Consider the following 142,976-nt stretch of genomic DNA (forward strand, 5'->3'; position numbering starts at 1 on the left):
TGAGTAGCAAATGGAAGACTGAGTAACACCAACTCTTGGCTTGTTTTTTATTAACCTCACCATACATCTAGATAATCTCCAACCTGTGTTTTACGTCACCAGCAGGTGAACATAAAAATTGTAATGTCAGTCAGTCTCAGACTTGGTGTTGTTCATTGGCTTGAGTAATCTTTGGTGTCACTTCAATGTCTCAAGGTGTGGCCACAATACCTCAGCCTAAGTCTATCCAACTTGGATCATGCAGGTTTTGTAATTATAATAAAGTAACAGGATGAAAAGAATTGCATAAGATTTACTTTTACTGTTGATAGGACACTAGTTGATCATGGTGGAATTCACACCCAGTGTTGCCTTTGGGTTTATTTATAGTGTTAGATTAATTAATTCATGATAATTGTTTGTCACCAGAAACCTAGCTAAAAAGGTGCAGAAGTTGGTATAATAACTTAACACAAATAGCCAATTTGGTGATACCTTAGTAACACCCTGCATCGATTTCTGATTTACAGAATAAAATCACAATTCTTTTCTCTATGTCTTACTATTCTGCAGAGTGAAGTGTATGATGTGCTGCCTGGCCCAGCAGGCAGCAGAGAAGATTGACCACTACAGAGCCCACGCTGGCAACGTCTTCCTGCGCCTCCTGCACAGCACAGAGCCTGCAGTACCTCACATCCCCCACCAAGAGGAGTTGTTGAGCATTTTCCCTGTGTGAGTCACTCCTGTCCCTCAATTTGCAGCTCATCCAGCAGCATTACAAGCTCTAAAGGTGGTGACACACTAACCCGATAATCGGCCATCGGACAGTCTGACGAGGTCAGTGACTCGAGTCTGTTCGGTGTGCCGTCGGCCTTCATTTTGGCCGATTTGACATGTTGAATCGGATGGCGGGCACTGCCGGCAGTCAGACTCAAATGACCAATTTGATTGGTAGAGTGCTAACCCGGAAACAAGGAGCGGGATGAGCATGACTAGAGTCTCTCAAAATCGGACAAAAATCTTTTAAACTGACTTTTGTCGATCTGAAATGAAGACAGATTCAGCAACTGCATGGCCTATTTCTAGCTTAAAATGTTTTCAGAAACACGTTTCGGTGAACTATTTTAGTAAAATATGAGATCGTATTCTGAACAATCAGCCATGACAGTCTGGCTTTGAATTTCCGGAGAAACCAGACCCACGTGATGCGTTCGTCCAATCAGCTGCCGGTTTTCATTTTTGGGTGACAATACAGATTAGCGGCACCTGCTGTTATGGAGGTGTATTACATCTCGTCGCATTGGTGTGTTCCGAGGCACTTTTTTGACCAACTCGGGGAGACTGATCAGTCCAACTGCCTTTTCTGCCGAGGGTCGGCCGTCTGGTCGGTGTGTCAGGGGCTTAACAGTTGCAGTGAACACTACACTGTTTTGTTTGTTTTGGCAAATACAATATGAAAAGTATGATGTGCAACAATTGTATGTGCAACAACTTCTGATATTTGTTGATCTTTGACTCCACTTGCTCTTTCTTTCAGTGAGACCACAACCAGTCTTAACTGGAATGCTCCATCCCAAGCTTTCCAGTATATCACCCAGCTGCTTGGACTGCCCCAGTATCAGTACCACACCCTGCTGGGCCTCACTGTGTCTGTGGGAGGGATAACCGAGTCCACAGTAGGTCACCCATGATGGGAGGAGTAGAACATTGTCTAATCAGAGCAGTTCGATGTACAGACGGGTGACACATTTTAAAGAAAACGAAAACAAATGCAGACACGCAAGACACTAAATGCTTTGATGAGTATGAATCATATGCTATGGCTTGTGCCAGATCTCAACCCAATTGAACACTTATGGGTGATTTGGGACCCTACCTGTTAGACAGCACTCTCCACCACCGTCATCAAAACACCAAATGGGGGAACAGGTTTCCCATCCCACCAGCAGCTTGTATGATCTAGGAGAAGGAGCAGTGGAGCTCTCTTGGCAGCTCATGGTTTCCCCACACCTTATTAAGACACTTAATGTTGGTTTTTCCTTTAATTTGTCACCCATCTGTATTTTATAAAACTTCACTTTCACTTACAATATTCATCTAGTAGAAGTGTCTATAATTATATTAACATTTTAAGGCCATAAACAAGAAGTTCACATAATTATGAAATTGAAGAACACACTTAATGGTGAATCATTGCACTTTGCTCATTAGCAGGCTGGGATGTTAGTATATATACAGCATTGGCCCATTTCATTGTAGAAGTTTACTTTTTTTTCATCACACAGTAAGGCCTGACTCTTTGTTCTTTTTTTGGATGGTAGTAATCCTGCTGCCTGTAATGAGTTGGCAAAGTGGGCTCTTGGTTGTTATTATTTAGGAGCAATTTAGGCCAACAGGGGGAGCCATGTGTCTAATCTAGTCTACTCAATCCTCTGCACTGTTATCGCTTACTCTCTCTAGAATGCCTGGCCTTCAATGAATTCTTAAAATTACAGATATCAGGCTGTGTTATTTTGACTTATCTCCTCCCTGTCCCTGCTGGCAATACTGTGCAACCACTTGAGCTTGAAGCGTTGATCCAAACTTATCCAGAACAAATTGATCTAACGGGTCCCTCGTGGTACTGGCAAGCAGGAATTTTCCATCAGTTGAATCTTTGCAATCCAGTGCTAAATAACCGCTTCAAAGCATGTCTGATACTTTCTACTCCTGACCCCTTGCACACTATCACTCAGGAGGCTCAGCAGGGGCCTCAAGTTCTCCCTCCTCCTCCAGTATGACCTAACCTTTTAAAATCTATCATTCGGAAGAGGTCCTGCTCACAAAGATTTGTGAAGGTTGGGTTATTTTTAACTTTAAGTGTTTGTGGATGTATAAAAGACAATAGGTTTAAAGCCTATTATAGCAGCAGTGAAGTTGAACTCATCTGCCAATGGAGTCTGTAACATATTCCCTTAGAGACGATGTGGCTCTCATCTTGCTTTTACCTCCTGCTCTTCCAGCCTTTCTTTGCCACAGATACATCCTCCGAGATGGGAAGGACTGATATGTTTGTACAGGATTGCATGCAGGAAACTGAGCCAATACTGCATCAATACATGAGCCAAGATTACCATTCTCACACCACAGGCATATATTCACACAGGCCAGAGAGAGATTGAGCATCCAATAACTTTCCAGGAACTGCCTTGAAGGCCAGCCTCAATGTAGAGAGATCATAAGGCCATGCAAAAGTCAAACAGCAGAAACTGAGTCCCAAGACTGAGAAACCTAATTCTGTATGAAGTATTTATGCATGATTTCTTGTAATATGAATTCTAAATGTTTAAATAGCATTTAACCATTGAAACACAAACATTAAAAAAACAAATTAATTTTGTATTTAAGTGTAGATGAGTAAATCAGTTTCTATGTAATTTTGTTTACCTATAGCACATTGTGTTGCTATGTTTTGTTGCTATGTTGCAAGTGTCAAGGTTCGACACTTCCTTTCCTGCAGCCTGATGATATCATAATTGTTATTGTTTTTCTTTCCAAGGCCCCTTAGGTTCACACTTACTCACTAATAAGTACACAGTCATTTTGTTATTACAGTCAGGTTTTATGTTTTATTGTTATTTATTATTTGTATTCAAACCATCTATCTTTACTTCTGTTTTCCTTTAGTATTATTTGTGGAGTACAATATTTTTGAACATGTCAGTGTTATTGTTCAGGAAATTGTAACATGTAAAGAGAATCTCTGTACCTTACTTTACAACTAATATCCTCACATTTTATTCCTTAAAGGAGATCTATTATATACCGTTTTCAGGTTCATACTTGTATTTTGTGTTTCTACTAGAACATGTTTACGTGCTTTAATGTTCAAAAAACACTCGCTCACACCCTCTATTTACCCTTTCTCTGAGATGCCCCTCTCCTGATAAAGCCCAGTCTGCTCTGATTGGTCAGCGTTTCCGCATCTCCGGAGTCTCTGAATCCATGCTCTGCTGATGCTGCCTCTGTACAGTCTGTGAAGACTGACTGCAACGGAGTATATAGCAGGACTTTGTACCATAAAAAAAATCATCAATAATGGCTTCTAAACCAAATATTACACAACGGACACGTGATCCAAATTGGGGAGAAATTAACAACATCGGCAGCCAAGATTACAGCTAACTATAGCGTTAGCTTGTAGCTACATGTAGTTAGCAGTGGATTGCAATGGGATATAGCAGCACTTTCTACCGTCAACGTCAAAATTAACAAAATCTGCAGCCAAGATTACAGGTTTCCCTGACGTTAGCAAATAGATACATGTGGCAGGGTATGTAACGTAACCACCGCAGTAGTGCCTGCCTGGAGCATATGACCATATACAGAAAACCGGCTCGGTATGACATCATACGGAGCCAAGAGTAGAAAAAAACTGTTGAAACCGTAGCGTTCAGAACAGTGGGAAATCTGAGGTTTTGGCTCACAGGGATTTCTTTTTAATACATTTAACTCATTATTTTAGGCTTTGGCCATGTTTAAATGAACATTGTACATTGTAACATTATAGATATGAGTTATGAGAAAATACTACATAATAGGTCTCCTTTACAGACAGCGATGGTGATTGATAAACAGGCGTAGCTATCACCCAACCTCAAAACGAGTGGGAGTCTCTGTTGTTTTAGTCCACCGTTTTAACCATCAGGCTGCTCCACATTTATTGCTGCTGTCCGCTGCTTCCCTTTAGGTGCATTTTTCTTCTCAGTCATTGTTTGACTATCTGAGAGGAATCCAGGACAACCATGCTGCTCTGACACAATTTGGAGATGCATTGCTGAGCATCTTCAGAGACAATCTCCGCAATGACAGGTACACACACACACACCTTTATTTTCTTGTCCTTGCTAGATGTATTACTTCAGGCCCTTTCCATTTTAAACTGGAGTGATGTGTCCACCTCACCTTTTCCTTCATCTGTTGCAATATTTTTGCTCTGCTTTTATGTTGTGCTTTCCTTACATATGGTTGTTTATTATTACTGTTGATGGAACATTTTGGTTTATTTACTTTTCTGTGTTTAAAAAGTGCTATATACATATATGTAGAGTGATCTTCCAATTAATTTTCTCATATCCATTGCTAGTGTTATCAGTACATTAAAGGATTAATTCTTAAACACACTTGCAAGCCACCAGAAAAATAGTTTAATATGCTCATAACATAATATCCTCTCTGTGACTTGAGTGAAATTCTTTTTTCTTTTCCTATTTATAGGGTGTCTATTCCTTTCCTTAAGATGCTCGATCAGATTCTTGCTAACAGCTGCTTTGAAATCTTCACCACACAAGATAAGTGAGTGTTGTGACAGCTTTGTTAAAAAAATAAAAAAGGAAAGTGGATGATATGTGTGAGAGCTAAAGTGTTTCTGTTTTTATTTTTCTTAGCCATCAGTTCTGTGTGGACCTTTTGGCCCTTTGCAAAGAGTGCAAGAAGACTAAAGATATCTCCAAGCTACGCGCCTGTGTAACTGTGTAAGTCTCCATCTCATTAACACATTATATACTGGACTGAGGTAGAAAACATCATCCATGTTGACTGTGCTGTTTGGTGTTTCCCAGCTTCTGTGGGTTGATCCAGTTCCAGGGTGAGGTGAGGAAGAAAGTTTTGTCCCAGCTGCTGATGCTACTTTGCCATTCCTACCCTGTGGTAAGTTCACAAGACAGGAATACTCACCCAGTCTTAATATATGTATAAAACCACTGACAAACTCTTTCAGCATTTAAAAAAATACATCCACTCTGCTTTATGGTACAAAATTCACACTCTCCAAATGCAAGTCAAATTTGTCTTTATCCTGCTAAAATTGCCAGTAACAGTATTGTATTGCATTGTTGTTTTTAGCCATGCTTGCAGTATAGCTCTAGGTGTGGCAATGTCAGATATTTGGTTGGTTTGTCCACCACTTTGGTCCAGACTGAGAGATCGCAACAACTATTGGATGAATTGCACTGAAATTCATGGTCCTAATGACTTTGGTGATTCCCTGACGTTTTCATCTAGTGCCACCATGAGATTGACATTTGTGGTTTTGAGTGAAATGGCTCGACATTGAATTGACATGAAATTTGGTTTGGACAATGATGTCCCCCATCAGAATGAATTGTAATAACTTAAGTTAGTCATTTAATTTTAGTGATGCCCTGGCTTTTTATCTAGCACCATCACCAGGTCAATACTTTAATTTGTCAAGTACTTTGATTTATGACCAAATACTTGCAAAATAATGACATTTGCGTCAGCTTTAGCTGTACTTTGTGTTTAGTGCTAATTAGCGAATGTTGCTGAAGTTAACATTTTGGTCAGTACACTCCCATCAGCATGGCTGTAGACTCTTAGTCTTGATTGTTTACTTTGCTTTGTGTAACAACAGCTACAGCAGGACAATCATTTACTGTTCCGCTCTTACAACTGTAGATCAGAAAGACAACAGCCAGCCAGATGTACGAGATGCTGCTGACCTACGATGATGTCATAAATCCAGAAATGCTGGATGATGTCATGACCCTGCTAAGTGATACTAATTGGTTAGTGGTCACAATGGATGCAGTTATTAAATATTATTTTGTGTTAAATGCTTTTGGTATGTATGTGACACGTTGTCGTGCTGGGGTGTTTGTTTCAGGGAGAGTGACCTTGCCACAGTACGGACCCACAGGAATCAGCTTTGTGATTGGTTGGGAGTCCCCAGGCCACAGGTGGTTACCAAGGTAACCAGGATTTCTGAGGGCAGATACAAACGGCAAACATTTTATGTTTTATCACCATGTTGAACTTAACTCTGTCTTTCATCAGCAGAGCCCTGTCCAGGTTTCCTGATCACCTGTGGCTGTGAGCACCAGCTGTAGGTGGACAACATGCTGTAAGAATTTACGAAGGATGAAACCATCACATCAGTCTTTTCCCCGTTTTGCTATTATTACTACAAAGTTCTTGCGCACCAGAAAATTTGCATACAGATGAAAAACTCTGATAAACAAAAAAAATCCAGCACACTGTCATCACTTGTACTCACTTTGTTAATGATGTTTCCAGCACACTGTTTCTGCACAGGGCTGGTGATGGTGCAGTGGATATGACACATACCTTTGGTGTGGGAGATCCGGGTTTGATTCCCACTGCGATACATCAACCAATGTGTCCCTGAAGACGCAAGACGCTTAACCCCTAATTGCTCCAGAGGTGTGTGACCTCTGACGTATAGCAATTGTAAGTCGCTTTGGATAAAAGTGTCAGCTAAATGACATGTAATGTAATGTTTCGGCCCTTTGATCCTTGCCTGATGAAGGTTTAAATGAATTATTAGTAAGTAAGTGAAAATAATAAACAGTACGTGTGCTGGATTTGGTTTTGTTATTACAACTTCCAAACCCAAAGCACACCTGTATAAAGCTTTCATTGTAGTTGTCTGTGCATAACACCTTTCTCACATGTCCCATTCAGGTCACAGTCTAGTGTGACTTTGGAAATGGTTTCAATAGAGTTGTTTACTTGTAACCTGTACCTGGAACAACACTGAGGGGTGAAACCGAAACTGTAGTTTGCATAGACTCCAGGGAAATGGTTGCCATTTAGCCGTTTTGGCACAAACCGTGGAATGTCACTGGGGCCGTACTTCCCCTTGGGTCCCATACAGACCTACTTTTTCTGCATCGGTGGAGGTGCCAGAGACTGCAGGAGTTCCAGGCCTGATAGTGGAGCCTCCCTTGTTGCCTGTGGAACAGAGCCTGTTGTGTCATATTGGTCCAGGTTTTCTCATTAGAGTCTGATAGTGGCCACATTGTCTCAGCCAGCTTCCCTTTCTCACACTAACAAAGATACAAATGTTACATTATTTTAGAATTAGGTGGTTACTGATTGTTTATCCTACATTGCAGAAACTCCCCAGGCTAGTAATCACTATATTGCATTACATTTTTCTGTAATATGATTAATTTAACTAGGTTTATCCCATGGAAACTGATGTGTATTTGGACTCTCATAAAACTGGGTTGAACATTGTTGCTATGTTAATCCCATTTGTTTGGCTTACTGCAGCTCTTGTAATTGTGTGTGTGCTGCCAACTAACTTGTGCTTTTACTTACTGTTTTAAAATGTATCACATAATTGGATTACTATCAGTATGAAAAATCTGCATCATAACACAAAACATGCCAGTATAAAAATACTGCTCATTTATGTCTGTGATTATCAATAAAATGAAATCTTAACATGATGTAATTGTATGAACCAATCAGGAAAAGTGATGCTAACTTTGAGGTCATTTCAATTTAAAGCCACACTTGTTTTAGCTGTTACCAATACTCTCACAATGTGTTCACACCAGGGCAGCGAAGCAAATATTTGTGACGCTTTAATCGTTCGATTGCGTGATTTGTGTCTTTGCAATGACTTTGAATGTAATCGCGCCACCGAATTGGGGTGAAAATGCCTGTGTTGTACCACGCCATATAAATAAACATTGAACACGACGAGCTCTTCTGAGAAACGTATATTTCGAATAAAGAAGATACTAAGACGATACTAAATAACTCACAAAAAAATGGATATACTGTATCAATGGTCACATTGTTATTTGTCTTCTATCTTGCCTAATAACTGTGCCTCTGACAAGTGGCTTTGCTAGCCTCTTACCATGCTCATTAACAAGGCCACATTCACTCTTACCCTCCATGGGTGTTGTTAAATTTGTCTGGCTAGTCCCAATGTTGCTGCAGCCCATAATTCGACTTTAATTAATTCCCAGCCAGATGGAAATTCCTGTAGTTTCTAATGAAAGAAATGGTGTGTTTCTCTCAGGACGGATTGATGGTAAAGTGAGCAGCTTTGCTACAGTGCTTGGGGTAGAGAGGAATGCTAATAATTTTAAAAGGCTTACAGTTTGCCGGCAGTAGCCATGGCAATTCCTCAAATACAATGGTGGCCTTTTAGAGGAGTGGGGAAGGGAGGGGTCTGCTCCCTCATTGACTAAGTTTGATGTGATATAAGGAAAGACCTCTTTGCACTTTGCACTGTTCTGGTTATTATTAGATTAAGTGGTACCCATAGCAGTTTGCCCAAGTTAACGATTATGTAGTGGAAAGGGCAATCATGTTTTAAGGATCTGTCCATATAGAACATGGTCCAGTTGTCTACAGCATTGCTAATATTTATTATGCATTTACATTTTGTTTTATAGCCTACATAGTTTAACATATCCAGTCCTACCTCTGAAATTAAAGATTTTTAACTACTGTAAAAACACTAACACACATTGACAGCGTTGTTACTAGGGATGCCCAAGACGATTGTGATTGGTTTAAAGTAAGTACTTGGTATGAAAAAAATAAAGTGGTATCGGTGCATCTAGTTGTTACTCATATTGTTAGCTGGGTACATGGGTACATCATCACTCTCAGACCATTGCAGCATTTCCCAAATAAACAGCAGATTATAGACCTTTCAGAGCTCATGATTTTGATAATGGTTCATAATTGTTTTGTTCACCAGAGGTCAATGTGAGTGCAGTTGTAACGTAAATAAAGTTAGGCTCTGTCAGAAGACTTGTTACTGTTATTGCCCAGAGAAAAACTGTGCGTTTCTAATTTCCCTCATGATCTACTGATTGGTATCAACGTCACAGAAGCAAATATAATTATAATCACTTCCCCGTTCACAATCGATGTATCAACTGTTGTGGACACAGAGACAAATATTACACTAGTTGCCCTCCAGATAACCTTTTGTTTATTCACTCGTTTAATACTTTTCTGGGTTAAAGGAAGCGAGTGTAGGCTACACACTGGGCAAAGACAGGAAGAAAATCTGAAATTTTCACTGCTTTTAAAACAAACCGCAGACCGCAGCACTGCTATATTTAGATAATATGGATACAGTACAATCTACTATCATGGCACATGCAGTTTTATAACTCGATTATAATAAAATATGTGATGAATCACAGTACTTCAACACATTGGTTCCAAATCTGATAATGTTACGAATATTGCACACTTTCTTGCACAAGAGCTGGTGCAGCAAATGTTTAATCTGGGGGTCGTTGGCAGAAATTTGGGATTTATGCAGTTGGAAACTGACTTTAAACAATCATATTTAAGTTGTTCCTGATAACAGTTAAGAGGTACTTCTGAATTACACCTATTTATGGTTAAACTTAACTAGTCTTGTATTAAGCTTCAGTTCTATACACTGACGCTTTGTATTTTCGGAGTGGTGTAGCCCTGAGATGGAGCTGTTGTCTGCTGACAGAGTTTATTATTCCCAGGTGTTACTGCTGCTGCGACTTCCTGTGTATGGCCTCAACACCTGGTGTGGGAGCAACAACCCTCCTCCAGCTTGTTAGCCCGGTTCATTAGTGGAGCTCAGGCCTTAATTGCCCTTAATGTACGAAGTGGGGGTACTGTGGAGCAGCTGTTACAACGAGATTGGCTTTGAGTTCAGGACTTCTTACAGCCCTCTAAATAAAGTTTAAACAAATCATTATAAAGTGCTTTTAAGGTTGACTTATACTTTTAAGTGACAGTTTTAATTTTCCTATATCAAGTATGCGATTTGAAAAGGGAGCTGTAGACAGAAAAGTCGCTGTGTGTGTGTCCAGTGGACACTGCGTCGGACCTGTATGAAATGTTATTGTAAAGACAGCAGCACACACCTCATGTGCTCAGACTTGTCTTTCTCTACAAACAAATGATCGTAAGTCTGTTGTGGCTTAGCCATTCAAATATCAACTCAAGCACTCAAAGCAAAGCTTGTGCTGAAAATAAGGTGGAAAAGCAAATCAGCATACACATATGGTTGTCATGGAATTTGGACTTAAAAGAAAACTTCAGGATATTGCAGAAACAATGTTTCTAGTAGAAATGACTGAATATGATAATTATATGACTGATAGAAATAGCAGAGATACGATAATTACATGATTGATAGAAATAGCAGAAATGCTATAATTATGAATATGACAGCTGATGCGGTCTCCCTCCAGGAAACCACAGTCTTTATAAGTTTCCAAAAAGCCATAATCAGCAGCACACCAGGCATGCGTTCTCTGCCTAGCAAATTGCCATGTTGTCTGGAATTATAGTCATTTGGAAATGGAGGCAGCTGGGTAAGTTTGAGAATGTGGGTTAATTGCTAAGCCTCAGTCCTTTTACAGACCACAGGTAATGGGCAGTGTGTTTTTATATCAGCAGCACACACAGATTTTTATAAATAATTTGGCTAATTGAATAGAAATATAATATTGAGCTGTTGACCTTTGCTATTTCTCCTCATTCCCTATTGGTTTAGAAGGCCACTTGTCTGTAAGAAGTGTACCAAACTAGACTGGGCAAGCCTGAAAATGTAGACAATGTTTAGACCTGATAACAGTTTTTTTTCACTTGTGTTTTCTGAGGACTGGCCTTGTTGGAGCGCATTGCCTCCTATTAGCCTTCCCTCCTTATTGCTGTTGTCCTGGAGGAGTCTGACAGCCATCATCAACTCCAGCACCTCTCAGGTTCCACATGCATCATTCATTTCACATTTACAATATTTGTAATATGTGTGTATACAACGTCTGTCTGACCAGTTAACAGTGAGGGACAGATGCTCTTGCGTCATGATTATATAAGGGAAATTGTGGCTTTCTGGGAAGTGTCTTTCTTTGTGCTGCATCTGGTTACTTAGCATCACTTGGAGTTGTCATGGTCTTTCTGTTAGATAAGATTTGTTGCTATCTGCTCACAGTATCCTGGTTAAGGGTATGATAAGACAAAATTTAGCCTTGCAGACATGCTGTTTTTTCTTGCATGCCTCCTTGCCCTCTTTGCAGTTTCTAATAAAATGTGTTTCCGTCCTTTTTTGTGTTACCAATCCATCCTTCCTTAAGAAATAACTCGTCTTCCTGTCATCACTCTGGCCTTGGATGAACCTCAGAGAGTCTCAAGACTTTGTTTGTGGCCCTATGTGCAGAGACTGTGTGCTGCTCTGTGTTGATCTATACTCAGAGAGTGACTTCATAGAGACAGCCCAAATGTCAGGGGCCTGGCTCATGGGCCTAGCTCGCCTCTTGTTTGGACGGTGGCCAAAGTGAGCTCATCCATGACAGCGAATCCAGCTGCTTGGTTGTAGGAGTGCTGTTCTTTCTCGACCTCTGCACACGGCCCTGAACCCAGGAGCTGGCTGGTGTGAGGATGAGGGTTCCTGTGAGTGTGACACCATTCCCAGAAGCTCCGGCAGCGACTGACCACTGGCATCCTGCCGCCCCCTCGGCGCCTGCTAAGCAGCACGGCCTCAGGCCTCCACTATTCCCTACGGAGAGGCCCAGTTTGTTCTGGACACACGCCAGCACTGAGCAGCAGGGGGCATGGCCAGGTCAGCTCTCAGGGGTGGTCTTGCAGTCCGTGTGTGTGAATGTACTGTATATGTAATGTGTTTGGAGCCATAATGATTAGCTTGTGTTTTGTTTTTGTGTGATTGTATTATTTTTGCTTTGCTGTTAAGCCTTCGTGCTGTAAGATCTCCCTGTCTTTGCAGAGCCCCCAGTGTGTCATGGGAATAGAGAGGAGGACAGCACATAAAAGATTATGGTTCTAACTCATTCAACTTTTCTGTGAAGATAAATGCTGATGGGCTTCTGGTCCTGAGGGAAAGTTGTGTTAGTTAAAGAATGGAGAGAGTCGCTAGCTCCAGCAACCCATTTTTAAGTAACCCTACATTAAGTTTCTGAGTGGAGAGGTGCCGCTCTATCAGTAATATCAGCATAAGTAAAAGATCTCTGGAGTATATAAGGTATCCACAGCCCAGATAGATGTCCCTGGGGGAAGATAGCTCCACTGGGCTCTGTGTGATTTTGTTAATGAGATTATTCTGTCACTTAGTCATCTCCTGGGCAAACGCAGTCAATCTGGTCTCAATCTGTGGCAAAGCACACAAGTGTGGGGGCAGCCAAAGGTCAGGACATGAGAAGGAATCATATCTCTTTACTCCTCCTCTTGATCTCGTGCTCTCTCCTTGGCCACCTCCTCCAACCCTGCAACCCGCTCCTGCCTGAGCTCACCATTTGGAATCCATTATCCAACCCGGCTCTGAATTTGCTGATAATTAAAAGGAGATGTTCTCTCAAACGTTCCCCCTCAGATTAACGGCTGTTCCTTGGGATCAGCCTTTGGGAGGGCTGACACAGCAGGGAGGTGGTTGCTCTGGAGATTCCAGTGCTGGGAGAAAAGGGCCTTGGGGTGGGGGATAGGTATATGGTGGTGAGCCAAGTCCACAAGTTAGACAAGTTGTCTTAAATAGCTGGGATTTAGGATTCAGAGAGGGTCTTTTAGAGGCTGCAGGAGAGGTGTTCTTCTGGGGTACAACTTTGAGTAGGCCAAAACTGTGGTTTGCAACAACAAAAAAAGCTATCAAAAACATCTGTCACCAAGTGTAGGTCCTATTGTGGGCCTGTGGGTCAACTCTGGACCTAGTTGGATCTGCTTGCAGTGTTTGGCAAGTGACTTGGCTGCTTGACATGGAGGTCAGAAACACTGTGATTGCAGCTTATTGCTACAATATCACACCATCCCATCAGAAGTGCACTTGGTCAGATTGAGTTCATCCCACGTCTCTGAAATTGTGTTTGACAGCGTTGACTTTTTTATTTTAAGGTCTTGGATTAAACAGGTATTTGCGTTCCATTTCTCTTTTTCCAGTTGTTGAAAATCTTACCCATTATTCCAATGTCCACGTTATACGAGAAAAAAAAAACATCAGCTCTGATGGCAGCCAGAAGTAACATGAAACCTCTGTCCAAATACAATTCAGTTAAATGAATTCATAAATAATGTCGAATGAAGTCTAAGTGGAAAAATGGTGCTGGAGAGAAATTTGTCTGACACAAGAGACATGTATTAAGCAATACTAAAATAGTGATAATGATTTTTCATTGGTTAGAAAAACAGATGAGTCACATCAGATAGTATAAGTTCAAGTTTAAAGTGATATGATTAATTTTCCACTCACACATCCTCCGTATCTGTGTGCACATCTACAGGCCATGCAGTCAGATGACGGCTTTCAATGACTGCTTGCGTGGAGCAACACAAAGTTATTTTTTCCTCCCAAATTGAAAGACTACCAATTAGCAGTTTGAACTGGGTCACAGGCAGTCACTAGTTTGTGGTTGGAGCATGTGATAAGGCTGCAGCAGCACTAAGTGTATCTGATGAGCCAAAGTTGGTCTCTCCAGGGCAGTGTATTAACCGTGGCTGGTCTTGAACTTGTGACGCGCAAACAGACATGACACTTTTCAACTGCAGGGCCTAGAGATTATCACAGGACTCTCAAATCAGATGATACAGTGGCTGTTTAAGTCTCTTCGTCTTATGTTGACAGTTTCTTTACAGTTATATTCTCCTGTCCTGTAATGTATGAGGCTGCCACCATGTTTCTGTGGGGTTGTTCTCTTTCAATATGTGCTTTATTTCTAACACAGCTGCATCCTGTGTGTTCTAGTCTGCAACTAACAATTATTTTCATTGTCGATTAATCTGTTGAGTATTTTCTTGATTAATCGATTACTGTAGTTGTTTGGTCTGTAAAATGTTAGAAAATGGTGAAAAATGTTGATCAGCATTTTCCAAAGCCCAAGATGACATCCTCAAATGTCTTCTTTTGTCCACAACTCCAAGAAATTCAGTTTTACTGTCATAGAGGAGTAAATAAACCACAAAATATCCACATTTAAGAAGCTGGAATCAGAGAATTCTTACTTTTTTTTCATAAAAAATGACAAACCGATAAATAGATTATCAAAATAGTTGGTGATTAATTTAATAGTTGACAACTAATGGATAAATCGATTAATCTTTGCAGCTCTAGTGTGTTCTTAATGGAAATTGTGGGATTTATTTGTTTTCAGGGCTTTGGAATTGTTGCGTTCAGAAGAGTCGAGTCCTTCAGAATTAGTGAAAGGTTGCAAGGATTGATTTTACTGTTCTTTGTGGACCCCACAGACAGATCCAAACCACTTTTGTGATGTTTCAGGTAGCAACCAAACTCAATTTTGGCTCAACAGGTTACTTCTGTAAAGTCTACATCTGTTGGTCTGATGAGCTTTTTGGTATGTTTTCAACACCTTTTCTCAGTTTAATAATCCTATTTGTTTGTCTGTGTAACAAGAGTTTTAACATCTCAAATGTGGTTGAGGCCAATGTTTAGTCTTGTCTGCTTAACTTCAGCGGGACAAATCAATGCCTTGTGTTCAAAAGCTTCCTGTCTCTCTGTTAGCCCGATAGCTTTTGCTTTAAAAAAAAACACTGGAGTGGTGGCCGGGTTAGCTCAGTTGGTAGAGCAGGCGCACATATGGTTTACTCCTTGACGCAGCAGCCGTAGGTTCGACTCCGACCTGCAGCCCTTTGCTGCATGTCATTCCCCCACTCTCTCCCCTTTCATGTCTTCATCTGTCCTGTCAAAATAAAGGCCCAAAAATGCCCCCAAAAAAATAATCTTAAAAAAAACACTGGAGTGGCAGTTCTTTACTCAATTTGTATGACATTTTCTGCTGTTATTGTAGCAATCTCCTTGTATTTTAGCAGCAGCCTAAATTACAGGGCTGGAAGCTGTGACTTTCAGGTGGTTGGAGTAGCGTAACCTCTGCTTCCTTTGAACATTTTCAGCTGTCCATGCCTCATTTCCCACCAGCCTCTAGTGAACACAATGACCAGAGCAGTTACACTTTGCCAGGCCCATTTGGATTAGTAACATGATAAATATCACACTAGTTACAGAGCTGCCATTCACTCACAGTTAGAGCACTCAAAACACATGTTTCATATAAACCAGCACTATGAAATAGATGTTTAGAGATACTGAACCAATCAAAACATGACTCTCAAAGCCCCTCTTCTGTTGTTGGGATCTACTCATGATCTGGGTACACTGCAAGCACATGCTTGTGTTTACATTAAAATGTAAGGAATGTCATTGAAATCAAGAATACACACAAAAACCACAGGTTGGCAATGCAAGAGGAAAAAGAGAGTTTTAGCAGGGAGAGGGGCTTCTGAATGAGTGATGCCATGCCCCTCTCCCCCACATGGCAGGCCTGCTGGTGCGGTCATGGGTCGACAGCAGCCTAATAACAAGTTTCTGCTCTGGTCCAATCAGAGGAATTTAGACATCCGCCCGGGCCAGCCGCCCTCCTCTCTCTATTTCTCTATTTTAAGAGCCAGACCGAGGGGGGTGGAATTACACTCCAATAGACTTAATCATTTCCATCAGTAATGTGGTGTATAGAGCAGGGACTGAACTCTTCTGCCTCCACAGGGCTGTTTCCATGAGGCACGTTCACTATCCACATTAGTGTCCTCAAACGGTTTATCGGAGATCACCACACAACTACCATCCTTTAAACCTGTCAATGATTTGCGTCACTCATGCAGTGTGTACAGACTAATTCTAGTGCTAAGGAAGGAGAGAGAGAGAGAGAGAGAGAGAGAGAGAGAGAGAGAGAGAGAGAGGGAGAGAGGAGATTTGGGATGAGTAGATGGAGTAGAAAGGACATTGGATGCGGTTGCAGTGGTCTACCAGAGCTGTCATCCTAAATAAGTGACTCAACTCTAGGAAGTGGCTTTTGACATACAGTCTAGAGTAAAGGAAGTGTGCATATTGCTCTAGACTGAACTGTTTATCAGTCCTTTTATTCTCCACATGACAAAGGAATGTGCCCAGTGTCAAAGTAGCAGTATCATCACTGATGTTCCCCCTTAAGTTACATTATCATATTTTTCTGAGGTTCCTCAGACAAGCAAGAAGATAAAATTGCAGGATGTGGGATTCCCCCTATGAAATGGTCATCCCTCTTCCCTTTTCTCCTATCCTCTCCTCTCATCTATGTGGTTAAAGGGGGTGGGGGAATAAGCGCGTGCAGGAGCACATGCAAGCTTGGGAAGATCACAAAGACTTTGGCGGGAGGGTGGCTGTGATGTGGTGGCCCGCTGACACACATGGCCACCAATTCTGTCCCTGGGTGGCAACAGTGGAGTGCTGCTCATCGGAAATCCCCGGCCTTCTGCTGCATGACACAAAAAGCACTTTGAAGGCAGCGGTGGATGTGTCTCCTCTCCACCTCAGCTACCGCTGCCCTGCATGGCCCCTGAGTCTGGAACGAGACAACTGGTGACGCAATACTGTCCAGTTTACACTGATTGGTCCAAATGCATGACATAAATCACAAGTTGTCCCATGACCACAAATTAAACTACATTGTTAATAGGAGTCAAATTAGTTATTACTGTTATACAGGTGCAGTCTGCCCATTGAATATTGTTGTGGCATTCATCCAAGTGAATTAGTCTGTCATGTATTATTACTGGCTGTCAGTCTAGCCCCTTCTATTAACACACATACTGACACACTCTGTGTTGGTTGTGGTGAAAAGGCAAGTCTCTGCATGTGGATGAAACAATAGCAACTGTTTGTCATGATGGCAAGAAACCCATGAAGATAAACATAATGCAACAGCACTATAAACACGTTTCTTTTATGGCTTGTTGAAGTCTTTTGTTCTACTGTGTGGTCCTTTCAGATTTTTTTTCCCTTTGTTGTGCTTTTTTCTATTATTTATGACAGTATCTTGAAGAAACTCTGACATCCAGGTACGCCAACTCATTCAGTTTGAGTTTACCATGGGTTCACTTGGCTCATGAATGTGGGTGCACAAAATGACATTTAGATCACAAAGTGTGAATTTGCAACTGATGTATCAATAGATAGGACACAACGCCAACTGATTCTTAAAGTGAGTAAGTGTGGGAAAAAAAACTGTTGAATGAAATAATGGAGGGGATTTTTATTGCTATTCTGGGCTCTAGCTGTTATATGAAACTAATATTTAAGAAGAAAAGCCTTGTCAAGACTCAATAGTGATCCCACTCGACAAGGATTTTTTCATAACCTTCATGGGCTTATCTGTGGCTTTAAGCAACATTTGTTTGTATTATAAGCCCCCTAATATAATCCAATAACCATAAAGTCATATCCACGTCTCTCTGATGCAATACCAGCAAAAACTAAACTTCATAAGATAGGATTTATTTTTTGCTGGGCTGTTGAATTGTATTTGATTATATTGTACAGGTTTATCTAATAAACCTAATAACAGCACAGTTACTGTTGAAAACTTAAAGGAACACCAAAGATTCTTTTGTACCTTAATGTAATGTTTCCAAAATCGTTTCAGTGGTTCGTCAACTCGTAACAGAATGAGAACAGTAATGGACAATTCCGCTGCCAACCTGTAGGGGGACCAAAGAGGAAAAGTGCTTTGGTTTTGCTTTAACATCATAAAAATGTTTGCAGCAGCCTATATTTTATATTTTTAGTGACAGATTTGGGGAGAGTAGAATATATTTTCAATTATATTACTGCTCGGTGTGACTTAGATTTGGCCTAACCCATTAACGATAAGCTGACTGCACCATACGCTCCCACATATCTGAGTCAGTAACACCTGAACACCACATGTTGCCATCGAAGAGTGTGTTGAACCTAGTTAGCAAATAAGCAGAAAAGTTGTAATAAAAGTAATATCAAAAATATTTAGCATTAGCTAAAAGTAATGGATAAACATTGTTAGCGTTAAGTAAACGGTTAAAATGTTTCTTTCTCAGCTTAAAGTACAGTAAGAAACTGCTGAAATTGTAAGGATAAACTATTTAGTAAAATAATTAGCTAAAGTATAAACAGTTAACAGCTACAGTAAAAGTAATAAATAGACAGTTCAAATTGTTAGCTATAAGTAATGGATAAACATAGTAAGTGAAATTGTTAACTAAAAGTAGGCTGTTGGCTAAGTGGCTTAAATGTCCAGCTTATTCCACTGTCTGGAAGTAGCCTATAATGCAAACAAACCAACATAATAAATTGTATGAAAAACGTCTTGTAACACTATCCACATTTATAATAGTGTGGGGCTATGTCAAACATAAAAGCTTGGGATGGAAACACTGGTCTAGCTTGTGTTGTCTAAGTTTAGAGGAAATCAAATAAAATGTTCAGCTTTTGAGCCACTCCACCAGAATCATTGAACTTCACTATTTGATCTGCTTACTCTTGAGCACAAAATAGTGAGCCATCTGTGGTCAGTCATTCCACAGCAACAATAGTGTTTAGATAGTCCACAGCATTTCAGTTGAATGGGTTAGTCATTAACAAGGAGTTATGAGTAGAGCCCGGGATTTTGCATCCCCTGAAGAGCAGTAGCCATATTATGGCTGCTCAACTCTGCTGTTTACAGTCTATGATAGCCTTTGACTCCCCCCCCCCCTCCTTTACTGGCTCCCTCCATCAAATCCTGTATTTATTAAACAGCCCCACCACCTGTCTGTGCAGAGGAATTTGTTTGCTGTCAGGGCCCAAGAACTGCTACGGCTGCTGCCAGTTTCTGCCTTCATTTTGGAGGAGACAGAAGAGGGAGAGGCAGCGAAAGGTTAACCGCTGGACTGCTGCGGTTTTAGGCCTGCCTTACAGGACCATGCAGCCTGCTGGTTCTCTCATTAGCCTGCCTCTTTTTCCTTCCAAAATCTCTCTTTCCCCCTCATTCCACTGTGATGTGCCAGTGGGTTTTTGCCTGGAATACTGAAATAGCCTCTGTCTTGTTTTATTTGTCAGGCATTCAGTGAGAATTCCCCCTCCAACCCACAGCTGGCTCAGGAATGTCCTGCGACTCCCCTCTCAAGTCTCCACTCACTTCATCACCTCCCTATGCCCCAATCGCTCTTTATTTTTCCTCTTCTCCCTCACTTTCTCTTTACCTCTCCCTACATCACTTCACAGTTTTATCTCTTTCCCTCATCATGTCCCTTTTTCTATCTGCCTCCTCGTCTTTTCGGGGATGGCAGATAGGAAGGGGCTAGCATGGTGAGAAGAGTCTGTCGCTGCCAATGCTCACAAACTGCTTGCTGCAAACACAAAGAGTTGCTTTGGAGATAGGATCACATATGGCTAAAATAGATTTGCTCACTTTGTCTCCCCCATCCCTTTTTTAAATGATTTCTCTCTCTGTCTCTGTCTCTTGCTATTTCCACTCTGCCCTACGAGTACATGTTAACCTCACAGGTCTCTACCTGTAAAAATGATGAAGATGGGTTTCAAACACCTGCCAATAAAGTATTGTATCTATAAGACGCTTTAATATTGAATTTGAAAGGAACAATAAATGAAGCTGTCCCAAGCACTATTTCTCATCAGTCACTCATCTACTGGAATGTATCAAGAGATGTATAGAAACATGGTTTGCTGTGAATCCTCCAGATCTATTATGTGTGATACTTCATGAAACAATGGATAAAAATGACGATTGAAATGATGATATGAATATTTACTTAGAATATGTAGAATATCTTCTTCAAAAGTAATTACAAAAACCTGGAGGCCTAGGAAAAGACAAATTCAAAACCAGAGACGATATTGTCTGTTTTGAAACAAGATGGTCTGAGTGGCTGTGCAGTGTAAAGTGATATGCAGGTACATGCAGGTGGTTAATGTGCATATGTATACATGCAGGTTTTTACATGTATTTGTAAGAACACATAGGCTATCTTTCCTAATGTAAATGTAAATGCTCTTTGGGTGTCACTGCAGTAAGGACACACTTTTTTCTATTTTCTTTTCATGATTATTACTTGCACTATTCTACCAACAACTGTTAAAACACAATACATTCAGCATTGTGAACCCAGTATTAAAATGTCAACTGGTTGGGCTTTTTGATGACGACAAGCTGTGAACACAACACTGACATAGTATAACCCTTTAAGTTGATATTGAACTTGTTGGCATAGAGTACCTCTTACTGTAACTGCAGAGTTGGGTGATAACTCTCTGTTAGTTCATCACTGCTACGAGTGAACCCTTTCACATACAAGCAGTCCTGTGATCTATTGTTAATATACATTATTGATTATAGCTTCTAAGATTGGTAAAATATGCATTTGAACACAACAAAGAAACTATTTTTGAAGATGTAAACATCTGCCCCAAGCACAATTTGTCATCAACCATTAATCCACTGGAATGTATCAGGAGATGTATGGCAGCTCTGAATCCTCCATAGAGAACTATTTTGTTTGTTCAAATAAATACCTTTGACATGTCACAGGAGCGAGCGCCTGCTTCCTACCGAGCTACCTGCAGTCAGCTCCGCAGAAAGCAGCAGTTGGCCGAGAAGAGAGCGCTCATGGGGCTGATACTGAGTAAGCTTAGCTGTTATAAACTACAACCAAAACCTGTGACCCCGTCTGTTTCGAATGATTTACAGCATAGGACCACGGCCTCCTTCATTTTCCACTCCTTACACGCAGAACAAAGGGAGCGTTGTTCAGGACACGGAGACTGTAGTAGAAGCAGTTTTATAGATGGGGTAAGGTCCATGTTAAGGTGGTTCAGTGAATGTGTTCTTTTCTTCTGAACATACACAACGCCTTGGTAGTTTGTCGGTAGTGAGTTCCAGACCTGCTTTTGATGTTGAAAGATGATTATCCAAAACACCATGGCCTCTGGAGGAAGTTTGAGTATCATGGTTCCCCCCATGAAACGTTTTATCGTGCTACAGTATCTTACAGAGTCCACAGCTAAACCTTCTGTTTCCAGTTGCTTCTCTCATCCCGCCTCCAAAACATGACTCATTTTTTTTATGTATAGAAATTCTTCAAAATAATTAACAAGAATTCTTCCACAGAAAATCACTTAATACAATCATGAATGGGCCCCTCAAGTGAATAAATAGTGCTTGTGGGCTTTTGTGGACTCTAGGTATTCTAATCCTCCATCACTATGACATGAATCTATTGTTCAGCTCTCTGTCTCCCAAACAAAACAGACCAGCATGAATAATACGGTGTCTAATGCCTCATGAAATATACATTGGGTGCTATGTTCTCAAGCTTTGTAGCAGATCATCCTCCATGATTCATATGTGCTCTGTGTGTATGTAAGAGAAAGAAAAAATCATGCACTGTTGAGATGGAAGCACTTGTTGATGTTGAAGCTAAAGCGAACCAGATGTAGTGGATGGGACATGCTGCGTTGCTCTGCGCTGAGGTAACTCTTGGTCTCAGTTTTGGCGATGGAATATTATTTGCAAGCTTGCGTTGGTGTAAACTTTAAAAGAAAAACAAGGAAGTGCTTTTGGGCAGGTGTGAAAGAAGTCCTGTCAGGGTGTTGAGTGATCCCAAAACAGAAAAGTGAGGGAAGATGATGTGAAATTGAGCATAGTTACAACACAGCTACTGTTCCTCTATACAGTCTTGTTGGCAGAGCCACTGACACATTTGAGGCCGGTTTGTGCTCCATATCCTGAGGAATTATTTAAAATGAATACAGTCCTCCCAACCAGAGTTTCCATGTCTTCAGCATCATGTTTTAAACCTGCTAATCACAGGCAATACTGGTTTACTAAATGTGAAGGGAATATATATATATATATATAACATTTTTATTATAAATTACATGTCTGAGATGTCTAAGACTGCAGTGTCACTTGTGTGTAAAAAGATGGTTGTTGTGCAACCACGATAGATAGCAGAGTGAGACTGTGATATCCTCTAGCGTATGGTTGAGAAATTCTTTCTCAACAATTTCCTTCTTCTATTTTGTTTGCCTTTTCAACTGGTCTTTTACAATTTTGCAATATGGATTCATATCAAATACCAACTGATTGACGTGGAGCTTTTCTTGATGAAACCCTTGTACTTGTAGCTTTGAAGGCCAGAAGTTTCTCCACTTGTTGGATAGACAAGGTCTTGTATGTCCTTGTGATCAATAGTCCCAGACACAGATACACAGACCTTGAGTCCAGAACAAGACATCCAGCTGAGCTTGAGCTGTTCTAACTTGTCTAATGCATACATATCAGCAAATGTAAACAAACTGCACACACTCTCACAACACTGGCTGGATTGTCAAGATAATAAAAAGCACGTCTGGCTTGCGACTCAAGCTCCCTCCTTCTCTGTATAAAAACACTGTTGAGGTAAGCTTTGCATAGTCAATGTTTCCAAATGTATGTGTAGAGATTTTGGGATGCAGGTCAGACGTGGGTCGATGTGGTGGTTATCATACCAAAATCTTCTAATCAAAAACACATTGTTCTAAAAAAAATAAATAAGAGTAAATTGATTTGTTTTGGGCTTTGTAAGGTACAGAATGACTCGAGTGGGGAGGGGGGGGTTGAATCTTATATGTAACTTGTATTCATTTTCCCAATAGCTGCCAATGTGCACATTATAAAGAATAAAGCATTTTCAAATTCATGGAAACATAACAAAATGATATAAATAAAAGGCTGAACTTGAATTATAATACAAAGCATACACTTTATGTGACACACTTCTTTGACTTTGTGTTATGATACAAGCTAAAGTGAAGGAGAGAACAACTATTGGTGGAGATAACATTTTATTACTAATATCTATAAAGATCCACCTGCTACAGCACAGTTTCTCATCAGATGTCCAGTTCCCCATGATAAACATGCAGGTCCACTCCAAGGTACACACAGAAGTTGCAAAGGGGGCCCCTGCTGTCCTAGTCCATTGTCGGGGGGGGCCGCAGGCATGCTTGGACACATCAGCCGAGGATCAGATTGCTTTTGTTGGGCTGGTTCCAGGTCCACGCTGCTCCCCATGACTTCAAAGGGCCATGTCAGTGCATGTTAGTGAAGATGAGAAGCGGTACGAGCACAAGTCAGCAGAGTGTGATCCATGGTGCACCCTCAGGACGACACCATGTTGTCTTAGCAGGCGAGAAAGTCATGCAGGACTGACAAAACACTCATGCAGAGGAGCTGAGATGAGGCAGAGAGCCGGCCAGCAAAGGTGTATGGGACAAGAGAGCAGATGGACAGACAGGTGATGATTTGGATGGAGAAAGGGATAGACAGGAGGAAGAGGAGGCTGTCTACATATAGACTTATGGGATAAATACTGTATATGGGGGGTTAACAAAGACAGGCTGCTCTGATGTGAGACGGAGCCAGAGTTATCTCCTGTACGGGCCAGTGGACTGAATGTATGCACAACATTCAGCTTTTTGATAAGAGCTACAATAGGACTGAGGTGAAGCAGGTTTGAAGAGGATGGTGTGGGTCAGGAGTCACCACACAGGAGGCCAAAACATCCTCCGCAATACTCCCAAAAATCACATCCCCTGGTGTCGCTGCAGCCAGACCTGAGCATCCTCTCCCCGTTCCAAACACAGCAACTCTTTTTCCTACACACCTAGTCTGCAACGTAAAATTCAGCTGTAAAAACGTTTGTATTGTAATGTCTGAGAGGGCCTTCTGTTATCTTTAAGGGTGTTTACACACTGTATACATAAAAAAGTGGGGGGAAAGGAGGAAGAGATGTTTGCATGATATTTTTACACATTTTTGTGGTGGTGTGAAAGCCACTTAACTCTTAAACTCAACCACTTGGTGATTTTCATGTTCTTCAAAAGAAAGATTACATGTTCTTGTGTTAATTTAAGAGAATATGAACTTTTAAAAACAAATTGAATGTGCTCAAAAATACATGGCGGCCAAAACTGAAAACAGGGCCATTATTCTTATTTTGTTAAAAGTTGACATTTTGTTATGAGGTTTATAACCACACAGTGACAAAGCACGCACTGATGATATGTTTCACTTGTTATTCTTCAGTCTTGACAAGACTTAACATTTTTGTTTGCAGACTGCAGGTATGGAGGCTGCTAAGAGTGTCTTTTTAGTGTTTTCGGTGACAACGCCTCGTGCGCGGAGAAAGAGGAGTTTTATCGACAGGCGTGACTCCTGACCCTGGCTCTGTCTGCCTCTGTCAACACTTCCCGGCCTGAAGTCTCGACTCGGGCATGGAGAGACACGCCATGCCACCACAGGCTTTGTCTGCTCACCTGGATACAATAACTACTCTGCTGAACAGCAACATTACACGCTTTTAACCGTATTTTCTTCTTTTGTAAGCATTCTGAAGTCTTTGACAAGTTAAACGCCATAGAAAATAGGGTGATTGTACATAAAGCGTGTAGATATTTCAGTTTTCTTCTCAGTGCAGCAGATATGGCACAGTTATGTGGTGGGCCGCCCTTCCATGAGTAATGAGGAGGGGACTGATCGTAACCTTGTTGATGTTCAGCAGGAATTTGTTCACTGGAGATGATGTCAAAGCCCAAACATCTATTGGCAATTTACCAGTGAGTTTCCTTAATTTATTTGCTGGACAGTGAGGTTAATCTTTTACACAATGATAACATTCCTGGCAAACCTCCTGGAAGACACACACACACACACACACACACACACACACACACACACACACACACACACACACACACGCACATGCACACACATGCACACACATGCACACACACATGCATGCTTTCATTTAACCGGCAGATGATTCCAGATGTTTCCTAAACGGATGAAAGGCAGGGAAGCTCCTCACAAGCCTGCATTAGACTCAACTTAGAGTTTGGAAGCTGACCAGCTGGAACCACCCAGGCCTTTATACCGTTTCCTCCTCCCTGGCTCCTCCCAGACGCAGGCCCATAGTTGTGATTTATCTCTCCAGGATGTGTAAGGCGCGTGGGGAGGACGCTGGGGCTGACATCCCTATCGTTAAATGCAAAGCCCCATGATAACAGACAGTCCAGGGAAATAATAGAATAAATAAATAAAACCAAAAAGAGAAACCCAATCTCAAATAATATAGATGTAGGTCTACTCTTTTTAGCACATTTGTTTATGTAACGTTAGACTAGCCTGCTTGTGCAAAACTTATTTCTCACTAGGGGTTTTAGATTGGCAGCAAGGAATTATTAAACTTCTCTAGTGGACTTTCGTCACAGATCACTGATCCGCCTCATGGAAATATCAGTATGTTATTAAATCTGTCACTCCAGCTCCACAGAGCTTGTGGTCTGGACCTTGGCTTACACACACACACACACACACACACACACACACACACACACACACACACACACACACACACACACACACACACACACACACACACACACACACACACACACACAAAATACAAACAGATCTTACTGTATGTAGGCTCCAGCCACATCCTCAGGTGCGCAAGCCACCCACGTTTTCTCCATTATATCTGATTAATGCAACATCACTGAAAGCCACACACCTCTCAACCTCTCAAAATGTCACTGGGAGTCGAAAGTGGGTGTGTTTTTCACCTGAATGGAAAGATTGTAACAATTATGGTGTTACCTCAGCATGTACAATGGGCCCATTGTGCGATGTACAACTCCCCAGGCTGCTGGTGGATCTGTATATCTGAGGCTTGGCGAGAAGAGAGCAGGACAGGGTGGAGGTGCAGAGTGAGCCCACTGCTGTATCACCGGCTTTGTTTGCAGACATATCCAGCGATTGTGATCATACGGTTGAAATGGCTGGGGCTCAAAGCTGCTTAGTTTTGCTTGTAGTCTGGGCTGTACATTGTCAGACACATGTTAAGGCACGATTAATCATGCTATAAATATTGTGGATATCTTATCAGGTTCCAAATTTAGTTTTAGGCACACAACATGTATTTAAAAATGTTACACAGTGTTAAGAGTGTAAGTTGTGTAAATGTGTGGTATGTTTGATTTCATGTAGCTGTCAATGACGAATTCAGCCATAATTTTTTGTTTTGTAGCTTTGTATTGGACATGGTCCAATCGGACGTACTCTCTGTACTCAGCCCTATGCTTGTGTCTCTTTTTGTGAGGGTGTGAGTGTGTGTGCGCCTGTGGCTGCGTCACCTGCTGCAGCTCTTTCAGCTGGTTGTGATTCACCTGCATGGACGCATGTCTCATCATGACGGAGTCTCCTGTGTTTCAACAGGTGTCAGGCAGCACAATAACATGAACTCCTTCACATAAGGGCATATTCAGCAAAGGGATACACAAACAGCAGTGTGTAAAAGGATTAAAGGATCATCTAAACTAGAGTATTCTCTATAGCAGGGGTTTTCAAACTTTTTGTGTGTGTGGACCACTATTTGTAATCAAGAATTTTCGCGGACCACCTCATAATACACATATTAAAATATGTCTACACACAGTCCTACCTGAATTAATCTGCACCTCTTAATAGGCCTACGCATCAGTACAACAGGCTTGTTAAAAGAAAGTTAACTGCACACAACGGCTGCCACATATTTAATTTATTTATTTACTCAAGCGCCCAAGGGCATAATCAGGTTCATTTGAACAACAGGCTTATTTCCATAGCAATGGAGTATTAAATCTATACAGTAATAAGAACACTTGGATATAGTCCAAATTCAAAACCGTTGACGATTTTAGGGTTAGGGTTAGGGCCGAGCGCCACTAGCCTATTGTATTCTTAAATTTTATGGGAATTTCCTGGTAAAATGAAGGTTAAAAAAACTATTATTTTATTTTGCTATTCCACGGACCACCTGCAGTACCATCACGGACCACAGTTTGGGAATGACTGCTCTATAGCGTACATGTTAACTTAAATACATAGTATAATTAAGTTATTTTCCCAAATCTATAACTACATATTTAACCATAATAAGCACTGTTGAGGTTGTATCTGACAGCAGAATTTGATTGCCAGTGACATACATCAACTTTTATCATACATTTGTCCTCACATTGTGTACGTTCTGTGAGCAAATATCTGATATGTTTCCACATGTGGCTCTGCGCGACTTTTGGCCTACTGAAGCGTGTCTGCGTACTGGGGCATATGACCCTGGGAGTGCGTGTGGAGTGTGCCAGCCTTGAGTATATGGGAGGATCATTGTTCCAGATTCTAGTGTGTGTGTGTGTGTGTGTGTGTGTGTGTGTCTGTGTGTGTGTGTGTCATATACACAAACCGGCCAGACAACTTTTCAATTCAACCCCGCAGTGCTAAAGGTGTGGTTGTGTGTGTGTCAGACAGACGCTGAGCTACTTAGTCGGGCTAAGTCGGGCGGGCAGAGTGGAGTAGAGTGCCGAGCAACACAAAGCACAATAATAAGATCACAGAGCACAGCCTCCATGCTCAGCTCCCATGATCCGTCAGCTGATCCCGCAGCTGATCTCCCCTCCATGTTCCACTCAGTCAGCACATCAGCCACTTTCAACCTCATCCAGGTTATTTACTGTAATATTAAAACTTGCTCTGCATTCAGCGCCACCTGCTTAAACTCTAACATAATCTCCTGATGTGCTATGGCCTTTCAGCATAGTCACTCAGGGCGAGTGTAATAATGCAGGTGGTTTCATCCAAGGTGTATCTATCCTGCCTCATTCCTCCAGAGGCTCATATAAAGGCTTTGCTCACTACAAGTATTAGTCTTAATAGTGACTAGATGTCTTTTTTGTAAACTTCAGAGGTCAGTTATCCACTGGGAGGCCATTTCCATCAGCGCTCTCTGGATACCTGCTCAACTCAAAATGGCTCCTTTGGCAGACTGCCTGGCATGACCTCTGATGAATGAAGGAAGATACAGACCTAACAGGTTATTTGTGCGTATGATCTAATGCCGCGCTTCGTGTCTAAGCATGTCCGCATTGTTTTTCTCATACAAGAAAACAAAACAGAGTATTTAGCAATGACTTGGCACTGAGCTCTGCAGTACTTTTTCCCCTAAATGTTCCTCATCAGAAAAATCTATCTATTTGCTAGAAAAGTTGTAGTAGACTAAAAAAATGTCTGAAAACATGCCTGAAAGTTTCAGCATTGCAGCACTGATGTATTGATAAAACATCTGCACCACTATTCAGGAAAAAGAAAGGCACTGAAACCTAATTTAATATTCTGCACATTAAGTCTGCTCAAAGCTGATAAATGATGATTTTAGGTAACAGAGAACATACTTCATATGACTCTATGGGAAGAGGAAACATAAATGTCATGCTGTTATATTTTTAGTTTGTCTAACTGCAATTCCATCATGCACATTTGAGAGGAAGTAGATAAAGAATCATTATGAAACCATATATGTGCAACAGGTACACAACATTGCAACACAAACAGCAAAATAAGCCATGATATCTTTAATTCATATATATTTACATGTATATATATATATATATATATTAAGCCTGGCTTCCTTTTCATCCTGGCTTTACTTTGAGTTATTAAACATTTGGATTGCCACCTTCATCTTGATAGGCCCATAAAAAACCTAGCCTAACCACACTGCAGGGGAGCAGAACATGTTAAAAAAAACAAGATGCAAGGTTCCAGGATGATCTGTGCAGTGACATCAAGCTCAAGAAAGCATAAGAACTCCTCATTTCAGAGTCTGAAAAACCTTAGGAGTGAATGTTTGTGTCCGTGAGTAACCCCAAACATGAACTCGTTGTCTTCCTCATTGACCCTTATATGGTTTTCCCCTGACCCCTACCTTTCCCACAAAACTGCCACCTCCCATCACCTGTGACCACGGCTGTCACCAGCTTGGCAAGTATCACCTTCAGAGCAGACCACACCACCGACTGAACTCTGGGTTTCCGAAATCCAGCTCTCGTTACAGGCAGAATGAGATTCTTTCAGAGGAGTGCCAGAGACTCTTAAAGACCCCTCTGTATCAGCGATGCAAGAACCAAACCACTGGGTCAGAATTTCCATTAAGAGCCACCGTGCTTAGTTTAACAATTGACTGATTGTTATGTTCCATAGTTGTTTGTTGGTTTGTTCTTCAGGCGAACCATGTTCTAATATACAACTTTGCATGTGGACGGAACAATAGGCCAACTGTTCTCTCCTGCATTTCCTTTTCTCGTTCTCTCCCTGTGTAAACACATGAGCTTATAATGAGAAATTATGTACTTATTGGCTGGCTGTGTCAGCTGTGCAGCAGTGGAAGAAATATTCAGGTCCTTTAGGGCAGTACTTCAATATGTTAGTGATTGAGTCCTAAAATTGCCAATTTGCCAGATTATTTCAACTTGTTTCTAATAGAAAACTTGTTTCCATAACTTTTTAGAAATAAGAGTCCAAATCCTGAAAGCAGATTAAAGAAAAACATCACCACATTCTAGAAAATTCCCCAAACCAGTTGACTTCTATCAAAGCAGGTTGAAATCACCTTACCACACTGGCAGATCTTTGTTTTACTAAGAAAACAATACTTTTAGAACGCATTGTAGACAGTATGTAAAATGCTACTCTACAAAGTAACTAAAGCTGTCAGATAGATGTAGTGTGGTAAAATGTGCTAAATTTCTCTTTGAAATGTTGTGAAGTAGAAATAAATGAAAAGCAGAAAATGAAAAGTACAGTACTTGAGTCAACATTACCACCACTGCAGCTGTGTGTCCAGAGAGAAAGTAGCTGTCTTTCTTCTGTTAATATAATGTAAGGCAGACCAACAAGTGTGTTTATAGGTTAGTGTTCTTTGTTCACTTTTTAACCCTCAAAACCACATGGGGGCTGGGAGATATCTCCTCGAAAGATCTCCTTTTCAAAGTATAACGACCAAAAACATAACTTCGATCATCAGTTGAAAATGCCAAGGGAGTCTGACTAAGCCTCATCTGCACTGGCAAATTTTTACATCTCAGATTGAAGACAGATGGCATCTACTGCACTGTTGAAACTCCATGAAAATCTGTTTTGCTTCGTTTCACAGTGATCGGCTTTATGAAATACATATGATTCGGACAGTCAAATGTTTAAATGTTCTCCTGCAGTGTTCAAGAGAGTCATAGAGCCAAAGTGTTGCACAGGAATGATGCCAGAGTCTTTGCTCCCTGTGTGAGCCAGAGAACTTGGGCATTAACAAAAGAAGGCACTTCTGTTTCTTCCCTCCCACCCCCTCTCCTAGTCTATCATGGCTGTCACCCAGCATCAGGGAGCCTAATGGCTGAAGCTTTTTGTGTACAGCATCCTGGACTGATCAAGTAAATCAAAGAATGAGTGTACCCATCAAGGAAGCTCTCATGTCACAGGGCCATGGAGAAAAGAGAGGGACGTGGGCCAGAGCTCCTTCTCTGCAGAAAGCCATGAGAATCAGATCAACGAGGCTAATCTGGAGAGCGGAAGTCGTCCTGGAGAAAGGATGCTATAAAGATACACAACTGCTTTTAACTTAAGTACAGGTCCCTGTCTTCCTTGCAATAGTATGTTGTTCATGTTTGGTCGCGGATTGGCTAATCCTCAAGCCTCAGAACCACCTGGACCTGCAGGCTTCATCCATATCTGATCTCTGGAGGCAGAGAGGAGCTGTGTTCAGTTTTATTATGTTGCTTTTATAAGAGTTGCCCACCTGCCCTGTCAAAATGAGGTCTGACCCAAATTCCTCTTATGAGCTCTCAGCGCTGTATTGCTCAGGTTTCTGTGTGCTGCTGAGAGAGGGATATGAAGGAGCTGATAGCATGGTGTTGGAAACAGCTTGAAGGCATCAAGGGCTAATTCAGCATGGTCTTGAGCATGTCGCTGTGCTGTGGCCTTGGCGACATCTAATCTCCTCTGCCACCCCTCACATGGCCTCCAGTAGATACACTACAAGGAACACAAAAGCATGACATTTTCTGGCTTTCTCCACTTTGGCGTCTCTTTTCTCCGTATTTCAATCTGTTTTTCTTCTTCCAACAAGCACATACACATAAGCTATACATCAACATGAGGCCTGAAACAAAAGACACGCTTTGTCTTCCCTGGCTTGCAAAAACTTCATGGAATTTTGAGTGAGATGCGCCAGTTGCTGGATTCTTCAAATATGCCACTTTTATGTCACATATTTTCACACTCACTTGATGTATTGACTTCACTACCAGCATACTCCAGCGCTGACACAGTGCTGTGGAGATAGGTCTGGCAATGCAAGACTACTACCAGCAATACAACCACTGACCAGGGCTGATGATTGAGACACTGGGGGCTGCAGAGCTGGAATGTACACTATGTTCATTACCATGTTGTTTAAGCAAGACTGACAAAGTCATGCAAGGTGTTAGAAGAGCCACAAACACCATGCCTGTCTTTAGACGGCCAGCACTTCAAAATGACAGGGTTCTTCTTGACTAAGAAATGCTCATAAGTTTGAGCTCAGCTGCTTTTCTGACAGTCTGGAAAGCAGCCAGAGAGGGATGATGACAGGCAGACGGCCTCTCGATGATATCAGCTCCTGCCTTTGCATACCACAAGATATCAGGCATGCTTGTGTGACTGCAGTTTACAGTTTATCTGCCCAAGATAGTAGAAAACAGGTTGAGACTAGCTCTGGAAAAGAGTAGCGGTTTAGGTGTTTATCAAACTGGTTCTCAGAGAAGGAAGTCTAACATTGGAGGGGAAGGTTGTGGAAAATTAACTTCAGACAAGCTTTCTGTCACCAACACTAAAGATCTCAGCCAAATGGATCAATAAAATGTATCTTTGAAAACCTAAAGGAGAAAGTGCAAACAATGGGTTTGTTAACTGTCCGCTGTTTAAGGAAAAAATAAAAACTGTTGACAAGCCTGGTTTCTTGTTTACCCACAGTGAAACAATTAAAGAAAAAAACAGCAGCTGAGTTAAAGAAAGAAAGAGGGGGACAGTGAGGACACACACACACACACACACACACGCACACGCACACGCGCACGCACACACACACACACACACACGCACGCACGCACGCACACACGCACACACACACACGCACGCACGCACGCACGCACGCACGCACGCACGCACGCACACACACACACACACACACACACACACACACACACACACACATAGTGCGTTTCACTATCTTTGTGGGGACCCGTCATTGACATAATGCATTCCCTAGCCCCTTACTCTAACCTTAACCATCACAACTAAATGCCTAAACGTAACCCTTACCCTTACCCTAACCCTAACCCTAACCCTAACCTAATTCTAACCCTAATCCTAAAACCAAGTCTTAACCCTCAAACAGCCCTTTGAAATTGTGGGGTCCAGCATTTTGGCCCCACAAAGCTGTCCGGACCCCACAAGTATACTGTATTCCCGGTTTTTGGACCCCATGAATATAGTTAAACAAGAACACACACACACACACACACACACACACACACACACACACAAACGCATAAAATCACATCCTGTCAGCAGCCTAATCTACTTTATGACTGCTTTTTCACCTGGAGGCTAGCTCCGGGCATAAAAGTGAGTCACACCCAGCAAGAGTTTGGGACAACAGGCCTGACAAAAAAAACAATCCTACCCTTCCCCCTCAAGCTTCAGCAGCCTCCCTCTCCCTAACTACCTAAACTCCACTATCCCAGGCTACATAACACATATTTACCACCTAATCCTCTAATTCAAACTGCACATCCCTGCTTCTCTGTTGAACGCCATGGTTCCTCTGCCAAGTTTCAATCCAAACCGGGGGCACACTATATGATTAACTGTTTGTTTCTCAGTCTCCTATCTGTCATGGATTCTTTTTCCCACTCTCAGCTCTCACCACCAGTGAAACAGGTGGAGGGTGAGAGCTACACCTGCTTCCTTTAAGTTGCAATGTGAGAGAAAATAACAAACACTGACAGCAAGTGATCAAGCAACTGGAATAACAAGAAGCGGGCAAACACCCGCTTCTTGTAAGAGATTAATTACTAATCCTAGTAGAGATCCTAGTTGTATACTATATAGTCATTCTAACCATGCTTTGAGTAGGGCTGCAACTACATATTGTTTTAATGATAGACTAATCTGTTTATTATATTTGTGGGTTAATCGTTTAGTCTATAAAATGTCAGAAAATACACAACAAATACTTTGTTTTTTCTTTTTTTCTTTTTTTTATACATATGCAGTGCACACCTGTAAACAGACTTTGATGTGTGAAATCTGTGGAGTTTCCCTTTAGTCTTATAATATAAGTAAATAAATAATTAATAAATATACTAAATTGTGTTATTCACAGACATCTTTGAGACACTCTTACAGGTGTAGCTTTGGTGTAACAGTGTCGGTGTCATTGTGCTCCTCAGACATCATGTTCGGACTCGTCTTGCGGTTCTATTACCTCATCGTATAACCGCCAGACAGCCTGCAAATCAACAGGGACTAAAGAAACCAGACAAACTTCTAAACCACTGACTAAATTAGACAAACGGTACTAAAAAGTTACTCAATGTGAAGTCTGGATGATGACTACGATTCTGAGCAATTTTATTAAAGATAGAGAATTTATATTATGAACCTTTCTGCACATGCATGTGTGGGGCGCTTTGGTGGCATGCGGCCCAGGCTGGAACATGAACCCTGCATGTCGGGTCAGTAAGACAGACATGTCCAATCAACAACCAGACTCAACTGATTTCAAGTCCTAAGAAATCAAAGAGGAAAAGTAGCAGTTACATCCTGCTCTAGTTTTCCTTGTCAGACAGGTTTCTTTCCCATGCCAAACACCATACACACACAACACATCTTGTTTCAGAAAACCTAGCCCAGGATCCACTCGAGTGATGAGTAGTTCATGTTTACAGATGCACCCACTGGTTAACGGAACTCAGCGCTCTACAAGTCCCTGCAGCTCTTGTTGTGTTTGAACTATAAAACTCAGGAGTGGTATCTTCTTGACTTTGGTTGGGACATGAAGTTATAGATCAATCAAATTGTCAAAGTAACTTTAAATTATATAGTCATATTTGTATTGGATGTTCTGAAATCTGGAATGCAGGATGTGGTCCATATTTCCACTGATCCTAGATGAACTAAATTTGAATCTTGGAGCCACAGTGACTTAGATTAGACATAGAACCGCCATTATTTCACATAAAACAACATGTGAAGTTGTGTTTACTTGACCAATATGACTTTCATATATTTTATTCTTTCATGTTGCCACTATTTGCAGCTGTTTGTGGGGCTTGAGCACCAAACCACACTTTTCAATTTCAGTTGGTTCTTCTCTCCAGCCAAGAAATCATCGGAACAAAAATGAATCAGGTGGCCGGGTTAGCTCAGTTGGTAGAGCAGGCACACATACTGTATATAGAGGTTTACTCCTTGACGCAGCGGCCGTGGGTTCGACTCCGACCTGCGGCCCTTTGCTGCATGTCATTCCCCCTCTCTCCCCTTTCATGTCTTCATCTGTCCTGTGAAAATAAAATGCCCCAAAAATAATCTTAAAAAAAAAAATGCTCAAAGATAGTGAGTAAACTTTCCACAGTATGCATTGTCTGTGGCCCATCTTGATCCATCATTTTGAATGAATCAACAACTTATTAGGGTGAGCAATACAGTTAAACTTAATATGACTTTATTCTGGTGGCAGTTTATGACAGTTTTAATTTAACAGGAAGCCAGATGTCATAATGATAGTAGCTATATCCAATCAATGTACCAATAATAAACTGGTTTTAGCAAGTTATTCATTTACCTTTCTTCTGAAGGAATTTGTTAACAGAGGAGTTTGTCCTTTTCATTTCCCCCAATTTAGCCTGACTTCACTAACTTCAGGATAGGTAAAAAGGCTCTTGGAGCACTATTCTGCCAAATCCCAGAATTTTCTAAAATACAACGTCAACCTAATGTTGCCAGTATTAATTTAGGAATAATGCTGATTACTTAAAATTAAAAACTGCCAGTGTATGCTTGACTTTTATGCTCACTTAACATGCTGTCGGAATTTTTCCCGCTTGTTGTCAGGTGATTTATCTTAATACATCTCAATAAAGAAATAATGGGGAAAAAACAAATAAACAATCAAACATGCAACGACAACAACAACAACAAACCTTTACCCATTTACTCTCTTGATAATAATAATTTGTTAGGCATCTTTTGTGTTTAATCTCATTCAACTGTAACGTCGTCATATATTTAAGGTTTATGAATAAATTCATTAAAAATAATAAAATAACAAAATAATATTCTTTCTACCAGTGCATAACAGAGTAGCGCAGTGGTGTTGGTTAAAAAAAACCCAATGACCTTTAACCAATAATCTATACGCTAAAAGCACTCCTTATACTACACAAGCATCGTTTTATACTGTGAAGCTCGGAGATCGGAGCCTCGACCGAGCACCTGAAGGCAGCATACGTGATACACTGCTGTGAATGGGGTATGACGTGGGAGCAATCAGTGCTGCAGTCTGAGCTGAACGCAGAACTCCGAACTCGCTCCACATTTTTACGGAGGGCTGTCAGCAGCACTGGGCGCTACGGACGAAGTTTGAATAAGCGCTGTTACTCATCTGCACTTCCCGAGAGTCAAAGAAGAAACCCCCGGGGAACAGCATCGAGCGGACAGGGGACACATGGAAACGACATGTAGCTGGAAATACGGCGGTGAACTTCATCATAGTTTCGCTCGAGAAGAGGCGAAGTGAGCTGCAAGATAAACATGCTCACCCCGATGCTGGCCTCCCTGCTGCTGCCTCTTCTTCTTCTCTGTCGGATTTCTTTCTGCCAATATTCAAGCGACCAGTGCAGCTGGAAGGGAAGGTGAGGTTTACGGTCCTGTTTACTAAATGTAAAATGTAGATTAAAATGATAATAATAGGCTACAGTCTGAAAGTAAACTTGTGAGCGACCTGAAATGACCGAAACTCAGAGACCGAGGTGATATGAAATAAAAAGATGCCACAAATTAGGACAAAATACAAAAATAGAAGCAATGTTCATAAGTAATTTTGGGAGGTGAATGAAAAGTAGGCTACTATAGTTTCACAAACACATTTGAGTTTTGGTCTGGATGGTGGGGAATTTATGAATGACTAATTGACAAATACATTTGACAAAAGGGCTAGCTATGAACTTGGGAGTATACACTAGTGCACAATTGTACATTAAATTATTATTCTGATTTAAGTGTAGGCTACTAGTTAGTAGACACTTTTCAGAATCAGAAAGGGCTTTATTGCCAAGTACGTTGCACATACGAGGAATTTGATTAAATATCCCACCATAAAAAAATACTCAAATATTCACAGGATTACATGCACATATCCCCTAAGAGTTTTTAAGTATTTGGGGTTAGATTCTAAATCCTCAGGCAGCATATACTGGAACATTTCACCTCTCATCAAACATCTGCTGAAATCTGTTTTAAACTTGAGAGGCTGTGCCTCAAATAGTGTGGTTTTGTTTTTCATCCTCCAGTCAGGAGGGGTAGGCGATATTCAGCACTTTGAGCCCTTAACCAATAATCTGTTGTTCATTAGTGAGACTCTTGACTAATCTCCTTTAATTGCATGCAGAAGTGATGAAGTTAGAAATGACTTAATTAGAGGCATGCTTAGGAGAGCCTGGTTATGGGGCTTCAGCTGCATATGCTCAGCATGTGCCATGAGTTACTTCAGATCTATGGCACATTTGAATTTCAGCATCTCATTTTCAGGGAAGTGGGTGTTTCTCCTCCAGAGTCAAACCACTAGCTTGGCATGCATATGCTGGTGGACTGCCGATGGCTTCCTGCCTCTGGCTTTGCCACAGAATGACTGACAGACTGGAGTTTTCAAACCCTGACCAGGCATTAAGTTCTGGAGGGAGTCGTTTGGTCATGCTGGCGCCAGAGTCCAAAGTGCTGCCCGGACAAGTCTCTTCCAGTCTTTTTGGTGGCTTGAAAGCAAGGGGAGGTTCGGTGCGTGACCTGCATTTGCACTTGCATGCAGCAGGCCTAGCTACTGTTGCTGCCGTTGTCTGCCCAGAAGCCCGTGTCCCTCCATTCATCCATTTCTGCTTCCAAACTCTTCCCAAAGGCAGCCTGCCAGTGGTGCATTTTGCCAAAGCTCTGGGAGGAACAATGTGGTATGGGGGGGAGTGTGTGTTGGAGCTGAGGTCATTTTGGTTGCTCGGGCTCGTGACTGGTCATGCAGCCAGTCTTGCGCACAGACGGCCCTGAATGCTTCAGGAGGAATGTGGTCTAATGTTCTTACAGTCTGCCAGAGGTCTTCACCTTGGTCAGATAACTCTGGCTATAAATGACCAGAAAATCATTTTCAGATTATTGAATAATTCCTTTGTGCTGAGTTAAAGAACACAAAGAAAGCTTTCACATTCTTGGGTTTCTGTAATTGTACACTTTTTTCAGAAATTCTTAACAATGCCTTCCACTCGGAGTCTTGAGTGGTTGATGTCCGCTGATGTCTTTCCCCTTTCTTTTCTTCCAGTGGTCTGACTCATGAAGGCCACGCCAGGGATGTGGAGCAGGTGTACTTGCGTTGCTCCCAAGGCTCTCTGGAGTGGCTCTATCCCACGGGGGCCATCATTGTTAACCTCCGACCCAACACGGTCTCCCTTGCCGCCGCCCGCCTCTCTGTCTGCATCAAACCCTCTGCACACTCCAGCGGCACCAACATCTACCTGGACCGTAATGGCAAGCTGCGGTTGCTGCTGCGTGATGAGGACCAAGCTCAGGGCAAGGTGCAGTGCTTCAGTATCCAGGAGGGGGCTGTCTTCATCGAGGCCGTCCCGCACATGGACATCAGCCGCCGCATCACGGCGTTCCAGTATGAGCTGGTCAACGACAGGCTGGGGCCATTGGCTCACTCACAGGGTGGTAAGATACAACTCCATTAATGATGATTTTACAGCCCAATATTAGTGCTAAACCTGTAGATAATTGCTTTTCATCTAAGCAGCCTTTACAAAGGTCTTTAGACTTGCTTTTGATTGATTCCCTCTAGGTCTGGCTTCCTTTGTGCTTATTCCTGTGGTGTGTGCTGTGCACTAAATGCAGCCATCTACTGGTGGAAACTTTTATTAAGTTGAACTCTAATAGTAGGAAACTTAACATTTGCTCCAGCACGCTGTTAATACTGAAGCCAAAGTATTTTTCTCTGGTAGCGTTGTCTGTACATTTTGTTTTTTGTTTTTTTTTTGGGGGGGGGGGGGGGGGGGGATATATTTCTTGTCAAAGTCAAAGTCACTGTGAGAATCAAGACATCAAAATCTGAAGCCTTAGAGTCTTTATGAAATGTTTTTTGGAAAAAAAAAATGTTCGTATTTCAGCTTGTTTCACAACCATCTATACTTGATTTGACTTGGCTCTAAGCTATAATTGTTTTTTGTGTGTATGTGGAGAGGCACAGCCAAATAGGGGGGCCTCCATTGAAAAACAGCCATCTATTTTCCCGCTGCGTACCTGCCAAACCTACAGTTTCAAGCTGCGCAACTGTGCGAGCAATTGTGTGTTTTTTTTTCCCCACCTAAAGCAAAATATGAGCAGTATCAGGCCCACATCTGTTTTTACGGCTCTCTGGGTTCACATATCCACATCCTGCGTCATTATCTGGCACAGCAGAGAGAGAGAGGGAGAGGGTTAAATGTAGAGAGCAGTGAGCGTGGAGTTGTTTTGGCCACATTAGTGAGCTCTGCAGTATAATCTGGTTGTGTGATGTGGTCTGAGATAGCACTGGGATGATTCACAAAGACCGTGGTCTCGTGTCATCTGAATCCTGGACTGGTGGATTGATTGCTGCGTTGCTTCTTCTCATCTTTTTTTTCCCCTGTCTCTTCCTTCTTTCCTCTTCTCTATGACCCTGTGCTGGGATTGAGTTGCTCACCGTCAAGCTGGAATGTATCTCCAACCAGATGTTGGGAGGACCTTCTAGGAGCATATAGGTTTATTCCCCCCCCCACTTGTTCTTTTCTTGCTGTCACTCCCTCGGCCTCCCTTTCAGCTCACTTAAATTATTCCTTTTCTTCCTCTCTGTCTCACTATTTCCTACCTCCTTATTTTCTTTCTTGTCTATTTATCATTCTAGTATTTTCCTTTTTCATTCCTCTCCACTTCATATATCTTCGGTCTCTCTTCCCGGCTGTTTGAAGTGGTTCTCGTCTGTGCCGAGTGGTATTAGTGAGTTGTGCTCCATTACAGTGGAATGCATCAGGGCCCAGATGTTTCAGGGACAGTATATCGTGCCCCTCCGCTCCTCCTATACCACTTGTCCCATTCCTCATCCCTCTCTGCTCCTGTGAAGTGGTTCTGATCAGAGTAGCGCAGCACGTGCATGGGCCAAAGAGAGATGCTGACTCGGCTCTCAGCCCATTCCTGTGGTTCTGTTTCATGTCTGACATGTGAGCCTTGCTCGGCTCCACTTTGGAGGAAAGAAAAAACACGCCTGGGTTTAGGCCTCGGCTCTTGGCTGCTCTGTCTAATGCTATGGCAGCAAACAGGCTCACTTCAAAGGGCCTTTGCACTCTGCTCTGGGCGAGGTCGGCCGCTCTGAAGTCTCCCGGCTCTCCAGCTGTTCCCAAGCCGTCCGAGCTTGTGGCTGTTTGACCTCTGATCTCTCTGGTGATGCGGCAGCGCCTCGTGTTGCTACACAAGATGACCTAAGACATGCTCCCCCCTCACCCCTATACTCTCAACTTCAGACAAGCCAGCTAAAAATAAGCTCCAGCTCCAAAAGATGACAGGGGGCACACATCTCTGGTTTTGGACTTAATTCAGGGTAATGGTCTGCATATTTTTCTCCAGAATGCATGATTTCTAAACCAGATACATTTGTCAGATTACAGACCAGACTATATAAACTAGGTTGATTTCCAGTGCACTCAATTTACCTGAGCTAACCATATTAATCATTCTTTTTCATTTAATGGATGTACTCCCACTGCTGCCCCACCCTCAGCCCATTGCTGACTCGACACCCCTCCCCACTCCTCCTCTCTCCACCTGCCCCTGTGTGCCACTCTGCCGCAAAGGAAAACCACAGCAGATCCAGGGCTAATAAAGGCGTTGTGGTCAGGCCAGCCGCAGGACCACCTGAGTCAACTAATCATTGACTTGACTGCTCTCATTTAGGGCCCTTTCTCCTGCTATAAAACACTCTAGAGGCGGGCTGGCCGAGTTGCTGCCCTACAGCCACCAGTCAAAGGTAAAATGTAGCCTGGGGCAGGCTTTAAAGTATTTAAGTATTATTATTTGCCCTGAAGTTATGAGAGCATGCCCTCTCATGGCTTGCCTTTATTCTTCAAGACAATTATGGTAGGTGGGAGGTTTTGCCCTTCTTATTTGACTCCTCTCTGAAGTGGTTTTCACTTTTAAGGCTGTTAAAAACTCTACTTGATGTTATAGTTGACAGTGCTCACTGTTTGAATCCCAGCAGGCCTGCTGAAGTGCTTACAGAGCTCAGGTCAGAGATGTAGCCTTTGTAGCCGTGTCTGTTCTTACCCTTTTCATCTGGTCCTTGTTTGTCACAGAGCGTCAAGCGGTTCCTCTTGTGGCGGGGAAGCTCACTGAACAGCCCCCATGAGCATTAAAAACTCAACAGCATTTTTGTTAAACTTTTTTACCGCCATCAGCATGCCCAGCTTTTTTTGGTGTTAAAACAAGGAGCTCATGACAGCTGAATCCTGCTCTGCCGTCTTTGTAAATAAATAATCATCAGTGGGGATGGAAATGACATCGTCTGTGTATGTGTGAAACACATACTCCTACATGGCTGGCCCAGCCACAGTGGTATGTTTGTGTAAGTGGTACTTAACTGGAATGTTGTTGACCTGTAGAAGATTTTTATCATGCTGCAAGACCAGGAGTGCCAAAGAAATCATGGACTTTTCCTGTTTCTGTTTGTAGTGCTCCCATCAAACTCATCCGCCCTCTCTCTTTATTTCCATCCAGCACCCTGTCAGCCCTGCAGCGACACTGAGATGCTTCTAGCCGTCTGCACCAATGACTTTGGTAAGTTAAAGCGCTGTTTGGGAGAATTATAGGCTTCCTGCTGCTGTATGGTGTACAGAATTGTCCAATGAAAACACCATTCTGTGTAGCATGAAATATAGCCAGTTCCAGTTTTCTAAATCTTGTCTTCCTGCTTTGTGTTTTCAGTGGCACGGGGCAGCATTAAGAAGGTGGAGCAGGAGGAGGAGCACTCGTCTGTCACTGTGGAGATCAGCCGCCTGTACAGACAGAAGACCCAGGTTTTTGTATCTGGGGGTGTGAGGGTACGGAGGTGGACTGGCCACATCAAAATGCCCCTTCAGTGTGGGGCGAGGTTTGGGGAGGGCGAGTTCCTCTTCACCGGGACAGTGAGGTTTGGGGAAGCCTGGATGAGATGCGCCCCACGCTACAAAGACTTCCTGCAGTTGTATCACGAGGCGCAGGATCGGGGGACCAACCCCTGTCACGTGGACACATACTAAGTGTGTTACCTGCCCACACTCGGAAATATGACATGTCCTTACTGGGTGGGGAGAAGAGCTGAACCAAGAGTTCATGCTTAGGAGAGAACGAGGCTTACAGACTGGCAGAGCCTCTCTCCTCTCCTGCTGTCTCGTGACTCTTTGGAGACAAAGACTGGAGCTCCTGAATGTTGCTAAGCAGCAAGCTGGATGGACTCTGCTCTCAAAGTCGAACGTGATGCAACGTGGAATGTGTTCAGACTGCCTTTCTCGCAGACAAGGAACTCCCAGGTTTTAAATGTAGCAAACCCCCATTTGTTTTTATTTGTATAAAATGTGAATGAACATTGTATATTTTGAAGCTCTGTGCTTTGTAAAAAAGTTTGATGTACAGTTTTGAAGTTATTTCTTATGACAGAAATGTATAAAGTGAAAGCCTCTTATTTTTATTTTGTTTAAAAAATGATTTGCAATTTTAATGCCTGAATTCATGTTTTTTTCAGGCTGTACAATTGTTTAAAAAAACAACCAAAAAAAGCAAAAATGTTTTTTTTGCCATTGAGAATAAAAGCTTTTATTCCCTGGATGAGTGTTCTGTGGTGCTTTTGTAAAATAATTGACAAAATCAAAAAAATGTTTATGTTTTGGTCGGACATAACGACATTTGATTGATCTCTTTAGGCTGTGGGAAACTGATGGTTGCTTCTTACTATTTTTTGACATTTACGTCCAAACAATCGATAAATAAAAAAAAAACCCGGCAGCTTAACCACTACCGCTGTAAATCCAAACTTGGTATTTTACATTTGGTTGCAGATGGACATGGTGGCTCATTTCAGATCAGATGTAAAATTATTACTGGTGCTAACAGTTTTTTTTTTTTTCACACATATTCTCCGTTGGAATAAAAACACTCATATGATGTGCATTAGCCTCTCCAAGGTTCACCTTAGCCTTGAGCTGGAACCGTCTGCCAGGGGTAGAGAGAGATTGATATCAGAGAGTTGGGAGTGGATTCCTCTGCGTTGGTTCCTGTGGTGATGGGGGTGGCTGTGTGTCAAGGTCAGTGTGAAAGGCCTCTTTGTTCCAGCGCAGCAGCCTGGTATGAGAGAGAGGACTGAAGACAAACCTGAATACAACCCTGTGACTGGGCATGCATCAGAGAGCAGCACTCTCCAACCACACTCCAAATTTTGATTGGCATGTACAGTCCTGCTCAGGTTCCCTGCTTTAATGGAAGACTTTTTATTTTGATCACCTCAAATCAAACCCCGGAACAAATCCGGTTATTGGAGCTCTTAGCCATGTTGCTTCACCAGTAGATGCAACCTGTGAGACAGGCCTGTTAAGATGACATCTAGTTCATGGCCAAGGCTCTTTTTGTCTGCCTTTTCACTTAAATGGAAACACACCTAGAATGTCTTTCAATAAGTTGCCCCGCATAGACAATTGCTTTTCCAGACAGCACTGTGCATTGAAATGAATGTCTGAATTCCAGCTGAAAGCCAGCGGTCCCTGAATTGCTTGCTGGGAAATGCAAACAGAGTTTCTATGGTAACAATGCCTTACTGTGAACCTTCTCGCTCTGGCTTTTGAGTCTTGGATGAGGAGGAGGAGGAGGAAGAGGAGGGTCAGTGGGCATTACTTGGCTGGTGGGTTCTGTGCAGGTCCAGCTGGTTGTCAGAGCTTCCTCTCTATCCAGGCAGCCTTGTTCTGCTTGTACCATGTGGCCACCAGCAGCTGGTAACAGATGCACAAAGTCTTCAGGTGATTCTACTGCAACATAATCAATATCTGCATCACTGTCCAGAGTGTTGATGGTGTGCGCTGTGCTCCATCTGATCCAGTGCATATAAGATCTTTGTACACAACAAGGGCAGCATTTATCTTCTGGCTCTCTATTTATCTTTACTGGAGTAATCAATTAGTTGATTAAACGATCAGTCAATTGACAGACGACTATTTTGATAATCGATTAATAGTCAAAAAAGTAATTTTTCAAGCAAAAACGGTAAAGAATTGTTCCAGCTTCGCTAATGGGAACAATTTGATAACATGTCCTTGAGCTGTAGAAAACTGTGATGTTTCACTGTTTTCTGATGTGTTCTAGCTATTGTCACTAATACTGCACTTTCTTTCTGGGTTTAACTTGCATGATAAGCAGGCCATAATTTAGGAGAATGTTTATAAATAACATTTTATCACATTTGCTTCTAAAGGATTTGGAACTAGTGTCACTGGGTGTAGCTCAACCAATTAATCTGACTAATCTGTTATAAATGCACATGCTATCGGTTGCAACTGGGTGAGGTCCGATTTCATTGTAATACCAGTTGAAAAGGACCAGTTTAAACCAGACATAAATATGTGGTGTCTTTGTCCTGTCAGTGTGATTCAGCCAGAAGTCATTGCATGGTCATCTCGTGGGTGGAATTAAAAAAGAAAGAGAAAAAAAAAAAAACTACTGTTGAAAACTACAGACACAGCAAAGTGCAAAGTGACTTCGCAGAGAGAAGGGCAGTTGAGTTAAAGAGCAGGAGGTCCCCAGCAGTGAGAAGAAGGCCTGCAAGCTCAGTGTCTTGGCTTATAGTTTATGCCTCTTTGGGAAGTGCTGGAATGTGGGGAATGTGTTGACTTCACACACACACACACACACACACACACACACACACACACACACACACACGTGCTTCTTCCCCCTGCGCCACTGCCTTGATTAGCTGGAATCAATAGAGTCTCTGTGGTTTTTCTGTGTGTGTGTGTGTGTGTGTGTGTGTGTATGTATGTATGTGTGTTTGTTAGCCTGCACTGTGCGCGTGGCCCTAACCCCAGCACACATAAACACACCGCCCCAGCAGCGAGATAGCCACCACCCACACTGAGCCACAACTCACTCTGCAGCTGCAGTCCTAACACCTCCGATCTGACACAATGCTTCCCTGACACTTCTGTGATGCAGCCCTCACATGCTCACATTTCAGCTCACATTGAATCTTTCATCCCAATAATCATGTTGAATATTACTCTTTTTCTTATGATATAATTTGTTTTATTTATCAACAACCCACTTCAATTTAGGATTGCCGGTTCCCTCTACTGTATATTTCAGCCATGTTTGTCAAATCACACTAGCCTACTAGGGAAAATGAGCCCTAAAATTGTATGATAATCTATGATTAATCTATTTTTCACCCGTTAAATAAGTCCAGTTACACACATGAGTCATAGAGCTGGGTTTGAAAGGAACATCTGATAATGATTCAATGGTTGACCTGACGACGGGGCACCAAAGTCATTAACAATTATCTCCTAGTGCCCTTAAATATCTGTACCAAATTAAACGATCAACCTATCATATAGTTTTTGAGATATTTTAGTCTGGACCAAAGTGGTAGACTAACTGACAGATGACACTGCCATCCTTAAAGCCAAGTCGCTAGCGTGGCTAAAAATCTATAGCTGTGCCTAAAATAGGCATTTTTGTATTTGAGTAGCTCAAACCTATTTTATTAACATTTTTATATTTTGATCGAACATTAAATGCATTCAGTCTATGCATGTCATTCCAAATTCGAGCCAGATAGAGATTAACATATCAGAAAGTAAGGGTCAACAAGCCAATAAAGGCCCCTCACAGAATGCTCATTAATCCCCAGTGGGTCATGAGATGCCTCGCAGCCGCCTCCTTCGCCCCGCCTCTCCCACCGAAGCGCTGCGGCAGGATTAAGGACTCTGGTGTTGGGTGTCTCTAGCAAAAAGTGATTGCGAGGTCACAGCATGGGCCTGCATGTCTAAATATCAGGTATCAAAGGGGATCTGGGAATTGTGTGCTCCGACTGAGTAAATGGGTAGTGTGCATGAAGTAGACCAGGCACTGTCTTCATCAGATGGTTTGAAGATCAAGTTTTGGCAGAGAGTCATAGGATTGCATCCAGTCAAAATCATACAGTAGCAATAGCCAAAGTCTGTTGATAAAACTACTAAACATGTATGTGATAGAAAGCTCCACACTGCTAAGCTTTATCATGTAAATTCCTTTTTCCTGGCTGATGTCTGTGTTATGACTAATTATTTATGTTTGTGAATGGTGATTTGCTGCTACAGTCTGCTCCGACAAGACTGTCTCCTTTTTCCTTTTGTCCCTCATCGTCCTCTTTTCTTAATGAGTGAAAGTGCACGGCGGCTGTCAGCTCACATGGCTCCTAGAGGCCGCGTCGGGGTGCCCTGTTCGTTCAGCAAACACACCAATGTCCTCCAGAGTGGGGGGTCCTGCTGCACAGAGCTACTGGGAGCCGCCCAATGCCCAGCAGCCCAATAACTGAGCATAATTTGGCTCTGAGGACATCAAGCAAACACACTGCAAATGGCACTTCTATTTACTTGCCTTCACGTCCCCGCCCCCAACAGCCTTCATTTACTGTGATCCGCAGTGCCATTTCCAGGAGCCCCATGGCAACAGGCAGCCTTGTCAACGGGGGGGACAACTTTCTCATGATGTCATCTCATGGTGTTTGGCGGTCTGTTGCAAAGAGATGAAGCTTGCTGTAAGATGTCAGGATCCCAATGTAACTTGTTTCTACAAAAATACAAAATTTGGATTTTGGTATTGAACCTTGACCTTGAACTGTGATAGTAAAGTCATGTTTATTTGGAAGGATCAGGTTCTGTATATTTTAATCTCCCAATTCTGTGTTCCCTTGTTGTTTCTAGTTTCTCTTACTATCACCATAGTGTTAGAAAAATTACACTAAGAACGGTTTTGCTTCAGTTACCATTTGCATCCAAACTGCTGTTTTAGTATTTCTGTCTTTCATGTGTTAATCATGAAAGCTGAGTGACATTGCAAAGAGCACAGGATGTATCCCTGAGGGCAGAACGCATAATGTGGAGGAGATGCCGGGCCTGACCAGAGATAAGAAGAAAGCTATTGATTGCATGAACCGAATCACTAACTTGACTCCCAACTCCTTTAAAAAGACACTGTTGTGGGCGCCCAGATAGCTCAGTTGGTAGAGCGGGCACCCATGTGGAGAGGTATACTCATCGACGCACCAGGCCTGGGGGTAATTTCTGTAATTTTCGGAAACTGACAATCTGTAATCTGACAGCCAGCTCTTCACCCCACCTTGGAGTGTATAAACACTTTTGCGATGTGGTTGGACAACACATTGTACAAACTTATTTTCTAGCATGACCCAGCCCTAAGTGATACAATGCATTGTGGATGGACCATCACAGAAAGCTCCACTGATCACAATAACAAAAGCTTGTCCTGTCACTAGAGCTCTCTTGAATTAATCTTGGCTTTGAATGAGCATGTTGTTGCATGCTCTATACAACCTTTCACTCATCAACCCTTGCTTGTTGTCTGATTATGATAATGCAATCTGCCAGGGCTCCTCTGCTCTCAGGCCTGTCAGACTCAGCAGAACTGCTGTTTGCACAGTCCAATGAGCACCAGTGGCTTTGCCCTTTCGGTGGACTCCTCCTTGGCAACCAGGCTGACCCCTTCTGACCTCTGGCACGGGTCGTGGCCTTTGGATGAGAAGAGAAAAAAAATGGTTCCTGTCTAAATTCAGCCATTAGAATTTGGAGGAGACAGGGGCATGCCCTCTATCCTCTAAAGGAAACACACATCTTTGGGCATTGTAGGGTGACAAAGATCATCAGCCAATGGCGGGACAAGTGCAGAGCATGATGGATTGTGTAATGGAACATGTGATGTTTGATGGATGTCTAAATGAGGAGCATAATAGCTTGTGTGATGGATAGGTAGGAAGTGAACACTTAGATTTTCACACAGGAGCGGATGTGAGCTGTTTGGTTTTGGGACAGAATGATGGAGCAATTCTTGAGGGAGGAGGACTCGGCAAATGAGGCAATAATGGCATCGTACTGCTGTTTAGTTTTTAGGTAATTACTGTTTTTATTGTCAACTGGATGGTTTCACGCGTAAAAACAATTTCAAGCCATGAGCCAGCAACCCTCATGATCCAAATTAAATATTTATAAATTACATCATGTTGCAGTGTTACTTTCAATGAGGCCAGTTAGACATGGCATGCATACAACATGGGTTATAATCCCCCTAGATGTGCAAAATGGACCCATATTCAGCATTATGCAGACTACAGCATAATCCATGCTTTTGCACCAGTGAAGGAATGTGGTAGTGGTAGATAGTTGAAATATCTCATATTAAATGCATTAAGGTTAAAATAAATTACAAGGACATACAGTATGATGAGAGATTGGTGTGAATTCCTGTCTTGAAACCTTATTTTTGGGTGATCTTTGCCAACAAAAAAAGATCAATAAAAACTGATAAATAGTTTGAGTGTGCTTTTTCAACATTACGAGCACATGTTAAATGGAAACCCAACCCAACAACAGCGCTGCCTAATTCAGGATAGCATCAGAGGAATTTAGGGCCTGTCACACACCAACTCACACATAGCACAGCTCAGCACCACACACCCCAATGTCAAACATGGATTAAACAGATTTGTTACTTTTGCAAATGCTTGATTGGATTGAAGACACTTTAATTTCTCTCCGTACAATCCTTCAAATAAGTTATTCTGTTCAATTATAGATTATGGGCTACATGGCACACAGGGGTTTTATTAAAATCATTAATGGTAGTAAACCAGTGTGCTGAGTTCTGAGTTACGGCAACAGTTATCAAGTGGACAAGTGTTGGCAACAGCTGAATGGTCAGCTGGGAAAAGAATGGCTGAGCCCAGGGAAAGTAGAGCCGTAGGGGGTCACGCACACAAACACACACAGTTGTGTGCACATGCATGTATAGCTGTTTCACATAGTAGCTGGGCACAGGTGACAGTCAGTGACCCTTACTCAGAGTTCAGGACCCTGTTACATTGCTAGGGAGCTGCCTGCACTCCAAAAGTTCAAAGGTCAACCAGATTGGTAAGCATTGAGGATGTGATCCACAACTGCAAAGTACTTAAAAAAACTGAAGTAAAATTACAATTTGGCTGTTTAGCTTGAATGAACACTTGGCAACGACAGGACAGAAAGACTGACATGATTTTGATAAATGAGACCGGGAATGTGAGAAATCCCTTAATCTTAAAGAATATTTATTTATTCCCCTTTGATGCAAAGCCTGTTTTGATTCTTTGCTCCACTTGCAGAGGTTTGAATCTTAACTCTCCAGGAGCGTCTTGAGAAAGCTGTTGTGGAGCTGTGTGGTCATGTTGCACCACAGTCATGTCAAGTTTACCCAGTTGCAGACTGAAGAGACAAGAGCTTGCTAGTATGACATAATGTGTAGATTTTAGGAGGATTATCACTGCTCCACTGTGGAATGCATAACATGTCTGAGTGGGGAAATCAGAGATGAAGAGAGTAGCATTGAGGGCACCGGAGCCTCACGGTGTGCTGACAGAGACATTTTGTTACGGTCTGCAATCTAGAAAATGTGAGGCTGCTGAAAGAAAGTCTTAAATATGTTTATATGTCTCCACTTCTGCTGCTATGACTATGGAGACAGCTATATCATGTCTCATGTGCCTCTGGAGGACATTTGTCATGCCTGAAGAAATAACCCTGATGATGTCACCAGAGTCATCTACGTTTGGGCTTGGAGACATTTTTACTCAATGGGCATTTAGCAGGCGAGGAGGTTCTAATAAAAGTAAGTTGCATTACGGGAACTGTAAGATCAAGTGTTTTTTGGAGTTGACCCAAGATATCTCAATGTCAATGCTGCTTTGATTTTGATCACTATTTTCTTTTTTAAAGCTGTTTGTAGCAAGTTGCCAAATGTGGAATTGCAATAATACTGGTGTGCCAGTTTAATCCAAAATTTAAATAAGTAAAACATAAGAAACCACAGCTTTTTTCTTTTTTCAAATAGTGTCAGTGAATTTCATGCATATACAGTATCAATTGTTGAGTACCATTATGTTGCTTTTCCTTCAGTATTTGGTGATAGTAGGTGATTTTCACTTTTGTAATTCTGGTATTTGTCCTAACAAACTTATCTGTCCTAACGTTTTCATAGCAAGTATGAAAAAAGAGAACATTTTAAGGGGAAATATTACTTTAGTTCATCCATCTGAGTAATAACTAATATGTGCTGCTATTTTGAAAAAGGGTGAACATCTACTAACACACCGTTTAGTTTTAATACTGTCTAGTGTCTGAATGTGTCACTTTTTTCCACTTTGAAAAAAAAAAAAGCAAAATGCTAACTGCTTAGAAAAACCCTGGCCTAAATAAATTGATTATAAAAAATAGGTTGATGGCAGTTAGTATAATAAATGAATACAAGGCAAGGCCATAGGTTAACACATCTCTCTTAATGAGACAGATGCTGCCCCCTGGAGGAAGACAGTCTCTTGCCACTGCTCTATATAATGAATCCTGGGGCAATCACAATGTTGAGGCCAGAGTACATCCCTCCACTTATCACCATCAAGTCTGCATCGAAAGACAGAGTTATGTACAATATAAGACCACAAACCAAACCAATAATAACAGTGTAATAAGAGCACAGAAAGTAGGCTTTAGGTTTTAAGACTCTCTCCAATCCCTGAGAGAACGCTCATATTTCCAGCCGAAATGAAGATTTATGCTGTAGTCATAACAAAGCCTGAACAAGTCTGACACTGCATAATAAAAGGGCTGGAGCTATGATCATTTGTACAAGCCAGCCACACACTGACGGATGCCTTGATTCTGTCTAATGTAATAGTGGATCCAACACAGTAAGGTCGTGCCTACCTGCAGACATGAGTAAATATATAAAGAGATGAGTGCTGCTGCCCTGCTGATGCAAAAAACTGACAATCATAGGTCGCTTTCGCAAAGACAACAGTGACCCCACGAGGGAAGGAAACCCTACTCTGCTTTCTGCTGAGAGTGATTTGGCCAAGTGTGTACTTTAAATCTCATCAGTGTATCCACAAGGGTTAGATTTCTAGTGAGTGTTGGAGGATATTTCATACCAAATTTAGAAAGAAAACACAGTCCAACAGATCAAATTGAGTTCGTAACGCCTGGGAAGAAATTTAGTAATAAAACAACAATTTTTTGCCTGTGAGGGGTCTATGAGGTTGTTTATAATGGGCCTGTGAACACTGACAACCTTTAACTCATTTTACTGATCTCATAAAGCAAGAAAGTTTAACTATATTTTCAGGAATCACTTAAGTCTAATATGCTTTATTTTAATTTTTTCCTCCAGTAATACAGTTCTTGCAGTGGAAAAAACAACATTTCAGTTATTTACTAAACTCCTGAATGGATGAAACATGAATTTAATACACATACTGTACAGGTCTTCCTCAGTGGAAGATACATTATATATAGAATATGGTCAGAGTAGATATGTTTACAGTTCAGCAATGGGTTTGTGTGGCCAGTAAGGATGTTTCTCTTTGTCCAGCTTTGTTTCTGGGAAAGTGTCGTTCAGGTCTTCGATGGTCATCTGGTCGAAGGGAATCATGTTCCGGAATTTGTCCAGCTGGGAAAGGAAGAGCACAGGATGAGGACAAAAGTGAAGTGAAGAGGAAGAGTTTGTGGTAGAATCAGAAAATGTAAGACAAGGGAGGTAAATAAGAACCAGATTTTCTTTTGAAACTATTTCAGTTCTAGTACAGTATTACTGCATTTTGATTTTTCTAGCTGCAGGAGTCTCTCACAGCTCAATGAAGGTACAGAGGGGACTCATTTGGTGCACACATTTTGACGTAAAACTGCAGAAAAACCCCTATGGCAGTCTATAGGTGTGGACACATTGCATTTCTGTTTACCGAAATTGCCCTGCACACTTCAAAAAGGATGTGATGTCTTAAGCGGGTAATAAATGAATATTGGGCATCACAGCTAAACAGGAAACACACACTCAAATTTGTCTTACATACTTCAATAGAAGTGAAAGGGAGATGGAGTGGATATTTGTAGGATGGAGGTATAATGTGATAGCCTGGTTGACACCAGACCCTTCTCAATTGTAACTGAGAGTGGGTCTGGGGAAGGTTCATCGACAGTTCATTTCCAAAGGGGCGTCACCAACGGACGCCGCTCAAATGCCTCTGGGCACATTGGATAGTCCAACCAACCAGACCAACGATACGGGTGACGCTGCGCTTTCGGTAGCTGTCATGTTGAATGTAAACAAAAAGCCGCTCACCGTGGTGCCTCGATTTTGGGGACATTGGAAATGGGTTTGAATGGGCTCTTCACCAGACTGACTTGCAGAGCAAATCTCAAATTTGCCGGAAGTTCGTCAGGGTTTACCCAGGCTAATAATGTGACCATACCTTTGGTCTGTATATCTGTGTCATCTGGATTGTAGATTACTGTCTAAGACAATTTCCGGCTTTTGTATTTTAAGACAGTATTGATACACACAGGGGTTATGATATAAGTTTTTACATTTATAATTCCCCACCTCTTTCTCATACTGGGCAATACGACCTTTGGATGCTTCGATGTAGGCAGCAGCTGTTGTGTTCTGGAAGACAAAAACAGTTTGTGTACACTACAAAATCCATTGCCACTGTGTTGCACAAGCACATTGGAAAAACAACTAAATCATTTTAAGACCATGTAAAACAAATGCACTTGTGGATGATATTGTTTTAAATGGCACAGCTCAAATCTGACATCAAGAAAAATGTATTAATTAAATTCTATCAAAAGTTTGTATGTAAACCAAAATAAGTTATAGGCATCTGGTTCCTTCTCTATGATTGCTGGTGTTTGTACACAAACATGTTACAGAAAATTTTAAAATTGCTCTTACTACACTTAATCTCTTTTCTATAGTTTGAGGAAAACCTGAATAAAATTACAATACACTGCCAAATGCATATGCCATCTAATGCCATCACATTGGCACTCACCGCTTCCGCCTCCTGTGCATTGATAAGAGCTGTCTGAGTGTCTACAGGCTCAGGAACCTTCAGGCTGATGAACTGAGGGAAACAAAGTTAATACGATATCTGATAATAATAAAATACTCGACATGCTGTTATTATGGTCTTACCACCATCACTTTGCCTAATAATAATAGAAGGGTTTTATTTTCACTTCTGTTTAAAGACTTAAATCACTTTTCAGGATTACATAGTCAGATTTGCTGGTAACTTCACTTACCTTCTTTTCAAACTCATCCACCATGCCTGCTTTATCCACAGCAGATCTGTAGTAGCTCCAGTCAATTACAGCGGGTTTCTCTGGCAGAGAGGTGAGCCTGTGAACACAGTCATCTGTTTATAAACACCATAGTTTACCTTTAGCAGTGGTGTGTCAAGATAATAGCGTATTACCAACATATTGTGTATGTAATGCCTGCTAAATGTGCAGAAGAATATGCACGTAATACTATACTTAGAAGTACAATGGTGCTGCAGAATTACTGTTACCCTTCTAAAAAGGTAAGAATTTTTTTTTTAGGTAAGAAAGTTCACTACAATGATAAGAGCTGGACATATGTTGGAAATTGTATATATTGTATAACTTATACAAACTTTGCAGCAACAGCATCACTCCGTGTCTTCAGGTTATTAAACATGGTCCTCTGGTTGGGCGGCACCCTCTCTGCAAAAGCCACCCAGTCAATGGTCTTCAGTGCAACTCGTCTCCCAGCCATGTTTCAGTGCGTGTTAACTAGAGGGGCAGGGAAACTCAAGATTGATCCTTACTCATAATGAACAATGTTAATGGCGTAGCCACTTAAAATAGCTTCTCTTTATTGGCATTGTTCTAAATAACCATATGTGTCCCCCATTTCTTTTAACAGATATTTGGATATGGCCCTGAGTCTCTTTGGAAAGACACAAACAAATTGATAATTTGCCAGCTAAGGAACGGTATTAGTTTGTACTGTGTGCTACATAACAACAACAAACCCAGTCAGCAAACGTAGGTAACATTAGCAAGGTCAGAACAACACCGCCGACAGGCGGAATATTAAACAGCAGATTTACTTTAGTGTCCTTTTGCAAAAACACTTTGTAAACGAATCTGCTACATTCCTCCTGGATTATATTGCGACAATCTGTTTAAAGCATCGTTATGACAAAGTTGATCATTTAAAAATAGCTAGCTAGCTACATGTCATACCGTCGATAGAACGAACTCCTCCAAACTGACTGCCGACAGGAAACGGAAATGTACGATGAGCTAAGGTTCATTTAACAGTTAATGTCATAAAACAAACTGTTAGTGACGGTCTCAAATTCGTGATATAGCTAATTACACTCAAATACTTTTTTATTGAAAATAAAACCTCAACCACGGATTTGTCAACTGTAAACGACCTTAAATATTAAGGTAACGACCATGCAGTCAACAATACCACTCATCTTACCACTCATCTTCATTGTTTTATTTTGAAAGTTTGACAGAAAATGTAAATGTCGTGTATTATGTCTGCCTTGACGCTAAGTGGAACATTTGTTGCCTTCTTGTAAAAGAGATTTTAATCTCAATGTGATTTTTTTCCCTGGTAAAATAAAGGTAAAATAAAAAATAAAAATAACATTATTTACAGAGCGTGGGCTCTAATGATATTTAAAAAGTGTAGTATAATGCCGATACTACTAAGATTAGAAAATAAAGTAAAATCTCAAATTGTATGACGTCTTAACAAATGTTTCTGACTATTTTAGTTTTATTTGGAAAGTCACATCCATAATGCACTGATCAGAACTACATAAACATAGCCTGTTTGACTATATCCAAATGGGCACATGTGTATCATTCTATTGTATAGTCTATGATAATTCTGTAGTGCAGCTATTTTAAATTGTATCCCTCACTTGTCCCTCTCTCCAGAGCTACAGCTACCACTGAGACTGCAGACATGTCTCTAGCATTGTTTAAAGTTGATTCTGACAGTAATTTAGACTTGAAATATAAATACAAATTAAATAGATAAACAAAATATGAAAAAAGAGTGTCGCACTCACTCATGACATCAGTATTTCCTAACTCCTGCCTCAAGAGTCAGGACACAATGATCCAGAGGAGGAAAACCAAGAAGAGGAGCAGGGGTCCGCCTCCTGTTATGCTATGCAGGTGGGTGGCCCCACTGAACACAACCATCACCATGTGCATGATGAGATACCCGTCATCTTTATCTTTCCCCTATGAAGACCTAAGAAATGTAACACATAGGCAGAGGATTTGTGGTTGTAAGATGTGTAGTTTGCAAGAATCGTGGTCAGTTATACAAAGTTTGCAGGAATAAGACAAACGTTTATAAATAAATACGCTTACTGTACATTTTCAAAACCTTATTGAGGAAGGCAACAATGAATCAGGCTGCATTCACGATGAGTTAAAGGTGAGACTTTAGCCAGAAACCCATTGTTTTTGTGCATTTTTTTTTTAGTTTATTTGTCTTTCATCAGCCTGCCTCCCTGACTACTGACAGGACATCACCTAACAGCAACCCTTGCATAAAATATGAATTGTCTACAAATCATTGTTATATAACATTATTCCTAATATTATTTCACCCTGAATTTTGTTTGTTGGCAAGTAGTTCATATAATAGAATCAATTCTTAGCCCAAGACATACGAGCATATACTGCAACACTTAATTTTGTTACCACCTCACTCTTTTTGCCCTCTCTCCAAATTCATGCACATTATATTTTCTTTTATAGTTTTACATGGATTTGGCTATTACTGCGTGCTACTGCATGCACTATACATTAAATCAAAGAGCCATAAAGCCCACTAAGCTGATTTAGATGTCTACTTTATTTGATAAGCCTGCTGTATTTGGCATTAGTCAGATTTGGTGGGGCAGGAAATGGATTTTTATAAATAATTTTTTCCACATTTTGGCAAGAAGAGAAAGCAGATATCACCCAGTATTTTTGTGTTTCTGAGAATACACTGGAGATAAGTGGAAATAATTGTGGCCCACTTTTTGGTCCTGTTCAAAATTGTTAGATGTATGCAAATCATATCTATAGGTATAGGCCCACTGCATACATAGGTGAAGACATGCTTTACACCATGTAAACATGCTGTAGCCAACCCTGCCCCTGCTGCTGCACAGAGGCTCTTTGCCGTGGCTCTTGTGTGACGTACTGTGTTGTTCTGTCTTACCGAAACATGGCTGTGCCATGAAGAATATGTTAGTCTAAATAAAGCCACTCCTCCCAGTCACAACAATACTCAAATTCCTAGAGGCTCAGGCCGAGGAGGGGGAGTTGCAGCCATATTTGATTCAAGCCTGTTAATTAATCCTAAACCTAAACTAAATTATAACTCGTTTGAAAGCCTTGTTCTTAATTTTCAACATCCAACAAGGAAAACATTACAGCCAATTATATTTGTTGTTGTCTACCGAGCTCCAGGTCCGTATTCTGAATTTTTATCGGAATTCTCTGAGCTTTTATTATATGTAGTCCTTAAATCAGACAAAGTACTTATTGTAGGTGATTTTAATATCCATGTGGATGTTGACAGCAATAGCCTTAGTATTGCTTTCAACTCACTAGATTCAATTGGTTTCAGTCAGAGTGTGCATAAGGCAACTCACTGTTTTAACCACACCCTCGACCTTGTGCTGGCATATGGCATAGAAATTGAAGATGTAATAGTATTGCCGCAGAACCCTTTATTATCAGACCATTTTTTAATAATTTTCAATTTCTTACTACCCGACAATACGAAATTAGATAAAAGCTTCTACACTAGATGCCTATCTGACAGTGCTATAGCTAAATTTAAGGAAGCTATTCCAACAGCACTTAACTCAATGTCGTGCTTTAATAAAACAGAGGAACTTTATGTTAACTGCAGTAACTCACAAATTGATAATTTTGTAGACGGTGCTACGGCCTCGCTACGGACGACTTTAGACTCTGTTGCTCCCCTCAAAAAGAAGATGATGAAGCAAAGGAAACTAGCACTTTGGTATAACTCCCAAACTCGCAAATTAAAACAAATCTTGCAAAAACTTGAAAGTAAATGGCGTTCCACCAAACTGGAAGAATCTCATTTAGATTGGCAAGACAGTCTGACAACCTATAAGGAAGGCCCTCAGAAATGCCAGATCAGACTATTTCTCATCACTAATAGAAGAAAATAAGAACAACCCAAGGTTTCTTTTCAGCACTGTAGCCAGGCTGACAGATAGTCACAGCTCTATTGAGCCATCTATTCCTATAGCTCTGAGTAGTGATGACTTCATGAGCTTCTTTAATGAAAAAATTAAAACAATTAGAGATACAATTCATCATCTTTTGCCCTGAACTTCTAACGGTTCACCTTTAAACGAAAGACTGCTAGAAAGAACGACAAGACCTGACATATACTTAGACTGCTTTTATCCTATAGACCTTCAACAATTAATGCTAAAGGTCTCTTCAGCTAAGCCATCTACCTGTCTCTTAGACCCCATCCCAACGACGTTACTTAAAGAAGTGTTACCCTTGGTTAACACTTAATTACTAGATATAATCAATATGTCTATATTAACAGGCTATGTACCACAGTCATTTAAAGTAGCTGTGATAAAACCTCTTCTGAAAAATCGACCCTGATGTCTTAGCCAACTATAGACCTATATCTATTCTAACCTTCCCTTTCTCTCCAAGATCCTTGAGAAGATAGTCGCTAATCAGTTATGTGATTTTCTACATAGCAACAGTTTATTTGAGGACTTTCAGTCAGGATTTAGAATGCATCATAGCACAGAGACGGTACTGGTGAAAATTACTAACGACCTTCTAACTGCTTCAGACAAAGGACTTGCCTCCGTACTTGTCTTATTAGATCTTAGTGCTGCATTCGACACTATTGACCATATCATCCTGTTACAGAGATTGGAACATTTAGTTGGCATTAAAGGAATCACACTAAGCTGGTTTAAGTCCTATTTCTCTAATTGATTTCAATTTGTTAATGTTAATAAATCCTCCAGGTACGCTAAAGTTAGCCATGGCGTTCCACAAGGCTCAGTGCTTGGACCAATTCTATTCTCCTTATATATGCTTCCTCTAGGCAATATTATTAGGAAACACTCAATTAACTTTCACTGTTATGTTGACAACACCCAATTATACTGTAATGGCAAAATTACATTTAAGCATGATTCTTTATATTCTTGTCTTATTTCTGTTTTACTTTCTCTCACAATGCTGAAAGTGAGTTTTTCTGATTCTCACATGTTGAAAGTAGGAGCCCCAAAGTCTGGAACATAGTGAAGCACTGTTTGTCTGAACAGATAGGGGCTACAAGGTCACCCTAAACTATCTCTCCCGGTACATTAATTTCTCCCTGGATAGTTAAGACTTCTCAGATAGTTGAGATAAACAGGATGTCTAACCTTGGGGTAGAAAGTGGTACAGAGGGGAAGTAGCGAAGTGGCTCCTGAATGTCTACTATGTTTGATTGATTGTAAGAAATGCAGAGTCATGCTAAGCCAAGTGTGTGTGTTGCTATCCCTCTAGAGATGTATATAAGCTCAGTGTTTCTGTTCATTCGTTGAAGAGACTTTTTCACACTGAGCTGCTGTGCCTTTTGTGAAATTGTGTTACTCCTATATTTGCAAATATAAATAAAATACAAAAAACAAACTTGGTTTAGTCTGCAACTGTCTTTATTTGTTTCACGACTTCTATTATTTTGAAAAACCACTCCTGCTGGAAAAGAAACTTCCACAACAATACTTATCAATCAAGCCAGACGAAACCAGTCAGTTAGCTAAACTTCAAGTATGCATTAAAGATATAAAATCATGGATGACCTACAATTTTCTGATGTTAAACTCAAACAAAACTGAAGTTATTGTGCTGGGCCCTAAACACCTCCGAACCTCATTATCCGAAGATATAATTACTCTGGATGGCATTGCCCTGGCCTCCAGCACTACTGTCAGAAATCTAGGAGTTATTTTTGATCAGGATATATCCTTTAACGCCCACTTAAAACAAACCTCAAGAACAGCCTTTTTTCACCTTCGTAACATTGCCAAAATTAGGAACATCTTGTCTCAAAACGATGTCCATGCATTTGTTACTTCCAGGCTGGACTACTGTAATTCCTTATTATCAGGATGCTCAACTAAAAACCTAAAGACTCTGCAGCTGATCCAGAATGCTGCAGCGCGTGTTCTGACAAGAACTAAGAAAAAAGATCATATTTCTCCTGTATTAGCTTCTCTGCATTGGCTTCCTGTAAAATCCAGGATTGAATTTAAAATCCTTCTTCTGACCTACAAAGCTTTAAATGGTCAAGCACCATCATATCTTGAAGAGCTCATAGTACCTTATTGTCCCACTAGAGCACTGCGCTCCCAGAATGCAGAGTTACTTGTGGTTCCTAGAGTCTCTAAAAGTAGAATGGGAGCCAGAGCCTTCAGCTATCAGGGTCCTCTCCTGTGGAACCAGCTCCCAATCTGGGTTCGGGGGGCAGACACCGTCACCACTTTTAAGAGTAAACTTAAAACTCTCCTCTTTGATAAAGCTTATAGTTAGGGAGTGAGGAGTTGCAGTTTTCGCTTAGACCAGCGGGGGAAGGTGTGTAGCCACAGTCATGGCGCACCCCCTCCCTATCTCTGCTTCTCTTCATAGAAAGCTTACGTATATTTAGGGAGTGAGGAGTTGCAGCGTTTGCCTAGACCGGCGGGGGAGGGTGTGTAGCCACAGTCATGGCGCACCCCCTCCCTATCTCTGCTTCTCATCATAGAAAGCTTACGCATATTTAGGGAGTGATGAGTTGCAGCGTTCACCTAGACCGGTGGGGGAGGGTGTGTAGCCACAGTCACGGCACGCGGCCTCCCTATCTCTGCTTCTCTGCAGCTCTTAGTTATGCTGTTATAGTTTTAGACTGCAGGGGGACATCCTTTGACACACTAAGCTTCTCTCTCCTCTTTCTTTCCATCGGTGTGTATCCATGTCCCAGAAATGCTTGTTACTAACCTAGCTCTGGGGAGCTTATTCTCCGGAGTCCTTATGCTTTTTTTCACCCAGCATGTTTCCTTGGATTAGGATGGCACCTAAATCATGGTTGCAGCTGTCGCCATGGTCCTGCTCTATGCCCTGCTGTGCCCTGTTACACCCTGCTACGCTCTGCAATGCCCTGCAACATCCTGCAATGTCCTGCCATGCCCTGCTGTGCTCTGCTGTGCCCTGCAGCGCCCTGCTGTGCTCTGCTGTGCCCTGCAGCGCCCTGCTGTGCTCTGCTGTGCCCTGCAGCGCCTTGCAGTGCCCTGCAGGGCCCTGCAACTCCATGAACTACTACAACTACTATTTCTAGTCATTATCTTTATTGTGACTATTATTGCCACTGTTCATCACACCCCCAACCGGCACCGTCAGACACTGTCTACCAAGAGCCTGGGTCTGTCCGAGGTTTCTTCCTAAAAAGGGAGTTTTTCCTTGTCACTGTCGCATTTACGCATTTATGCATTTATGCATGCTCTTGGGGGAAATCACGGGAATTGTTGGGTCTTTGTAAATTATAGAGTGTGGTCTAGACCTACTCTATCTGTAAAGTGTCCTGAGATAACTCCTGTTATGATTTGATACTATAAATAAAATTTAATTGAATTTTGTGCTTGCAGTTTAGACCTACAGTCTATGGGTCTGACAGACTGACCGCCACCGGAGGGACCATAAATGTAGGTGTAAAGAAGGGCGTGGATAATATTGAAACGGGGGCCGACAACGCCACCTAGGTTTTAGCTGAGGCCTAAGACCTCTTAAAACTACCAAGATTCCAAATTAAAGACAAAAAGATTAAAACCAGTGGTGTTTAAAACAGTGAGTAAAACCAGTTAGATGAATAACAAAATAAAAAAAAGGCATAAAACAATTAAAATTCCTCCTTAAAAGAATTTAAAAGCAAAAAGCACAACCAACTAAGACCAAGCTAAAATAGTGCAGCAGAATAGGAGTGGGAGGTTAAGAGGACAGTCCACGGGTCTCTGCTGGCGACCAGCTTCTTCTCGCCTGGCTCCTCCCCTCGGGCGTAGCCTGCAAAGGAGAACTCTAGGCCAGTCAAACGTCCTTTAAACTGCCACAGCTTTGTACACTACACACTACAACAAACACCGGTCTTAGAGAGACTTACGCGGAAGGGAGAAGTTTCACCTTCTCCCACTGTTGCCGCTAGCGATCAGTGTTTGAGTTTTCCTTGGTGTACTCTCGGGCCTCCTCCAGACCAGGGACGATGCTGTTCTCACTGGAATCCCAGTCTCTGTGTCTCTGTGTCTCTCTGTCTGCTCCGTTCTGTCTGCTCCGTTCCGTCCGTTGTGCTCTGCGTCCTCCCTCGTGTGCTACTGTGCTCTCTGTGTCCTCCGCGCCACACACACGCACATACTGAGTGACGGCTGGCCTGAGGGTGTACGAGTCCGTTGCATTACATTACATTACATGTCATTTAGCTGACGCTTTCATCCAAAGCGACTTACAATTAAGTGCTTTCAACTGTGAAGGTTCAAACTCCAGACAGCAAGTAGTAAGTGCAAGTGAATTAGCTTTAAATAAGCAATAAGCAAAGCTGCAAAGAGACATATGAAAGTGCAGTGCAGTTGCGGGACTGGGGAGCGTTGCCGGCCTGCAATCTCCAGAGTGTAGTCGAACGGGGCCTTACCCTCCCTTTTCCCCATGAACTCTGTCATGGCGCGCCCAGAGGAACGCCCTGGAAGGTAGGCTCACACATTAGACAGCTCTATCACACTCACCAACCACAGGCCGCTCTGCTCCCCAGCCCATCGTCCCCCTATCACCGCTCACTCCTCTCTCTGGTCCGTTCTGTCTGTCTCTCTGTCGTGCACTGCTAGTCCTCCCTCATGTGTCTGTCCTGTTGCTGTTCTGCCCTTTTTATGTCTAAAAACAGTCAATCCCAACCTCTGGTCCCCAGGTGCAAGTCCTTAAATCATAATTATTAAATGTCCACTGGCGGAAGTAAAACCAAATTTAAAAACACACACCACACATTTCAAAATAAAAGCATGCAACAACATAAGGTAAATACTTAAAACACAGCAAATCCAAAGTAAAAGCATGCTTCAATAAAATCAACCTCCGCCCCGTGACATCGGGAGGTCCAGACCCTCCTTCCTTTTATAGATAGAAGACACTTCCAGATCCAGTTGAACCCAGATTGTGCCATACTTAAGACAAATGTCAGCACTGCTAAGATCTTGGGCTCAAAGTCTTAGATCTGTGGATGGACTTAAACACAGCAAGGTTTGGAAGCTATGCAGCACAAGTTTGCTCCAGTGGTGTCGGTAAGTTTATGATCTTCATGTTCAGTGGTCAAATGGCAACTTTTAAAAGAAAGATGGTTTTCCATAGAGACAATGCATGCATTTAAGGAATAACCATGACTAACCTAATGCTTTTGCTACGAGTTTTCTTTGCCATGAAGAAAGAGATGAGTCTGTGGGTTTTCTTGGTATGGTTTATGTTTGTTTTTTATTTATTGTATATTACAGAGAGACAGGTAAGTGGGGAGCATGAAAGGGGATGATATAGGGGCAGCAAAGGGCCACAGGTCAATTCGATGTTTTCATCTCTTATTTTTTTCGGCTTATCCAAGGTTCACAGCAGCCTCATGTAGTCTGTGATATACTGTAGAGGAATAGTATATTATCATTTTATTCAAAATCTGCAGTAAATGATAATGCTCAAATCATAGTCTATATGTACTATATTTGACTCCTGTCTTTTTCCAAAATCTTTGAATGGCAGGTCCCTCCATGTGGACAGTCCTCCTCGCAAACCCTCACTGACCAGCAGCTATGTCCATGGCACCTCCTCCATGTCTCTGCTCCCCCTGACTGTAGGTCAGAGTCTGGACTCCATAGTCCAGCGCTGGCCTGACCGTGAAGCTGTGGTCTTCCTGCAGGACGGCATCCGGAAAACCTTTGTGCAGTTTCAGCAAGATGTTTGTCAGATTTTGTGCCTTCCCAAATGTATCAACGCTAAAACACTATTCATGTTTTAAAAATAGGTCATCTATTTCAATACAAACACTGAGACAATTAGTAAGATGAACTTGTCAAATAACTGCTAAATTAAACTTGTTTGTACTCTTTCAGGTTCTCAGAATAGTTTCTTGTTGTTGTTTCTTTTGACACCTGAAAAATCAGGAGGTTGCCCTAAGGGCCTCCTCAAAACTGGTTTGTCAATGTGTCTACATGAAGCAGCATCCATCAAATGCAGTTTGATGATAGCACATGCATAAAAGCTAGAAAGCTATACTGTAAAGATCCAGAACTCATACTACTGGTGGTGAAGAATAATCTATTTTTTGTGACATTAATTGGTGCAGGTTGACAAGGCGGCTGCAGGTCTGCTTGCTTTGGGCCTGAAGCGAGGCGACAGGCTGGGAGTTTGGGGACCCAACATGTATGAGTGGATCCTTTTCCAGTTTGCTTCAGCCAAAGCTGGAATTATACTGGTCAGTTTGGGAGTTGTTTATACCTTTAAACGTTCATTTACTGTGTAGCATTGTGTTTAGACGGACAGTCTGCTCTGTGTTACAAAACACGCTGCTGTCAAGTGTCAGTGGACATTGAACCCTGTTAGGGGCCCTGGTGAGCTATTCTGTAGTTGTACCATTCTGTAGTTGTACCATTCATTTCCATGATGTAATATGGTATTCAGCTAGTACACAATACATCATGTGTAAGATATGGCATGTGCTGTAAAGCCGTTTAAAAAAAAGTGGTGAGGAACTGTATAAATATACTTGTTTAAACTGTTATATGTGTGCAGGTGTCATTGAACCCGGCCTATCAAGTGACGGAAGTGGAGTTTACTCTAAAAAAGGTACGACAGGTTTTGTTAGGCATTAGCCTACTTACATAACTTACAATACTTACAGTGGTGGTGTCTGAACCTGGTGCATAAAATAACAAGGAAAAATAATCCCTGCTGTTCTCACACAACCAGCAGCACAATTTGGAACTTTTTGATGTGAGGACAGACGATTATGTAAAAAAGCCTACAATGTTTATTTTTTTTAAACTTGGATACAAAATTTAAAAACAGTCAACAGTCTTCCTTGAACTACACATTAAAAAAATACACTGAAGCCAAGACACAAGTCCAAAACACCGCTAAAACATAAATCAATATCTATTAAAAATAATGCAGCAACAAAGTAAAATTTAAGGACTTGGGATGCAGCCATAGTCTTTCCACACACTCACCTAGACCTCAGGCAGCATACAAAATCTCTACACACGACTCTGTAAAGTAAGAACATAAATTCAACAGAACTGATTTGTCATATGCAGGTCCAGTGTAAAGCTGTGGTCTGCCCTACCCGCTTTAAAACCCAAAACTTCTGTGAGATGCTGAGGGAGCTCTGCCCAGAGCTCGACAGGACCGCAGTAGGCATGATCAAAAGCTCCAGGTTTGACAGAGCCAATGTCAGATTTAATATATGTTCTTCCTCTATTGTCATTATGGGAGTAAGAGACCGTAAATACTTCACGATCTATAATTTATGGTTATGTGGATGTGCTATAAATATCCTGTCTTGGGTCTGCCAGGTTGCCAGACTTGTGTATGGTGATAGTGACAGATAGCAGACAGCCAGGGATGCTCCACGTAGAGGATGTGATGCAAGCAGGGGAGAGTCAGCACCACAAAGAGCTGATGATGGATCTGCAGAGCAAACTGTCCTTCGATGAGCCTATCAACATTCAGTTCACATCAGTAACCTTCACTGTCACATGTGTATTGTACAACTTGGACTAACATTATGATTTAACAATGATCCAGATGAAGTCATATTGCTTGTGTATTTGTTCCAGGGGATGACAGGGAGTCCAAAGGGAGCCAGTCTTTCCCACCACAATATAGTAAACAATGCTTACTTTATGGGTCTCCGAATGGGTTTTGGACGGAGAGTAAGTACATATTTGTCTCTTGATTTGAAGTGAAATGAAACAATGACAGTTAAATGAAAATAATCTAATTTTCCACATTCCCATCAGCCTCAGGTGCGAGTGTGTGTGCCTGTTCCCATGTACCACTGCTTTGGCTCTGTGTTGGGAGGGATGTGTATGGCAGTACATGGCATCACACTGGTCTTCCCTTCCTCTGGCTACAACAGCCGAGCCAACCTGGAGGCCATTCAGAGTGAAAAGTATGGCACGCTGCTCATCACCCAAATGACTTTCAAATATACAGTATTATGCACCTCAATTGATTCTTGTTTTTTAACTCAAGGTGCAATTTCATCTATGGCACTCCCACAATGTTCACCGACATGCTTAGCCAGCAGGATTTACACAAGTATGATTTATCATCAATTGAAGCTGGTAAGAGATTTAAAGACTGAAACATAATTAATATGTATTTACCTGGGTGTGATGTTTAGCAAGCATTTGAGGCATCCTTGTTTATGTGCTGCTGTGTTTCAGGTCTCATGGGGGGTTCACCATGCCCTCCTGAGATTGTGAGAAAACTGAAAACAGACATGAACATGAAAGAGATAATGGTCAGCGGTTAAATGTTCTATACATCTTCAAATTATGCCTTATAAAATGTTTACAATTATAGCTTCTCCAGCATAAAAGAACATGTGTACATGCTGGTTTTATAGATCGCTTATGGATCCACTGAGAACAGCCCCGTCACATTTCTGGGATTCCCACAAGACAATGAAGAGCTGAAGATAAATACTGTTGGATGTATCATGAGCCACACTGAGGTATGCCTTATTATGCCTTATTTTTTGCAGAAAACCTTTTATATCGTGATAACCACATTGTTCCTAATGCCCGTGTGTCTTTACTATAGGCTAAAGTGGTGGACCCTACTACTGGGGAGATTGTCCCTCTGGGGGCCTCAGGAGAGCTGATGATCAGAGGCAGCTGTGTGATGCATGGATACTGGGACGATCCTCAGAAAACCAGAGAGGTTATCTCCCAAGACCGCTGGTACAGGACTGGGTAAGATGCTATATGTATAATGTCCACCTAATCTTTGTCTAAAAGAGAATATATTATGTAACTGGAACAGGGATTGATGCTCACTTGGGAAACATTGTATACATGTTACATGTTGTGTGTTTCCTCTTCTACACAGTGACACGGCCAGTCTGAACAGTTTGGGATACTGCCGCATTGAAGGACGCATAAAGGACATGATCATCCGAGGAGGGGAGAACATCTACCCCGCTGAGATAGAGCAATTTCTCTATACACATCCTAAAGTCCAGGAGGTACAGGTGAGGCTCAGAACCACTGGAGGGCAGCAGATGTCAGATACATTGTCTGCAAGCAGTCAACAGCAAAGATACACTTTGAAGCCATAGGCCAACTTTATGTCTCTCTGAATGTTGGGACAATTGTAGACGTTATTAAAAAAAAAAAAAAAAATGCATTTTTTGAGAACATATATTTTAGTCAGCTGAATTTTTTTTAACTTACATTCTAGTTGTTCTATTTCTCTGTGTGTTTCCCAGGTGGTTGGAGTGAAGGATGAGAGGCTGGGCGAGCAGGTGTGTGCCTGCATCAGGCTGAGGGAAGGCCAGACCTCCAGTGCAGAGGAGATAAGAGCGTTCTGCAAAGGCCAGGTGAGAGGTGATGTGATAAATAAAACTGCTCAACTTACTTAAAATCAGAGCACAGCTGTACAGTTTGTGTGTCTCCCCCACTAGATTTCGCACTTCAAGATCCCACACTATGTGATCTTTGTCGACAGCTACCCTCTGACAGCCTCTGGAAAGGTACGATACTTCTGCTCTCACACACCAACATTGCTGAACTATCAAGATCACCGCGATGATTTACTGTTTAATAATACAATGAGACTGAAATGGCTGCTGTTTCTGTTTTTCTAGATCAAGAAGAACATATTAAAGGAGGAAATGGAGAAGAAATTAGGCCCCCTGTAATTTTGTCTGAGTGAAAACTGGTAATTATATTAATGAGTGGTGTTATTTTCCCTTTTAATTGACAGGTAAAAGTAACCCATGGCCTGTAGGTGGCACTGAAGGCTCCATCATGTAAAACTGCAATCATTCAAACTAACATTTTGTTCAGTATGTGAATATTTGCAAATCGTATTATGATGTTTTTATTAAAATCATTGAAATCATTTTTGACTTATTAAAGGTGTGGGGTGGTAAAACAAAAATGACATTATAAAACAGAATTACAACTAATATGCAAGCAGAATTACAAAGTACTTTTAAGAAAATATACAACATTTCTGTGTATGCATTATATAAAAATTAATTTAAGGGTATTTCTATTATACCACCTCTATCTTGTAGATTTGGAACACATGCTTTTTTGTATTTTGCTTAAAGGTTTAAATACTTTGCTTCAAAAGCAATGTAACCAGGTCAGGCTAATATAGGTTAATCATTACAATGCAAGTGGCAGGTTCATTACTCCCTGATGCCTCATGTTTGTGCAGTTCTTATTTTTTGAATGCAGGTATTATAAATCTTTTGATGTTCACACCACTAACTGTATGCGGCAGGATAATGAATGGTGTGAAACCTCATTTAAATTCTCTATTTTAGCTCCTCCTTGACAGTATTGGTCAAACTGAAATGTGTTTGAAAAGGATAATTGGCTCTTAGCCAACAAGGATCAGAGGAACACAGTGATAAAATCTGACTTGTGTAAAGATAGGCAGGTCTAGAACCAACTCATTTGTTGTTAAGACCCAGTATGTTCTAACAGTTGAAAGAGATTGTGCGATATTCAAGACCAATGTCAGCACTGCTTTGGTCTTCCTGTGCTCACAGTCTCAGATCTGTGGATAGACTCAAACACAGCAAGGCTTGGAAAATATGCAACACAAGTTTGCTCCGGTGGGGTCGGTAAGTTTGTGATCTTTATGTTCAGTGGTCAAATGGCAACATGGCGTCACTCAAAAATCTATTGTTTACTGTAAATATAGAAAAAAACGTGGCTTTGAAATAAATTGACACATACCTTTTTTAAGATTTATTTTATTTATAAGTACTCAACATGTCTATAAATGTGCCACTTTTCAACTGTAGTAGTCCTAGTTACCTAGCATGCATGTATTTATGGTGGGAGGAAAACGGAGCAACTGGAAGAAACCCACGCAAACACGGGGAGAACATGCACTCTGGGTTCCTGGGCACCCTGGAGTGAGGGGGTATGAGCAGATGGATCTCATAGCAAAGAAGAGTTTAAGAAGAGAAGTAGATATCCATGTATCATTAGGGAGAGTGGGACTAAGAAAAATAATTTAAAAAGGGAAAAGAATGGCAGAGAGGGTGGGAAAAGGAAGTCAGGGGTAGACACTACTTTTCTGTAACCTGAAGTTAGGAAAATATGTTTCTATACATCTCTGTCCCTTGACTCTGTTAAACTGTGTAAGCGGAGGTTGGGACACTGAATGTGGGAGTCTTGTGACAGTGAAGCATGTTTTTCTAGAATGTAAAAAGTATAGGACAGAGAGAAAGGTAGCCTATTGTTTGTTAAACTGACAGGACTTGGAGTTGAGTTTTTTTCTGTTTAATCTTTGTTTGGACACAGTGGGAAACATCACCTGATATCCAAGGCAGTTAATCAATTCCTGAATTATACAGGACTGTATGTAAGAATCTAGTTCTCGAATTGACCTGTGGAGGGCAGTAATACGCTTAGCAGCGTCTACACTGCCGGAATCCTACAAGAAGAAGAGAACATGCACAGAAAGGCCCTGCCCTGACACAATTTTTTTTTGCAGGGTGGTAGGGGAGTTCCCTAATGAATATTTTCAGGGATGAGTTCCCTAATGAATATTCATGAGTCTTCCCCTACCCCCTGCAAAAAAAAAAAAAAAAAATAGGCTGCCCGGATGCCTATTTTTTTTTAAAGTATTTTTCCATAGAGACAATGAACTATTATTAGTGGCCATGGGAATTCATACTACTGATATTATTACTGAATAATATGCACTCTGGTTTTCCCATATGATGTTTTGTTAGGTTTAAAGGTGCAATATACGTAATTTATTTACTGTATTAAATCCACAAATGACCACATGTCAACATGCTAAGTTGAAATACTATCTTTTCTGACAACAATGCTAATGCCAGTATTTTCTCCTTTGACATTTCCATTCTGTGACGGAATTCTGTTTGTGTTTCGGCCTGTGTTTTGGTATCAACTGCCCATTTTGACAGCTGGGCCGGGTTGCCAGACATACCTGTAAAAACGTAAACCTAGCGTGCTACAGCCATAGTACAGCAAACAAATGAACGGGATCAACGGAGATAGATTCTACCCGACCTAGAAAACCTCAGTGTTTCTAAACAGTTGCATGAACAGAGACGTAACAAAACCCAGGTAAATATTGAAGATGTATTTGAAAGATGAAGACAGCTTAGAGCCCAAAAAGACGCAGAGTTGGCTAATTTTCTCCTAATCAGGTAGGCATTAAGATTCAAGCTAATTTATCACGGCTATGAGGGACGGGCATTTTCAGTCATTACAACATTCGTGTAACGTTACTCACATTGAATTTATAAAGTACTCGAGTTGGTTACTCGCAAAAACAATTGAGACACAGCCAGTGAAGTGATCCCGACAGGTCCTGGCTAACAGTGCCATGCTAACATGCCATAACTGCTAACGTTACCGGAGGACCAGGCAAGCGGGCCACGGCTGTTTACAACCACCTTGACAGACTTATGACAGAAACCGCAAGTTTGACTTCCTCATAATGAAAACATGCAATTTAACTTTGGCAAAACAACTGAGTAGCCTGTTCAGCAGCCATAGCCAACCGACGCTGAGTAATTTTAAGTCAAGAAAGTGTTTCTGTCAGTCGAGTTGAGAGGACCATGAGTTTGCAGTGTGTTTAGCGGTTCTTGCCGTAATTTTAAGCCGAGAAAGTGTGTCTGTCAGTCGAGTAGAGAGGACAGCGAGGTAGTGGTCTTTCAGCAGTTGTTGCAGTAATTTAAAGCCAAGAAAGTGTGTCTGTCCGCGTGAGCACAGGCTTTTATGACTGTCAACATATCCAGCATCTAACCTTAGCTAATCTGCTGCGCTGTGGAGTAATGTCTGGCTATGTGAGACTAGCTCTAGCAACACTGTTGGATGCTGTGTTCTCAACCTGGCAACCTCAATGAACTTCGAGTCTGGGGAGGAGGGGCCGGGGGAGACGACTCTGTCCAGTATTTTGAATTTGGACTGCAGTGACTATTTTAAACACTAGCTGTCAGTATTACATATCATAATCAGTGCAGTGAAACAATGGCTTCTCAAAAGTTGTTCTCTTAATACATCCATGATTGAGACTGATTTTCTACCTTGGCATGGTTTAAATTTGAATCTGTTATTTAATCGGCTTATCCAAGGTTCACTGTTTAAACAGCCTCATGTATTCTGTAATATAGAGGAATTGTATATTATCATTTTATTCAAAATCTGCAGTAAATGATGATGCCCAACTCAGTCTATATGTACTATATTTGACTCCTGTCTTTTTCCAAAATCTTTGAATGGCAGGTCCCTCCATGTGGACAGTCCTCCTCGCAAACCCTCACTGACCAGCAGCTATGTCCATGGCACCTCCTCCATGTCTCTGCTCCCCCTGACTGTAGGTCAGAGTCTGGACTCCATAGTCCAGCGCTGGCCTGACCGTGAAGCTGTGGTCTTCCTGCAGGACGGCATCCGGAAAACCTTTGTGCAGTTTCAGCAAGATGTGTGTCTCAGACTTTGTGCCTTCATGAATGTATCAAGCCTCTTAAACACTATTCATGGTATACCAATGAGGCATTTTTCAATAATCTCTTGGAGCTAATTAGTGAGATGAGCTTGTCAAATCACTGCTAAATCTAACTTGTTTGTACCTTTTTCTTTCAGTGTTAACTTTTAAGGTTAATAGAATAGTTATTTGACATTTTGACACCTGATGAAGTCACATGTGGTAGTCCTGGGACACAAAATGGGCCTCCTAAAACTGTTTTTGTCAATGACTCTAAGTGAAGCAGCACCATATCATAAAGCATTCATATCCCCAAATGTAATGTAAAAATATGAATTGGTTCTCCTCTTTTGGAGAAATTAACACCAAGCTTCTCAGAAATCACAATAATCGATCAAGAAAGGTATGTCGTAAAGATCCAGAATTCATACCACTGGTGGTAAAGAATGGTCTACTATTTTTTTGTGACATTAATTGGTGCAGGTTGACAAGGCGGCTGCAGGTTTGCTTGCTTTGGGCCTGAAGCGAGGCGACAGGCTGGGAGTTTGGGGACCCAACATGTATGAGTGGATCCTTTTCCAGTTTGCTTCAGCCAAAGCTGGAATTATACTGGTCAGTATGGGAGTTGTTTATACCTTTAAACGTTAATTTACTGTGTAGCATTGTGTTTAGACAGACAGTCTGTGTTACAAAACACGCTGCTGTCAAAAAGACATTGAACCCTTTCAGGGGCCCTGGTGAGCTATTCTGTAGTTGTACCATTCCTTTCCATGATGTAATATGGTATTCAGCCATGTAGTTCAGAATATGTAATTTGTAATATATGGTATGTACTGTAAAGCCATTTGAAAACATTATGGTGAGGAACTGTATATGTACAATTGACTTTAAACTGTTATCCGTGCAGGTGTCATTGAACACAGCCTATCAGATGAAGGAAGTGGAGTTTACTCTAAAAAAGGTATGACAAGTTTTCTTAGGCATTAGCCTGCCAGTGGTGGTTTCTGAACCTGGTGTATAAAAGAACAAAAATGAGGTATCCCTGCTGTCCTCACGACCAGCAGTACAATTTTGTTCTACACATTTACTTTTCTTGAGTATTTCCATTTTCTGCTAATTATAATATACTTCTACCCCACTACAATTCAGATTCATACCTTTAATAATAATACAAAATAAATCAACAAATAAATTATGATGTGTTACTATTTATAAAGATTATTGATCCCTTGTTGAAATTCACAAGTATAAGTATATACGGTATAAGCAGTATAAGAAATAAGCCCCTCCTTTACCAGCTGCAGCATTGAAGTAATGTACATAATAATGCATCAAGAATTGGAATTCACTTAATATACATTGTTCTGAAATGGGCCATACAGTATGACTGTGATATTGCTATATCTACCTAAGTAAACGATCTGAGTACGTCTTTCACCACTGGACAGGCATGACTGGCATATCAGTTTACAATTTACTATTTTCATAGTAAAAATAATCTCTACACACGACTCTGTAAAGTAAGAACATATATTCAACAGAACTGATTTGTCATATGCAGGTCCAGTGTAAAGCTGTGGTCTGCCCTACCCGCTTTAAAACCCAAAACTTCTGTGAGATGCTGAGGGAGCTCTGCCCAGAGCTCGACAGGACGCCAGTAGGCATGATCAAAAGCTCCAGGTTTGACAGAGCCAATGTCAGATTTAATATATGTTCTTCCTCTATTGTCATTATGGGAGTAAAAGAACATAAATACTTCACATTCTATAATTTATGGTTATGTGGATGTGCTATAAATATCCTGTCTTGGGTCTGCCAGGTTGCCAGACTTGCGTATGGTGATAGTGACAGATAGCAGACAGCCAGGGATGCTCCACGTAGAGGATGTGATGCAAGCAGGGGAGAGTCAGCACCACAAAGAGCTGATGATGGATCTGCAGAGCAAACTGTCCTTCGATGAGCCCATCAACATTCAGTTCACATCAGTAACCTTCACTGTCACATGTGTATTGTACAACTTGGACTAACATTATGATTTAACAATGATCCAGATGAAGTCATGTTGCTTGTGTATTTGTTCCAGGGGACGACAGGGAGTCCAAAGGGAGCCAGTCTTTCCCACCACAATATAGTAAACAATGCTTACTTTATGGGTCTCCGAATGGGTTTTGGACGGAGAGTAAGTACATATTTGTCTCTTGATTTGAAGTGAAATGAAACAATGACAGTTAAATGAAAATAATCTAATTTTCCACATTCCCATCAGCCTCAGGTGCGAGTGTGTGTGCCTGTTCCCATGTACCACTGCTTTGGCTCTGTGTTGGGAGGGATGTGTATGGCAGTACATGGCATCACACTGGTCTTCCCTTCCTCTGGCTACAACAGCCGAGCCAACCTGGAGGCCATTCAGAGTGAAAAGTATGGCACGCTGCTCATCACCCAAATGACTTTCAAATATACAGTATTATGCACCTCAATTGATTCTTGTTTTTTAACTCAAGGTGCAATTTCATCTATGGCACTCCCACAATGTTCACCGACATGCTTAGCCAGCAGGATTTACACAAGTATGATTTATCATCAATTGAAGCTGGTAAGATCTTTTTTTTTTTATGATCAATTTTGTATTGGTATTTACAGTTAAAAATACAGGGGCGTGGTTATAAACTCAATTCGCAGAGCATTCATTTTTGTATTACAATTGCAAATATCCCAATGCTGATTAATGAACATGATTAATATGTTGTATTGAACTTGGTGTGATGTTGAGCAAGCATTTGAGGCATCCTTGTTTATGTGCTGCTGTTTTTTAGGCATCATAGCAGGTTCTCCGTGCCCTCCTGAGATTGTGAGAAAACTGATAACAGACATGAACATGAAAGAGCTAATGGTGAGTGATTACATGTCCTGTATTAACTTTTACGATTATAGCTTCTCCAGCATATAAGAACATGTGTACATGCTGGTTTTATAGATCGCTTATGGATCCACTGAGAACAGCCCCGTCACATTTCTGGGATTCCCACAAGACAATGAAGAGCTGAAGATAAATACTGTTGGATGTATCATGAGCCACACTGAGGTATGCCTTATTATGCCTTATTTTTTGCAGAAAACCTTTTATATATCGTGATAACCCCATTATTCCTAATGCCCGTGTGTCTTTACTATAGGCTAAAGTGGTGGACCCTACTACTGGGGAGATTGTTCCTCTGGGGGCCTCAGGAGAGCTGATGATCAGAGGCAGCTGTGTGATGCATGGATACTGGGACGATCCTCAGAAAACTAGAGAGGTTATCTCCCAAGACCGCTGGTACAGGACTGGGTAAGATGCTATATGTATAATGTCCACCTAATCTTTGTCTAAAAGAGAACATATGATGTAACTGGAACAGGGTTTGATGCTCACTTGGGAAATATTGTATACATGTTACATGTTGTGTGTTTCGTCTTCTACACAGTGACACGGCCAGTCTGAACAGTTTGGGATACTGCCGCATTGAAGGACGCATAAAGGACATGATCATCCGAGGAGGGGAGAACATCTACCCCGCTGAGATAGAGCAATTTCTCTATACACATCCTAAAGTCCAGGAGGTACAGGTGAGGCTCAGAACCACTGGAGGGCAGCAGATGTCAGATACATTTAGTTTAGTTTATTAGTTTATAATGTCGTGGACAGTCTCCTTTAATTAACTGTAAAGAAAAAGGAGCAGGTTTAGCCTCTACAGCTAATTTCCAGCTGTAGTGCCTGGCCAGTTGTCAATAGGCATCCTAAAATACAATTGTTAAAACATTTAAATAAAATAAATTACATTGCATTTATAAGGGGGGTAAGGGAGTAAGACATACAAATATATGGCACAAAATTGGAGCAAGCACAAACAAGCAAGCACAGAGCAGCACAGTGAGCTGAGGTGTTAAATCTACATTCTAGTTGTTCTATTTCTCTGTGTGTTTCCCAGGTGGTTGGAGTGAAGGATGAGAGGCTGGGCGAGCAGGTGTGTGCCTGCATCAGGCTGAGGGAAGGCCAGACCTCCAGTGCAGAGGAGATAAGAGCGTTCTGCAAAGGCCAGGTGAGAGGTGATGTGATAAATAAAACTGCTCAACTTACTTAAAATCAGAGCACAGCTGTACAGTTTGTGTGTCTCCCCCACTAGATTTCGCACTTCAAGATCCCACATTATGTGATCTTTGTCGACAGCTACCCTCTGACAGCCTCTGGAAAGGTACGATACTTCTGCTCTCACACACCAACATTGCTGAACTATCAAGATCACCGCGATGATTTACTGTTTAATAATACAATGAGACTGAAATGGCTGCGGTTTCTGTTTTTCTAGATCAAGAAGAACATATTAAAGGAGGAAATGGAGACAAAATTAGGCCTTTAAATTTGTGAACCCTGATCGACTGTGTTAGAGTGCATCAGCTGGGAAAGTCAGAAACTGAGCTGTGCAGAATTAATGCTTTCTTTACCGAGAGCTGAAATGGGACTATAACTGCTGCTGGATTGTCAATACTTAAAATTGTTCTTTTACTTCACTCCTCATTACTTTGTTTTAATGTTAATATAAAAGTACAGTGTGCTTATATCATCTTTGAGCTTGAAGTTTCATTATTGATGTTGGGAAATGGTTTAACAAAAAAATCTTAGCTTAAGGTCTATTTACTGGTTGTTTTTTTTAAACACAGTTTAAACATTGTACAATAGTAATGACATGGAATGACGACTGAGCAAATGTAATCCACTGACGAAGGCCACAAGATGTACCTGAAAGCTTTGGAAAAAGTCCAATAAGTGGACTGTGTACTGAATCATCTTTAATTACAGTATAGGGTTCATACTACAACATATGTCATCTCAATCTTTATTTACTTAAACAATTTTGACATACAATTTGATATTATAATACAATGGCTTTAACCATTCATTATCTGAACATGCCATATAGAATCTGAAATAAATAGGACCTTAATGCCAAATGTAAGTATGTACAAATGTGGTAGGCAAATTTACCATCCTTATATACACAGACTGTAGAACAGGCTTCAGTAACAGGCTCAGAGTGCCCAAAATGACATCTCATATGATCCAAAAAAATAAATAAATGCTAAAGGCTTTTAAATTATGCTTCAAGATGGTGACACAAAGATCTATGGTAGGGAGAAATATGTGGGCAAAATGGATTTAGACAAATTTCTGGCATGTAAAATTAATGCATTGCCAATATCCAAGCTGCTAAGAATCAAGTCAAATTAACATTAATTTTACACAATAACAGATAATCAGCAAATATGCTGCATGACATAAAGGCCACCATGGACCATTAATTCATACACCAGGAAAAGGTAACAGACAGACAGTCTCAAAAAGGATCCTTGAGTCAGTTTTGTTTTGCTTTGAGTATTCTTTTGTGTGAGTTTTATAAAGCCACCTTCATATTGGGTCGAGAGAGAAACATATTTTCAATTGCTCTATGTCTGGCACATATTGCAGAATTGTCAATAAAGTTGACTTGACTTGGGAAAAGATATTACGAATCCACCGTGGATAATTGCCACCATATCAGAGAAAGGTAAAAGAGCCTGTCCCAAGAAAAAAAATCTATACATAGAAAAAAAAAAAAAGAAGGCAAAAAACTGTTCCTTCGAAATCTCAATGGATGTCCAGAGAAGAACTAAACCTGTGAGGAGTAGTTTGTTTAAGTGCAGATTTAACCTCAGAGGACAGAGCCAGCTTTAACATGGTGACTACTTCCAAATTACAGCAAGTAGCCAGTAACAAGAGGAACAACTGCACTGAGGCTACATGGCTTTGAACGATCAACATTCACTTCAGTCATGAATATGGGGTCCAACCATACTCTCCACCCCCCACATTACATATGCACACATGCAGGAAAATAGCAAATAGGAAATATTGCATTTTAAAGCATACTGTGAAATAAATTAATTCATATGAACACATCCCTTTTTAAATATAATACATTCTAAATTGAAATAAGTTTAACTGTGCAATTTAAGTGAAAATACAGGAGGAAAAGAAGGTTAAGAGGAAGCAGTGGTCTGTTGAGGACCTTTTGTCAGGGATAGTAGTTTTCAGAATATAATGGTGCCACTTCAAAGTTGACATCTAGAGAGCAACACGTTTGCATGGACATTCGTACAAGCACAGTACAGTACAGCTTTAGGCACATGCAAGTATGTGGTAGGAACATAATGCACATATGACTGTGCACCTACTCACAGATGCATTTAGAGCTGAAAACTGGAGGCAAGTTCATTGTATACTCAAACCTCTCTTCCACACATCACGTTCAAAAATGCACAATCTCAAACACGCAAACACACATCACTTTTCCTTTCAAACTCTTTCTCTCACACACATACATATCCACACCTAGAACACAATGTAATGGTCTTTCAAGTGTCCTCTCGGTTCCCACATTGTGTCGGGTGGATAGGAGTTTCAGTAGAGGTTTGGCTGGTGTGGGGATGCCTCACACACTCAGAGGCAGCATGCCTGGTGGAGACACGGCTCTGGATGTCGTCAAGGAGCTGGGGTCCAATCCATTTACAGTCCTGCAGTTGCCACATGGACACATACAATATTAGCAAACAGGGACACACATACATACTGTACATACATACAGGGCAAAAACAAATGTGCATAAAACCAGGTATAATAGTAGCAAGTAGAATAACAAAACCAATTGCTAAAAGACTCACGTTTTGTCAAAGTAAGTGGTATGTAGAGAGTGAGAGAACTTTGTGGCATTGCTGTTGATGAGTTTGCCATTGTCTGTGGAGTAATTTTTTCTTGCCGCCTGGTCTTTGGCAAACTTCCTACAGGCGGCGATTTTGGACTCCAAAGCCTAGTCACAAAACAAGAGATGCAATCTGTATTTAGCCTCATCATGAACATCTTTCTGTTTCCCCTCTGGCTGATGACACACTGCTCCTCAATGTTCTGCAACCTATTCAGATAATTCATGCAATTATGTGTTAAATTAAAGGGATACCTTGCGGCTATCAATCCAGCTTTGTGTTATCTTTGTGTGTTAAGATGAACAGTGCATGGTTTCTCGCTTCGGAGGGAAGCCACACAACATTCTGTAAACACTGCCATGACACAGAGCTGGTTTTAAATCAGCAAAATATTTACTTTAAAAAGGCAATAATACCTACCCCAACTTTCCTCAGGAGATCGCCAACAATATTAAGAGCTGAGATTCTAGCAGAAGGAGTGAGGGATGAGTTGCCACAGCCATTGGTCAATACTGCACAAGGACACAAGCCCATATTAGAATACATTTCAATACATTACATACATTTCATGTGTGCAATAAAGAGTGAGATTAATGATTCCTGACCTTTTGAGCTGATGAAGGGGTGCTCTATGCTCTTTCCTACGGGTGTGGCTGGGAGGGATAAAGAAGCCTGTACTGCAGAATCCATCTTGTCGATGTCTGAGGTGGGTGAGCTGGGTGCTGACATCCTGTCTGTAGTCCGCTCCCGTACTGCCAGCTCCTGTCTCAGGTCTGCAGAGGACAGAGTCAAACTCGTGAAATACTCCTCCACTAACCCTTACACAGATGACATATTGCCTGGAAAATGGCAGAATGGATTCTTGTCTGTACCTCGTGCTTCATCTTTCAGCCGCTGCACAGATACTAGAAGGGACTCTTTCTCATCCAGCTCACTTTCCAGGAAGGCATTTCTCTCAATGGCCTGGTTTAAACGGCCCTCAAAGTCCTCAAGAGACACTATTGTTGCCCTGCACACACATAGAGGTTGAAGGGCACAATTGTTAAAACCTTTTATGAAAATTATAAGTAGGTCCAATCACAAGAAAATCTAAATCTATCATCATATCCTTGCCAAAACAATTCACATATTGACCAAAATGTACTGTGACATTCTGACCTTTTGGCTCTCTCCAGGTCATCATTGGCCTGCTCGAGCTCTCGGACGTATTTGTGGAGCTGCTCCTTAATGCTGCGTGTCTGGCCCAGGTCATCCTCTAGCATAGAAACCTGTTTGTAGCTCTGGGCATACTGATGCTCCAGTTTCTCCTGACAGAGATGGACAGAGTAAAGAAGAGAAAAGAGCTTGGGAGTAAGTGTGTGTAGAGAAACAAGGACATCGAACAGACCTATTGTTACAGGAAACAAATCCACTTTAAATTTCCTTTTGCTGAGGCATGCAGCATTATTTATAATTTTTTAAATAAATAACAGTAACCCTAATGTTGGTAATAGAACCTGGTGAATCACAAGACCATCATTTCATTTCAAAGAGCCTCTTTGTTCCCTGAGGAGGCCTTGTGGCTCATTTGCCCTGTGGTACCTTACAGTACAGTTAGCATGTCTGTAGTGTGGTCCCAGAGGCACAAATACAGGAAAGCATGATTCATGATCTCTCTGGTTCATTCACACAGTTTGTTTTTATCATTAGCTGCTGCAATCATGCTCACGTTTGGCCATGTGAAAAATCACAATACTTTTCTGCTCTGTGTACAGTGGCCACGGTGATTTCCTGAATGTATACACAGTTATTTGTTCGACTATCGACATGATCACCAGATGAGAGCACGCTGAATAAATCTGACTACCGTTCATGCCTGCAGTGATTAAGAACCAGACTTATCCTTGCCGTTTTCTATTTTCTCCCAATCCAATTAAGGAGTGCTGGAGGATTACCTAAGAGCATGCCTTATTAACACCTAACATAAAAAAAGACATTGGACCTTGTCCTCAGGATCCAACAGAGATCAGATAACCTCTTAAGTAACCACAAATTACTTTATTGGTGTCCTGACCCATAGACCGTAAAACAAAGCCAAATCCCAAAATAAGCTACGAGGCAAGTGACCAGGCCCAGTTACCTTGAGGTTGGCCATCTCATTCTTCAGTCTCTCGTTTTCAATGTGGAGGTCTCGAAGGCGGTGTTCGGCCTGGCCAAGCTGTGCCTCCAACTCAGCTTCCAGTTCCCGGCTCCCTTCCTGGAACTCCTGCAGTTCCTCCTGGGCATCATAGCAACTGGATGGCACACACACAGACACAGTGGAGAAAACACATAAACAATCATTGTACAATTACCAGCTACCCTGTTCACCGTCCACCATTCAACTCTGTACAGCTGACTGTCTGAATGGCCACGGGCATGAGCGCTAGAAAACTGGCTGGCTTTTGTCCTGTGAGATGACGAGCCAGGCTCAGGCATGTTCTAGTAGCTTTATCTCCAATGGCCAGGAATAAACCTGCATGAAAGGCCCAGTCAGATATTTGTAGATTTTTAACCTTCAATCCTGCCACTGCCAAACAGGAAACGGTGCACAGCTCACCATTGTTGAGTTAGGCATTCTAAATATACAGCTCTAAAGAGACAGCTGAACTGTGACAGTAGATGGTTTAGATGTAGCTCAGAAAAAGACAGGCCTGCTATCATAAGTCCTCAGCTGTGGGAGAGGTTAAAGTTCAGAGGTAAAGAGAAAATGAGAGGGCACAGAAACAGGATGAGGACATGTGCTAAGAAACAGGATGTGTGTTCACGCTGTTCAGGGCTGACCCCATGTAGAGAATTCTAAAAACACACACATAACTCATAATGTAGTTCTGACGTGTGTAGATTAATTTAAGTACACATTTCGTTGTGGAAGTGGAAGGTAATCGCTGAGTTTAAGTAAGCTAAAATGGACCTGTCAAGGGTGTGCACACACATGATGACACCGTGGTCAACACTGTTCTGAGATCAGCTGACTTGTGCTGAGATAATGGCCTCACAGTTGTTGTGCCAGGGTCGTTCCACACATACCAACGCCACAGTGGCTGCTTCATCAGCATGCCGGGCCCTATAACTTCCCTGACAGTGTCTCTCGCTTTAAACGACCAACAGCACTCTGTATGTGTGACGTAGAACAGCATTAAATAACATTAATGTATTAATGTGTGAATGCAGGAAATACAAGTGCATTTTACATTACTACATCTTTGCATGATACTTATAAACTGTATGATGTCCAAGTAGCCTTGTCTCAACAAAATGGAAAAAGTTAAGTTTAAAAATAATCCCTTCAGAGAGATAACTTTTCAATAGGTAGGCTAACTAATAAACGCTGCATGCTGCCAATGTGAAAAAGTGATCTTGAGAAAATGTATTCACCAAAACATGTGTGAGACAAGCCACTATATATTTGGGAGTTGATTTTTTTTTTCCATGGCTTGAAGGTTTTCCCCTATGTACCCACAGAAGGAATTTCTTAGAAAACCACCAGGACTTTAACCCTCTCTGTGCAGGTTTACACTTCCTTTGAGAGTATGATGAGGCCCCCCAACTCCACAAATAGAAAAGACAGACAGACTGAGTTCAACAGAGATTTACAAAACACTCACAAGCACCTCTGCTGCCTACCCGAACATAGACTATGGTCTCTGTTTAAGAAGTAAAAGATGCAGTCATTTCCTCCTGAGCAAGCCCCAGCTTTTTGTGGGCACTGATTTCAAAAAGCTTGTCTGGTCATTTGCCTTATATGGCTAAACATGGGTTTCTGTGCTGAAACTTTAAACAGAGACATGACTGCAGACAAAACTACATATTCAGCATAACAGCATCTGCCTATTATGTAAGAGTGAGCGACTACAACTTATTAAACAGAGTTTTTCATATGGGGGGATTGCTGCCATCTGCTATTTGGTTCAACGATTTTGAAAGACAGATCACAAAATAAAATGACACATTTTTACATAACCCAATTTGCAAAAATGAGCTTAGTAGGCAAACAGTAATACTCCCCATGCATCAAAAAGCTGAGCGTACAACACAACATTGATCCAATAATAGTCATATGTACGGTATGACATGAATGATCTAAAAACATGGATAAAGAGATTATGTAGGCTGCATGTATATAGAAACTCCTGGTCATATGAGAAGTAAATCACACTGCCTACCTTTTCTTATATTTGAGGGCTTGGGACTTCCAGTAATCAACTTCCTCATCCTTTGACGTGAATTTGGGAATCATCTCTTTGTCCATGTCAGGGCACCCTAAGGATTAAAGAGATTATTTATTAGCCTTACAGCAGTTTCCATTATCTTAAAGTACATATGAAAAAGATGCAAGGCTAGTTCATGAGGTTAAAAGTAGAACAAGCACTGAATAGTGAAAAAAATAAACTAGCACACATGGCTCAAACATGGTACAACACTTTCACTATTTGCATCCTTTGGCGTGTAGAATCACACACACTGCATTATTTTCCTGTCCGTGCTGAACGACCGGGCAAATCAAGATTTAAAAAATCATTCCTCACTGGGGAAGACAAAGAACAGATCTCTCTTTACTGGAAAGTGACAAAGCCTGATCGGCCTGGCCATGTCACCCTGCCGTTCTGAGGTCATGTCATCCTTAGTTACTCATGAATCTGAAAAATCACCCAATTATTTAGAAGCTGGGTTTTGATAAACTGACTGAACATGGCAGGACTTTCTATGACTGTGAACAGCCTCAATGATGTGTCCAGTGCCTAGTAGAAGTGTGCTTCGTGCTCATTCATTTTCTAACCTTACAGCTCAACTTGTGATGTCAGCATTACTGATTGAATTGAAGGCAATCCATGCTGATTAAGTGTGGGTGAACAAATCAAAGCTGTGTGTTAGTTCTGAAATATTGACTAAGTGTTTAACGTTTTTCGTCTTCCGCCCCGTTTGCAGAAATGACACTTTACTAGACGGTTGTTCCTCTTTTCTGGTAAGCTGATAAACTTTGCCTCACTCTGTGATCTATGTGGACCAACAAGGCAGGTTTCAGGAAATTATTAAACACATCTGGAGCTGCTGTGTGCATGTTCTGTTTTTTTTTTTTTTTTGGTGTGTGTGTGTGGGGGGGGGGGGTACAGCTGCTCCCACCCCCACCCCAACACTCCCACAGACTAGCCTGTCTTGGGCTTAGGCAAGGAGGTGGGTGTGTTATTTTCCTTGCCAAGATGGTCTAGACTCAGAGGAATAGAGACTCAGAGGCAGGACCGCCTGCTCTTCCCTTTGAACATTCTTCTGAGATGGCCTCATCAACAATTTACTCGCTACAGGCCCCTCACGTGTCAGTACACTACTTTAGAAAAACTAAGGAAACTGGAGACCAAAATACCCTGAGTTTGTTGCCAAGCTGCTACTGACATAACATGTAATTAACCAAAGTAAGCCTTCCAATATCTCCAGGGAACAACACTATTTTTTTGTCTGATACCTTGAAAACGGTAACCGGCCCATGCCTAGGGGCGAGTGCTGAGACTCTGCCAGAATAAATGACAGTTCCTGTTATCTCTCATTTCAGCATCCTTTGGAGTGGTGCCAGCTTGACCCCTTGATCTATTTGTCTGTTGTAACAATACCAGGACAGGCGGTAGGGCTCATAGCCAGCAAAGATGGTGGCACTTCACTTACTGTGGAGCCATCTGGAAATTGCAGACAGTGGAAGGTAGTGAATAGAGAGAGTTTCCTTTCCCACATGTCTCTACATCCTCTTTTGTTGCAGATGACGAAGTGCTTACTAAGAATTCAAGTGCTGACACTGTCTATGAGAGGGGTGAATCAAATACATCTTTGTAGTCATATTGGTTTGCTCTAATGTGAATAATAATCAGATCTAGAGCTTTACAGGGTGTGATGGTAGTGTTCCCCTGACCTGGGCCCATATTTTGGTCCCTTGTGTTATGTTTTATAGCTGTGGGAGGACATGCCAATGTTGCTAGCCAGGCAAATGCTTGAGGTTCAAAAAAAAAAATCATACTAAATACTATCAAATTGATCATCAAAAATCAACAAAAGGAGGCTTTAGTGTAAAAATAACAATTGACATTTGACATTCTTCACTAATAACTACACACAAATAACGTTCGCATAAAATCAGTCCTTAAAATAAACAGACTGACATTTATCAGGCAAAATGTACTGAACAGTGGTAGGTTGTCATTTAACGTTAGCTAGCTAGTTAGCTATGGCATGTTAGCTAATAAACGCTGCCTTCGTCAAGTGGATATGACGCGTGGTTTGACCAGACAGTAACGTTACAAAGCTTAGTGCCAAACAGTAACGTTATGCTTTGCTGTTGAAAGAAAAAAGAATATAGCACATACAACAAGTGAAAATGAATGGCATATAAAGCACAAATCAAAACGACAACCTCTCAACGTTTAAACCGAGCTCGAGCTGTCATCTCGGTAACGTTAACGTTAATCACACAGAAGCCGCGGCAGAACACGACAGTTCGATACAGGTCAGACATTAAACAAATTAAAACGGAATATTTTTAAGATTAAATTTGTTACCTGCTCATGTCAAATCGGTGTCCAGCTATCTTCTGTTTCAGGAGGTCTCCTTCCAGCCGGTGTTACATCTAACAAACACGAACACCTCTTCCCTGCCCTGGCCTCGGATGATACTAAAGTGACTGAGCTCAGCTGTGTTTAGGAAATTGCCAACGCGTCTCCCGGAACTAACGTAAATCCTGACATACGTACGTGCTGACATAATCATGTTACGTCAGAACTGGGCAAGCCATACTATAGAAATAGATGGACTAGAATCAGCCGCACCTTTTTTTTTTACTGTAGATTTGTTGCCACATGGTTTTCACAACAGTGACCACAAGGTGGCATATAGTTGCCAGAAACCACCACACAGGGACAGGGAACATCAAGACAACATGATATTATTTTCTCTTCATTGTTTCTCTGTTATCTTTTTGGAGGTCAATATTAGCTGTGAAATGTGCAATTCATTTCTTAATTGTTTTACACTACCTTTGTTGTCACAAGCCTTTTTTATTATTCTTTTATTATACTTGTTTTATTACATATGGCCTGTTTAAATACAGTCTATGATCTGACATAATATAATATAATATAATATAATATAATATAATTGTGAATTTAGTAATAAATAAAGGCAGATATAGCTCCCATTTAAGATCTTTGTCTCAGAGAAAACACTGTTCCAAAACCCACTTAATATTGTGGTAAATGGACTGCATTTATATGGTGCCTTTCTACCTTAGTTAGTCTACTTTAAAGTGCTTTACAATTTCCCTCCCATTCACCCATTCACAGACACATTCACTGATGGTGTGCTGGCCATTGGGAGCAAGTTAAGGTTCATTGTATTGCCCAAGGATTCTTTGACATGCAGGACGAGACAGGGATGAGCCACCATGTCAAATTATAGTAGGCATACATTATTCATCTGATAAATTTAAAGTTATATTAAAATCTCTTAGGCCTACTCAGGCCTAAAAAAATGGAGGCAATTTTATGTGTTTGTGTTACATTTTTGTAAGTTTAGTGAACTTCTTCATATTTTGAGTTGAGCAAACTCAGACAATAATACACTATAGTATATCTGAAACTTTAAATATTGCATACAGCCTGTGTGAAAAAGCAAAGAAAATTAGTTCAACCAACTTTTATCAGACTTGATTAAATTGAGTCAACTTTAAGATAATTTGTGTTTAATAATGTTGTTGTTAGTAACGGGGTTGTGGTAAGAACCTTTGATTTAATGGCTTTCAGTGAGTTGAATATATATATATATATATATATATATATATATATATATATATATATATATATATATATATATATATATATATATATATATATATATATATATATTATAAAACCTAGTTTCATTACAGGAAATCATGACTTTTTAAAATCTTGAAAAGTTTAATTAGGAGTGACTTAAATAGACACAAATAAAAGAGTCATTAATTTATTTGAGCAAATCTACAGGTAGAACCAATGAATGGTGTTTTGCAGTCCTGTGAAGCTGCAGCTTTGAAAAATATCTCCAAAGGTCAGACGTGCTGGTTTATGAATATTTGAGGAATGTCAGGCTAAGCATATAGGCCTAGTGCACCTTGAAACATGAACCAGCTTGGCCACTTGAACTGCCAATAATGCCTTCAGAGGACCCAATCAGTGAAGTCACTGCAGTCAGTCACAGGTGGCAGGCCCTGTTCTACAAGGCGCAGCTCTCGCCTCCACCCTCAGCCAAAGATAAAGAAGAAAGAAGAGAAGTCATGCGCTGATTCACACTACATTTACAAAGCAATAGACTTTTAGTATTCATTTTCCACCTCTCTTGCTGCAGTGGTTGATTTTCCTTCAATGGCATTTCATAAGGAAGATAGCCAGGAGGACGCGCGAGAGTGTCCAGTGTGCTACGAGAGTCTGTCGGGCACAGAGAGGACTCTGAGCTGCGGACATGTATTCTGCCACGACTGTCTGGTCAAAACGCTGGTCAGCATCAACAACAGCACTCTCAGAGACACTATTGTTTGCCCTATCTGCCGACATCTTACATTCATCAAGAAACAAAAGGAAGCGCTCGTGTCCCTCGTGGCGGACAAGGATCCAGATGAAGTGCAGACCCTGGAGGTGCCTCTCCCGCCACCAAGACAGCTCCAGAGCGCACGGCGCGACTTCACGGACCGTTTACCGAGGGAAGTTAATTGGATTGTTCGCTGCTTTAGGGGAATGTCTGAAGGAATTCGTCGACATAGGTTGATTAGCCCCAGCCATAATGCATCTCAGATCTTTATCATAAGCACTCAGGGGCGACCCATGGCTGAAGACGATGCGCTCAGTGTTGTGATGACTGTGGTTCAACCCCAGCGCAGGCAAAGGCGCAGGATTTGCACAACTGCACGATGCCTGCTCGTTTTGCTGTCAGCATTTACTATACTGGCACTGGTGGCTGCAACTTTACCCTGGGTTTTGTTGGCATAGCCCAGTGATGTGGATGTGGATTATGAAGTGCCAATAGGAAATGATAAACTGACATTTATAGAAAACATCGTCCCATCCATGGAATGTCCTTTATGTGCATTACCAAGCAACAGTCTTAAGTAAAGTAAAGGTTAAAGCCTTGACAGTTTAGTCTTTTGTTTTGCATCCCTGTCTATGGCATGTTCTACGTGTTTTATGAAAAGCAAACGTGACAATTTCAAAGCACACCCAAAAGTTTGTAAATCCAACAAGAGTGGACATTTGAAATTATAATGTTAACAATAAAAAAAGGATTTTGGCAGAAAAAAATGCAATAAAAACCAATTAACCATAGGCCTACTTAATCTCGTGGTTGTTAAAGCAGCTCAAGTCATTGTTGTGTTACTCTGTTGTTGGAAACACTGTTTCCAAGCAGTGGGAAAAAAACTGTAAACTGCAGAGCTACAACATCTATCCCACTTTAAGGATTATTTTCTGTGTCTGCATTATGTGCTCAAAAGAAAAATAAGGGGTTACATTTCGACAGCAAGAGCTTGGCTCATTGAGGAAAGTGTGATAATAAACACCCTGTTAAAACAGTCGGGGTATCATGTTGACTGACTTTCTCTCATCCTTACATCACAAGGAAAGATGTCAGACATTTTAAAAAAACACACACAATTTCCATTTTAAACATTCATGCTGATCAAGTAGGAAATGGAGGGAGTTAGTGGTTTTATTGGACCCCTCAGTAACATCCTGTGACTGGCTCCCCTTGTAGTGTGCATAAAGACGGTGTAAACAGAGCCACCTTTAAAACTTTTAGTAAGAAATAATTGATGCACCCATGGCATTCTGAAGGAGAGCAGGTAGAGATGAGCTGTGCCTGGCTGGTTGCTGTAAGGAGATATACTGCTGGACTTTGGCATTAGATTACCACTCTTAAGAATCCAGATTGAGATGGAGCACATAGACACAGGTTCATTCAAAACTAAAAACAAGATAATATGGCAACTGATTTCTTAGAAAGAAGATTCTTGTTAATTTCTCTTAAACAAAGAGTTTGCAACAAATGAAAGACGAATGAGCTGTGTCAGTATCGTCCACTCCTAGTTTCCTCATAGCAATCCCTCAAGCATCCTGCTAGGCCAGTCCTACAGGTTACACACCCAAAGAGGCCTCTGTTTTTCAGCTAAGCCCAGTTTCTCAGAGTGGGAGGACGATAATAATAATAAAGTTTCATTTGATGATTTAGACTTTTTATTCCTGTTGTTGGCTCACATGTCAGTGGATGGACCCAAATCCACTGATAACCAAAAAGTTGTAAATGCGGAAAGGACACACATTCCAATGCAAAGAGATAATATGCGAAAAATTATAATAAGAGCAATTTATTCAGGTCATTATTATGACGGGGAGAAAATTGCTCAAATAACCAACTGCTTTCTCCAGCAGTATGCTCAACACTGTTGAACACATTCCTATGGCAGGATTAAAAATCCTAAAAGTACAGAAGCATTATCAGCAGTAGTTGTGAAGTAGTAGTGGCAGAAAACAGAATTACTCTTGTAAGCACCTCAGAAATGTACTGTAAGTCTTGAGTAATAGTTCAGTCATCAGGAGTCAAATGGACAACTATACAATTTAAAACAGATATTTTTTCCAGAAAAAACACTGAAATAAAACCCACATGAACCAGGTGAGATTATTAAAAATGTAGAGTTTAATATATATTTATTTCTGACATTCTGATAAGGATTGCGGGTAGGCTTCACAGTACACACTGTGTTCCACTTGATATGCTAAGCAGAGGAGGAAGGGCTGGGCATGGTGGGCTTGACAAGCGGCAGATTTTATTTGTACACTAGTGAAAGCAGAAGGAGGCAGTACATCCACAGGCAACATCCACTCCTCTAACGTATTGCTCAATACCCAACAAAGGACTATTTATTGTGATCCACATTCTCATTCTGAGTCCACATCTTACCCCTCTTAGAATCCCTAAAAAGACAGTGATTGACACAAAACGTTGATTATCAAAAGACTATCTAAGCGCATGCATCACACTTTTTCAGATTTTCCTTTTTTCGTTTAAAATCCCCCCCACAAAATGTAAACAAATTGAGCTTTACTTTAGACCAACATACTTGATGGTGAGGTGAGTTAGGAAATGTAGGTCTACAGTTAAAATGATTGATAAAACTATGTAACAGTGTAACATTTGGTAAATGAATACGCTAATGAAAATTGCTGTAAAGTTAATTTACTGGAATAAATGATATGTGATGAAATTATGATTTGGGGGAGGGTACAGAGTTGTTGTTTTTTTTTACTTCTTTTAAGCAGCATAATAATTACACCTAGAATGAATATGAATGCATGCTTTTAAGTGGCTGTAAGTTCCAGTTATGATGCACAAAAGCATTACAGTAATACTGCCCTGCAATGATAATAATACATGCTAACAGGCCCTAACTAACCTTCATCCAAATACAAGCTTTCATTTGCCTGTTAGTTATTACAAAATCAGGTAGCCTACCGAAATCTGAGTCACATTCAGTCTGCACACAGAGAGATATACCCTTGCCTCCTCGTATAAATGTATGGATCCAGCACAGAAAATAAAACCTCCATTACACATTAATTATGCCTATAGTTCCAAAATAACAACCAGAGTGAGGGCACTTGCAATTGCTGTCATATAATCACCACAACTATCAATATAATTATCAACATCACCAAAATCTTCATAAACATAGTCCATTGAGAACACACACTGAGGCATACCATAGATCCCTTTTGTAGAAAGGTTGATCCAGAATTAATTTAGTCAAACGTAAACTCACACATAAAACAAACTGGAAAAGAAATGAATTGCTTCGCAATAAAATGAATGGCTTTTTTCTGTAGGTTTGGTAAGGGTGACTTTGACCATTTTTTGGACTGAGGTGGATCAGTAAACACTGTAATTGCACTTTTATTGACAAAATTATAGTCCTAAGACATTTTATATGGAATTAAAAAAGTGACACTGCAGCATCTGTTCTCTGGTGAACTTGAAAAACCTCTGATTAATTGTCTGTGGTGAGAATAACAACACAGTACGCACTCATTGTTAACTTTGTGCCAAATTTGACATCTGCTTTTCTAATTGAACAAGTATATATATTTGTAGTCAGTCCAACAATATAGGCTTACGACTACATTTATCCTTATTATGAATTAATTAAATGGTCAGAGTGTGCTAAAAGTAATCTAATTATTTACACAGGAATCTATTAAATAACTGATTAAAAGAAAAAAAGAAGAACTCATTAGCGCTTAAGAGTGTTAGAAGTCAAAGCTCAGGACACAGAATTAGAAAACCCACAATTGATTTTTAGCAGAAATAACATTCTGCATTTCTGCTGCAGCATCATTGTTATCTGGTGAAACATTATGAATCTATAGTAAACCTGTTCATTGTGTGCAGGGACAAAAATAACAGCAATCTTTTAATCATTACATTTTCTACACATGATAAATATCAGCACATATATTATTATTATATATATATATATATATATATATATATATATATATATTCAAGATATGCATTTTACATATACTTTTCCTCTCAGATTTATATACATAAATTTATGTACAGTCTTTGTATTTACACTAGGGGGTCAAAGGTTACTGAACCTGAAGCACTTGAAACAAGATTAAGAGAGAGAATCATACGAACCTAAAGGCAGTGTAGTCATTCATCCATTATCATCAAACTGTAACAGCACGTGGGTGGTCTAAATTTACTCTTCACTGACAACAACAACAACAGACACTCACACAAAATAAAACACTGCCTTTCTGAGGCCCTTGATCCAAAGCAGTTTGTTCATATTGGCATGTCATGCAAACACATTGTGGTGCATTTGCAAAAAAAGAATTTACAGTAACATTCTTCTCATTCTGTGCTGGTATAAAGTGAGTTAAAGTGAGCTTACCTGTATGAAGGTTAATGTCAGATAAAGAACTACAGTTGTAATATGTGATAGAAGAGAGGAAGTAAAGAGTGTGACAATAAGAAGTAAACTGCATTAAACGTTTCATCCTGCATGCAAAACCTGTCTCTACGGCTCAGCATTTTCCTAATGTGCACAAAGCTTGAATACCCTGTGAGCAAAATAACAAGACTACTCTCTGTCTCTCTGTTTCACCCTGAGGACGGGCTTTGCTCCTAACCATGTCAGGCTCTGAGTTCCCCCTACCAAAAGTTGTACAACTTGTGAATATCATATTGCAATTTGATTGCATGTCCTAATAAGGCAAAAATAAAAATTGAAAAACTCACAGAAATACAGACCACTGTATCAAACAAAGATGAACAAAGCAAAGCATTAAAAAACATAACTTTGAATGTAATACTCATCTATATTCCAGTCTTTCCTCCTAAAGGCAACTGTCCTCCTATGGCATTTTGGTGTCTTTTTTTGTGTTGTAGTCACATTTGTGTACTAGCGAGCAATTGTAAGAGATGAATTTCTTTGCAGCCTTTAGCAGATGTGTTCGAGTTCTGATTTCAGGTGGGCATTGGTGAGGCCAAATGGTTTTTCCATCAGGCCATGGTGGCGACAGTTAAAGAATATATACGGCCACAGGGGTGCTTGTAAGCTGTGATGCCTTAGGGTCATAGGTCATAGAGTGGTGCTCTGTGGCTCCTCCTCAGGCACAACGTCCCCCTCTGGATAGTCTGTCAGTGCCACGGACCTCCTGCAAGGGGCACCGCTGAACTCATCGATGAGGCAGTCCAGATTGACATTGATGGAGGGGATTTCATAATTGAAGATATCTAATGGTGAGCATGATGGGAGAGGTGAGTATGATGAGCAGAATGGTGGAAATGGTGATGATGAACAAGAGGAGGAGGAGAAGAGGGCATATGATGATGGCGATGATTATGAGGTGTAAAAAACGGAAGAGAGCAGAAATAATATTAATCTTTTTGAGTCTGAACTCATTGTAAGTGGCATATGATGTCTGTCCTGGCTGAAGTAATCAGTAGATTACATGTGGTTCACATTCTACACAGGGATGTTTTCAGTGTGTTGCTAGTCACACTTGAACAAGCGACAAGTGGGGTATGTCACAGCTTTTTGTGTCTTTTGAGACAACAACAGATATTTTGTCAGATAAAATACAATAACAGGTCAAAATGACTGCACAATGACACATTACTGTACATGTTTACAACAATGGCCAGGTAAACCAACACAGAGGCAACAAGATGTGTGTGGAACTCTGTGGAAAAAAATGGCACCAAGACACCAAGTGGGTTTAAAGTAACGATGGAAATCCCATGAGGACCAGATGCAGTATTTACTCTAAATATATTCTAATGTGCTGCTGCATTTACTAAAAAGCAGCACGTCCAAACAGAGACTGATAGCTACTCCTGTGTAGGAATGAGATGGAGCGTGGCAGTGTAGTAAGAGAGAGCAGAGGTTATAAAAAGCGGTGAACCTGCCAAAGGAGGAGTGGGGGTTACCTGTGGCCCCCCAATACCGGTGGCAGGAGCGTTAGAGAGGAATGTCTGCTGGCATAGGGCTGGGAATGGGGAACGAAAGGAGGGGGGCTTTAAGATGGACCTTTGTAAGCAACGGCGTCTGCAATATGAGCGCAGTGTGGTGCACTCTGGGAAGTCCTTAAGCCATGCATTATCGGTTGAACTACAACACCATGCAAAGAGTCAATGTCAACCTGCTAAGAGGAAATAGGCAACATTTTCTGATTGATAGCTAACAGGAAGGTATGTTTGATGCAGGCTGCAGGAGACCCCAGAGGCAGCCACAGCACGAGGCCAGGCAGTGAGATGGAGCGCATGGGGCGGGGACGGTCTGGCTTACCCTAAAAGTCCCCCTCACACTTAGCCCCCACTGAATCCCTGGCCTCACACAGCTGCAAGGTACACAATAGTAGCAGGGGGAGAGAGAATGATAAATATAGCAAAGTGACAGAATGATTGGTATATAATGACAGAACACCTCATCATCAGAACATCATACTGTAGATATAGTGTGGGGTTTGTCTGGCTAGGTTTCCACGACTGCTACGCAGTAAGAGAGACTGGACTGGTGTGTAAGCCTCTGACCTACCTCTGCCAAGTGAGGGTCTGGGTAACACAGATAAACAGAGAGCACATGATGAATCTAATGGCAACTTCCATACAAGCAGGACGAGCTATGCTTCTCTGATGTTTCCACACATTACCCAGAAACATCATCACATAACACAAGCAATGAATACATAGGTCAAGGAGATTGGCTCACTACAGTAGCACAGAATGCTAATATTTACATCATTCTCAGGCATCTGTGTCTAAAAGGCAACTTTTATTCATTCAGACATTCGTTTGGGAACAGTCAATAAAGGGGAAAGGTATCTTTTATATCTACAGTGACAGGTCCTACAGAGTCCTACACTCGTCCACCGTCTCCATTGGACAGAGCCACAGCAAGTCTGAGAGAGGGCCTCTGTAGCCCCACCTGTGGTGGCGGAGGGGATGTTGCGAAGGGTTGATGTTTACCTGTAGACATGCTCTCCCCGGGAGACAGTCCATCCAGGAGGCCCTGCTCCAGGGGCTGGGGAATTGGGGCCATGGCCATGCCAGTAAACCCCGGAGGGGCTGTGGGCGGCTGAGGAGGGGGCAGACTGGGTCTCTGCCTGGGCTTAGGGGCGGGCCGCGACTTGGTGAGCGTTCCAGTCAGGGAGGGTGGAGACGAAAGAGAGTGAGGTGCTCCCAATGGGGTCTGCCCAGGGGATGATGGGGGCACTTGCCCTGGAGGGCAGGCCAGTCCATAAGGGGAGGGGGTGCTAGGAGGTGTGGGGGACAGGCTGACTGGTGACGGCTGACCTGTGGACTGGTCGGACATCCCGCAAGACTGGCTGTAAGGGACCTTGGGAGGCACAGGGGCCAACTTCTTGGAACCTTGAAACACACAACACAGTCACATTAGTCTCCTGTTAAGAATGAAAATACATCCTCTTAAACTGAAGAAAGCCAATGTAAGCTCAGATTGAGAGAGGTGCTGACCTTGGCGCAGGGTGTGTGGACTGTGCTCTGTGGAGTGGGGGGACTGGCTACTGCTCTGAGGACTACAGCTGGGAGGGACTGTTGGACCTGCCACCTGGATGGCTTTGTGTCCGGTTACAGGTGAGAGCTCTTTACTCTTCAATGAACTGAAAAAGACAGGGAGACATTAGTATGTGAATAGTATCAGACACAGTGGCCATCATTTACGAAACGAACATACAACAGAAAGCAAGCGCAAAATCGGCGTACGGTCATCTCCACGCAAAGCTCGGCATTTATCAATATGAACGTGAGTGGAGGCTACGATCAAATCTCACGTCAAGTTTAAACTCGTGTACGCAAGTTTTCGAGTCAGTGTGGACTTGCGGTGCAGCATATAGGAGAAGTCATCAGTTGATCACTTATCGGCAATGGCATATCTGGCTCTTTTACAGTAAAAAACCTCTGCGCACAACAGTGCACACATACGCACATGGGGCACGGTAGAGCGCTCCATCGGATTGATTAAGGGCAGATGGCTCTACTTGCTTTAGCGGGGGGGACCCTACTATACATGCCAGAAAAAGTCTGCAACATTGTTTTAGCCTGTGGGGTTCTGCACAACATTGTGCAGGAAAACAGGGTGCCATAAATGTAGTGATGGAGCCAGATGACCCGATGCCCAGAGAGCAGTGTCCAGCACAGCCCCAACTGGGTGCTATACAAAGGAGACTATTATTCCTCGCTTTTAAAAGGTATAGTGTTATGTTTTGCAATGATATTCAATACAGGAAACATGACGATGCTCACGGTTGCCTGGCTCTGACTCATAAAAAAAACATGAGTAAAATAAAAGACACTGCATAAACTCTGCTACTGTGTGTTTGTTTAAATATAGGTACACCTACATATATGCCAAAGAGATTGCAATATAAACCTGTATATTACTATTAGGACTATAGCATACATATGTCAAGGAGTATAATAAATTAAATAAACTTCAGCTGGAGTCCGATTTACCACGGCAACACTGTTGACCGCATCAGTGATCTCTTTCCATTCCACATTCTTTCTACAGCCTTTAATACCAGTTTTCAGGCTGCCAAATAGTACACATTAGTGCAAATGAACCTGAGATGTCAGGGTTTCAATCTCCACCTCTGAAAAGTGCCGCTTCTTAGCCGGATTACGTCTCGCCATGTCGTAAATTGTAGGGGTGAGGCCTCAAAACCCAGAATATATTGGGGTGTGATATTGTTTCCAGCCGTTGCATTTATCAATGTTTGACCATTCTTACGCTCTGATTGGTGTGATACGAACGTTTCATGAATCCCACGTGAAGCCTGTCGTAAGACGATTTCTGCGCTCATATCTGCGCTGGTTTCTACGTTAGGTTGATAAATGAGGGCCAGTATGTTTGAACTGTCAGCATACCTCATGTACATTACCTCAGTGCCACAATAGCCACTACCACTACCACCACCATCATCATCATCATCATCATCATCATCATCATCATCATCACTTATGAGTGTTTCACTATGTTTACAGTGTTAACAATATTACTAAGCAAGGCAAACTGTGTCACATATTTTTCAAAAACCCCTTATTCAACACACAAATGGTGCACACAAGTCCATAAAACTATAACAAAGATGACGGAGCATCTTGTTTTGCATTTGTGAAGTTTTTGTCTTTTTCGTTGATAATAATGTCATTGACCAATCAGGCTTTCTGAATGTAATTTATTTTTACTCAAATAATGAAGTTAGATGGCATTGTGCAAGTCCTGCCTGACAAACTCAATCAGTATTTCACCACTATCCAGATGGAACATTTCGAACACATTTCAGTTTTTAATAGAACAAAAAACAGAGGTAAAAAAAGCTTCCATACATGCTTTTCAGAACAGTTAATTGGATAAATTTGTTGTAGTGTTGTAGTCTGTATTCTATATATAAAATCTGAAATTTATATTACTTTCCTCTCTGTAGATACAGGAGCTTATAATTATAAAAGAAAAATGATACTGAGAGACTCTACAGCCCAGCTGGGATCTCAACTGGACTCACAAGATTTCACACAGCCCAAATACCACTGAGCTGAACAAAAGGTGTACATATTTGTATCCAGCGACAAACACATTAAAATGCACAGAAAATAGAGTAAAGATCCAGCATGTAACAAGATATGAGCAACTAAATCTAAACCTACTGTAAGCCTAGACCAACCAATACACTTAATCAAGGACCCACCTTTATTATCTTACTAGACTAGTGGAAATTGTTTTAAAAGACATCAGTAGTCTCACATTGCCAGACCTATCTCCACAGTGCTGCGGAGTAAGGTCTGGCTACACCACACATACATTCTGGGATAGGAGAAAAAAAATGCTCTGGGTTGTGGGTTCCAATCCCCACCAATCGGTCCAAAAATGCAGTTAGATAGTAAATGCCGTAAACATATTCATTGTAAATCTTCACAATCATTCACCGAAAGAGCCAAGCAGGCCTGCCTTTTTGCACGATCCAAATTTACTTCAAAACCTTACATTTCCCGATGTGAAGGGAGTTTGAGAACGACAACACACAGAGAGTGGAAGGTGAGGGACCTCCAGCACGTGAGCCACGTGCTGAATGTCAGGCAATATTCCTGAAAATGTACTTCTGTTGATCCAGGTTAGACATCAATAATGGGAATAACATTTGATATACTGTATATGTTTCTCTCACTGCTTTTTAATTAAAAAAAACAATAATCATAGACGTAATGTGTTCTCTTCTTACTGTAAGCATATGCTATTAATGTAAGAAATCCAAATAAACACACATCCACAGAGAGCATCAATACTGCAGTATGGTAGTCTCATTTTGGATTATATGACATCTTACTAACTGCAATCTCCTGCAGTAACTCTGAGCCGTCTTTCCCCAAAAATAATCCATTTTAATGGGAAGTCATGGAGCTACCAAATCACAAGAATGAGAGTTATCCAGCGAGCTTGTTCTTATCGCTGAAAAAGATTTGCTGTAGTGATTCACGCTGTCCTGTGTGGTTGTAACACCACAGACATATGAGTCAGGAAACTGCCACAGTCACTCTATACAAATTCAGCACTTTGGGTCAAGCTGAAAAGATGCTTATACTGTATGAAGATATGCTATACTGTAGCTTAAAAGGACACCTTAACATCTGCTGGTTAGTAAAGAAAATGCTGCAAACTGTAGAATAAATACATTCATATGCTTTTGAATAGCCATATGCAGCATTGTCCATGTATTTATTGTCTACTCAATACCAGCATGAAACCGAACGCTGTATAAACCAGTAACATCCTTTGTTGCTAGGCAACCCCATTAGAGGCACCCCTGGACAACGTGAATGTTACAAAATCGGAGGTATGTAATTTAAAGGAAAGAAAAAGAAAGAAGGAAAAAAAGAAAATATAAGCCAGCAAGCTAGAGGAGAGGAGAAATACATATGCCACTCTGTGATGCATCCATCGTGGCCATGGGTGTGTTGTATTTACCTAGTCAGTCTGGGGGGTCCTCTCTCTCGGGCACATGGACAGGCAGCCCACGGCGGGGGCGCGGACGAAGGGAGGTTAGGGGGGTTGCCAATGGACTGGTCATGGCGGGTTAGTACCAAGGGGGTTTTGATGTACAGTGATGAAGCATTAGTGTCTGGTGGGGGAACATTCACCATGTCACCAGGCGGGCTGTGCTTGGGGAAATGCAGACAGCTGGGTTTGGGGTTCGAATTGATGTCAAGTGACGAGGAGGAGGAAGAAGAAGAGGAGGAAGGGGGCGGGGCAGGGGGAGTGAAGCCAGACCAGCGCAGTGGGGGCGGGGGGGAGGCGGGAGGCTGGGACTCTGGACCCGGTGCCACGGGGCGAGCGCAGGGTGGGGGTTTGGGATAGAAGAGGTGGGGGGCAGTGTAGCACGAGGAGATGGGGTAAGGGGGGGGTGGCCGGTCCTCCCCTGGGGGTGGATGGGCATGAGAGGTGTCCGGCCGATTGGGCGACACGTTGTCTGAGCTGTAGATATTAAGAGAATAGACAGCACAAAAGAAACAGCTCTAGTGATTGAACAAGGAGACGCATTGGAGCGATATAGGATAAGCTGTTTTGATGATTACGGTGTTAGTGTGTTAGTTGGTCCGTAGCCAAAAACAGAAGAAAAAAAAAGAAAAAAAGTTGCATTTTAGCGTGGGTGGTGGGCACCAAGCTTAGCACACAGTCAGCTTAGTGCAAATACAAAGACAAGCACAAAGAAACAGCAAAGGAAAAGAAAGTTGTATTGCCAAAGGAAAATAATACAGTGTAGGACTCCCTCTGTGATCACCTTGTGTCTGCTCACTGCATGGAGCTGTGAGGATCTGTCTGTGGAGCCAAAGTGCTGATCTGCAGCTTACAATTTTATCAAGCTGATCTGATGACTGAATATCTCCTCTCTACTGCATATGGAAACTCTATCTGCCCTTATTCTACAGTATATGACTTGTTTGCATTGCAGGTCCTGCAGTCAGCCCAGGGCAGTGTGAAACAGACACAAAACCCTTTCATTGGCTGAAAGAGCCACAGGAGAGGAGGGGAAAGCCAAAGCGGGACCATATTATCTCTTGTCTGCCACACAGGCAGGGTGAGTGTCAACAGAAAAGGAAATAATTCACGACCAAAGCTGAGAAAGCCAAGCCACAACAATGGGATATTGGAAATATTAGCATGCTCGCAAAGGACTTGCAGATTGAAGCTTAGTGCCATGTACAGAAACAAAACTTCCATACAGAATTTGGACGAAAACCCTTCAGAGTTAGAGTTAAAAAATGTCATTATCCTTTTGAAAATTTTACCTACAATGACATCAACCTGACAAACCACAGGGAGAACTGAAGAAATGTGGAGAGCGAGAAATCATAAAAACAGAATCAGACATGAAAGTGTTGACAGAGATGCACTAAAAAGAACATGGAGGAGTTGCAAATTAATGGCAATAAGATTAAAACAGCCAATGATCTGGATCACACATAGCTGAGAAAGTTGATGATGATGATGATGATGATGATGATGATGATGATGATGATGATGATGATGGTGATGACAATAAAAATGAACAGGAGTGGATGCGTGAGGAAGAGGGGAACAGCATCTCCACTGTGACTTACCAAACCCTCTCTCCAGGTGGCGGTGTCGCGGATGGGGAGATGGCGAGCTCTCCGGGCTGCTCGGAGATGAGAGTGTCTGCCGGGGAGCTAGGGCCTTGCATGCCTGGAGGGGTAGAGGAGGTCTTGCGCGCCAGCGTAGTTGAACCCTTACGAGACACCCAGGAGGTATCCATAACCCGGACGCCCATACTGGAGACAAACACATATCCAGAGTCATTTATGATGATGAAGAAAGAGGTGAGTGGGGGGTGGTAAGGAAAGAAGTGGGGAAAAAGGCATGATACGGTACCTTTGTATCTTCCTAATGCTGCGTTAGTAGGGGGAAGAGAGGCAAAAGGGATATGAGGTCAGAAGTAATGCAGACATGGTTCACAACACCAGACTTAAAGGTCCCATGGTCCCATGGTATGAAAATTTCACTTTATGAGGTTTTTTAACATTACTATGAGTTCCCCCAGCCTGCCTATGGTCCCCCAGTGGCTAGAAATGGCGATAGGTGTAAACCAAGCCCTGGGTATCCTGCTCTGCACTTTGAGAAAATGAAAGCTCAGATGGGCCAATCTGGAATCTTCCCTTTATGATGTCATAAGGGGAAAGGTTACCTCCCCTTTCTTTTCTTTGCCCGCCCAGAGAATTTGGCCAAAGAATTTCTAATAAGGGAAGAAGTTCCACTCTCTCCTTACTTCCGGCTTCTGAACTGGTTGCAGTTCCACCAGAGTTCCATATAGGGGGCGCTCACAGGCCAGTGCAGAATGAATGGGACTCTATGGAGCTATACCCCTCAAAATCCACTTTTCTCAGGATATAATTTTTTGTCTAGTAATTTGAATGTTGCATTCAAAAGGGGAGGCTAAGAAAATACACACTGCTGGGTGTTAGATTTTTTTAAAGGGGCTTTTTTGTTCTAAAAAGCCTTTTAAAATGTCAATGACGTCATACACATATACAACCAGAGATACTGCTTTACGGCAAGCTCTGAGTCGCTTCCTTTTTTCTCTCGAGGCATCGACAACACAGCTGACAGGTTAGGCTCTCCCTGTCAATACACGTGCTAGAAAGAGGTTTGCTAATGTTTTAAAGACCACGGCGAAATATTTACTCTGACATTCTGGTTCTGCTTCGGATGCCGTCAAGCGGGATCTCCAATCGTAATCAGTCATTCACTGACCAATCAGCATTCATTAGCTGAATGCTAGCGTGTTATGGGCAACAACGTCTCAACCTGTAAGAAATCGAAATGACATAAGTACTCGTTCATTCAACTTTCAACCTATAATCCATGTTGAACTTGCAGATACTCTGATTCTGAGATTTCTCAACGACAATCAGGCAAAAGAGACAAATTTAGCCGTCTAGCTCCATAGAGTCCCATTCATTTTGCACTGGACCGCGATCACCCCCAGTGGAACTCTGGTGGAACTGCAACCAAATTTGGTACAATGGGGCTTAATGGAGTGGAACGGCTTTCCTTAGACCGGCTTTGATTTGACCCGCCCATGAGAAAGAGAGAGACATCATGGCTTGCAAACAAGCAAAGCATGGCAGTTGGTCAAGGCCACACCCCCACCCTCCACCTTGCCCCGCCTCTCTCCTCCTCAATAGCATTTAAAGCTACAGACACAGAAATGGAAATGGAAAAATGAAAAGGAAAGCTCATTGTCCCCCATCAAGGCCTCCCCTAAAGGTAAAATCAAATCTCCACTCAGTGGTTGATGAGTATATACAGGTAAGTATTATTAATACACTTGAAATATGCAATAAATTGCTGAAATCTCCACTCAGTGGCTCATAATAGTGTTATCTTACTTTAAACCTGTAATGAATTGCTGGAAAAATCCTATGTGTACTATACATCAAATATCCCATAAATGGCTTGTATAATGATGTATTACATCTTAAATATACAGGCAAATAAATTGCTTAAATCCCCATTCTCTTAGGTCTCAGGTAAGTAATATATAGTGTATCAATATTGTGAATTATCTGATCTTTATATAATATTGTACCCCTTTAAACCACTGATGGGGAGATGAAATCCACAGTGGCAGGGATGAGGAGAAGTTACGTTCCAGAAGTGAGAGGATGTCAGGCCACATTACGAACCTGCATTATCTACTGAGTGCTGATTTAAGGCTTTATTTTCTAATCAAAACAAACACACAGACAGAGCAGATGTTCTACCCTAAACTGCTAATTACTCTAAAAAATGGAAACTATTTCCTATAATATTACAGCCTTTTTCCTTAATTTGACAGGGATATTTTTGGGAAGGCATTGGTTCTAATTCTGCCAGTGATTTTCCACCAGCTGGATGAGTGACTCAGGGCAGGTGACGTGCTAGCCAGACTGTGAACGAAGAGCTGGGTGTGGGAGGATGGGAAGATGGCACTGGAGAAATATTTCCTGAGAAAAAAGAGGTAACCAGCAGCCCTTCATCAGAGACTCGTTGCCATAGTGAAAATGCCACTCAAGGCAATTCAGCCCCATGTATTCAAATGAGACTAGTTTTCAGGCTTCACTTCTTCTAATGAATCCTGATAATAGGGGTTGTATGTGCTGGACTTATTGACAGGTGAGATATACGGTACAACCTTCACCTCTCTGTGGTCTATAGGGGGGTCTAGAGTGAAAACTTTAGGTAAAGGATTTGTAAACAGATTTTTAATGTCCATGTACTGCCTGCCTCAAATATAAGAATTAACTATCAGATGCCTGAGAGGAGGCGTGGGTGGAACGAGAGGAAAGAGAGTGAGAGAGTGAGATGTGGGCAGCAAAAGGATGCACTTGGCATCATACCCATCCTTCTTGTAAAACTCCAGCATCATGTTGTCAGTGGCGACGCTCAGTGGGCGTCGGCTCTGGTCGTGCTGCTGCTTGCGATCAGATTGGTCCATGTCTGGTGAGGGCATGGAGCTGTAGTTGGAGTTGTGGTTGGTGTGGATCGGGCTGCCGTAGCTGCCTGTCAAGTTGAATTCAATCTCTGAGGGAGGAGCAGACAAACCATCAGCATACAGTATAATGATGTTAAAGTAGTAGTTCATGTACAGTATTGTTTGTGTGTGTATGTGTTGGTCTGTGTGGAGTATACCACTTTTAAGAGTGGGAGTTACAGCATCTACCTAAAACAGATACAATACTGATTTTATATGTGTACCAAATACAGTATTACTGTATAATGGTCCATAATGTAATGCTTATTTCAGAGAGAGTAACATTGTGCTTCATTGCACGATTTTACTCTACCTAGTAACACAATATTTACTAATACGGACACTAAAATCTGAAATATAATATACCTAAAAAAATTGCTATTGTACATCTTATTGTAAATCCATACTGTATATGAGACTTGTGCAAACAGGAAGGGATCCATTGTAGCGTTCAAAGAGCACAAACTGCTGCCTTAAGTGTGGTTAAATGTTACATGATGCAGCTTCAAACACATCATGCTCAGATATCATCATGTGTACAGCACAAATGAACAGTTATCATGCTTTATGTATGTTACAGTTGTGTCGCAGCTGGTCTGTTGTATGGCTGTATGGTACATTTTGGTGTAGGTGTTGTTCATGTGTTGTTTTTCTGAATTGTTAAGGACAATAACAGGTATCACCATATTCCTACAGGGCTGAGCAAAGGAAAAAATACTTCTTAGTATGTTGATATATATCACAATATATAATAAGTCAAAGAAAAAGTGCATTCATATTGTATCAAGTACTTAATATAAGTATACATAATAAATTAGGGTTTCACTAATTGTTCAGACTTACTTTGATATGTTAATTTGAATAAAACTGGGTCATTAAAATGGTGGGTCATATATGTTTTTTAAATCCCATTATACAATACAATGTTTCAGGATCAATAAAAATAGCTATGGTGCCTAGCCTGACTACAATATTACATACATAGTATGTGATCCCCACCTCCAGGGAAGAACCAGTCAGCATGCTGGATAATGGGCTCAATGATGCCAACAATCTGTAGGGACAGGGTGGTCATCATCTCTGTCATGTTTCTGAAAAGAAGAGAAAGAACTGAACTACAGTATAATCCTAAACTAATTTCATACATGTAAAACAGTTTTGTTAAAATACATACGGTTCAGTGTGTGTCCAAAGCAAGTTAGGGCCAAGAACAATCGCCATATTACCGGGAGTCATCTTGTTTTCATCTTGGTAGTCACTTAGCTTGGCTAAGAATTTGATTAGATATCTGTGGGATTTAAATAAAGGAGTGCATCTTAAAAACAATGTATACTTCACTCATTCCTTTTTGTCAGACATCTTGTTAAGCTACACACATCTACTAACTCTAGGTAATGATTGCCATGATTAATTGCTATTTTCCCACATTGTCATTATAGCTGTACACATCCCGACCTGTGCCACCTACTGTATAGCAAAGTAAAGTCATAGCAGCAGCAGTTTAAACCTGCAGATGTAGACATGTTGATCTTCTACCAACAATAATAGTTGCTGCAATTTTGATATTTGCCACTTGCAGACAATGATTACTACAGCTGTAAAAGTTATTCCTGCAGGTTGCACAAGTATCAATATTGCAAAAGCAATTCATTTAGTTGACTGCAGGTGGTGACATCTGAATGTCTGCATTTCAAATCTGCTGCTGCCTTTACTTTTCTTGCCTGTAGGTGGATTAATTGGACTGAAACTGCGTGGCTGAAACAGATCGTTTTGCAATTGGATTATATTGTCTTGGCCTGGTTTTTGGCTAATTTGCATCAGAGACACATTTTTATGAAAATCTGACTTTCCTGCAATAGTATCTTATGATGCTTCTTTTTCTTGGACACATGGGAACATGCACAAATGATAGGACAGAAAATGAAGGAAAGCAATTGACCTGAAATTGTTTGCATTGTCTGTGGGGAGTTTTTCACACGCTGCCAGTAATGCTTGTAGTCTCTTGTCCATATCTTGAATGCTGGGGAAATAACAAATCATTATGGATTACTGTTGCTTATTTTCTTAATTAATGTCACCACTTTGTCAGTTAAGAACCCCTGCCAATAGCATAATTGCACACAAAAATGCATTAAATAAGAAAGCAGCAACTCACTTGGAGGCCTGAATCCATTCATCATAAAGTTCAGTGGTCATCAGTGGCTCGGGGAGCTCACGGAGGTATGATTTCAGAGCCCCTTCGGGTGACAAACACAGGGACAGAGTAAAAACTGGTTTGCTTTTGTAGAGGAAGGGAAGGTTGTTGTCTCTCTTCAGAGTACTGGTGAGGCCATGCCCCATATCTCCACTCCCCTCCAGCAGGCCCTTGCAGCTATAGTGCAGCTGCCAGATTCAGATTGCTCAACACAGATTTTATGTTAATGTGTGAAATGCACAGCAATACCGGAACAGAAAGCCTTCAGGAAAAGAGCACTGAGAGCAGAGCTGATGACGACTGCAGAGCTGATGAAGACTGCATTATGTTCGTCTGAAGAACAACATTTTCTGCCAACTAGGTCCAAAATTAATCCGAAAACCTTTGTAGAGTTCAAATGACCTTTTCACATTAAAAACAAACTGGCAGATGTTGTAAAAATCATGGCCTTTAACATAGATATGTTTTTTCCTGACTTACAATGACAGTGTAGGGGTTGTTGTTATGGAAATGGGCTTTGAACAAGGCATTTGTGTAGGTGTAGTTCACCTGCAATGGCGTGTGGGTCGGCGGAGTACTCCTGCACATCCAGAACTCCACAGTCCAGGGATGCTTTCAGCTTCTTTAGCTTGGAGGCTGACGGAGCCACTCTGAAGAGGCCCTGCAGCCCACACACAGGAAACACATAATCATGTGTTATTATCACATCTAACATGACCTGTGCATAAATGCTGTAGTAAGTAAGTAATAAGTAATTGTAAGTAATTGTCTCTATTGCTGTGCACTTGACATTGGTTAATAATAAATAACACAGTAACAAACTGGTGGCTTTACATGTTTTGGTCCAATAATATATGAATATATCACTGTCAACCATTTTCTAAAGCATACCATGAGATTTTAATTGGTCTTATTACCACAAACTTAAAGATAGGTTAGTAACCCCACAGCCATGTTTCCTGGTGCAAAAAGATTTTTCTACTTGTCCTCTCTCCATCCTCAGTTTCATTTCATTTTAATTCAAAGGTCAAGAAGATAAGAGCCAATAAAAACTTTTTCCAGTCATTCCAGTCTGACAAGGTAAGATAAAGTCAGATTTAAACTATTTTCTGAATTTTTAAAGTAACAGCAGCTCTGATGGTTTTAACCTGTCAATTATACTAGGGAAATAAGATGAATGTGGTATCTATTACATTTATATTGGCTTATTTATGTCATACATCATAATTTGCGTGTGGATGTGCACACATATGTTAATTGTTGTAATGTAATCTTTTAAAGAATCACGCTGACTTATTGGTACTTTAGCTTATTCACCGTATCCCCCAGAGTTAGATAAGTCCATACATACCCTTCTCATCTCTGTGCATGTCGTAACTTTGTCTGATGCACCCACCGCTAGCCAAGTTTAGCACAGATCCTGGAGGTAACCGGCTCCATCTAGCCTACTGCTCCCAATAAGTGACAAAATAACGGCAACATTTTCCAATTTACATGTTGTGATTTGTATAGTCACAGCGTGTACAAATAACAAGGAAACATGAGACACAGTCATCTTCTAACCGTATACAAACTTGGAACTATATTCTCAGAAGGCGAAGCACTGCAACTTCTGCTACTTGGGCGGAGTGATTTGCGCGCAGCACCTGAGAAGCCCCGTGGTGAGGAGAAGAGAGAAGCAACGGTGTTTTTCAGGTGTTGCGCTAATCACTCCGCCCAAGTAGCAGTGCTTCGCCTTCTGAGAATATAGTTCCCAGTATGTATACAGTTAGAAGATAGCTGTGTCTCATGTGACCTTGTTATTTGTACACGCTGTGACTATACAAATCACAACATGTAAATAGGAAAATGTTGGCATTATTTTGTCACTTATTGGGAGCAGTAGGCTAGATGGAGCCGGTTACCTCCAGGATCTGTGCTAAACTTGGCTAGCGGTGGGTGCGTCAGACAGAGTTACGACACGCACGGAGATGAGAAGGGTATGTATGGACTTATCTAACTCTGGGGGATACGGTGAATAAGCTAAAGTCCCAATAAGTTGCCGTGTTCCTTTAAATAGAAGGATTGATAAGGACTGAAGTTAAGCACCAGATGTGTCTTTCATGGTATGCATATTAGTTTACACCCAAAAATGTCTAAAAGTGATGTGTCTATCTCTGTGTGTGTGTGTGTGTGTGTGTGTGTGTGTGTGTGTGTGTGTGTGTATGCCCTGTACCTCCTCTTGCATGCCACACTCTAACAGCACTGTGACACAAGCTTCGATGGGGAAGGCAATCTCTCTCCCACTTATATTCAGGTGTTCCTCCAGAGACTTGCCAAACGACGGCTTCTCCACCCACGCCTCTGCAACACAAAACAGCAACTTGAATCGCACACAGACACAAACAAACCTACGCACCTTAGCTGCATCTCCTCCTAAACGACTTTAGACCAATGACTGCCTATAACGTTCAGAGGCAACATTAATTAATTAATTAAATCTTTACTGCATCTCTATTTCTAGTATTTTATAGAAAAATGTGATGTTCAAGCACTCTGTTTAGTTTAAAACTTGTAAACTAGCCGATAGCATACATATGAAGGTAGATAATTATAGCTTATAATGAGATTGTTATGTGACATGTCAGGGCTATTAACTCCTATTAATTCCATCTCGTCTTGATATTGCTTCAGGTGCAGAATTGGAGCAGATCTCTAAACACACGCACGCACACACACGCACATGCACGCACGCACGCACATATATACACACACACACACACACACACACACACACACACACACACACACACAGTACAAGTCTCACCTTGGTGAGCTTTAATCTGGGGCAGGATACTGTGAAGAATCTCTAATGACTTCCTGTGATATTCTGCTTGCGTTTCTATCAGCTATAGAAGGAGAAGAGATTATAACAAACAAAAGTGTGTATCATATAATGCAAGTCATGTCATTAGATAATCTACTATGTTTATTGTAACCTGTGCTAATATGAGAAAAAATATTTGATTTGCAGAAAAGAAAGATTTTTTTTTTTTCCGCTAGGATTACCATTTTGATGATAAAATATACTTACTGTCTGGAAGTAATTTGCATAGTCTATTTCTTTGGCCACAAAACTGTACATATCTGCTGACAATTGATCCTGAAATTGAAAGTAGAGAGCAACCATCCCATAAGAAGTTATCTCACTAAAATCCTACATACTGTATAACTGTAATATCATCCTGGTATTGTGGTCCATTTGTGTCTGATACATGCATGAGGGCTATAAATCAAATGGAGAGCAAAGGAGCTGGAGGAGGGAAAAATATCTGAGTACCTCTGATTGGTGACTCACCCTGCAAATCTCCATCCGATTGGCTGCTTCCTCCATCTCCTCTCTGAGGGACTCTGACTTGGCGCCTGGCTGCAGTGTGCTCGGGTGACTGGATGACTTGGACGACTGCTGAAATCTATGGACGTGATGAAAAAGAAATGGCCACTGCAATGGATATGTCTAATTCTCACACAGACATTTAAAACCTGAGCCTTTATTTTAAAAATAAATAAACAAGAGAAGGTTGCAGCCTGGCATTTAAATGTGGACGTCACCTTGTTCGAGAAGAGTCCATGTCCAAAACAAGTTTAGCTAAGTGCTTCCTCTGTTTCTGGATGTTGGGAATGTCCACCTACAAAAGAAAATTAAGTGCTAAGTGCTCAGGGAATAAAAATGCAGCACTTTTGTTGTAAATGAGGACCATATTCTGCTTGTAATTTTCTAAACATTGAAAATAAAAGTGAGTGTGGCTCTGTAATTCAGTCATATCAGGAAGGTGTAATGTCTTACAGTAATTGGTGCTCACCTCAGCAAGCACATAGAGAGGCTCTACCACATCTTTCTCTATCTCAAACTCAAACTGGATGAGCTCCTGGGCCAACTTCTCTTCTGTGTCCCCACACAGCTTCAGCATCTTCCTGTTTGGTGACAGCCAAACACAAAGTCGCAGGCAATCAAATACAATTAAAATGCAGACAAGGGTAATGAGGACAGAGAAGAATGCAATAGCCAAATCAATAATTAAAGATTAATCTGTGTGTGTGTGTGTGTGTGTGTGTGTGTGTGTGTGTGTGTGTGTGTGTGTGTGTGTGTGTGTGTGTGTGTGTGTGTGTGTGTGTGTGTGCTAGGGAAGTGTGAGCAAAGGCATGTTACTGTAACTACGGTGACTTACCCCAGGAGAGAGTCATCCCCCAACACTGCAGCCCCCTCTACCATACATTGTGCCAGGATGGTGAGCGGTAGTTTTTTCTGATAGTAGAGAGAAAAAATTACAATAATAATAAATAATGTTATGTTGCATTATCAAAAATCCTATAAGTCTGCCTCACAGTGTCTTGAGAGAATGACAGATGCAGGTACTCACAGAAGGTGACTTGACAGATCTCTTCTCCACATCAGTCCCTTGCTGACCCTGCAGGCAGGCAGTCAGCTTTTTGTGAGTGCTGTGTGTCACCTGCTTGACCAGATCCAGACGCTTCTCCACCTACAAATACACACACACGCACACACACACACACACACACACACACACACACACACACACACACACACACAAACACACACACACACACGTATTACCACCGACACAGCACTGTACTCTAACAACACATCTGTAATCTCTGATTCAGCATCATAAATCAGCACCTGCTACTGTCTTCATGATACAGATTAGCAGTGCACAAGTTATGTATATGCACACATATCTTACTGCTTTGATTCCTTGTATTCAATAAAAATGCTTTTAATATGTCATTTAAATGTATAGTTCATAAACCTTTTTGACTGGTCACTAGAAATAAGATATTTATAGGCATAATTTTGGGTTGTGCCAAGTTGTGATGGGCAATTGTCACAAATGTAATTGATTCATCAAACAATATTGGATAATGAAAATAATCAGTCAAAGGCCTAACCTAAGTTCGCCCATGAGAGGTTGTGAGATGATCAATACTGGAGAGTTACTCTTCCTGCCTCTATAAAATGTTAAGATTAAATAACCTGAGAATCTCTCTTTAATTGAACTGCATACAGACATATGTAAACAGTAATAAGACCTTGCTCACTTTAAGGGTCACGAGACAAAAACACTGGAGCCACTATCTCCATCATGGTCAAACACAGCAATCATAATCACATACAGCAATTTACATCTCTTCTCCACAGTCCCTCGCTGACCCTGCAGGCAGGCAGTCAGCTTTTTGTGAGTGCAGTGTGTTACCTGCTTGACCAGCTCCAGATGCTTCTCCACTTACACACACACACACACACACACACACACACACACACACACACACACACACACACACACACACACACACCACAGCTCACCTGTAGAAGATCCTCACTTAACACCTCTGTTTTTTCTGCCCTGTAAAGATAAAAGTGTAAAACAGTTAGGGGGATTAGCTGATGCTAGCATTTTTAAACAATGTCTGTTTCGGCTGGATGTATCAGCTCTGTCAATGAATGCAGCTTCGTGCACTGTAAAGTCAGAAAAAACTAAATATTTCTTTTACAGCGTCACAGTGATCGAACTTGTTCATATATCCTCTTTCAGGTCACTCAACAAGCTACACAGTCTGTGACGGTGACTATAACAGATTTGTTTCATACTCTAATGTGAGAGCAGAAAACACATTCTTCCCTATAAACAAAAATAAATCACGAATCTGAATATCCTATTATCGTCAGACACCTTTTGTTGTCTTATGACACACATGGGAGAAAATGGAAATATTGTGAAGATGAGACAACTCACATAATAAAACACTTTTTATAAGTAGTAAATAGTGATTTGAGGCACTCAAGTCTCACATGTATCCAAATAGTGGCATGTCTTTGCCAAAATGTTTCACAGTTGTGAAATAAAGTCCCAGCTGTATTGCATTGGATGTAGACTCATTCACTGATTTCTTTGCACATCATCAATGTGGCAGTGCTCCAAAATGAGTGGGCCACATCGATGCACCTGTCCCTTTGGAGAATGTGTGGGCGTGCATGTGTTTGTGTGGCTGTCTCTCTCAGTTATGATTTTAGACAATCCATAAGAAGATCACATTCATTATCAGGCAAAATAATGCTGTAAACTTGCTGGAGTGCAACACCAGCATGAGCAAAGGCCACTGATTCAAATATGCCAGTTCCCACTGAGGAGCATCACATCCCACTGTGAATCCAGCAGACTGGGGGCTTAGCCAAATACTATAGGAAAGGGCAGAGCTGCACTGCTGCTGAAGCAGATAAAACTACTCATCCGGAGTGCTGAATGAGCCACAAGCTCAAGAGCAAACCACTGGATATCATAAATATATGGTGTCAGTTCAGTTCAGTTCAGACAGCTTATATTATACAGTAAGACTTTAGTCATTTTTCTGCAAGGAGATTTCCCAAAATAGCTCAAAATGCACTTTATAATAAACAAAGATAAAATAGGCTAATTGTCTCATAGGAGCATGCATTACCCCAATTTGGGTTGTTTTCCAGAATTCCTTTAAACACACTTAGACACCCACAACTCACAACAATGCACACATCTAAAGCAACAATCCAGGACCGATCAGGACTACCTTATCAGAGGGGAGGATAACATGTACTTCCTGCTCAAAAGATCGGTAGGCTGACAAAGGAGCTGACCTCCTAAAATGAGTCAAAGCCAGACCTGCAGACCCCCAGCAGCCACCCAGTGGTGCACACTTTCTTTCAGCGCGTCCCCTTCCTGTCTGCACAACCTTTTCCTGCTATTGTGCCCCAACCATGCCAATGCCAATTGTGAATAATAGCTTTTTTATATAATTTATTTAAAAACTAAATCTGAATTCATCTCACTGTTGACCAAGAGAATGGAAAAGACTGTGGTTTTTGCTCTATTATTCATCAGCCAGACAAAAACACGTCAGCAGCCCATAACTAAAATGCTCTTTTCTTGTATGATGCCTCGTCACCAAGTCTGTCAGTCAAACACACAGTGTAGCAGCTCTGTGTTGCCCAGTGCCACCGTGTTGAAGAAAATCACAGTCTAAAAATGTTTAATAATGACATGTAGTGTTGTATACATATTCCATATGTAGTCACCAACAACAGAAAGATGAACTTTACTGTAATGATGTCAGTTATTACCATCACCGCTCCCAGTGCCAAGATGTAAGCACGGAACTATAGGAACTGGGTCAAACCACGCACCAATGGATCTAGTCACAGTCAGCCTTTAGGAAAACTGCTCTGCTCACTGATAGAGGAGGAAAAATACAGGAAATGTGTGTGTGTGTGCGTGCACACCTACGAGCGAAAGAGAGACTTATAGCAGTGCAATACGTTTTTGGCATTATTTGTAAGGCTAAGTGTGATAGCAGATTGCTGATTACATGACAAAGGGGGATAAAAATAACCCAAGCATTGCACTAAAGTTTGGCTCAGTTTTGCTGCGATACTCCAACAGCCTCTAAAATCTCTAAAAATCCATGTTCCACAAAAGACCTTGCGGGCAAGACAAGTCACATGTATACCATGCTGAGTGTGTAGCCTGCAGGTCTGCAATGCAGCTCTGAGCTCGTCTGTCTATGTGGCCTCCCACTGGCTGGTGGAGGTGTCCCTTGGGAGACTCTGGCAGCTAAGGGACCCTAATAAGGGGCCCAACAGCACAGATGGGGCAGGAGCTCTGGCAGTGATAGGGATGTGGAGAAACTGTTAGCGATCAAACTTTCTCATCAATTTGACAGCTACATATGCTAGAAAGTTTCATTAGTGGGGGGCCATCTTATTCCTATCACTCTTTCTGTTTGTCTCCAGTGAGTGTTTATGTTTGTGAGTGTGGGAGTGTTTTTCTTGATGGTTTGACTGGTCTTAAGAACTCATACAAAGTGAACAGTGTTCACCGGAAGGGTAAAATACACAATTAGTTAATTGCATTGCTGTTTAGAAAAAGGGAATGAAAGTTTAAACACAGGAATCTGGCATTGTCGCTGACCACAACTGATGTGGCCATTATGACCCAGACTACAGACAGATGTGAGCCTATCTTCAAAGACAGCAGACCGTCTTGTTATTTGAGCATGTTTGTTTTCTGACAATGGTATTTCCTCTTCAGAAAGCAGTATCGTACGTACATGGCCTGTGAAGGCACAGAGACAAAGTAGATAGTTGCATAGGCTGGAATACAGTACAGGTGATATTGGAGTAGCTAATACAACCTGATGTAAAGCTAACTCGCAGAAGATGCTGGATTTGAGGAGTGAAATTCCTGTCAGCAAATAGTGTGCAGAATGAGTCCTGGGAGGAAAGTAAACACGTGAGAGAGTTGGCAGCCATGTGGGCGGTATGCTCATGGAGGGAGAGGGAGACTTTGCCAGGGTTATGCCAACCATCTGCCACTTTGCAGGCATTCCTTCACCTGGAGCTGCTGATGACTCAATACAAACACACACACACACACACACACACACACACACACACACACACACACACACACACACACACGCGTGCACACACACACACACACACACACACACACGCACACACACACACACACACACACACACACACACACACACACAAGCACATCTATAAATATACAGATTCATTAACTCAAGATTTATTAACTCATGTAAAAATGCTTAAGTTTATAATAACCTTTCAGACCAACACATACAAAATCATTGTTCAATCAAAAGCTGACAAAATCCTGCTTGTTTCTTTGATGCATCAGTGAAAAAAAGAAACACACAAATCTGTGCAAAGCAAAAATTAACAACTGAAGGAAGATAATATAACAAATTAGCTGAGACAATGTTCACACAGAGAAATCAACTGCAAGACTTTGTATAATTCCCTCTCCACCTCTGGTGACATTAACAAAGCGCTGATAAGATGGAGAGTCGGAATTTGGCGAGGATATCTGGGCTTGTGTATTTACAGCTGGCCAAGAATAAATGTAAGTTATTGTGCATATTTTCCCAGGGACCTTAGACATGCCATGTCTTTGTAATTCCATAAAGTTTGAAGGAAAATGTGCGTGCCAATTTCCCAGTTGACCATTTACACATCAGCTGCTCATTCCATACAAATATGTCTCATACTAAATATTTCTATTGAGAGATATGTTAATGTTGGAAAACCTTATGCTCAGCCCCCCAGCACTGTGCATGGTTTATGAAAGCATGAATAATCCATGTCGACATAATCGAAATGTGAATAAAATAACATCCATAGTCTTGAACATATTGCCTTGGCAGCTAGCCAACTGTCGGCTGTAACACTTACTATCCACAGGTCCACCTCATTCGTCTGAATAAAAAGGAAGTGGTCATGCTCTGGTTTGCTCACATTGCTAGCCTGGCTAACAAAATTGCTTACTCTAGGGCCTGGAAGAGCTGAGCTAGATGCTAGGTCCTGTACTGCGAGGAGAGGGTAGTGAAGCCGAATGGTGGCCCTGGGCCTCAGCAGGGCACCACGGCCTGGAGCATTGGAATGAGATCCACAGTCAGCCACATTCACATAGACAAACACACACAAAAACACACAGCAGTGTTCATGCTATATGCTCTCTGACTATTTCTCCATTTACTGCTCTTTTTTTTCTCCAGACCTTTGCTGTGCAAATGCATCTAGAGGCCCACTCAGTTTCCTCCCAAATGACAAGGCGGAGGGCTGATGGGACACAAGGTTACTAAAACAGAAAAAAACACTTACTGTAGTTGTCCAGCAAACTAGGTCACAGTTCTGTTAAGTATGCAAGAATAACTGTGAGAGGAGTGTACACACACATGCACACAAGCGTGCACACGCACACACACACACACACACACACACACACACACACACACACACACACACAACACATGTCCAGAGAGGGAGTGAACGAGAAAGAAAGAAAAAGAGAGAGAGAGAGAGAGAGAGAGAGAGAGAGAGAGAGAGAGAGAGAGAGAGAGAGAGCCTGCAGCATTCAGCAACGTTTCACTGGAAACACAAGCAGTGAGTTATCTCTAATAACTTTATTCATGGTGAATAATTCCCACAAGAAGCACTCTGTGACTTAACTGTCTTTTTACACTTGGCATCTGCCCGAGCACAAACACGCTGCACCTAAACGACGTCCAATAGACAGCGTCAAATAGACAATGAAGTAGAAGGAGGCAACAAAGACCCATGTTGTACTTTATGGCCACCCAGGCCTTAAATGAAAACATTGTCACAAGCCATTGTTAGTTAGTTAGTTAGTAGTTGTTAGTTTTAAAAGAAATATTCTCCACCATTTTTGAAAATATAACATGTGGGTTGGCAAAGCCGAATGCATGTGATGAAACAGCTAATACCAAATGAGCGTTTCTAGGCAACCAAAGCAAATGAAAGATTTGATCTACTGCATACTATAAAAATGGGAGATGGAGATCATCTTCTATAATCAAAGAGCAAGATTTTAAATGAAAAACAAGAAACTCTGGACTTGTATTAGTGGATGAGTGCTTCCTGTTTTGAGCCTATTGGCATTCCTGAATGGAAGGAAGTGGGCATGTTGATAGGGAGTCGCCCGTCTCCTTAGTTATTTCTAACAACAATGCCACTCTACTGAAAATTTCTGATTACTCACAGAGTTGAAGATTGCTGAATATTCTTACAGCACTAACTTTATATAAAACTGCTTTTAACTGGATTAAAAATATATATTTTAGTACAAAGATATGTCTACTGTGTATAATATCCAGTTTATTGCAAAGACAATTTAATCTAAATACATATATGTAACCTAATGATAAATGAAAATGTTTCTTGAAGTTATTGAAATAGTGATATAATGTTACTTCACCACTTGAAAAGTAATTTGTCAAAGCACGGCTTACAGTATCTATGTGTAGTATATTAAATCCTCTTTAGACCCTGTCTCGCGCCTGAATACCTCGCAGCTTGAATTGCATCTGATTAATTTGCTGCATTTCAGTCAGGCCCTGAGGTCACTTCCTGTTTCAGATGAGATCACGAGCAACAGACTGGGTCAACCCCCACACCCGTAACACATCATGGTCGTGATTGGACCTACTTATAATATGCAGCAGTTTGATAGCGACAAAAAGAAAATCAAAGTAAGTCTGTTTACATCAAATAGCTGTCCCCAAAACTGTTTGTGTGCTATGTTGTTTCTTACATATGTGCCAATGCAATACACTAGTGGTGAGTTTGTAGTGGACCACCAGTACAGGGGCTCTTTAAGAGGTTACTCTCTTGATTGAATCAGCAACATAGAAAGGGAGAAACAGTGCTTCTGTCCGATATTACATCATCTCTCTTTTGATGGCCAAAATGGCCCCCTGACAAAGGCTCTTTATCACTAACTCTATCGTGCAGTATGCTGTCTCTGAGAGGCACTGAAGGAATGGGAGGGTTATCAACATGGATCTCTGATACTACCACTGCATGGCACTATACAATTACAGCTATAGCTTTCCTTCAAATAAAGTTACACAATCTAGAACGCAAGTAATGACTCATTTCTTATTGTGGCTAACTACTGCCTCAAAACTAAATAAAACCCATCATGAAAGGGCCTTGACTTGTTAAATTATACTTTTCAGTCAAGATTCAACAATGTGATCAGCCAGAAACTATACAAAAGTGAACCCAGAAGAGCAGTGAATCACCTGCCCTGAGAAGGCCACTCCCTCAGAGATCTCCACAGTGCTGTCCTCATATGCCAAGCCAACCAGCGAATCAAGGCAACGAGGTGGCGGAGGAAGAGAGAGAGGAGTGGAGGAGATGCTGCATTGGCATTCAATAGCATTGCTGTCTACATCTGATGTTACCTTTCAGGTACCATATGCTTGTTTAGAGTCCCACACACATTATTGCCAAGAGGTGTGCTAATGCTGCTCTGAGTGTAAAAACAGTCAAAGGCGGTTATGTTTTATGCTAACAGAAATTTGTTTACAAGATGAATATGTTCAGGAATACATTAATGATTCATGAATAATATTCTCGTTTCACTCCTTTTGTCATCATTAGAGTAGAGGAGTACTAAAAGTACTCAAAGTGCATACACATTAACATGCAAACTTCTAACTACAATACAAGTATACACAAACATGCACCCACACGTTTCATAATGTTGGCCTCAGTCATTCTTCCTTTCCCTATGACCCACTCGTATACATTATTTCTATGGACACTGAAATTATATGATACACCAGCATGCAAGCTCACTGGCAATGCATTTACCTACTGCGTCACATTGTCAGATGGAAGAGAAAGAGAGTATGATTGAGACAATGCGGACGAGAGAAAGCATCTTTAACTCATCTGCCAGCCCACAAATGGCTGGCATTTTTCTGACAATTGCATAGTGGTGTGGTGAGATAAAGCCTACCCTAAAGGCATGATCAGGAAGAATGCTATTACCATACACTAGTGGTTTTAGTGGACATCACACAGGTGAGTGATGCAGAGTGTGAGGAGGGGGTGAGAGGCAATTTGTCAGGATGTTAGGGCTAGAGAGTGGTGCCGTTTTCAAGTATAAAACGGAAAAAAATACTTAATTTCAGTTGTGCTTTTTCCTGTCTTTCATGTGTCAAATTCATTCATAGACTGACAGAATTGTATCATGGAATCTTTTACCAGGCTGTCCTAGACCTAGATAGGGCAGTGAGTTGGGAACAGAGAAATAGGTCAAGAGAAATGGATGGTGTGAGCTGGCTGGAACACACAAGTAATATTTTTCTGGCTTGTTTGGTGTGCATGAGGGCATAAAAAAATTACAATGCATACTGACGACAAACCCAAATACTTTTCAATGGCTATTTTAACATCATCGAGAGGGTTTGCAAAACACTAAAGGCCTTTGTTAAGTCTGAACTACCAAACAATGATGGCCTAAGTTAACAAAAACAACAAAATGCACACAAACAAATTCAGGCATAATTTCTCCCTTTATCCACACATTGTTTTAGCTATAGAGTATGCTTGGCTGCACATCCTTCAGTATGAAGTCTTGCTCCATGGAGGTGATTGGTCAAGCTGGCGATCACATGACATGAATCTCACCCAGGCAAGCGGCAGCAGCAGCAGCAGCGGCAGCAGCCTCGGGTAGCCAGAGAGATGCTGACACAGCACACCTGATCACCAACCCCCCACTGAAAAAGTCCTTCAATCTCCATCACATATAAGACACACATAAAAAAAGATTCACGGTAATACTGTCAATGCAGAAAGACTCACAATTACAGACATTAACACATGCCAAAGGGAGGTGAGTAGATTAAAGTCTGTGGTCATAACAGTTTACTCGTTATCTCTTAATAAAGACACACTTCTGCTAATACACTCAAACAGATTCTTTTTATCAAAGTCATACAATTTCCAACATGGACAATCTTCTTCTTGTGGATTTGTTGAGTTGTTTTGAAGGGACTGAGGACTGGTCAGCGGTATTAACAGCTCCACTGAGACTGCTAAGGTTCAGGAAGGTCAAATGCTCAAACCAACAGAGTAACCCCCATTCCACTCTGAAGATGGGTGAAGCTTGAGTCAGCAATATAGTATATCTGAAGCCTCAGTGAGTACAAGATGGAGAGTAACTATGATAGGTGAAATCGTTAATAAACAGACTGTGTTCTTATTTGCTAATCTATTCCTGTCTTTGCAAGGTAACAGTTATACTGGAGCCTTGTAATTCAGCACAAATGGAAAACCAGTGGAAAGAAAATGAAAATACAGCTTGAGTTTAACCCAAAGCATCTCCATTTCAGTCAAAATATAGTTACACACCATCTCAATGGGATGTGTTCAGAAACCAATAAAATCGTGATGAAATTCTCCTCCTTACAGAAGAGCAGATCAAGTGTTGTGTGAAGTAAAGACAGGAAGAGTGGTAGAACTGTAGCATGAATGTTTGGTGAATGTTTACATTCAGATGCCTCATTAATCTGCACATACACACATTTGTCTGACCCCCACCCACTGATCCTGCACTAACACAACCAGGCATGTGTGTGCAAGGACACATTGCAAAAAGACTGTCTCTACATAATATATGCACACACACACACTCCACACATTTCTCCTCGGTGGGAGGTACTATCAAGGGACATTATCACCCTTAGGATGCAAGAGAGAGTCATTCAATATGGCTCAGCACACACACCTCTTTTACTACTTCAAATTATCAATAGAGTAGAAAGTGACAAAGTCTTCAAAAAATGCAAAACAATATGGCAAGAAACAAAAACAGCATGCTGACCTTTAGGGAGCACATACTCCTCTAGATAATTATTTTCTTAGCAACATAAAAACACGTTTGATGGACAGTTTTATCAAAAACACCTTTTGGTACCATGATTGTGTGTACTTTTAGCATGAGTGGGCCAATAATTGTTTGTTTCAGTCACATTATACTGTTCTTGCCCATACCAGGAAAGCTTTGTGTGCTTCATCTAACTAACTGGCCCAGGGTGCCAGAGATGGCTTTGGCTTTACCTTTATTTCCATATCTCCCCATGACACAGCCAATGTTTGACACTGCTCAAGATCACCAGAGGGTCAGGCCTGTTAGTTCTTGCCCTGATCCAAAGCTCAAATCAAATGCCATGTCACAGACGTTCCCCTTATGAGTCAATGAGCAGTGGATAACTGTGAAATTCTGATTATTATTACTGTTTGAGAGTGGCATTCCACAAGGAAGCACTGCCTTCTCTGCTCATATTAAGGCCCATAACCTGCCTGCCCACACACATATCCAGAATCAAACCCACAAACACACTAATGAGTCACACAGAAATGATTATAAAAAGACTGTGGCTAGAAAAAGCCGCCCGAACCAACTGACAATGATAGCACAAACAGAGCCTGCGAGGTGTGTCCCCTCCCTTCTTAGTGCATGCCACTCACACAGCCTTGTAATAATAATGACCCACACCTCCTGGTCCTAATCCCCATCATGCACAGAGCAGAGAACACCCTGTGGCCCAGTGCTGCTTCACAAGCTGTTCTGCCTCCCTGCGATGTGAACGAACACGGTGAGGGTAGAGTGATAAACCCATAGGACCTGTGTAAAAGGTCACAAGGCATCTATTGAAGCACCCTCTTTAAAGGGGTAACAATATAATCACATTATTTTAACTAAACAGTGTTAGATAAATGCCAGGTGCGGAGTACGACCTTCAGGAATTCACGGACTTGATAACCCACGCCTAATAGGTGCTTCCCTCCTCACAGCTGAGATTACTGCGTAATGAAAACATTGCGCCTTTTTCCATTTTCCCTCACGTCGCAGCCCACTCTGCATCCGTCTGCATCACGTTCACCTATTGACAGGTTCTGTGACAGGAGGTACATGTAATGACACCGTAACTTCACAATTGCATGTTTTTTTGTACTCCAGAGGCGATACCTTATCATATAGAGGGGCTAGTCTCTGCTGGATGGACTGTGATCCTGCGAATGTCTATATTTAATGTATTTCCGTGGGCAGGTTGCACTGGGGCAATGCGCCTACACGCTGCCTATGCGGTAGCCTCTTTCAATGGACAGTACGCACCAACATGAACATGGGGTATTCTTTTGTTCCTCTGAATATGTACGATTGCACAAACCATTATCTATTCCATATATTTTGCCTGATTACATGTAATATAAATCACATTTGCATGGATGTGATTCACATCCTATTAGGGCCATACAGGGGGTTTCTCTTCCCTTTAACTTGGCCCGGCGAGAATAGCGCACGGAAGGGGTTTGCTTACCTTCCCACCGTTTGGTTGGCGAGCTGTCGCATCCGATTGAACTGCTTCTTCATCTTGTATTTTCTGCGTTAACACCTACAGGGGGAAATATTCCGCATTATTTCTCTCAATATAACGGTCCGTGCTCCACAGAGGCGCAACATAAAATCCGATCTTTTCCATATTTCCCTTCCCTCATCGCAAGCTGCCAACGCCGAAAACTTATTCCACGATTACATATTTTCAAATTATATTTTTACATCTACATTGGCCCCACTGCCTGCGCAGAGATGCTGGACCAATTCACCTCGGGCACTCACAGGCAGAGAGCGACAGCAGTGACAAGTAGGGGCTGCGCAGCAATGCAGTGTGGGAAATGTAGTAAATCAAGGGTGATCCTCAATAAAGAAGAGTCCAATCTAGCCGGTACACAGGGGGCTATAAAGCGTGATCAAGTAGGCGTTTATTCTAATACGTGTTTAAATCCAATTGATTAATCTAGATTTCAGCAGTTGACTACAGCAATGGAATAAGCTGCAGCGTAATGTTGCTCAAATCCTGAACCAGCTGGCTACAAATAAAGTGTGTGAGGAAACACGGCTGAATCTGGAGGGTTGCATTTTCATAAATAACATTAAATTAATACAAATAAATAAATGATCATCAAAATGAAAATAATTAAACATTATGTTTTTTTTTTTTTTTATTTTTTTACATGTTTTCAGTGATTAAACTAATGTGGTATTATTTGCTATTCTATCATATTACGCCCCCCTAAAATAGTGGAAAAAATTGTACACCATGTTCACAACGGTAGGAAGCGTCCAATGACCTTTACTGCTGTGAGTCAGCCTGGCTAATATCGCCATCTGGTGTATTTTATGTGTCAATGCAGCTAAAAGTTAGAAAGCCCTAACAACTAATTCTTAATTTAAAGACCACGTTAACAAACAAATACAATATAATAGACTTTGGCTAAAGTTGCTCTTAATGTGATTGTTAGTTGTAATCATAATAAATTAGTATTCCTGGAGGTTTTTTTCCTTTCTGAAAGTTAAACGTGGTAGTCAGTTCTGACTTTGTTGCGATGCATTTTTGGACTCTGTGCTGATTTTAACTGCCCAGAAGGGAGCAGTCTTGTCTTATAAACCACTTAACATCTGAAGCACTACAGTGTGAAGCACCACCATGACTGGACTGTTTACTCAGGATATCTGTTACTGTGTAATATGCTCAAACACCAATGACATGCCCGATACATGCTTGTCTTGGTGAATATTTATCTGATGAGTTCATCAAAGTATTGTCAACAACTGTAAAATAAAAAAAAAGTCAATTAGTCACAGGGCAAAGGCTTCTATGAAGTCTTTAAAAATGAACAAAACGTCACACATTAAATGTCCAATCAGAATATTCATTCAGTAGTGTACATGTGAGCTGATCTACTGTATACTGGGAAAGAAATGTGAATAGAATCATCTTGTGTCTCTAATGTCAAGAGGAAAAAATGACAAGACAATTAGGAGGCTGTTGGAGGCTTTGGGTAGAGTCATGACAACACAATGTGCTCCTGTCTGTGCTGTGAACAGGACAGAGCAGTAACAGCCCCGAATCAGGACTGATGCCCTCTGGCTCAGTGTCATACGGCCTTAATATGGCCAACAGGTGGGCTGCACACCGCCACCATAGGGTCCAGAGGCCTCAGGGAGTAAATGATACAGAGAAATGGCTGTTCTCTGCCCTCATTAATCTCCCCAAGTTGGAAATTGAGAGAGGGGGGTGAGGTTCCTTCAGCCTTGATCTCAACCTTTTGACCTTGTCAGATCATTTGTTTTCATTAGTCCCCACTCAGATGAACTGGCCAGTCCCAATCCAGACACCCCCCTCCCGACCCCCCTAAAAGCAGGGAGCATTTCTAAAAGCATCTCCAGGGCTCTTCTCGACTCTAACCCCAACCCCCAAAACTTACTGCTCTAGAGGGCCTCTGGACACTTCTAAATCAGCATGGATGATTCTTCACATCCGCTGGCCTGTTTCAGAAACTCTCTCACCGATAATCCCTCCACAACGAACTGAGAAAGAGCAAGGGCGGAACATAAAGTCAAACAAGGGAATTCAGAGGTGGATTTCAACCCCTAAATATCATTAAAGAGATCCCAGGTTTGTAGCGTGCATCTCATGAGAGCACAACAAGAATTTCTTTTTGACAGTTCTTCATGTGGTCTCCTGTTGCTCTCAGTGAATGGGATGACTGAGTGTTCTTCCTCTCACTGGGCAGCTGGGGACTAATTGGCTCCCAGTTAACCAAATGAAGCCTTCTCGGAGGTCATAACCTCTCCACCTGATGACCCATTCCTGCTACTGATATGTGGGCTGCACTTTGACAGTGACCTGGTGGTTCCTGCACCGAGGAGTGGTATCAGAGCAACACTTACAAAAACGTTGCATGCAGTCATTAGATGGGTTAGGTCTAGCTGGAAACAAAATGATGGTACGTCAAGTGTTAGCTTTGCTCAAAACAAACAAGGGTAGATCATTAGTAAGGACCTAATGGCATGTTATGAGCTAAGGTTAAAAGCTGCCAGTCAACAGAGAGGAAGATTGGTAGGATCGCCACGTACATCATGCTTGTGTTTTATCTTCAGATACATTGCATCGTGTTACTGTCATTAAAGAAAAGTGCGACATATTCTTCAAGGAGGTGTGTGCAAGACAGCAGGCAGCCACCGTGAGTCGTACACCCTCTGGCTATAACTCACAGTAGCTTTTTTTAAGCCAGATATATTAACTTTTATGTTTATTTCACACCTAATATAATCAGGGATCACTCACTAATATTACAATTTGAGTCAAGCAACTTGCAAAAAGCAGAGAGGGATGCTTATCTTTGTAGTTGATACAGTTTGGGTCTCTTGAAGACAGGGTGTGGAGAGACAAAGCTCACCATAGGCATTAACGTCAGCCCTTTCAGGTAAGCCTGAGCACCAAGGCCAGACTTTGAGGTGTGTCTTTAAAGGGTTACCTAGGGCCATAATGAGCCCCAGCAACCTAGTGTCAGGCCTAATGAAAACGCTGCAACATCTGAGGGGGAAAGATATTACAGGTCTAAACTATGGGGGCTGTTTTAACATGCATCAAATGACAGAGCCACACGAGCTGAGCACTAAACACCGATGGCACTCAGCATATAGAAAGAGATGTAAATAAAACAGAAAAAAACGTCTTTCTTTGACCAAAGTACAGCAGAAGATGGTAGAGGCTTTATCACTTTACCAAGAAAGCTCATGGATTATTTTTATAATGTGTGGATATACAATTGAGAAGGTGGTGCTTTCATATCAGCTATCAAGGTGTTATCTTTCACAGCACCTTTCAACACCTAGATCTTCGAGGATGCAAACATACTGTAGAATAACAACTCAATAACTGCTTGCCAGGGTGGTGAGCTCAAGCTGCTGTGCCATGTGAATATACAGTATTTGTTCTCAGAGACAGAGCATGTACATACATGCAAGCACCCTGACGTAATAAATGGTTGGTTTTGCTTGAAAGAGAGCGGATGTCTGTGAGAAAAGATGGCTTTTTTTGGGGGGGATCAATAGGTTATCCACAGAGCTTAAAATGGGTCGTTTAAAACTCAAGTTGATACAGTCATCATCACGTATTTAGTCATGAATGAGGTGGTGCCTTTCACTGAATTTGAATTTGAATGTATTATTGTTTGTGTTTTGTGTGTTTTAAAGGCCCATTAAGAAACGGACATTTCAGGCTATTAATGCTGTGGAATTGATCTATGCCATATACATTTTTCTATATGTTTCCTGTATACTTTTAAAATATATTTTTAAACACTCCCTATAAAAATAAACATTACATAAAAAATGAAATGTATCTCTGTAGATGTTGGACCAAAGTGTATTGTTGTATAGATGCAACTGTACCTGTGTGATGCTTATATTTTAAGATGACACCACCCAAAGTGGCAAGTGATACTAATAGGACTACGGTAAGAAACACAGTGCAAAGATTAAATATTAACAGTTCACTGAAACATTAATCAGTGTTCCAAAAGTTTAAAAAATATGTGAATTCCCCCCTGAGGATAGTGTTTGATCCTAATCTATAATATTACATTATAATGTATCATGTAGTGGAGTAAAAAATACATTATTTGCCTTAGTACTTTCCACCACTCCACATCTTGATATTGTTGCAGGTGTAGATATACATTTTATATGAGACCAACACTTGGCCTTGGCATTTCATGGATCTGTAAGACAGATTGAGCTCAGATGGTCCTGGATTTATGATGTGAGGCGAGCAACCTGAGGGACCAGCCAACTCCTCCCTGAGCTGGCAGCCACTGGTGATAGAGGATATTACAGCTGATTGCTAATAGACCATGGGAAAAGTAAAATGTAAACGGAGCGCACAAAGCTGAATTAGAGCGCTGAATCCCACAGCACTTGTTTAAACCTGAAGCTAAGAGACTCAGGTCAAGAATGGCTCTGCCAAACTGAACACTGAAGGGTCCATAAATCAAATGTTCAGAGAGCTCTGAATCCCTAAGTTAGGACCTGTCTAGTGTATATTTGGCAAATCTTGATCATGAACTCAGGAAAGTATGTATACCAAAGGTGGTTTATGTGGTTTATGGTATTTGCCCACCCTTACTGCTGTAGTGTGTGCTGTAAATCTTTGTAGAGGTTGAATTTTCAATGCATTGTCACAACCCTTATGAAATACACATACACTAAACATGTTTCAATTTTTTTTTAATCTAATGCTAATGAGAGTGGTTAGCCCTGTCGGGAGACTTCATAATCAGTCAATGCGCTGTTTGTATTGGCCTCAAACAGCTTCTTTATGCTTTGTTAATGTGGGATCAGTATATTATCATTAAAGTGAGCATTATTTGTGGACATGAAGTACAATAAAGTTAGCATGTTTGTCCACTCAGGTTTTGTGTTTAAAAGGTTGAACTTAATGTAAGTTGACATTGGTGCTCAGGAATGTAGGAAGCATCAACGTCAGTGTAGGAGCTTCGATGACTGACTGACCACTTCCCTCAACCCTGCGCTGAACTCCATTAGGACTGACTGCAGTCTGTAATTTTACCAACAGCCTCTTATCATGTTTGTCTTCTCTCTTCCTCAGGGGGTTGACTACTTGCCCACAGACCAACTTTACTTCATTTCAACCGGCTTTCCACAGATAATAAAGTCAGCGGATATAGGACAGCGTGACTGATGGAAAATACAACTGGCAGACTGAAAAATGACTGTACATTTCTAATAAGTGTAGTTTGGAGACAAACAGCATGTGTGTTTGAGCTATTTCTGATTTATTTAAGTGGTCTGCCTGGAAATGTCTTTAAATTATTAACTCTTTAATCAGAGCAATGATTGTATTCTTACTAAACTTTTAAACTTTTGCAACACTAAGGCTCTATAGATAATTTACTGTTTGCAAGGAATTACAAACCATATCCACTACATGCACGTCTGCAGTTTAGTTCAGCTACAGTTAGCTAGCAGAGATCTGCTTTCCTGTGACCTCAGAGTATTTGCTGACATGCACACTCTCCACTGAACAATAAATACTGGATGAGATGTAAAGATAAAATAATTAAGACACAAACCCGGAGTAATGGGTTTATGAACCACGCTGCAGCATGTTCAGCTCTCTTTGTTTTGTGCTTCTAAGAAAAGAAAAAAAGTAGAGGAGAAGATTTAGAGAGCTTGGAGAGAGAACCCGATAAGCATTTAAAGTGCTATTTATTTATATAATTAGGATTAGATGTTAAACTATAGCACCATGTTTTATGTGTTTATGTGTCATGCACTGATACATGTAATTACAATAATGAATGTGATCCATCATACATGGCAGATTCAAATTTTTTGACCACTCATAATTTTCATGTGCATGTCCAATTAACCTGCTGTGTGCTGGTTAAGCAAACTCTCTTCCATTCCTGCTGAATGTACTGTAGAAGAAGCTTTCTTTGTTTTTCTGTCTTTATTCTATAAATGGCTTCTCTAGTTTTCCTCACAGCCTGGCATCTGATCTGCTTTGCTTTCAAAAGGCCACATCGTAAATTCCCGGACCTTGATATTTCCCCTCATTTCCCACAGGACCGTAATGATGCAGCTTTCTTTGTTGAAAGCACCTGTTCTCAGCTCGAATAATGGGCTACATTTCCATCCAGGATATACCCCCTAAGGGACGCCCAGCCTCAAAGCCTTCGACTTGAGGGTATCTAGTTGCCGCCGTTGCCAGTCAATGTTCGCTGCATCCTTTTGAACACAGTCAACATGTGTTCTTTGACTGGTAGGATCTGTTTTTGGAAATGGTCAAATGGCAAGGCTGCAATATCCTTTGATGTTATGGTCTGTATATGATAATAAAGCAGCGGTCGGGGGTTAAAAAACACACTGACTGAAAGATTGTTTCTGAATAAGCTTGTAAAGAAAGATGAAGAAGAGAGAAATTAAAGTGTTATATTCCTTTACATAATAAAACTCCACCAGATATTAAAGACATTTTATAAATAAACTGATAGTTCTTTATTTATAATCAGACATTATGGGCCACCTTTATGGTAACCGTCTTGCAGAAGTAACACTTGAAGCAGGAGCAGCTTTAAAATATGATTTGCTTCTCTGTCTGCATGGCACCTGCCATCTTCTGACATTTGAAGTATCATGAGTATCATGTCTTTAATCATACTGTAGATAACCACAAACCCATATGATGGTACAATGACAGAACAGTTAAAAGGCATGTAATGACAGAACACTAATATTTAAAATAAAAGTGAATGAAGTTGACTGAAATGTTACCCCCATGCTCCGAGATGGCCCTCTTTTACTGACTTAACTATGAAAATTGTCACCAGAAGGTTTTCTGCACATATGCACCGGCGCCCACCAGGAGTGTGTCAGTTCACCAGTCCTGTACACTTTTGAATGTACATGCAGCACTGCTAACAATTACATGATAAAGTGTTCTGATGATACAGCCATCCTGGGTCGTATGTCTCACACATCAGATACAGCTGTATACAAATTTGAGATTTAGGACTTTGTCCAGTGGTGCGACAAACACTGCATTATCCTCAAAGTCAAGAAAACAGAGAAGATGGTATTCAACCTCAAATCCATTGGAGACCACTCACCAGTGGTTATCCATGAACAGAACATATATAGCCCAGGTTAACTCATACATACACATACCTAGGCATACACATCAACAACAAACTGACATGGAGTGTTCAGTTAGAAAATGTCTGCACTTGGCATCAGCGACTACACTTCCTTCGTAGGCTGAGGGTCTTCGGTGTCAACCAGAAGGTTTTGCTCCTCTTTTACCATGCCGTAGTTGAAGAGCATCCTGCGGTAAGGCATCTCAGCCTAGTTTGGCAAACTCAGTGTACAGCTGAAAACCCAGATTACCCGGCTTACACAAAGAGCAATACGTTTTTGTCTTTGACAAAACTATCCTCAGACAGGCCCAGAAGATCATTTCAGACCCCACCCATGTCCTCCCTCCACCCTGAGTACCAGCTTTGCTTCTCCCCTCAGACAGACGCCTCAGAGTCCCCCAGTGCAGGCTCAATCACTTTAAGAACTCCTTTGTCCCCATGTCCATCAAAGCCCTAAATGGCAAACCAGCCAGAGCCAGTACTCTTGAAATGCTGCTTTTATCTGAACGCATGTACATTTTTGTTATTATTCTATGTTGATGAGGCTGCTTACCCTTCTTACACATATTATGTACACTATTATGATAACTATTATGATGTGTCGTACAACAGTTCTGTGTATATACTGTATTAGTGACAGACTGTGTACTGTATGTATGCACTATGTTATGTTGTATTTCCTAAACAGCAGATACGGTATGTGTGTGTCCAAGACAAATTTCCTTCAGGGACAATACAGTCTATCTTATCTTATCTTATCTTATCTTATATGTTCCTCTGAAAGTGGAAGTACATAATTGAAATAGATCTGAAAATGAAATGATAAAGTTATATCACACCTGATTCCACAACATTTATGATAAAATTATGAACCATCTGGATATTGTGAAAAAGACCCAGACAGTGGCCGGGTTGGCTCAGTGGTAGAGCAGGAGCACATAATACGGAGAGGTTTATACCTTGATGCAGAGGTCGAGGGTTCGAATCTGACCTGTAACAATTTCCTGCATGTCTTCCCCCTTTCTCACCTAGCTGTCCTATTGGAAAAAGGCCAAAAAATAATCATAAAAATAAAATAAAAAAGACCCAGATAACTCATATGATTACAGGAATGAACAACCTGTTTTGATACTGAATAATGTTTGAGACAACTTCAGTGCTACACAAAGTTGTCTGCGGTGCAATACAAAACAAAACCCTTCATTATAGGGAAAAATAAGGGAAAAACAAATAGGGCATGTCAGCATGAGGTAATGTTCTTAAACCAATACAGTTACATGTTTGAAAAGCTTTTATTTGTCTAACTGGATAAATGCTTTTAACATGATTGTCATCAGCAGTTTGAGGCGAGATCCTGCTTCATGTTTTAGAAGCATTGCAACCAAATGCCCCTCGGATTAAACAAATGCTCATGCCTGAAAGTATGAAAGTCAGTGCATCTTTATTTCTGGTAGTGTAATAGAGTCACACTTACCTATGATAAACTACCATTACCGGATACAGAGTTTGTGCAAGACTTGGCAGGACCAGAAAATCTAAGCCTGCTTGAGCCCTCCAACCTGCCACAGGGCTGCTTCCAGGTCCAGGAGGACATCAGTGAGCAATAAGACCTTTTCTACAGGATCAAGTGAGGAAATCCGCTCAGGCTACGACTATTTCTTAACAGAAGATAAGATGGTCTTTAGCATGGCTCCGGAGAATTTATAGACATTTTAAATGGCCTTAGCCAGAGTTGAAGACCTTGAAGGAGGACTTAAGGAGCCAGAGTGGTGTCTTGATCTGCCTCTCGGCTCACCTAATAACTCTGTCATTAGATTGAGGGCTTTGCGTGTGTAAGACCTAGTCTGTCCTACTGTTGTTGCATTTGTTTGTTCTTTCTGGGATAGAGCAGCGGATGAGATCATCCATCAGTCCACTTTACCCTCTAATGGGCTCAGATCTCTGACATCTGGAGGTTGCGTGTGTATGTTTATTTAGGACTATAAATGCACTATAACTAATAGACCTTACCATAGATCGCAATTACATGAAAAGCATGCACAAATCCATACAAGAAACACACACAGGGCTCACCTATTCACCTGATTCCCACTTCATTCACACAACTGCTAGAATGCTAAAAAGTGAGTTTTGAAAACGTGTTGACAAGACAAGGTGATAAGCAATCATAGGTTGTTAGCAGCACCGTTAAAGCTGCATTGTGCAGGCAGATGTGTGAGACGCCATGTGTCCTTGTAACGTAGAAAGACACAGCTTTAGTCTTTCTCTTTACTGTGAAAACTCAGAACGTTTCACTTTCACTAAATTAGAAAATGACTTGATAATGGCAGACTGACAACTCAAATAGACAAAAGTTAGATTAGGTTACATTTGTTTATACTGTAGCTATACGGTACGATAGACGATACACGCCTGCATATCAGTGTGTGTCCTGATGCAAGACTTTATTTAATTGTCTGGTTTTCAAGTAGGTTGCTGTATATGTCATCTGTTTAGGCTGCAGAAGAGGAGTGTGTTAACATGGTTCAGTTAGTGTAATCTTACTGAGGATGTGTAGAACAAGTCAAGCACTCCCTTTAGTGTGTCCGGTTTACTTCTCCTGAGTCTTTGTGAGATGACACAGAGTGAAAATGTGTGTGTGTGTGTGTGTGTGTGTGTGTGTGTGTGTGTGTGTGTGTGTGAGAGAGAGAGAGAGGTGTTGTCTCCGTGCATCATGAAGCACAACAGATGGAACAAATCAGCCCACACTATTCGGAAACTCAGAAAAAGTGTGTCTGCTTGTTTGTGTGTGTGTGTGTGTGTGTGTGCCGTGTGTGTGTGCCCTGTGTGTGTGTGTGTGTATCCTCCCTCAGGTGTATTTTGTTCTTCCTGTCACGACTATGCTCTACTTTGAAGTATGCCAATCCTCTGCATGCAGACAAAGATGAAACCTCAGAAAAAGGCCAAAATAAGGCCCATGTCCCCTTTATATAGTGTGCTATACTGTAGTGAACATAAATCCTTGTAAATACATCTACATATCATCTCTCAAAGTATCAATATAGCTTTTACGGTACTGTCATGAAATTCTAAGTAAATAAATAATTTGCCATATTAATGTGCTGTATGTTTAATTGTCTCTGAATATTTTTAAGAATATATAAATAGGTAACTATATTATATACCTTGATATGTTTGAATAATATTGGACTAAATGATGTTGCTTTTCTCAGAAAAAAGCTCGGATTAACCCTACCTACCAAACGTCAACTACCTGGTGAAGAAAATGTGCTAAATGCACATTTTTTGTTTAATTCAGTTAAATTCAATGTTCTTATGTCACTCGCAACATACATCATATTATTTGATATATTACGGAGACATATATTGTCCAACCTTGTACTATAAATAGTACAAATAAATAAATACAAATACTTTGTCGTAAAAAGGCCAAGTTAGACAAACATATTGTAACATATTTCAAAACAGATTTTTTTATGTAGTGATTTACTCAGTTATATTGACTGATAGTGTTCTCATACTGGGAGTTGTTGTTTTTGGACTTCAGAGTAACTATGAAGTTAATACTCGAACAACACTTGAACTCAACCATTCAACTTCCACCCAGAGAGTTCCAGTACAGTACACAGTGCAAAGACAAACATGGTCTGTACACAGAGCATAAAAAGGGCAAACCATGACTGTGTAGCTCCAACCAAACCCCTTGACGTACACATATTCCCAAACAGGTTATCTTGTGCTCATGCACTGTGAAAATGCAACTATTAGGATTAAAACCACACACACACACACGCACACACACACACACACACACACACACACACACACACACACACACACACACACACACACACACACAGATATCATATATAGCAGTGTCTGAGAGATGAGATAAGGGACTTAGATGAAGGGGGCAGGGTTGTCTCTAGTGAAACTCTGACTGACATGGCAGCTCTGGGGTAATCCTGCTAATCCTCTGCTAGCTCAGGGGTTCAGTGGAACTGAAGGCCTTTGACCCTGCATCAAGAGAAGGTGCTAACACCTCCCACACACACACACACACACACACACACACACACACACACACACACACACACAGACAGACAGACCAAGTGGCATTAGTGGTATTTAAAGAAGTCATAGTCACACATCTTCACCAAAACACACCTAAAGAGTAAATAATTAATCTGTATAGATCCCCAAAATACGCTGATAACATTTGTTGATGTAGAACGAACGGCATGTTCACATTGTTCGGAATGATTGCAAGGGAAATTAGGAAGGATTATGAGATGAATTAACTCTGACTCACTGGACCATTCGTCCCACAATACCAGCAAAAGTGTGAAGCTGTTAACGAAACAGCTGTTCCGTGACACATATTTTGAAGTCATGTCGCTAGTTTGTCTGCTTGTATCTAAAGCGGACGTCTGGATACAGTTCAAAAGTGCACATGTAAAGATGTAAACATGCAAGTAAATATGTATGCGTTTTCAAGAGCATGAGCAAAAGAGAGCTATATTCTCTATATACATTATCTATTTCATATTTGCGATTATTTGTGATCCATATGTCCACCAAGATTTAAAAATACAGGAATGCCATCAAGCTCAAATTACTTATAAATGACTTACTAAATAATATTAAAACCAAATAAGAGGTTCTCACATCTCAAACTGTTGTTTGGTTACTGTTATAAGAAAATATGTTTTCTCTTAATTGTGCTCCATAATGGAAAAATAAAAACGGACCACATTTTACCTCTGACAAGGACTCGGTTTGTAATATCATCCGGTGTTTGACATTAAAAAGGCTGTAATCATGTTCAGGTTGGAGGGATTGTTCAGCTCCACTGGCAGTCATCCGCCCTCCAGTGTTTCTGGGGCTCTGAGAGCTGCGTCAAGGTACACAAAGAAAGGCAGAACAAGACCGGAACCGTTGTACATTTCAAAATAAAAGTGATGTTAGTGAGTATTACAGCACCTTTATGCGAATCTGCAAATCAAATCACTGGAAGAAATCCAGTGTCCAAAGACAAAAATGCTTACAACATGGAGTTATTACACTGATTTTACAGTTGGAACACATATTTGAACATAATTCGAAAACATTTATGAACACACTGTAAAACAACACACACACACACACACACACACACACACACACACACACACACACACACACACACACACACACACACACACACAGTTTACGCCGCTACATTTCCACCAGGTTTATTTTAAAAGGTGCTACCGGAAGTAGGTTTTTATAATCCGGCACACTTGATGCTGTTGCCTGGCGTAGATAACTTGGTGCTGCTGTGTGAGCGCTCACACACTGAGAGCAAGTGATGGGAGACAACCTCGGTCTCTGACGCGCGTATCGCTCACCTGGCGATATTTTCATCGCCTGTTTTGTGATTTTTTTAAAAGAATTTATTTCGTCACATTTTTGTTTGTATCAAGAATAAAAATACCAATCAATTCTCCAAGCAGACCTGGAGTTGAAGCAGGAGGTGAACGCCCGCCGTACAATTTATTATCAGTTTCCATGTTGGCTATAGTTTGTGTTAAGGGAAATTGCGCACCGGTTGGCCAGGATCTGAGTCATGGCAGAGGAGTGAGGCGCCTTTGCCAAAATGCCTGTTAACTGGAATAGGACTGTAACTTTTTCACAGCGGTCCTATGGAATATAGTCCGATTTTACACAATCTATATGTTGTGCCATCATCCCACGCGAAAAACAAAGTATTTGTGTTCTGCATAATGCTGTCCCTCTGGGTGTATATGATTTATTGTTGTGTTGGCTACTGCTCAACTATGCCAAACCTGGCGTACGGCTCGGTAAACAGACATGAAAAATATTCAGAAGTTGACAATAAGGAGTCCTCTCTCGGGGCTTCCAGGGACTTGCTGAATAACGAAAACGACTTGGACAGCAGAGGAGAAGAGTGGGATGAAATTAGAGGCGAGGCGAAGGCGTTGGATGATAATGCCATGTCAGGTTTCCTCAATGAGTCGGAAAGTAAAAAGTTGCCCCAGGCGATCATCATCGGGGTGAAGAAAGGAGGGACCCGGGCGCTGCTGGAGTTTCTGCGCCTGCATCCAGACATCAGAGCGGTGGGAGCAGAGCCGCACTTCTTCGACCGCAACTACGACAAGGGACTGAAGTGGTACAGGTAGCCTATCACACTTATCTGCTGTTTTAAAATATTAATTGTGAACTGAGCTCTGCTATGCTTTTTTTTTTTTTTTTTTTTTTATTTTTTTTTTTTATAAATACATTTCATAAAGGCCCTTTTCCTTGCTCAAGGGCATCTCATGTGCAGGAAGCATACATCTTTTCCAGAATAAAAATCAAACATCATTGTTCCTCTTGTAAAAATCGTATTTACACTTTGTGCCACCTTCATGCAACTTTCATCTACTTTGTATCATATGATTTAACCATAAAAACCACAAGACAGTAGGCTGTAATATCTATGATAGGCTAAATAAAAAGCAAATTTCAATTACTGTAGAACATCTGGATTTGACCGTCAGAGCAAACAAAAAAACATTTAAATACAGATTTTCTCCTTTAAAAGTCTATTTTCATGTAACCTTTAACTTTCTTATATTGCACCATAGCTACTAAATTACATTATCTTGACAAGTCCCATAACATTTTCTGCAACAGTAAAACTAATGTGATAACCAGCTGTGAAATCAATTCATATTTTAGTGCAATACAACAAGAAAAGGTCTTTTTTTAATACCATAGGTTTTTAATACCATGGGTAAGTAACGTGATCCTACAGGTAGATTTAAACAAAATCTTAAGAATTGCTGATTTCATAATAGATTAAGGTTTTGTAGTGAAGTTTGAAATGTGCTGTGACCTTTTAGTGATTTATGTCAATCTTTAGAAGGACGGTAAACTGAAGGTGACTTTAAACCCCACTCTATTACTGTCTTTATTAAACCAGAGACTAAATATGTTCACAGTTTGTCATGTTTATAACCTTCATTATGCTTTAGGCCTGAACACAAAACATGAGTGACAAGTAATATCTACCTCTGAAAAACAGACTTCACAGTAAACTAATACATTAGGTATGTTGTTACTGATAGAAATAAAAGTGAAACCAATAAAACACTGCTGATAAGTGTACCACAAACTGTTGATACACATTAAGAGCAGGACATTTTAACATCTAGACGATGCATTGTACAGTTTTAACAACTGCAGGTGCAATCAACCCGCTAATGTCAGTATACCACAGGTCATAGGGCTCAACAATATGTATCCACATTTCTATTTCTTTCATTTGTGGCTTTTTGACAACAAGGGGGCACCACCAGGTAGAAAGAGATAAAGCAAAAAAACTTCCATTTAGATTTGACATGAATTTTGGATGCAGCTCAAAGAGAGAAACACCCCTTGGTTTATGGTTAGGAGTCAGCAAGTTACATCATGTCATCCTTGAGCAGCCTGAGATTCAAAATTATGAGTTCCAGTGTATTGATTCAGTGGCAGTAATTTGTTTTGATCTTCAATCTAAAATAGGCATCAATGTCAAAGGCAGAGATCCAGGACCTGAGGCTGCTTAGACCTTCAACATTGTGTAATGTAACATTTTATTGTATTCTCTGCCATGGCAACCATTGTCCTTGTACCATGCCTCACAGTCTCAATATACAAGCTCTTTACTATTGACTCAGCTGCACAGTTTCACAACATGCTACTCTTAGTGGAAATAAATCACAAACACACTATTTGTGGAAATTATTGATCTTTTATGTACCCAAAACATTCCCGGAAATGGTTTGGCTTTGAAAGCTTTGCATCAGAGCAACCACACTGTTAATAAGAGATGCTGCTGTTTCAAGTGTCCATTTGACTGAGCTGAGGGATTAACAGGCAATGTCAAAGGATCTAGACACTGTTTCAAAGCTGGCTCCATAAAGCTACAATAGGGGAAGCGAAGCATTGTTCAAAGGACTTCTCGCTTAAGCTCCTTTAAGAATTTCCGGACAGGTTTTAAGACATTTTTGGATGACCAGTGTGTGGAGAGTGGTCTTTTGTCCATCTCTACAGACTGAGCAGGAAGAACAAATTGAAATCATCCTATGTTTGAAGATTTTTTTATCGCACTAAGCCCGAATGCTGTTGTTACAATGCAAGCGTGATGTAGGCAAAGGATGTTAACAATGAGTGAAAAAGAAGAAGAATATATCATTAAAGATGGATACAATGCAATGTTACGTAAGTTATAGTCAAAGAAGCAGCCAATTATAATTGAGACATGCCAGCGACTTGTTCACAGTGGCAGCTTGTGGATGTGGAAAACTGTTTCATCTTGGGACATGTATAATAAAGGCTTCTTTTCCCAGAGAGGTGATCTGGCTAATTAAAACAACTTGGCTTGAGTTGTCACAGTGAGAGCACTGTGCTACAGATTGACCCCATAAAGCAGAGCACCATGACATCGAGTCATCTCTTAATGATCATTTAGTGGAGCCCAGAAAAAAACCTTGCCTGGCTTTATGGTGGACAAATACGTTTTTGGTTGACTTAATAAATAAGCATTTGTATATGGTGTTTTAGCAGTTTGGCACATCTTTTTGAAGCCTGTTGAAACATTTCTTATTGCAGTCCTCTGTCCTGTCTGCACAGACGATAGTCTTCAAGATAGGCTAAGAGTATAAAGCCAGGAGAAGTTGTGTGTGGATTTGTTTTCCCATATGTTTCACATCATTGCCCCTAGATTAACAGCGTGCAGTAGTTTGGGGAGAGGAGCAGTCCGCTGGGTGGGCTTATCAGCTCCTGTGGTGGCATTGAGTTGTGCCAACGCCATTTATCTGCTGTGATTGGTGTGTCCATCCTGCTGGAGGTCTGCTGTGTCCGTCCTACTGGAGGCCCCACATAGCGGAGAGGCCCCTGCACAGCAGGACACCAACCACAATACAGCACGTTCTCACCCATTGGTAGAAACAGAGAAACAGGCAGACAATTGTGCACACTCAAACAGAAGGCCTTGGCCCCTCCTTTCTTTAATAACAGCACCAACTTCCTCCCATATGTCTTATTTTGGCAGGTTCATCTGCTGCATGCATGCTCAAATCAAATTCTTCTGTGTTCTATACAGTAGATGTGACTTAATTGTTGAGATTGTGTTTTTCCTCTTGAGGCTCCATATATAGAACAATGAGCGGCCTTCTTACTAACTCACTGAGGGTGTCAGACAAGACGGCCTAATCCTCCTCAGAGCCCCAGGGAAGCTTACTGCAGGCCAGTGGCAGATAGAGGGCAGTAAATTTAAAGTGAGTCTTTAGAAAGTGCAACAGTATTATGGAGCTCAATGAAAGGGGATGCTGGAGAACCCCTGAGGTCTGCATTAACCCTGACAATAAAAGAGCAGACAATTAGTGTGAAACATGTTTTCTCTGCGTTCACTTTGTATGCAAATGTGCTCAGAAGGGTGAAAGTGCCCTTTGACGAGGCCCAGCAGGAGTTCATCAGAAAGAGCATTCATTGGAACCTGCCCAAGAAAAGACTCAAACACTACACTTTTAAGCTTTTTAGCCTGAAAGTTGACTTTTAGAGATCTCTGTGTGGAAAGTTGCATTTTTCCCAAGAGAAGGTTCATGTGAGTCCACTGGTGGGATATTGCTCACTCAACACTTTTAGCTCTTTGCACGGACACAGGGGGTTTAGCGTAATTGAGAGAGCTCTCGATATAGATATATCCTCTAGCTTAAACTAATGTGTCAGCACACTGACAGGAAAAGAAGGGAAAACTGTGTCGATAATGAGATACTTTAAAGAAACAATTCACACATGCAGCTGTTATTTTTTATTTTTTATATTTCCACAAACCATAAAACCTTGCACTTTAAAACTTCCGACTATATAAGATTGTTTCCACTCATATACTAAAAATGATATTCCTAAATGCTAGTATTATTATTATTACATGTCATTTAGCTGACGCTTTTATCCAAAGCGACTTACAATTGCTATATATGTCAGAGGTCACACGCCTCTGGAGCAACTAGGGGTTAAGTGCCTTGCTCAGGGGTACATTGGTTGATGTATTGCAGTGGGAATCGAACTCGGGTCTCCCACACCAAAGGCATGTGTCATATCCACTGCGCCATCACCACCCACATAATAGTATTATAGTCATAGTATTCCTAGAATAAGTCCACTAGATTGTCAATACTGGTAATTTGCACCTCCCCTGCCTATTCTAGAGATTGAAGATTTAATTTGCTGCAACAACCCCCTAGGCTTTTGCTTCAAGATAATTGTCAAACCACAGCACTTATTACAGCACTTTGGAAACACTGAAACAAAACATGTTCACTCCATTATATCCCCATGAGTTGTTGACTTCCTCATCTCTCTCCTTTGTAGTATCTTCAGAGAGAATGTGTTGTTTCCTGCTTCTGTCTTTCTCTCCACTGCAGAGACTCCCTGACAGCAAGTCAGAGCAACTAGAAAGCACCAATCTGCCCCAGCCATCTTTGGTTTGCTTTACCGATCCTCTCAGACCAGCATGTGCCTGTGGGAAATTACCTCATTGCACCGATCACTACATATATTGGACACATTACATCCAAAGAGTTGATTGTCTTATCCAATTAAATGGAAACTCTGACATCATAACTGTGGATGTTTTGACAAAGTAAACAATGCCCATTTTTATTGAAGTGAAAATGCTTCCTTCTGACACTCCCAGCTGCAGTTGACTTTATCCACCTGCTCTCTCGTCTCTCTAGGCTGTAGCTGTAGCTGTTTCCTTCAGTTTTTCTCTAAAGGCAGTTTCTGTTCCTTTGTTGCTTCAACACTTCATTCCAAGAAATGTACTGAGAGTTACTTGATTATATTGGTTAGTGTTGTTGACCTTGTTCAACCAAGTCTTTATTATCACTGGTACAGTAGTTGCTTAGCTGCTGGCTGTCTTTCAGCTTTTCTATGAAGTTACTTTGTCACATCCAGAATTCCCTTTGTTCTTTGTGGACTTTTTACTGGATGCATTTTTGGATCCTGGTTAAAAGTGCTGCTTGGTTTAAAAAAAAAAAAAAAGATCAAAATGGATACAGCAGAGCTACAGATATTGTCTTTTTTAGTCTTCTTCCTTCCCGAAACTATGGAGCTGACAGTTTTGTCAGAGATTCGGGTTATGCTAGTAGTGGCTAATGTGGCCTTGAGCCTCTAGCCTCAAGCAGGTCTGGTAAGCTCACTTTTTTCTAACTTAACTTTCTAACTTTTTTCATTTTCAAGCTTGTAGTCTTCAGCCCCAACTGGCACTGACTCAAGTGACATCACATGAGGCAATTTATCAGCTCCCTCTAGAGTAACACAATGTTTTACACTTTTTTTCACATATGCAGTAGTGCTCCAAGACATGTAAACAGACTTTGATGTGCAAAATTGGTGGAGAACCCCTTTAAGTTAGTAGAAGTTATTGATTCACTGTTGGCTTGTGTTTTTATTGCTGCAGGGCACAGGATCTCCCTGTAAGTTCCTGGCCAGTGTAACATATTCTGGCTCATAGAAATAACCTACATTGGTTGTTGGTTGTTTCCTTTATTTGATCTTTAAAGTCAGACCTGTTGATTGTTCTCTTTGAGCTGTCCTCCAAACAGAGGCAGATAAAAACAACCTGTTCACAGTGACACAATGCGCTGAGACTGAAGGCTATTTTATGGTTTTGCGGAGGCTCCACGCAGAGCTTTCGCCGTAGCCTACGTAAGTTGCCTTTGTGCGTCGAGCCGGCATGTGTGTGTGTGTAGTAGAGCGAGGTAGAGAGAGACAGTGACGGTGATTAGCTTCGGAGCGAGTAGTGACTCTAGAGTCATAGTGAGAGAAACAAAGTGTCTCCCCTGTGTTTTCTGACCACGGTGGGAAATCTGTAGCAGGAAAAGTTAACCCTCTCCTTGAGTTCATGTTGTTTATGGAAAAGGAAAACCAGGAAATGAGTCGGGGGAAATGCAACTCTACCAAGTCACGGCCGAGCGACGTGTGTCACTGCAACATATAGTTACATTTTTCGAGAGGTGCACATCAGGCTACGGCGTAGGGTCTGGCGTAGACGCAGAGGGGTCTGCGGGGGTACGCCGTCAATTCGACGTAGAAGCATAAAACAGCCTTTACTCTCACGCTCTATTTGGAAGTATTTCCAAAGTTTCTCTGAATATATTTGTTAAAACAGTAGTTAAAGCAATAGCTACAAACCATACATACATACTGATTGAACTGCTGAAACAAAGTAGAACACGTTTTCAAGCGGCATGACACTGATATTGATTGTATCAAGCATTACCGATTCTGATCACTTTCACAAAGAGTGTAAAACCATCATGTGTAATTAACATTGTTGGTTTATGTTTTTCCAGCACCACCAACATGAGAAAAAGTGTGCTTGCTGGTTCTATAAATAATGGACTGTCAGAACTGTTATGTGTTAATGTAAGGCTGACAGTTGTGTGAGGGAAGACAGCATGTCTCACACACTGTTTTGTCTTCCTCTCTTCAGACTGGGCCTGTCTCCCTCAGACAGCCTGGTGGCCTTGGGTTCTGCATACTGACAGTAATAATGGAGGATAGGAAAAAAGCCATTCTCTGCACTATCGTTGTTGTTCAGGAATGCTGTTGAGATACTGAATCCTAGTCAACGTCATATAAGAAGGTCCTGACTATAAAGCACAATGACAATGACTTTCACACACATGACATAGCCTAAGAACTCATCCCCTAAAGATGCTTTCGTCTGGAAATCGTCTCACAGTATATATATTTAGTATAAGTGGCTGCATACCACCACTTCAAGAGTGATTCCCACGGTAGCTTTAACCCTTTCAGAGCTGCAGTGTGAGATTAAGACTTATCATAACATTAGTTAATGCTGTTTTTTTTCAGTCCCATTGGTCTAAAAAGCTGAAATATAGATGCCAATTAGAGTCAGTCAAGCAAGACTGTAGGATTTTTCTGCACTGTATTCCATACTTTGGTGAATTCATCACCAAGGGCATCATCCAGCAGCCGAGCACAAAGCCGCACGCAACGACGTTGTAAATTCCTACCTTTGAACCTGCTTCCTGATAGCAGTTAATGTAAACAAGACACCAGCTTTCATATGCCGTCTCCCCAGCAGTCAGCTTAATGGACACACCTGACCGCCCAGCAGACAAAAACAGAGGCAAATTATGCAACACACCACTCCTGGATTAATATCTGTCTGTAGGTCGCAATAGTGGTGACTTATCTTGACTTAAAACTTAGACTTAGACTTGGGCTTCTGGGTCAGTGGGTCGACCTATGCAGTCTCCGTCCTCCAACAGTGCACCTGATTCTATCTAATCCTCTCTTTGCTCCTTGCAGTCCTTCCTCTCTTGCTTTATCTCATTCTCTTAACAGTCGTCTTTTCTGCCTCCCTCCGTTATCTCCGCAGCCCCTGCTGCTAGTTTAACAGGACAGGTTAGAGGGCAGATGATTTTAATTTGTATGCCCAAGCATCAATAAAGACTTTTTATTATTGCAGAAATTATAGGCAGAAACTCTTTAAAGCTTAGACTCCTTGCATTATGACTTTACAGCCCACTTAGATGTTACAGTTTTAGAATAAAGCAGTGTATTTAGCTTTATGAAGTCAAATAGGAACATGTAAAATTTATGAAGTGGCAAAAGTCAGCTCTCTGTGGCTCAATTCTGGAAAGAGGACTGTTTTTTTTTACGGAATTGAAGCTGAATGATAATGTCTTTGCATGGCTGATTGTTAGATGAAGATAAACTGAAACCTATTGGTTTCAGGCGACATTGTTTATTAAGCAGAACAAATTGTGAAAGCTTGCTACATCTGCCCCCCTAAGGCAACTCTCTCACTCCTCGCTCAGTCAGAGATGTTGTTCCTTGCTCTATCTCTCTGCTAAGATGAATAATGCATGTACTTCTTACACAGATTGTTTTGCTCTGGGACTATGTGGAAAGTTTTTGATTGATTGATTTGTAGTAAGTTTGTGCATCCCTTGAGACCCCAAGAAAGGCCTACAAGCACTTTGCTTGTGTGTATCCAAGAGATGCAGAAGATAATTGCAGGGGGCTCAGATAGAGTTGTTTTTGTCTCTCACACCTATTACCTTGATTAGGTTTATGGGTTTTCCACCACATACAATGGTGACTAAGACACTCAGGGAGAGAGAAGCGGAATAAATGTGTAAGAGCTAGGGCCTCCATAGAAAGAAAAGAGCAGGTGACATTAGGTGATGAAATTGCATAAGAAAGAGAACCCCTTGCGTGTTTGTATGACACTAATGAGGTATGAGTGATGCCTACTTTTTCCATAATCACTAAAGCTTTTTTTCCCAGTGTTCTGCACAGCAAAAATCTCACAGATCATTTTAGGCTCATTTCCACCATATAAATTTGTAAGACATAAGCTGCTGGGTTTGAAGAGGGATATTGTAGCTCCTTGTGCGTGTACCAACAGATGGGTGGAAATTATTGTAATCCCATTTAATGACATGGCTCCTCTGCTCTCCCGTTGTTCAATTTAGATCAACCGCTCACAATCAAAACATGAGAATAATACCAGATACTGTTATAATTGAAGATTTACATTTTGACTGACTTAAACCATAATGAGGTATGTTGGAGGGCTGATGCTTGTGAACATCACATGTTTATTTCCATCTAGCAGAAAATGAGATATCTCTTGCTTTCAAGAAATTAAATCTATACGAGATATACTCTGATGAAGGACTGCAGAGACCAACATGTTAGTTTGATGCAGTTAATAAATAAATCTCTTGAATCTCTTTTTACACATAACAAGTAGGGAAGTGTTCACAGCTAGTGTGGAGTTCATACTTTTATTTAACTGTGTATACAGTAAATAGGTTAACATACAACTCACACCTTTTGTAATTCTTGAGCCAGCAGTTTGTGGTGTTGTTAAATTGCATTACATTTTTATGAGTGGTGGATGAGGAACATTTTCATATAAAGTGCAGTTTGATGCAACATAACCTAAAAATACACTATAGAGTTGAGTGAACACTGTCTGACACAGTCTCACAAAGCTATGCAGGAGTTAGTGTTACTATGCCCATCACTTGTATTTCTTAATGGATTAACTGCTTACCATTGAGTCTCATCGTCGTGGCCACATATCTCTCTCCCTCTCTCCCTCTCTCCTTCTCTCTCTAGAGACAAGCCAGCCAACGAGGCAGTCAACCAGCCTCTAATGCTCTAGCGTGTTTGGCTTAGTTCTAATCCCCCTTGGCTCTCTTTAGCCATTATCCAGTCAGGGCTGCAGTTAACAGGCTATATTATGACCAACCAGAGCCGTCCAGGGTCCATATTGAGAATATGCAGTTATGGGAATAGCTCCCAAGCTTTGCATTTTCTCCTGAGGAAAGCAAGGCTCCTTTAAATCTTCATGTTACACAAATTTACAGACACATATGAGGAGTAAGGTGCAGTCACAGTCATCTTGTCTTGGCATGACATTTGGAAGCATAATGCTGCCTATTCACAGTTAAACCGTCCTTTGTATAATGTAATGGAGGTGTGCGATATTTCAATGTGAGGATTGTGGGGTTTGAAAGAGGATTGAGGTCTTAAGGTAGATTAAATACAGCAGTGGGAGATGAATGTATTCCTTTAGGGTTTGTATTTTAAAAAAATGTCATGAACTGTGTATTGTGTTTACATGCAATGATTCATAGGCCTCCTGCTCTACCTACCAGTTCCTGTCACTTTAGGTACACTCAGACTCTGTTAATGTTGTTCATAATGTCTACAATTGTCTTCTTGATGATGATTGAACCTGCTCCTGCCTGACAGCACTTTAAACCTGCCAGGGAGCTACTGTGTCAATGTTCATCTCATCTTCATGTTTGGGGGCTTTTGTAAGTTTTCACTTTTAAAAAGTGGAAAGAAGACTGAAAAACATAATGGCCTGCAGCGCAAATGTAAATCAGTGTGTTTGTGTTCTTTTTGCAGGGAATTGATGCCCAAGTCATCAGAGGGCCAGCTGACCATGGAGAAGACCCCCAGCTACTATGTCACCAAGGAGGTCCCTGCAAGAATCTACACCATGTCTAAAGACACAAAGCTGATTGTAGTTGTCCGGGATCCTGTCACCCGAGCCATCTCAGACTACACCCAGACTCGCTCCAAGAAACCGGACATCCTCTCTTTCGAGAGCCTGACCTTTAAGAACATGTCAGCGGGTCTTATTGACAC

The 142,976-nt window shown here is 41.2% G+C and overlaps 9 protein-coding genes and 1 long non-coding RNA gene across 21 annotated transcripts in view; 7 read left to right on the forward strand and 3 right to left on the reverse strand.

The window, feature by feature from the left end:
- tbcd (tubulin folding cofactor D) overlaps nucleotides 1–9,454 on the forward strand; it is a 33,070-nt gene extending 23,616 nt beyond the window's left edge. Inside the window, exons 31-41 of one of the 3 annotated variants that reach the window (XM_035996770.1) lie at nucleotides 553–711; nucleotides 1,517–1,655; nucleotides 4,709–4,830; nucleotides 5,236–5,313; nucleotides 5,406–5,492; nucleotides 5,580–5,667; nucleotides 6,436–6,545; nucleotides 6,644–6,728; nucleotides 6,814–7,023; nucleotides 7,361–8,139; nucleotides 8,177–9,454. In XM_035996770.1, the coding sequence (XP_035852663.1) occupies nucleotides 553–711; nucleotides 1,517–1,655; nucleotides 4,709–4,830; nucleotides 5,236–5,313; nucleotides 5,406–5,492; nucleotides 5,580–5,667; nucleotides 6,436–6,545; nucleotides 6,644–6,728; nucleotides 6,814–6,837 (892 nt within the window). In that variant the 3' untranslated portion in view covers nucleotides 6,838–7,023; nucleotides 7,361–8,139; nucleotides 8,177–9,454. Of the gene's footprint in view, nucleotides 1–552; nucleotides 712–1,516; nucleotides 1,656–4,708; nucleotides 4,831–5,235; nucleotides 5,314–5,405; nucleotides 5,493–5,579; nucleotides 5,668–6,435; nucleotides 6,546–6,643; nucleotides 6,729–6,813; nucleotides 7,024–7,360 lie in introns of all 3 variants that reach the window. The other 2 variants (XM_031312589.2, XM_031312590.2) reach the window with 2 other exon arrangements.
- Nucleotides 9,455–36,038: 26,584 nt separating this feature from the next.
- Nucleotides 36,039–42,558, forward strand: metrnla (meteorin like, glial cell differentiation regulator a). Of its 2 annotated transcripts, none has more exons than XM_031312827.2 (4): nucleotides 36,039–36,415; nucleotides 38,083–38,471; nucleotides 41,541–41,600; nucleotides 41,748–42,558. In XM_031312827.2, exons 1-4 carry the CDS (start codon nucleotides 36,315–36,317, stop codon nucleotides 42,059–42,061), a joined length of 864 nt encoding a protein of 287 aa, XP_031168687.1. In that variant the 5' UTR covers nucleotides 36,039–36,314; the 3' UTR covers nucleotides 42,062–42,558. The 2 variants fall into 2 exon arrangements, with proteins under 2 accessions (XP_031168687.1, XP_035852834.1); XM_035996941.1 differs by lacking the exon at nucleotides 36,039–36,415 and adding an exon at nucleotides 37,249–37,872.
- LOC118494158 lies at nucleotides 38,478–41,176 on the forward strand. The gene is made up of 2 exons (XR_004896248.1): nucleotides 38,478–40,368; nucleotides 40,549–41,176. It is a non-coding gene; the product is annotated as an uncharacterized LOC118494158 (long non-coding RNA).
- Nucleotides 42,559–51,251: 8,693 nt separating the features above from the next.
- Nucleotides 51,252–54,354, reverse strand: atp5pd (ATP synthase peripheral stalk subunit d). The gene is made up of 6 exons (XM_031312938.2): nucleotides 54,140–54,354; nucleotides 53,545–53,683; nucleotides 53,171–53,267; nucleotides 52,918–52,989; nucleotides 52,464–52,526; nucleotides 51,252–51,533 (listed from the first exon to the last, which is right to left on the reverse strand). Exons 2-6 carry the CDS (start codon nucleotides 53,664–53,666, stop codon nucleotides 51,402–51,404), a joined length of 486 nt encoding a protein of 161 aa, XP_031168798.1. The 5' UTR covers nucleotides 53,667–53,683; nucleotides 54,140–54,354; the 3' UTR covers nucleotides 51,252–51,401.
- A 7,729-nt stretch (nucleotides 54,355–62,083) lies between these two features.
- On the forward strand, nucleotides 62,084–66,976 carry LOC116059741 (medium-chain acyl-CoA ligase ACSF2, mitochondrial-like). Its single transcript, XM_031313000.2, has 16 exons — nucleotides 62,084–62,277; nucleotides 62,741–62,936; nucleotides 63,324–63,452; nucleotides 63,770–63,823; nucleotides 64,294–64,412; nucleotides 64,552–64,717; nucleotides 64,816–64,911; nucleotides 64,999–65,150; nucleotides 65,234–65,325; nucleotides 65,428–65,504; nucleotides 65,610–65,717; nucleotides 65,807–65,958; nucleotides 66,095–66,236; nucleotides 66,474–66,584; nucleotides 66,669–66,737; nucleotides 66,852–66,976. Exons 1-16 carry the CDS (start codon nucleotides 62,171–62,173, stop codon nucleotides 66,903–66,905), a joined length of 1,824 nt encoding a protein of 607 aa, XP_031168860.1. The 5' UTR covers nucleotides 62,084–62,170; the 3' UTR covers nucleotides 66,906–66,976.
- Nucleotides 66,977–67,637: 661 nt separating this feature from the next.
- Nucleotides 67,638–75,290, forward strand: LOC116059519 (medium-chain acyl-CoA ligase ACSF2, mitochondrial-like). Of its 3 annotated transcripts, XM_031312660.1 has the most exons (16): nucleotides 67,638–67,844; nucleotides 70,492–70,687; nucleotides 71,174–71,302; nucleotides 71,598–71,651; nucleotides 72,252–72,370; nucleotides 72,510–72,675; nucleotides 72,774–72,869; nucleotides 72,957–73,108; nucleotides 73,192–73,283; nucleotides 73,504–73,580; nucleotides 73,665–73,772; nucleotides 73,864–74,015; nucleotides 74,152–74,293; nucleotides 74,656–74,766; nucleotides 74,851–74,919; nucleotides 75,034–75,290. In XM_031312660.1, exons 1-16 carry the CDS (start codon nucleotides 67,735–67,737, stop codon nucleotides 75,082–75,084), a joined length of 1,824 nt encoding a protein of 607 aa, XP_031168520.1. In that variant the 5' UTR covers nucleotides 67,638–67,734; the 3' UTR covers nucleotides 75,085–75,290. The 3 variants fall into 3 exon arrangements, with proteins under 3 accessions (XP_031168520.1, XP_031168521.1, XP_031168522.1); XM_031312661.1 differs by lacking the exon at nucleotides 70,492–70,687; XM_031312662.1 differs by lacking the exon at nucleotides 67,638–67,844 and having other exon boundaries at nucleotides 70,554–70,745.
- A 1,665-nt stretch (nucleotides 75,291–76,955) lies between these two features.
- On the reverse strand, nucleotides 76,956–84,239 carry ndel1b (nudE neurodevelopment protein 1-like 1b). The gene is made up of 9 exons (XM_031312663.2): nucleotides 84,022–84,239; nucleotides 81,646–81,742; nucleotides 79,581–79,734; nucleotides 78,620–78,768; nucleotides 78,334–78,470; nucleotides 78,067–78,234; nucleotides 77,882–77,973; nucleotides 77,423–77,568; nucleotides 76,956–77,275 (listed from the first exon to the last, which is right to left on the reverse strand). Exons 2-9 carry the CDS (start codon nucleotides 81,729–81,731, stop codon nucleotides 77,194–77,196), a joined length of 1,014 nt encoding a protein of 337 aa, XP_031168523.1. The 5' UTR covers nucleotides 81,732–81,742; nucleotides 84,022–84,239; the 3' UTR covers nucleotides 76,956–77,193.
- A 1,410-nt stretch (nucleotides 84,240–85,649) lies between these two features.
- On the forward strand, nucleotides 85,650–87,059 carry LOC116059282 (RING finger protein 222). The gene has a single exon (XM_031312253.2). The coding sequence runs from the start codon at nucleotides 85,861–85,863 to the stop codon at nucleotides 86,479–86,481; it is 621 nt and encodes a 206-aa protein (XP_031168113.1). The 5' UTR covers nucleotides 85,650–85,860; the 3' UTR covers nucleotides 86,482–87,059.
- Nucleotides 87,060–88,160: 1,101 nt separating this feature from the next.
- Nucleotides 88,161–119,882, reverse strand: si:ch211-114m9.1 (rho GTPase-activating protein 44). Of its 7 annotated transcripts, XM_035996724.1 has the most exons (23): nucleotides 119,555–119,882; nucleotides 109,164–109,203; nucleotides 108,199–108,318; nucleotides 108,007–108,083; nucleotides 107,641–107,752; nucleotides 107,390–107,466; nucleotides 107,136–107,250; nucleotides 106,872–106,940; nucleotides 106,605–106,686; nucleotides 106,014–106,141; nucleotides 104,348–104,459; nucleotides 103,760–103,841; nucleotides 103,544–103,624; nucleotides 102,779–102,892; nucleotides 102,604–102,695; nucleotides 101,471–101,654; nucleotides 98,964–98,981; nucleotides 98,675–98,863; nucleotides 97,041–97,547; nucleotides 93,533–93,678; nucleotides 93,026–93,427; nucleotides 92,346–92,397; nucleotides 88,161–91,291 (listed from the first exon to the last, which is right to left on the reverse strand). In XM_035996724.1, exons 1-22 carry the CDS (start codon nucleotides 119,605–119,607, stop codon nucleotides 92,390–92,392), a joined length of 2,808 nt encoding a protein of 935 aa, XP_035852617.1. In that variant the 5' UTR covers nucleotides 119,608–119,882; the 3' UTR covers nucleotides 88,161–91,291; nucleotides 92,346–92,389. The 7 variants fall into 7 exon arrangements, 6 of the variants coding, with proteins under 6 accessions (XP_035852617.1, XP_035852618.1, XP_031168307.1 ...); XR_004896208.1 differs by having other exon boundaries at nucleotides 92,346–93,427; XM_035996725.1 differs by lacking the exon at nucleotides 92,346–92,397 and having other exon boundaries at nucleotides 93,353–93,427.
- Nucleotides 119,883–132,069: 12,187 nt separating this feature from the next.
- hs3st3b1a (heparan sulfate (glucosamine) 3-O-sulfotransferase 3B1a) overlaps nucleotides 132,070–142,976 on the forward strand; it is a 12,570-nt gene continuing 1,663 nt past the window's right edge. Inside the window, exons 1-2 of the mRNA XM_031312823.2 lie at nucleotides 132,070–132,918; nucleotides 142,734–142,976. The exon at nucleotides 142,734–142,976 is cut by the window's right edge and continues 1,663 nt beyond it. Of these exons, the coding sequence (XP_031168683.1) occupies nucleotides 132,425–132,918; nucleotides 142,734–142,976 (737 nt within the window). The 5' untranslated portion in view covers nucleotides 132,070–132,424. The remainder of the gene's footprint in view (nucleotides 132,919–142,733) is intronic.

Source organism: Sander lucioperca, chromosome 21 (genome assembly GCF_008315115.2).
Source record: "Sander lucioperca isolate FBNREF2018 chromosome 21, SLUC_FBN_1.2, whole genome shotgun sequence".
Lineage (NCBI taxonomy): Eukaryota > Metazoa > Chordata > Actinopteri > Perciformes > Percidae > Sander > Sander lucioperca.

Excerpts from the sequence above, each read along its gene's own strand:
- metrnla (XM_031312827.2), top strand. The coding sequence starts at position 36,315 with ATGCTCACCCCGATGCTGGCCTCCCTGCTGCTGCCTCTTCTTCTTCTC. Across the intron at positions 38,472-41,540 it reads ATTGGCTCACTCACAGGGTG|CACCCTGTCAGCCCTGCAGC; the intron begins GTAAGATACAAC and ends ATTTCCATCCAG. Across the intron at positions 41,601-41,747 it reads CGTCTGCACCAATGACTTTG|TGGCACGGGGCAGCATTAAG; the intron begins GTAAGTTAAAGC and ends TTGTGTTTTCAG.
- atp5pd (XM_031312938.2), bottom strand. The coding sequence starts at position 53,666 with ATGGCTGGGAGACGAGTTGCACTGAAGACCATTGACTGGGTGGCTTTT. Across the intron at positions 53,268-53,544 it reads AGTGATGCTGTTGCTGCAAA|GCTCACCTCTCTGCCAGAGA; the intron begins GTTTGTATAAGT and ends CTGTGTTCACAG. Across the intron at positions 52,527-52,917 it reads ATGCACAGGAGGCGGAAGCG|AACACAACAGCTGCTGCCTA; the intron begins GTGAGTGCCAAT and ends TTTGTCTTCCAG.
- LOC116059741 (XM_031313000.2), top strand. The coding sequence starts at position 62,171 with ATGTCAGCACTGCTAAGATCTTGGGCTCAAAGTCTTAGATCTGTGGAT. Across the intron at positions 63,824-64,293 it reads TGGAGTTTACTCTAAAAAAG|GTCCAGTGTAAAGCTGTGGT; the intron begins GTACGACAGGTT and ends TGTCATATGCAG. Across the intron at positions 65,718-65,806 it reads GTATCATGAGCCACACTGAG|GCTAAAGTGGTGGACCCTAC; the intron begins GTATGCCTTATT and ends TCTTTACTATAG.
- LOC116059519 (XM_031312660.1), top strand. The coding sequence starts at position 67,735 with ATGTCAGCACTGCTTTGGTCTTCCTGTGCTCACAGTCTCAGATCTGTG. Across the intron at positions 72,676-72,773 it reads TCAACATTCAGTTCACATCA|GGGACGACAGGGAGTCCAAA; the intron begins GTAACCTTCACT and ends TATTTGTTCCAG. Across the intron at positions 74,294-74,655 it reads CTAAAGTCCAGGAGGTACAG|GTGGTTGGAGTGAAGGATGA; the intron begins GTGAGGCTCAGA and ends TGTGTTTCCCAG.
- ndel1b (XM_031312663.2), bottom strand. The coding sequence starts at position 81,731 with ATGGACAAAGAGATGATTCCCAAATTCACGTCAAAGGATGAGGAAGTT. Across the intron at positions 79,735-81,645 it reads GCCCTCAAATATAAGAAAAG|TTGCTATGATGCCCAGGAGG; the intron begins GTAGGCAGTGTG and ends TGTGCCATCCAG. Across the intron at positions 77,569-77,881 it reads ATCTCCTGAGGAAAGTTGGG|GCTTTGGAGTCCAAAATCGC; the intron begins GTAGGTATTATT and ends TTTTGTGACTAG.
- LOC116059282 (XM_031312253.2), top strand. The coding sequence starts at position 85,861 with ATGGCATTTCATAAGGAAGATAGCCAGGAGGACGCGCGAGAGTGTCCA.
- si:ch211-114m9.1 (XM_031312447.2), bottom strand. The coding sequence starts at position 119,607 with ATGAAGAAGCAGTTCAATCGGATGCGACAGCTCGCCAACCAAACGGTG. Across the intron at positions 107,753-108,006 it reads GGGGATGACTCTCTCCTGGG|GAAGATGCTGAAGCTGTGTG; the intron begins GTAAGTCACCGT and ends GTCACCAAACAG. Across the intron at positions 107,467-107,640 it reads CTCTCTATGTGCTTGCTGAG|GTGGACATTCCCAACATCCA; the intron begins GTGAGCACCAAT and ends TTTCTTTTGTAG.